This window comes from Anopheles ziemanni, chromosome 2 (genome assembly GCF_943734765.1).
Source record: "Anopheles ziemanni chromosome 2, idAnoZiCoDA_A2_x.2, whole genome shotgun sequence".
NCBI lineage: Eukaryota > Metazoa > Arthropoda > Insecta > Diptera > Culicidae > Anopheles > Anopheles ziemanni.
In genome coordinates, this window is record NC_080705.1 from 38,188,305 (window position 1) to 38,332,483 (window position 144,179).

A 144,179-nucleotide genomic window follows, 5' to 3' on the forward strand; every position below is an offset into this window, starting at 1 on the left:
TGTGAAAGTTATGCATCAACATTTGGTAGAATTGTTCAGCCTTAAGAAATAAATGTGATTGAAAAAGTACCTGACCAGTCTAAATGACTGGTCCGGTAGATCTAGTGTTAAAACCTATAAACAACTTTGTTTCATTATTAATTAGTGAATTTGATAAAATCCATGTGGTTGCAGGCTAAAAATGTGTATGATCAACTTTGAATATTGCTGATAATATTTGTTGTTAATATTTCCTGTTGATGGTTAGGATATACCTTGGAAAAATCATCTCGATAAAAACGTTTAAAATTACAGACACCAAATATAGTTCGATTTTGAGATACGCTATTTGCTAAAATATTGACATATGACTTTTACCTGTTTATACATCTTTTGCCTGAATAAGAATGACGCATGAATATTAATTCCTTTTTTAAATTGGATTAACAGTAGAACTAAGAGAAACCATTATACGAACAGGCCGTTTTATCCTGAAATCCCTTCTACTTTTTTATGCCTTTTTGAAAGAGAAGTGCTTATATTCACCTTAGTTCCCCAGTTTAGTAGTGTAATTATATGTATGCGAATAATTTGATGATTACTAAAATTTCAATGGACATTAATCAACATCAATTATTTAAAGATCTTAATTAAGTTATTGCACATTGTTTCGAGTGATTTAAGCCGATCACTCTCAAGGTCGTTCGATTCGCAGGAGAAAGTGGAGACAGCAATTTCCCTCATACAAAGTGTTGTTGAGAGAGTGCGTTTCCAAAACGTGGCACTATTTTGGAGGGGGTGCACACCCCCACTGGAGGCTCACCTGGAATGTCCGTGGGATTGCGCAAAAAAAGGTCCAATGCAATTGCACACCCACCGGGAGGTCACAGAAGCGCGACCGGATATGACGGGCGCGGGCGCGTCAACAGTCTGGTCGTTTTGACGCTCATTGTGCGATGTAACGATACACAACTACATGACGAAACAGTACAAAATAATAATGATAATAATAAAAAACACCGGTCGCGACCAAGACGGCGCGAGAATGGTGAGCTGGTGGGGATGGTAAATAAAAAGACGATCTGTCCGCCGGTAGCCGTGTCCCCGGGGGCGGGAGAAGCGACACGCGGGGGTAGGCAGACACCAAATGCGAGTGAATGTATTTTATTTTATTTTGTACTTTTTTTTTCGACTGCCCGTTGCGCCGAAATGGACGGTTCGGAGCGGAGGGCAAAGCAAATCAGTACGAAGAAAGGTGTCACAAGAAGGCGAAGAAGCGCGAACGGCTCGAACGTTCCGGTCTTGAAGGGCCGGTCGGTGCAAAACGGGCGCGATGGCGCGAGAGGGAAAAGTTCATGAGTCAACAGACAAGTGAACCCAGGTGACTTTGGTGACCGTCCGGGTGAGTGAGCCCGCGCGGCTGCTCGGTCAGAACTGCGCAGAACGACGTCGGTCACAGCCACAAACGCGCGCGGTCGCGCACACGACGAAAGACCCGCGCTCGGTTCCGGCGGGCCCGCTTCCCGACGGTGTGTGCATACGGGTGTACGGCGTTCTTGGGTAAGTGTATGTATCTGGGGTGCCACACGCGGTACGGTGCTGCGGCCGATGACGATTAAGGTGACGATGAGGTGGACGACGACGACAACCACTACCATCCAAGCGAACTGAACGCCACGGCACGGCACGGAACGGCGAAGATGACTCTCACGACCTACGCGGTCAAAGTGTGCGGACCCTCCGCCTGCCCCGCCGACCCAGACCCGGCGACCACCCGACGTAACGAATTGAGCGCGATCGTCGTCGAACCAACCGGCCCAACCCGTCGACGGTTTCGTTCCACGCGATTTCCTTCAGAACACTGGCCTCTCCCCCCCCCTGAGTTTGCCCGATCCCTCAGAAACCTAGCTGTGTGTGTGTGTGTGTGTGTGTGTGTGTGTGTGTGTGTGTGTGTGTGTGTGTGTGTGTACCTATACACAAGAAGATGCGCGGAGTGGAGAATGATTCGGAACCTTTTCGTAAGATATATCTGGTGGGCAATTGCCTGACGCTAGAACGGTGGGACCAACGAACGGCACTGGGTTGGGGATGGAGGGGTTAATCTCAAACAAGAAGAAGGAGCAGTCGCAAGTGAGGAAGCAGACCCGCGGGTTATGGTAGTGTTCTTAATTTATGAAAGGTGATCGTTCGGATGTAGGAACACAATTTCGTGGGTTTTTCGATGCCATTAATACACGGTGGTGGTCCACGATCACACGCACGATTAATCAAACACGTCGAATCATCGGTTCGGAAGAGTCTTCGTTGTTGTTTCGTGTGACATGAATTGTTCTCCTGGTCGGCAAACTCCCCATGGGTGCGTTAGAATAATCCAGAAAGGTTGCATGATTATGATTGCTTTATGAAATTTTATTACTTTTAGAACTGAGCCATTAAACTACAGCAGAGCATCGTAATGGTGAACTGAAAACTATTGCGCACACAACCACTCCGGATCGGCGCCGGCTAGTTGTGGCGAGAGCGCTGTGCACGAAACGCTCGCATTATCTCCTGGCATTTGATGCACTTTGCCACGACCTGCCCTTTGGGTTGCTGTGCAGTGCCGTCCCCGGGCCGAACTCCCGCTTGCTGCCAGGGGCCACCGGCACGGTCGGGATCAACAAGGCTGGGTTTGGCGTCGAGGCAGGGTAGCACAAACATACACAAACAATCTCCCGGCGATGAACGGTGCAGTGCAGTTCCCTCTTTCGCATCCACCGTTCCGCGCAGCGGGGTCATGGCCTCCGCTGCCAGTAGCCTTTCCAGCAGTAGTGGCCTGGGCCAGCTCTGAGCGAATGGGCGCCTTGACGCCCCTGGAATGAGCCACAGCGAGGCAGCAACGAGGAAACGCCCGAACCGACCTTTGACCACACAGGAAGCTCGAGTTCGCTAAATAGGTTTGGCGATAGCATCTGGTGATTCGGGCACGGATCGATCGACGATGGGCTAGCCTTCGGGGGCATATTGTTTACACAACACATAGCACACGTCTGCAAACGATCGTTTCTAGTCGATCGACGATGCTCTAAAGAGCGTACAAAGTCTAGAGGGCAATCGATGGAGTCACAAAGGAAGCTTCTATCTGTTGATCTCTAGCCGACTGGAGCCTGTAAACTGCAATTTGGTCCAACCTCACTGCAAAGATGGAGGTACCATCCGTTTGCCATATCTACATACTGGTGACAGAATTAAGGGCGCTAGGAGGTTGTAGATCCAACGCATCGGCTAGTTCAGTTTCAGCTGTGACAGCTTCTTTTCGACCCCTTGTTTACCGGCAAAAAAAATTAGGTCACCGATAACACATGGCCGCCAGCAGACCAGGATCTGATAACGCACTTGGGTCTACTTCTGGTGCCTAGACGTTCTGATAAACAAAACGCATGGACAGACATCTCCAAATGTAACAACAGTTGACCGGTGGTTGTACTGTGTGCAGTTGTTGTGCACCTCCAGGTTACCTTGAGGCAGACTGGCACTGGTCCACTCGAGATCGTCCCTCATCGGGTGATACGTTTGCCCAATCACTTGCACTGCCACAATCTTATCTGCCCAGACACCTGTCTACTTCGAAGGCTTGCACGGAAGGGGCGGTTTTGAGAAGCTGGGGTTGGTTCTGAACCACTGAATTGCGGTAATGAGCGGATTGATGCAATTCAGGCATGTGATGAAGAGCTCTAGTAGTAAGACAAGAGTTAAATAAATGGAATTGCTTACGTTAACACCTTCAGGAAAATTAATCCTCGAAAAATAGTTAAATTTTAAAGCTCATTTAATGTCGTGAGCACGTCGGGCGACTTTGTTGCGAGTTTGCTTGCGGTTCGGTCGATGTGCCTTTCTAATCAGGTCTCATTGTTTTCCTCTCCCTTATCGTTCCAGAACAACCGTGCATCTGTGAATCACCCTCGGTCGGCCCGGGGCAGCGATAAGTTCCCGCTTTGGGCAGTGGTGGTAGCAACAATAAAACCCTTCACGTTCGGAGGCAAAGCGCGTGTGACAGTTAGGCGAACGAACACAAGGGTAGCACACCTTATGGCTACAGGGTCACTGTTAAGGCAGGGAGCATATCAGAGCGTCCCGGATCAATCCAGTACCTGGTGGAACCGGAAAGCGCTTGACTTTCCTTAAGTAATTGCGGTGTATAGAACAAGAACAAGCAGTGCGTTTTACACCGTGGTCAACTGTTCGTTCAACGGTTTTGCAGTTGGGGTTCTTGGCTCTGATACTATACCGAATAGATCGGATACTTCGCTCAACTCAACGCGCCCGAACCTTCGATGAGTAATAGCCCGCCGTGGAGGTACTAATTGTCGGTGAAGTTTGTCAAAAGTGTCACGTATCCAGCGCCGGACATTTGCCGACCGCGTGCCGTGTCATCGATTCGTCCTCGAAAGTTCGTGCCTTCGTGCCCTCCCATATCTGACCCTTCTGCTCCAAGCTGGTCCGTGTTTCTAATCGACGAAGTGTGGAGTTTTTAGCGCAACCAAGCTTCCCTCGCTTGCCTGTATGCGTGTGTTTGTGTGTGTGTGTTTGTGTGTGCTGTGGGGCGCCGTCTCGCGTGGTAGTACAACTGTCTCTGTGATATATCTGGCTCCGCGTGGCCAACGGTTGTGAAATCGCTCGTGTGTGCTTAGAACGGGAGTGTACAGTGTGTCGCGCTGGGACGCGTTATCGGCGGGTCGACGCTATATTGACCGCGTTCGAACGTCGGGCTTCTACGTCTTACTTTCGCCCCAGCAAGGGTGCATTTCACCTACGGACAAGATATTTGGGTGCTCCCCAGCCGACGGCCTCGGTATCGGAACGGCGCGAGCAGCAATGAGCGATCGCTGTGGGCATCGGTGGTGAGATCATGAGGGAAGTGGACACTTCGGAAACATCCGTCGTATGGCCCGCATGGTGTTATTCAGGTAAGAACCAAACGTCTTCATCGATGCATGTATCGTGACGAATTTGAATAACATCCGTAGGCATCTTATCTAATCGTGGTCAGCGATTTCGCATAATTTTACGAGCTTATTACAGCGTCTGTTCCGGCCCACCAACGTGTTCCCTGGTGTGGTTCACGTTGGGCTGATCATTTAACGTCCATTAATAATTCCTGGGTGACGCTTGTTCCGATACATGGATGTTTAAAATAAAAATTAATGCTATTTCATCTATAATCATCTGAGTTCCCGGTGAAGCCATTCCATTTAAGATAAACAGTGAATCTTCAAGTCGAAGGTCCGGTACTTAAAAAGTATTTTAAGATATAGTTCTAACTTTCTGATGCGCCTTGTGTTGAGTACATCGTATTAGTATTGCAGAATTTGATGTTTTTATTTACACATGGATTTTAAATACTCGAAAAATACGAAATCGATCACTTACGTGTAATAAGAGCACTTGAAACTCCGTGATTCTATGCGTTGTATAACTGGTTGTTTGCGGATCAATAACAAGAAACATTTCATTTCTTGTAAACAATGGCAGTCACAATTACACTTCAAACTTACAAGGTAGAAAACCTCTTGAATCTTTCAGTTTCTTAAGAAGTCTTGGCGCAAAGCAAAAGGCAGTAGGGTTTGAAATAAATATTTTAAATTCATTTCTGGTTGAAAAGTCAAAATTCTTGTAATGTTTCGTAGCTCAAACTAAAAATCGCTTCACCAAGAATTGTTTTTCAAATACTTTCTTCTTCATTTTTATTCAGTCTGAGGATTTAGCGATTGCGGTTCTCTCAGAGGTTCTTTGGTTAAAAATCAACTGTCGCAAAGGAGAAACAATTTTTGTACAAGTAGTTTACACCCGCAAAGAGATTCCATGCTGGTTTTCCAGCGTTTAAAACCGCATAATTCGATCCGCTTACAATTAGCCTCTGAAAGTCAAACGGTTTTTATGGCGGCCCCTTGCGACTTAAAAAAAACTCACAAAAACTTGTCAAAACAGGCGTAGGCGGTCGGATCGTTTCAAAGCGTAAGGATCGATTTCGGAGTTTTCCCCGTGTGGCGTCATCGGTGACACCTTCCGAGAAATTGATGTCGCATGTCGCGGTATCCTGCACCCGACGCGGACACAGCTATAGGGCGGACAGGACGGCCATTAGTGCGGCTTATGCCTTGTTTTTGGTGTTTCACCCGGCGTACTAGGAACAATTCAATTACCTTCCCGATGTAACCTCCCCGAATTTTGTCTCCATTTCCCACTATTGCACCGAAGCGTGGCAGGATTTTCCGGTATGGTGAACGTGGTGCGCCAGAGCTTGGCGTTGTTGTACCGGCATGTTTTCGGTACCCCTCTTGTCAACAGTATTTCAAAGCATGCCGATCCGCCGACAACTTCAAACTCTATAGCTAACCGCCGGTTGGATGAAGGACCCTGCGTAAGGCAAAAAGGAAGGGAGAGAAGGGCTTAGTTTTGGAGGTGAAATTTAATTTCACCATCGCAACACACGCGGCCATTCCTGGAAGCTAGCGTGACATAAGCCACCGATTAGTGCGGGTCAAAGATCACCCAAATGGATTCTAGGATTATACGCAGGCCCGGAATGTCCACGTGTACGTCGGCGGGAAGGTATGCTTTCCGGCCCATAAGTTGCCTCGTTTCGCAGAAAACGTTACGCAATGCGATTCAACCGAAGAAAAAAAAAGCGATATTCCAACGAACTCTGGTGGCCACCCCTTCGAAAAATAGGAACGCCAAACCCGATAAGCCACGCCACGATAAACGTCACGATCGCCCGTGTTTGGCCTCATATCGAAACGGTGTGAAATTTTCCGATAAGGTCAAGCTTGCGACCGATCCGGTCGGTCATTAGCATAAACTGTTCGGTCAAACGTCGAGCTCCGAAACGGGGTGGATCGAGGTAAGGTTTATTTTTAACTCCCCGAAGCTCTAACTTTGGGCCTTCGACATTGTGCGAAGTTGAAAGTTTGCTCCAAAGAAAACCGAACATTTGATGTAATTTATGCTCACAGTGATCGCGTCTTCGTTCCGTTCAACAAATCTGCTAGAGGAGACCCTCGTTCGTCGGGCCACTTGCCATTTTGGACCCCTGCTTTTTCCCGCCAGCCTTTCAGAACGATAAAAAGGCTAATCGGTGGTGTTTTGCTCGCTGCTCGATGTGTTGCCGTCCGAAAAAGACCTTTCATGTGAACTGGGCTACCATCTTCGTTTTTCTTTTCTTTTTTTTTGTGTGCAACATGATGATCATCATTCGTTCGGTTTGCGGACTGCGCGCCATCACCGAGTCGCCGTCGGTCAGGTCACATTTATTGACATTTGGAGCGCACGCGTGGAACCGCCGGCCTGGGTCCGGGGTTGGCCGATCCGTCCCCGGCACGGCACAGTTTAACAGCGATGCTCCCGCGAGTTAACCCCGCTCCGGACCGCCTTAGTGAACGCCGGTTCGGATGGCGGGCAGGGGTCACGATTTGCAAAAGCAATTACAATTACTCGCCCCCTACCACTACACACCTTGCCGTTCGGTTGATTTGGCATGTCTCCGGTCCCGGGATAGACGGTTCCCCGACGACCAAACGGCCGTCACCGTGCTCTGATGAGGTTAGGCTTGAACTTTGGCCGATCGGGCGCGTCCCCCGGCTGTCGGTCGTCTAATTCGGTTGCTTCGATTCGGCGAGACGGAAGCTCCCATAAAAAATTAGAAACGCGACTGGCGAAAGGTCCTTCGTCTGTGTGGGGGTCTCTCACCGGGGCGCGATTGGACGCCATTCGTTAGATCATGCGGTCGCTGGGTTTGATCTTTCCGACAGGGTTGCCGCATATGTCTAAGAGGGGGCTTTCCATACAGTTGGAGATGTGAAAAATATTTGGTTAAGCGTTAATGCCACGGAGGTCAGGCATTAGAGTAATTTTTATAGCAAATTTAATTATTCCTATCCTATGATATTCTTTCATCTTGTGGTACGACTGCCAAACTAAAACAATCACACTCTTTGAACCGGCTTTATTTGTAACGATTATGTTAAGTTAACATGGAACTAAGCGAATTTTAATAACTTTCAACTATGCCAGTGCGGATCGTTTAGAGTCAAACAATCTTCTTCAAACGAGTTTTTAGTAGCTCAGTATTCTGCTTTGATGAAATGGAATAATAAATAGATTAAGCAATTGATTCTCCGATTCGAAATCGTTCGAATCAAGTTTGTTGTCTGTTTTTAAAACTAACGAAACGTACATGATAAATTAAAATGAAAAGTGTTTTTAATCGTACCCTAATGTTTGTAAGAATGGTACAGTAAAATTTAGCTGGTTTTTTGTTATTGAGGATAATGGATAATTTTGGCTGGAAAACATAAAAAGAATTGATGATGAAATGATAGATAGAATGCCATCAGATCGACGCTCATCCCTGTTGTGCCCCTTCATTCCACTTTAACACATATGTTTTAAATTGATACCTTGAATGGAAAATGACCTGCAATTTTATCGATTGAGTCCATCAAACTCGTACATCGTGAAAAATCATATTAAAGATCGAATCGTGCGATGCTAATTTGACAAAAATCTTAAACAGTCAGTGGATTAATTACAATCGCAATCGTTTGCTCGTCAAACATTGTGTTTCTTTTTCATTTGATAAGTACTGATTCACGACTGCAACACTATTAGATTGCAGAATGATTTACTTAAAGTATTTTTGTTAGAGTATCCAAACAAATTGTTCTTGTATAATTAGAGATGCTCTCTTAAATAGCGATTGGTGTAAACTAGATTTGTATTGTTGTTCGATTTTGTTTAGGAATGCCGAAAATTCAGAAGTTAACAAAAGAATAATAAATATTTAGGAACAGATCATTGGAGACATAGAAAGGCTTTAAGAACGGCAAACAGGTGCATTTAGTAAATATTAAGCTCATAGTGACAAATCGAGCTCGAGCCATCATCCAAATCCATCCCGCAACATTGTCCGATTCTTGGCCGAATCGAAACAAGCCGGTTTGTGTTGGAAAATGTCATAAACCTCCTTAAATTAAATCCTATTGTAAGTCCGGTTTTAAGGTGCTCCTGCATAACTGTACCGCGTTCTCGAAAGCCCGGACCACGGGTCGCATCCCGGGTGTGTGTGTCCTCCGGGTGCGCGTACACGCTCGATATTTATATCTGGTTCACAATAAAAATATCTCCCCTTGATTGGCCGTTGTTCCAGTGGGCTCTCGGGATGTCCCGTTCGTGTCTCGGAGGGAGAAAATGTGTCCCACGGATGATCGCCAAGCCATAAGCCGGCCCCGCCGTTTGGTCAGGTGAGCTCCCCCCCCTAAAGGTGTTTCACCTGCTCCGGATCCCGGCGTACGGGGTGCGTGATTGGCCCCGAGGGGCGGCATTCCGGTCCGATATTAAGCATTTTCGTACGTGCCATAAAACTGCGCCACAATCAAACTTTCTTCCCTAAATACACACACGCGAGAGCCGCAGCCACACCACGATGCCACGGAAGAAAGAGGGGGGGAGGGGGGGTTGTGCTTGGCGGTTGTTGGGTTGAAAATGGCGCGAACAACCGTTTTTATCGGGGACTCTGGCCGATCGAAACGAGATCACAAAGCCTCGTCAGAAATAATAAGCGATCATAAAAAAAGAAGGAAAAAAAACGGGCCGAGGGGAAAAGAATCAGCTTTATCTCTGAATCCACCGTTTGCTGATGATCGTTGTCTGCTGTTGTCGCTTCGCGTCTTCTCACGACTCATCGCACCTCTTCGCGCCGGGACGAGGGCCGGGTAACATTGAAATGACTCCGGTCTTGACACTGGGCCTGGCGGCCATTCTGGCATTGGGGAATGGGCTGCTGATGGCGATGGCGACAAACAAGTTCGAACGTAAAGTGTGGTAATAAAATCACGGCTCGATCGCCCCGATCGGGTCCGAAATCGGTTGAGAACATCGCGCGCGCCAGGAGTACGAGAAGGATGCCTTCGAGAAATCCAATTTGGGCTCAAGTATATTTTTCTTCCCGGCTTGGTTTTCCCCGTGTGTTGTGTAGATAATTTTAATGTTTTCATTTGGGAAGATTTTCTCCCCACCAAGCTTTTCAGCATTCGGTGAAAAGGTTCGGGCGAAAGCTCGAGCTGCGTCGATTATTTCAAAGGTAGCCAAGAGGAAGAACATCAGGAACGGAAACTTCCGTCGATGATGTTCCCGACCAGATCGGCCTTGTTTTATGTGTGTCCCCGCCGAGCGCGATGCTGGGCAATCGTCTTGTTTGACAAACTCGGAACAGGGGACGACACGACGCAAGAAATGACTGCTGATTATGAAGCTCACCACCGGCAGAGCGACTTCCCATCCAATTATAACTGCCGGCCGGTCGAAGGGTTCGCTTTACGTGTCTATTAAAAATTAGAATCAGAATAGCTGGACGTTTAACTCCGCTCGACGGCGGAACCCCCTCCCTTGAAAGGTCAGCCTAATAACGCCCATAGGCAAAATGGGGCTGTTAATCCGAACGGTGTTCTGGGACCGGTTTCATTTAATTTGGGGGCCAAGCGGGCAACCCCTTTTACCGCACAAGGAAGACAACAACATCGGCCGAAAACAAAAAGCAATCAGCTTCAATCCTTTGACCGCGGGAGAATATATGTATATTTTACGATCCACGGACCGATTCTCGCCCTCCATGAATATGAGGCAGTTGGGATTGTTTTTTATGATTTCATCCACCGGATCGCGGATCGTCGGTCATCGGAATCGAAGGCGAGCGGACGCACTCCGAACCGCTGTCAATTTTCCTACCGTCGCGCGGAATGTGATCTGGATTGAATTAAAACCGAAGCCCCCGAAAACGGAGCAATTGCCAGAATGTGCCATTAAGCAAACCAAAGCTTCGGCCACTCAAAAACCCGAGAAGAGAACGAAAGATCGAAAAGGGAGAGGACCTCAATCCGTTTTGTTTCTTTCGAACAGACCCCGAACCGCACACAAGCTCACACATTTTTAGCGATGGTTAAAGTTTGTCCTTTTTGAGCCACCAGTCGGGGTTACGTGCCAGTATGTGTACCCTTAATAAGTTATTTTTTGGTTTGTTTATTGTTTCGCCAGGAATCGTGGGATTCCTTTTACTTTTCTTCTGTCGAAAAGAAAAGGGAGAGAGAGAGAGAGAGAGAGAGAGAAGAAAAACACAAAGCGCCGAGGGTTACGTCAATCGGGCGAAGGGCAAAAGTGAATGTTGTTCTGTCCCGGGACACCGGAGCAGCCCAGGGTCCCGCGGGGTTGAGATCCTCGCCTCGCCTCTTCCTCCGACACGGTGTGGATCCCTGAGACATACCGGGTGAGAAGGTGCAAGATGGCCCAGACCTCTGTGTGCGTGTGTGACGATATGAAATTATAATTTTGGATAAGGGCTGCAAATTGTCTGATTAATTGCCCACCGGGAGGTGCATTACGCATATTTGGCCGAGAGATTGTTTTATCAAGGGTGATAAATGTTACGACCATACTTCAGACCCTCCGGAACCGGGGCTCGTCAACCCTTGCTGAAGCGATATTCAGGTTGGCGTAAGCACGAAATACAAACACAGTCTATAAGACACAGTATGTATTTCGTAGAACTTTGAACCGGCTAAGATACGTATGGTGTCAGCTACGGTTGGTATTAATTCGTGGCATTACTTCGACGTCGTTTTGAAATACCAACGCAAAATGTGATTAAATGCTAGCCGAGCTGTCCAACTGTGTCCTGACAGCGATGAGCAACGTTTCACTCCACTCACATCTCAATTAAAGCACCAGTCGGTAGGAAAAAGAAAAGAGATCCCGGATGACAATTACATCGGCCGATCGGTAATGATGATGCGCGCAATGGTTGGGCTCGCGGTATGCGCTGCTCCAAATGTGATGCGAATTGCGAATTGGCTCGTCATAAATTGTTGTAAAAGTTCTTTTCCTCGTTATCGAGCTTGCGGTTCGCGCCGCAAGGGACGAAATCGCGATCGGGCTGGAGAAACGCACCTCGCATCTTCCCGCATTAATGATGGAGCATTAAAATTGGAGCTCCGATCGTTCGCAGCCCGCCCTCCGCTCATTAGGCACTTGAGCGGTCATAAGGGCGGATAAGAATGCCGAGCGAATGGCACTCCCGGCCGGGAATTGCTACAGTTTCGTCAATACTAAAGAAAGGCTTTGGAAGAGTTTTTGGGGGAGAGGCTAAAAAGAAACAGGAATCGCACGATCGAAGCAAAGAAAACACACTCACCCGGCGGTTTGCAAAAACCTTTCGCTGCTCCGCTTTGAGGCGCACGTGAGGAACCAACGGGAGAAGCGTACAAAAATAAAGCAAAACAAAAACTCGGAGGAACCCTCTGTCGCGGCTAGACGGTGAAAGGTGCATCCCTTGGAGTGCCGATCCGGTGCAACTGCAATGTCCGGCGCTGGCGGACAAAACAAACCCAGCACAAGCAGGGGACAGCGGGTCGAAAACAACACGCCAGGATCGGTCGAAAGTCGATCGAGTGAAAGATGAAAGGAGCGTTTGCTTGCTTTACTTCACCCTCTGAGGCTCGGAAAAACCCCGCGAACGGAAGCTTCAAAGTGTCGGGTCGGAGGTGGCTACAAAGCGTAACAAAGCTGACCTGACCGCAGGCGTGTGGTTTGTTCCTCCCGTTTCTGCATTTGCTCTGGTGCCAAGGGCTGTTTTGAATCGTTCGTTCGTGAATGTTTTCCTATTCGCAATATTTGGAACGATTAAGTTCTAACCGAAGCTGAACGATATTTAATTTTCTTTCTGTAGTTTGTTCGGTTTAAAATGGTTAATTAATTGTGATGCAATTATTATTCTTTCCTCCTTTCTACAATTCGGATTTTGAATTTATTAATTCTACAGTTCTTTTAACACTGCTTGTACTTCTTCTATAGTTTCTATCATTTGAGTTTCTACTCGTGCATATTTTCACATAATTCTTTTCATTTTATTTCCTCTTTATACAAATACTAGCTATCTTTTAATTTGATTGTAAACCATGTACGTTCATTTTTAACTCAGACTAGGATGATCGCAACCGTCCGAAACGCAGGTGATAAAAGCCTGAAGAGAAAGGAACTCGAGCTGAAGCTGGTGAGCCGACGGAAGTAGTCCAGGCTCCGAGGTGGTTCGGCTGGCTCCACACGAAGGGCAGGCGAAAGGAGCTGTTCCGAAGCTTATGAGCTGGATCGCGCCGAGATGGAGGGGAGAGGAGGGACGATCGGGCGGGATATGATTTCCTTGAACCGAAATCTACTTTTCACCGGTCAAATACGCCAAATCATCCAGTTTGCTCACGTTACCCGCACAGACCACCGGTGCGGAGGCACCTTTCGAATGTCCTGGTCCTGGCCTGGTCGCGCCTTCCTCCGGTTTCACACCGATGTCCCGCCGGGGACGGAGGGGTTTCATTCGACCCGCATTTGCTCTCATTTATCAGCGTCGAAAGCCGCGGCCGTGGATTGGCGGGTTTCGGTGCAGCAGGATTTTTTGGCCCGAAATGTGGATGAGTATTCGCTGTGCCGTTTGTTGGTGCTGGTTGCGGGAAAATTGGCCCAGATGGAAGGGAAATGACACGTTTTGCGAAGAGAAAGGAACGCGACACCGGTGAATGCGCGAAGGCTCTGCACCGTTTCGCTCCAACAGGCGTTTTCAGGCTCGTGATCGAAGATTTTGGGTGGCTTTCGGGGATTTTGAACCGGAACGGCCGAATGGTGTGGGCATCGTTTCGTAACACCAGTTTCATGTTGTGATCCGCAGATCCGTTTCATGTTGTGACCCCTCTCTGTTGTGACGCATCTCGCGATGCATGTACTCGCCAAAGACATGTTTACATAATTTATTTTGGTAGAAAGCTGCACAATAAGCTTCTTATTTTGTTACATGCTCCTGAAATCTAATTTCATTTAAAAACCGTACTGATGACAATGTTGAGTTTGAAAGTGTAAACAAGTTTTAAACTAGTTGATAATCACGACGACGAGTTTTAAATTAGTTGCCGATACAAGGATACTTTGACATTATTTACGACGGAATCAGTAAAATATATTAGTCTGTCCTTTTTAAATGCATGGGTAAGAATTATATAGATTTGATAGAATTTGTTATTTTGTGTTATATGTTTTTTCTTTCTGGTAATGTTTCAGACAGCTTAACTCATTTTATCGATTTGATAAATTTTGGCATGAGCTTGGTCATCAATTTAGTTAGTTTAAAGCTCGTTGTGTAATAATCTGGACATATAATCTGGAAGTCATCTCATTTTTCCAGTTAGTAATAAAAACGGTTTGATTAAGCATCTCATTTGTACTCACTTACTAATACCATTAGATCACACTTTGCAAAACATACGCGAACTCAAAACTGGAAGGGTAATTTATGGGTTGTTATCACAAATTTTTATTCACTGAGAAAATGTTAACTTTTGTCATTCAATGTTTATCCTATTTATTTTATTAGTTTTTCTGTACAAAGTGCTTTGAGTACTAAAAGGATAAAAATACGGTATTTTTTTCACCTTTCGACTTCTGTAACATGATTGTGAAAAGCAACCATATATTTTTCATTTTGCCTTTTGAGAAATCGAAGCTTCTCTCTATTTGAACCAGAGCAGTAGTTGTTCAAAACAAATCGATCAAATCGTCGAATAGAACTCAGATGAAAGTTCAACTTGCCTCTCTGTCTTGCGGCATGAAACACTTGCTCCGTATCCCGTGGGGTCGGAGGTAGAAAAGTGGTTCCGTCCCGCACCGGACCGAGTCGGGTCGAAAATTCCCCCACCGTGGAAGATCGCGCGCTAATGTAAATTGAAGAAAACAAATCGCACGAACCGGACCATTTTTCCCCGGCCCCGGTTTGCTGTGTGTTGTAATGGCCGACGTGGGCAGGAAAAACTGAACGATCCGGCGCGGTTTTTCTACCGGACAAACGTGATACAAGTCGGCTGGAGCGTGGGAGCGGGTAGGAGGCGGTGGGAAATCAGTGTGAGTGTGAGAAAAGCCGCGTGGTTTGCGATCGTTGTTCCGGCGGCGCACCGAAAACATACAAAAAGACCGCACAACCAAAACTGTCAGAGCCCAGCTGGCCCGGCGTGGTAGGCCTGGTGGGGCTGGACACAGGTCCGATGGGTAAAGGATGGGCCGGAGGGGGGCAGCGAGGGAAAGAATGGCCGCCGAAAGGAAACATGAAACTTAATTTTATAATTAAATTGTTTCGCTCGTATTAGGAAATTAGGTATTCCGATGCGGTTCAATATAACTGTACCGGTGATGTATTTGGCTTTGCTTACTTTCGTTTTTTGCCTTCTCTACTGTTTCGGCGTTTATTTGATTTGTTAGTCGAAAAACAAAACGAAACATGCCGAGCGCTAGCATGGCTAGGAGTTGCGGTGCTTGCTTTGCTGGGAAAGTGTTTATAGTTGTAACGAGTTTCGTCATATTGCGGTATTGGGATATGTTTTAACTGGTGTAATGCGAATTATAAAAGTTTTATAAGGCAGTATTTTCCAAGTGAAAATCAATGAGAAAATGTTGTTAAAATTGAACATGAAATGGCATTTTTTACCACAACATCAAAGTGAAGATGGAATTCCTGAAATTTAATATTTATAACTAGATTTAAAAGCATAAGCAACAGTTAAAAAAATCACGAAGCACATTGTAACTGTTTTTATTAGCGTAAAACATTTTTGTTACATTCATTTGATAGATTTCTTTTTATAATAAATTGCTATTACTGTGATTGTTTGTCTAAGATGAGAAGGGTATTGGTAATACATTTATGACATATTTGAGCCTTTACTTTTGATCCTTTTTAATGAATTAATCCCTTCACAGTTTTGCCAAAAAAACATTTTATTCCATTTCATAAAATTTGTACCCCGTGCTCAAGTTAGAAAAGAACGAACTGCAATAAAGTAAGTAAGTAAAGAAATGAGCAATATAGTCGAAAAACTATTATTAAAAAAAATACACCTGATCCTGAATTAGAACGAACATATTTTTTTTTATTTTCAATTAGTTCCGACTGTGAGAATGTTTTTTCATGGACACAGATTTCTTCTTTTTACTGTCGGTAACAATAACCCAAAGAAGTAGCGATGCAGTTAAATATCCGAAACCCCGAGCGTGTCAATGCTCGACGAGCAATGTGTGAAAATGTTCCCCCGGTGTTCGCTCTGGGGCAACGCCGGACGGGCGGGCGGACTATCAACGGGTGGAAAGGATTGATTTTATAGACTGCATAATAGGATCGCTGATTTTACGAGATCTGCTAAACATTTCCGGCACGGCATCGAGCCCGTCCGTCGCGGCGGTTCGGGTTGCGGGCTGATTGGCGGACCGTAAGAGGACGGCCGACTTTATGGATCGTAACACTGATTGGGGGGGGCCCGGCGTAGAATATGCCGATATGAGGTTCATTATCGGCGTACGGCGGGGCCTATGATCGGCTCGTGTCGCATGCAGATTTGGCCGAATTGTGTTCGTGTTGCCCGTTGTTTTCCCGTGCTGTGAGAGAGAAAAACCCCGCCGGTGCTTTTCGAGCTTTATTTTTGCCCGCATTTTTACACACTTGCACCGGAAAAGTGGTTCAAACTGCTCCCTTCGGGAGTCATGCCGCATGCCGCGCCGGTGGATTCGACGCCGGTGGTTTTGCCTATCGAAGCCGCGGCCACATAGCGTGAAAGTTCGATTTGGAAAATTTACTTTTCAGCGCCGATGGCCGCACGCAGCGGCCGTGGGCTTTCGATTGGGCGGGGAAAACTGCGCCGGAATCGGTGCACGACGATGACGACGATTGGCGCGCACTTGCTTTCCCGTTGTGGAAAACCGATCACTTTACCCGGGATCACCCCTCGAGAAAGGGTTTTCTGCCTTCCCTTTCCACCACTTTCCACCTGGTGAAGGAAATTAATTGAAAAATTGATTAAAACATTTGCCGTCATCTGCGGCGCTGGCGAGATGCGATCGCGTTTGCTTGTTCCGATTTTTGATGTAAACTGTATCGGTTCGGGGGGGGGGTATGCGATGCGGTCGGCGGCAAAATGCCCGTCCGGTTCCGGTAAGGTTCGCGCCCAAGGGAAACCCCGAGCAACGCCCCACCAGCAACAACAACAGCAGACAAAATGCACAAATCATAATCAGGAAAAAGAGGAGCATCAGTATCGCACCGCCGATGTTGGGCCGCCGGCAAATTGGACGGAGCACTACTGCGCCAGCAGGTTGATGCGCGGAAATGGCTATTGTGTGCCGAAAATATGAGTTTTTTTACCCTCATCCCCATCACCTCCTCCGTTCCCTAACGCCGGCCGGCTGTTGGCCGCGGAAGGGAAATTAGTCTAACAGTTCGACCGCTTGCGGTACAATGTAGAATGTTGTAATGATTGGCTCGTTGAGAACCCAACAGAGCCCCCCGACGCGGGTTGCCCCAGCCCGGGGAAGGTAAATGACCGCAACTACATGGGATCGTTATTGGTTTGTTAAAGCAACACCTTAGGTCACTTTGGGCCGATTCAAAAACACCTGTTTGGAACTTTGATATTTAACTACTTCCTCAATGTGTTTACGCTATGAGATTTGTTTGTCACCAGCAAACACTATTTTTTGCATGTTCTTAACCGATCGAAAGGTCATAGTTAGTGCTATATCAACGGTGGGCTGTTTGCCACATTCGCGATCCTCGCCACGAACATCTTCAGCATCTTCCGCCGCTCAGTGCTGTTATGGTGCTGCAATAATTCTTCATTAGGAAAACAATATTCCATCTCATTAAAATCCCGCTATATTTTTGCACGTTTTGATTGGGAAATTAGCCGTCATAATGATTATATTATTGGAATAAATTAAATTTTCCCCTACTCCGACGGGTGGTGCTGTGCGGAAAATTGGCCAGCATAAACCAAAACAATAACAGAAAACCAAGCCTGACGAAGCAGAAGAATTTCGGTTGCCCAGTGGTAGGATTCCAAATGATCAATAGCAGTAGGATTTTGTGGGGAATGATAAGTGTGAGAGGAGATTAGAAATGGCGTCCAAGGCGACGGAAACTCGAACTTCACGTTATTTAAAACACACCAGGCTTGATTTGGGTTGATTGTTAAGTTGATCTGGGAGGATGTTCGTTTTTTTTCGGAGAGATTTGGAGTTGCACTATCATTTAAATGTGGAATGAGGATTTTAGGAGTCGATAACATACATACAGAAGTCAACAGCACGTTTTTAAACATGTTCTCGCACATATTGATTAAAGTTACATTTTAAGGACTTGTTGTGCTTTTTGAAAGCGTGTGGTGGCCCCAATTGTAATAAATGACCTCAGGATAAATTTTTAGCATCGTTAAAGATTGTGGAAAACCTCTCCCATAGGAATAACAAATTATAAAAAAACCATAGAATTGTTTTTTAATCTCTACATCACTAAATTGTGCAAATATTATCACGCATACGGAAAGTGTACAGTATTTTTGTACACTTGGTAACCAGATGTTTTCTAACTTCAATTGACGAATTTTATGAACAGGTGTTAACACTTACGTCGAATAACACATTATGAATATTAAATATTTGGCTTCAAGAAAAATCAAACATCAGTTGATAAAATTGATTTATTCATGATATTTAATTTTGTTCAAATTCAATTTGGTTTAGACCTGTTCCTTATAGAATCATAAACATAGTTTTTTGCTATTTTTGATAACGAAAACACAGCGTAGACAAAACTTTTTCCACATTTTCTTACATTTCTACATTTTTTGTAAAACGTTTGTAAAAAAACGTACAATGTTTTTCGCAAAACTTTGTTAAGAGCTATCCGCAATGCGTAGTACTTTTGATTTGTTCAAAAGTTGATCGCGTTTTTTTGTTTGAAATCTAATTTAACTTGTCGTGTTGTGTAAGAAATATTTGGTTATTTCCAGTATTTCATTTTTAACCAGCTTTTTTGCATCCAACAGTTTAATAAAATTGCTCTTCAGCTTGTGCTTTCCCGATCTGTACGAAAACTCTCTGTAAACGCATAAATCATACACCCAGCAGCATCACTATTCATTACCCGCCTTCTATTGGTACAATTGGAAGAACAGGTGATAGATGCCAACAGGTGGTGCTTAACGCACAAACGTTTCTAATCGATCGCCGTTGTTGAACCGTTCGGGTGCTTCCGGATGGGGAAGGGAAACGGCGAAAAAAAACGGCAACGAAATGCGCGAACTGCTGACCTTTGGCGAGGAAAACAAGCAAACGAGCTTTCAGTGCCCCATTATGGATGCAAAGTGTTGAAAGCACGATTACTTCCAGCGGAGTGGAGCGCACAGAATGTGCACACGGTTCTTCGGCTCGATTGCGTTTGCTCTCGCACAAACAAGATGTTTAGGGAAGGCTAATAATTGGGCGTGTGTGTGTGTTTTTTTTATCGAAGTCGATGATTAATGAAGTGTTCGAGAGCTGTTCGACTCAGCCGAAATGTGGTTGGACGCGGGAAGAGATAATATTTTCTGTGTGGCCATTTTTGTTGCAACTGGTTGAAGAACTTAAAAATATTCTTGTTTTGATAATACCCACCAGATTCTTCAGTGATTCATACTCTTAGCAAGTTTCACTGATTACTGCTTCGTTAAACGGATTCGAATGCTTGGTATCACTGCTTGAGACTCACTGGGTTTGCGACAAACAGTTGCAGCTTAATGCTTCCGATCTCCGGTTGAAGACGATCCGCTGACGTTGATGCTGCAGCCCCGCACGTCCAGCCGCAAACACCCCATTCCCATGCTCGGCGAAAGATCGTAGCGATGATCGTGATGATCATGATTATGATAAATATGTTATTATGCGCCCACCTTTTATCATCTTGTCCGCCCTCATCCCATTGGACTTCGCAGCAGCAGCAGCAGCAGCAAGAGGCAAACAGTCGGCACATCCTTCTTGGGTCAGCCTCTTTCCTTTGCCTTTCATTTTCGGTGAGCAGCATCGAACGCAGCAGATTGCGCCGATCGTAACTGTTTATGATCTATTGATACGCGAATCCGCGGATGGTTCGAAGTTTACGAGCCCAAACGCGCCCATTTATCGCATTCGGAGCGAGGGGGCGTTCGTGTGGGTCGGCGGAGGACATGGAGCCGGTAATGCTCGTATGCTTTTCGAATAAATTCATCGCTTACCATCTGACAGGTGCATCGGAGCGTGGCCGTGGTTGAACTCCCCGGCAATCGAGGAACGCAACGGTAAAACCCCGACTGTCGGTTGACCAAACAGTAAACGATGGTTCAGGCAACATTAGCATAGTTGAAGCCTTTCTGTTCGTCGTAACTAAAACAGCTCATTATGTGTGCAATATTTAGAAGGCTTAGCTGGTGGAGTTTTCCTTTTCAATCCACGGAAGGTGAAGGTTTCCATAGCAGGCTGCGCTTATACCGAACACCATTCGCACAAGGAGTATCGTCGATCAGTTGAATGCGCAAATCATAGGCGAATATTTTATTACATTCCTTGATTGAAGCATGAAGTTGCGTCCACCACCGAACCACTCAATCATTGCTGCTGGCCAACAGCGTTAGGAAGCAAAAAAAGGGTGGTATTTCGATCGATAAAATGTCGCTGGTGGAAAAGGAAACCCCAGCAACCCCGCCAAGGTTGCAAAAGGGAAACGAGAACAATATAATCCTCCCCCACCCCGTGGAAGGAACTGGGCGTTGGTTGTGTCGGGCCGAAGGAAGGAAGCTATGGAAGCCCGCCTACGAACCCCATATTGCTCCCCGGAGGCTGCAACTGTACCGTTTTCTTGCGATCGCGACACGAAAGGAACGGGCGAGCTGCACACGTTCGTTTTTCCCTTTCCCGATTTCCCCCCTCGGGCTAAACGATTTCCTCTAAGCCAGGGGTTGGCAAGGGCCGGCACGCGGGTCAAATCCGCTCCTTAAGAAATGTTTTGACCCACATACAAACAGAAAACATCTGAATTCTTATGGAATTTGTTCACGTAATCACGCTTATTTTTTCTTAAATGCTTGTTGAAATTATTGCAGACAACTAACCTGCATAATTTTATTAGATTCTTCGATAACCCTGTCTCGCGATTCGCTTGGAGAATTGAGAGTCAAAATAACATGTCTACTTTGCATCCACAATAACTATTTGAAGGAAAATATTTGTCAGTATCATCACGAAACAAAATGTGGTTCACAATATTCAAAACTTCTTGAAGCTGATTTATTTTAAAAACAGAGAGCAAGCCCGAAAAATATTGATTTGAGTAAGTGAATAATTTAAAACATAATCAAAAGAGTTTATTTAAAGTACAACAAACGAACAACAAGTTTAAAAAGTACTTCAAAAAAGTGATCAAATTTACAATGAACTTGAATGAACTAAGACTTTGAAATATTTTATATATTATGTTTCTGTTTCTTTTCGAAGAAGAAAATTGATTCTCTATTCAAAAAGTGTTTAATATTACATGCAAAACATTAAAACATCGTTTAGTTAGTAGTTGGCTAGTTAGTTGTTGGTTCTTTTTCATCGTTCTGGCTCATTTGTGGAAACGTGTGCCGACCCCTGCTTTAAGCTGCTGTTCGTGGTGCAGGAAGCTCGAAGAACGCTAGAGTGTTTGCCGGCGGAGCACACGGTTCGACTGCTGCCGGGTGTAATTTATTATTTAATGTGCCGCATGCGCGCGCCCGTACACACACACACACATAACGATCGTCCAAGTGCTAGCCAGATGATCATGTTGCCTTAGCCCGAGCCCTCCAAGTAACGAGCCTTCCTTCGGAGCGGGAGGGCAACCAGGGAGCTGGCAGAATCTGGCCTGGCCCGGGAGGTCGGTTTTCGCTGAGGTCTGCAGATTGGCGCAACCTGATTGAGGAAAAAGGCGGCGAACCCCAGGGATCGAGACCTCGCAGGGATCAAACGGGTGACGGCGGGCGACGACGCGCGGGTGACGGGAGCACAGAATGGCGCTGCGTCGTCGTCGTCGGTTGGGTCGCGCCTCGGGAAGCCGATGAAAGGAGCAGAGAATGTACCCATACTGTGCGCGCCACCCGATGGTGGCAGAAGCTGTAGCAGCGAGCAGCAGTAGTGGAATTGAATTGAAATAATTTTGATTAATTGCTGATTCAGCGAAATGCAATTAACGATAAATACGGTAGGGAAAGGTGGAATTATTGACCTTTCGCGTCCCACCGCCACCGACCGACGGCGCCCCCCCCCGGGCGCGGAGGTGGAGGCTGTGTTGGCAGCCGGTCGTAACCGGCAGGCACAACCACAGCTTTACCGCACGTCTCGCCGGACCGCACATGGTCATCCATCCAAACATGACCTTCCTTGTGGCGATAGAAAACAACAACTGTCGGTTGGCACGATGGGCGCGAAGGGGAGAGCGGACAAGGGGAGGTGAGGGCCAACCGGGTGGGGAGTGCAGTTGGTGAACGTTCAATGCATCATCCATTGGTATTTATGGAACCGTTAGAGCAAAGGGCTCTGGGCGGTTTGCGTTGCAGTTGTGCAGTTGCAGCAGTCGAGAGAAAAGTGCATGGTGGCATTTTTCTTCAAACGCTCGATATTGATGAGGGTGGGGGAAGGGAGGAAAGGAAGTTGGTAAGGGAGCGATGGACGCTCGTTTTGTTCGATAGATAGCTATACGGTCGCGTCGGTGATTGGTTCCGGTGAAGGAGAAATGGGAAGGTCGTTTGTCGCGCGGGAAAATTGCCTTTGTGGTGTCGCATTGTCGCGGGTGTGGGAAGGAAAAATCGAACCTCTCCGCTGGCGGTGGCAAATTGTTTGCCTCCTTCGTATGATAATTGCAATAAGATACAGCAGCCATTGACGAAGGCCTGTTGTTGCACGGAGCTTTGTGCAGCTCTCCGCGCTATTGTGATGACTTTATAAATTTATTATGGCTTTTTATAAAAAATGTCACAAATATGACTGTTTAATGCCAATCTTTGGTGCGTTATTATAGTGTATTAAAATGATGTGTGTATCAAAAGATTATGAAATAATGCAATGATGCTATAAATAATGTAATATTTGTTGACGATTCCATATAGCGAAATAGCTTATTTTTAAATCATCCGTTGGTTCTTACGAAACAAATTAAATATTGATTGTTTTGGAAACGTCACATGAACCTTTCACCTAAGATTCATTCAGATTGAGTTATGAATCTTATGGGATTTGAATCTTCAAACGTTGATGAATCTTTAGCAACCATGAATCTTAATTAATCTTTCGTGGATCTTACACGAATCTTCATAATTCTTACATTGGTGTTTCTCTCTACCCTGTTTTTAGTCATTAGTTTTCTGTTCTTTTAACATTAAGGAATCTTTGGCATTCATTAATCTCTCATTAAAAGATTTATGAATATTAATGAAAAATCAGAATTATACAAGTCTAAATTAATAATTTGATTTAATTTTTACAAGCAAGATACGTACTTGTAACTAAAATGTATCTATTTGCTACTGGAAGCTGTTTTATCGAAGTTATTTCCTAGAAAAAATGGACTCAGGTCAGGCGGATGCGTTGATAATGTAATTACAAAAATGTACAATGTTGCTTCAAGGGTGGAAAACCCCTTTCTTTATCTATTCCTGATTCATTTTGCTCTTGCTTTGATAAACATAATTGCTGGAAGCAGAATAAGATCATGTTTGTGATGTGTCTAGTGCTTCCCCCGTACTTTTCTGTTGAAAAAGAGTAACCATTACAATATGCTTGATTTAGAATATTATATGTATTTGACTCATAAGTGTCTACTGTTTCTATACTAACTCGCCTTTTTTATTTAATTTTAGGTAAACTCATCATGCTTTGAAAATACTTGCGGAGTGGGATGCTTGTGCTGGATACATTGGTAAATAGAAAAACAATCTTTGTTTTCCCGTAAGTGGTGGTTTTTCATAGTAATTTATTTGAGTTATTCAGTACTAAGACCTTATCTCAAAATTGCAACACTCGAGGTAACGTAATTGATGAAGCAGTAAGGGGTTTTACAAAAGGAATGATATTTTCCCATCCAACTCGCCATTTTAAGAATATTTTATTAACATTGGCGCAATGATTTGCGCAAGTGCGTAAAACACTGACCGTATCGTACGCTGTCAGGAACGGTTGACCTCCATCGCCACGTCTCCAATTAATCAAATCCGTCCCTCCGCCGGGTTTTGTCGCCGTATCGATTGCATTCGTGGTGGGATTACATTTTGGCCATATACACACGCCGTCATACAGTCGGGCGAGCTTTTACCCCGTTTTGGCACCCGCCGATGGATGATCCGGCTTCGTCCGGCTGTCACCTGCCGGCGTTCGGTTGGTTCGCGAAGAAGAAGGTGTCACCCGGATCGCGTCAACCGTCGACGGTGCGTATAAAGCCATCGAGGTTTCGAGCTGGTGAAGTGACCCGTGGAATGTTTCGTGCCGATCGGCGGCCCCTTCGATCGCGGGTGTCGACCCAATCTGTGACCGACTGGGTGTCCCGCCCGGGAGACCGGGAGAGGTAATTTATTCCAAAATTGATCGGTCATTCGTGGCGCGTACGTGACGCTATGCGCAAACCGGTGGACGGCGCGACGACTGGCCGGGAAGCACAACCCCGTTGGGCGTTTTCGGGGCGAGCTCGGGAAGGATGGATCGCAGATGGAAGGGTGCGGACGGGGTGTGGGTGCCGTCGACGTTGACGAAACGTGAGACGGAGCGTTAAAGAAGGAAGACCTTCACTTGGATATGTCAGCTTGAATTCGGCGATCGGCAATCGTTGGCGCGACTCGAGGACAATGTCGACGAATGGTACAAGTGTGTGTTTGCACCGATCGACGTTCCACGGCGATTTGTCGAATGATATATAATCCAGGATTTTTTCTTATCCCCAGCCGACCCCCTCCCGGGGGGATTGGGAAGGTCGGAGTAGAGGTCAGAAGAATGGGCTATTTAAAGAACTTTGACGGACCGTTACGACGGTGCACCGTGGGTGCATGTATGCTTCATGTGCCATATTGGAAAATTATCAAAAACCGCTCACATATGTGAGAACCACGGAACAAATTCCTTCCATTCGATGAATTGTTTGCTCGATCATCTCCTACGAGTTGAGTTACTTAGGTTTTCGTTGGATCGTTGGCAAAGTCAAAGAACACCCACACCAACCTGCTGCTCCAATGACTCACTTTTTTGCTCGTGTCTGACAAGTACACCACCACACCCTGGACACTGGCTCTGGACGCCGATTTCGCGCGACCCGCTAACGACCGGCGACGTGGACGGAATGAGCAATGGCTCTTTGTTCTGTTTGGTTGGATGGCGCGAGCTTTCGACGCGGACGCGGGATTGGCATATGACCGCCGGACGAATCAGATTTCCAAACCACCGGACGCGACTCGCATCGTAAGCTTCTGTAGAACATCTTGCTGGATAAACCTTCGGAGCTAACTCCACGACGTTTAATCGATGGAAATTTGATTGATCGAAGGTCTGTCTAAAATACCTTTGAAGAATGTTGACATTACTGTTCTATTGTTAATACTTCCTTACTCGAACTTAGTGTTAAAAAGAATATGTTTGATTTTCACACCTTTGCTTGCTGATCAAATGTTGTCAAGCTGGTCCGTTGTTTGGCGATTCGAGCTCTCATCTCTAGAGCATCCCATTCTCGAGTCGAAGTTCTCGTTGACCTTACTTCATTTTCGTTATACCCAAAAAACACCTAAAAAGGTCACGCTGCATTTCAATTCACTAGTGTGCGTCGCCTTGCCTGTTCCACGTTTATAAAGATGCACATATCCGATGACAATGCACGATGGATGCAGTGGTAAAGCAACAGGTTTGAGTCGTTAAACAACGGAGGCCGTTAAAAGAAACCTTCCGTGTCGTCATCACCTCCCACCTTCTCATCTTGTGCTCCATGATCTGGGGGATGGAATGGGTCACCTTCTAACGGTTGAAATGTTGCGCCATTTTTATACAAGACAAATTCTTGTTACATGTTTCCCAATGAAGCTATTACAAGTTTTGTTACTAATTAAAAGGTATGTTCCGGAAGGATGTTAAGATGATAAACAATATTCTATTTTCCTGTTGAATCATTTATGTTTATGGTCAAGCAGATTGTTTTTGTTTGGCAAAATGTATCCTGTCATTTTAAATAGTTGATGTGTTAACCGTAATTTGAATTTATTTTTAAAAAGCTCCAAGCTGATGGAATCATTATATTTTGTGCATGTTACAATCACATTAAAAAAACACAAAATCTAGCTTGAAACCAATAAAAGTGATAAAATGTAGCTTAAAATAAATAAAAATTATGAAACGACACAAAAACAATTTAAAACAAAAATGTCAAAATTAAAAATAGAATAGTTTTATTATAAATACTATTCAAATGGGATGGATGCCCTTTGGGAATAATCCTCTAGATTTGGATATTCTTGAGTTGATTTTTGGATTATTTTCACCTATACTGTTATTCATTTTTGGTTAACGTTTTATTAGAAAATCCTACATAACGTATGTTACAACGTAACATATAACGGAAGCCTCTAAAGTATGAGGAAAAAAGAATACTAACGTATTTTATATAATTTATTTTTGAAGGATATCCATGCATTACGATGTTTTCAATCGATCAATTCACGTTGTCTCATTTTTATTATTTTACTTTGCTTGTATTTTGGTTTCTGTTGTTTCGTTTGCTAATGAAAATGATAAAGCGGGAATTTTCTCATCGTTTTGCGATCGTTTGTCCAATATTTGCCGTAATGTAACTGCATCATGTCATAACTTCAATCCTCACGCGCACGCCTTATTTATGAGGTACGGTTTAAAACGCCTTACCAAGGAATGTTTCGAGCCGTAATCGATTGGATGCAAACGCAAAGAGCCTTTTCCATCCAAACGGGCCCTAACGGGGAAAGGGGGGCGGGAAAACCCCGAAAAAGCCCCACGGTTTCGATTACTCGTTTCAATTGTTTGTGCGAGTGGTGTTGGCGTTAACCATTTCTCTGGCCCAACATTCCAAACATATTTCACTGGCACTTGTCCGGTGGCGGGCGGGGATGAAGCCTTCTTCTCTCCGGGTGCGCCTTGTAAGAACACCCGAAGCACCCTTGATTCGGGCCTGCGAGGCGTTTTTTTTTCTTGATCCCTCGCGCGGTCGTGCCTTCAAATTTCATGCAGTTTAAAATAGATGAAATATTTGGACGCCCATGTCTCCCCCTCCCCATACCCCCTTTGCCCGGGTCGGGTAATCGATGATACCGGTGATGATCGGCTCCTTCTTCCTCCTTCCGGGGGCTTCCCCGGCCCGCGTTCGCACCTCCGGCGTGAGGGAGCCACTTTATGGAGTGATCACGACGACGGCAGCAGCTCCATCATCATCATCATCATCAACAACAACCGTCGGCAGGCGGGAGTGACTTGCACAACGCACTCGCACAACCCGCGCTGGCCGATTGTCCGCGGTTGAACAACGCTGCTGTTGAACTTCGGAGCTCCGGAACGAACGTGCAGTGTAAACAATGTAGCACCGGCGTTTTCCACCGGAACAGTGGACCCTGGGGGGAGGCTGGGGGGGGGGAGGGGGGAAAAGGCCACAATTGGAAATCGCCCGAGTGTCTGCCGAAGCACCTGCGCACGCGGGCCCGAAACCGATCGGGCACGGAAGGGAATAGCCGGAGCTGGAGCACCATTATGCTTATGATTATCAAATGAAATTGAGCTATGCTTCCTGTGAGGAGGAGGAGGAGGAGGAGGACCGATGCCAAGGGGATGTTGAGTGTCCGGGTGGGCGACAAGGGGGCTGCGGACGGCGGAGAGGGGTAGCGAAAAATTGTGATTTACGGTTGTTGCCTTTCTTCCTTCCTACCATGGCCCTGGAGTTGGGAGCGATTGGCGATCAGGAAATTACTTTCTCACACCTTTTAATTTTTCGATAAAGATCCAATCCATTTGCCACACATCACCGGCGCCGTTCGCCCGGTTCGGTTCGGCCGCTCGCGTAATGAAGTGATCGGCTGGCACCCGGCCTCATCAGGCCGAAAGTTGAAACTCCACCTCCCGGGTGCCGGCGCTGGGAGGATTTCGGAGGGCCTAATCCGAACGTCCAGCCACCCGAGTGGGCCTCTCGACGCCGGACGGGAAACGGCGTGAAAATCTGGCATGCGTTCGGGGCGTCGTAGCTTCGAAGGCGTTGGTCGCCACGGCACTTCCGCTGCAGCGGAACATTTCCATGGGGGAACCGGGGAAGGGCGTTCTTGATGGCTACGGTCTAGATCGTCGTAATTGAGACCGGATCGGGGGGACGAATGTGTGTATGTGTGTGTGTGTGGTGGGGGCTCGAGGCGAATAATTGAACCTCCGGTTCGGGACGCCGAATGTCCGGGTCCGGGCCTTTCCCGTTGAAGGGGCGAACCACCTCGTTTGTGGCCGGTGGAAAGCTGGAGGACCATTTTCCTCCGAAAACCCAATCGGCCATGGCCGATCAGACAGGTGGTGGAGGCAGTGGAGAGACAGAGAGAGAGAGGGAGGGATAGAGAGTGTTATTAGGAAAAAACTTTCTACCAAACTGATCCGATGACTATCTCTTGGCGGTAAATTGGCCTGAGCCGCGAGCGGAAACGCGAGCGGGCTGGAAAGGGGAGTGGGGCTCGAGGAAGGAGGCACCAAGCACCGTAAAATCAAACGGTACGGACCTCCGCGCACCAGATGAACGTTACACGATGACAGTACCATACGGCTTTTAATGACAATTTACGGGTTTCGGGTTGATCTCGATTTGATTAAGCCACTCTCTCGCAAGCCCCGATGCATGCTGCAGGACACGAGCATAGGCGTCGCTTTTGCGTGGCCACGTTTCCGCCCGGCTTAAAGTGTTTCTCTTCCGGGCACCGTCGGGGGAGGGGGAACCGCGGGGAAAGCTGGGGGAAGCACTGGCGGAAAAGGGAACACACTTGTAGTGCGGGCAGCACTTGATCGGACGAGTGTTTGAAATTCTGTTGTGGCGTTCCAATACATTATTGTTCGCTAGGTTGCGGGGTACCTGCGGTGAAGGACTATGCGCCACAGCCGGTCTATCATGCGACCAAAAGAGATAAAAATAATGACATCTATCAAAAACATATCCATGCGTTCAACAACCCAACCATAGATTCGAGCTTCGTACGACGAAAATTTAAAATGAATGTTCCATGGTATCAAAAGTAACAATTATTTTGAAAACAAACCTAAAACTATCATTAACAAAAGTAAATGTTAGAACAACCATGGCTGCATTAGATGTTAGCAAAAATTTGGATTTAAGGATTTGGGTTCAATTTTATACTAAGGTATGATTACCAAACTATTTAATTTGATGTTATCGGATTGAAAAAAGTATAAAACATTTGCCTTTCTTTCTGTACGCGATCGCGAAATCAGCTGATGCAAACTAACATGTGAAAGAGAAGTAGTTAAAACCTAATTCGAATATAATAAGTAAAAATAACAGAGAAACATTGGCTAAAAAAGATTGATTTTTTCTTATTAGGAGTATAAAAAATATTTTAAAAAATATGGAAAATATTTGATGATCACAAAGCGGGCTGAAAACAATATTTGGGACTTTTTCTTACTTGAATTTTGTTGACTACTCACTAATCAGTAGAATTTCTTCTATTTTATCTTTAATCATTTTAAAAGCTTCATTACTTCATAAAGCAAGCATAAAAATATTGAATTAAAGAAACGAATAATATTTTAAATAAATTAGGTGAAATTATAAAACGATATTGATTGCGATCAGTCGGGATAAATAAAGATAGGCAGATTTTTTTTGTGAATAATGGTTAGGTTAAGCGGACAGTTTATTTGCTTAACATTTGAACTCTTGTCAAGTCGTTTTGGATGAATTGGATGCATGTGTCAAACGTTTTCGTTGATATAAATGGTTTTTAAAATCAAAACAAACGACCGTTACTTACCCAGTATATTTTATAGATCGTAGGTCTATGAAAATGGACGATCGTTTATTTTTAATCATCCTCAAAATTAAACAAATCCGTATGCGGTTTACCTAATAATACTTGTAGCATGTCTATTCGCACGCACCTATCCCATAGTGCGACCGCTCGAAACATGAGTTGAACCGTGCCACATTTTCAAGTGCGGGTGGAACGCGTATCGATGCAAATGTTGCACTTGCAGCCGCGATGCAAAGGCCGCCTGGTGTAAGCGACACCACCCGTGTACGTACGGGGCAAACCTGTCCTCCCGGTTCAGCTTACCCCGGGGCAGCCCCTTTCGCCCCGCAGACCGAATCGAGCTCTCCCACGCCAGATCCTATCGGAAAGGCGAACACAAACTGCGCACAGCGCTCGAGCGTCAAGCAGGGCTTCGCAGTGTCAGGCTTTGGAAGAAGACTGTATTAAATAAAATTAGCATTATCGAGAAATTTAATCTGCATTGCGCTGAACTTTGGGTCGCGCAGGCCGTTTCACACCGGCCGTGGAGCAGAAGGTTTCGGTTTGCCGAGCAAATAGCGAAATAAAGTTGTAGGTCCTCCCGGTGCATTCTTTTAGGCCTCTCTGCACTCTGGTGGACGACCGTCGGCTGCATAATGATATGCAAACGATGCTGCGCCAGTAGTCGACGGTGTGCGGTTGCGTCGTTGCGCCGATCGGAACCGGAGGCGGCCGAACATCGTTGGCCAGGAAATGAATGGAGTGGCAAAGGGCGCAAAGGTTGTGCAGATATCTCGCTCTAGGGTTCCGCCAGTCGTCCTGCCCGGTGACGAGGTGTCAGGCAACGTGTTGCCGTTGTTGAGTCGGGTGTATTGGCATGTTTTGGCCCTCATAAATGTCGGTCTCTATATGAAGGCGTGCGGCACATTGTTGCGCAGAAGATTGTTCTACGGATAGTGGATAACACGGGTCAAATCTGGTAGGAAATGGAAACGAGATGTCACGTTACACACGGGATTAGCCTTATCTGATAATCGTGCCTTCATATCGCATCGTTGGACATTTTGAGTTATTACTATCTATCTACTTCAAACAACAAAGTTGCACAATAGTGCTCCAAGTACCTCACAATTGTAGAATTGTTTTTTATTTGTAAGTAGAGAGAACCTGAAGTGGAAAACCAGTTTCTCCTTTATTATTTTTACGCCATGCGCTCAAATTCTGCTATTCCTATTTGAATTAAAGCTCTTCAACAGTTTCTATCCAAAGTAAATCTAAAGTAAATCATAAAACTCTCGTAAAAGTAAGGTTAAATCCATTTTGTTAACTTTGTCGTCGAACCCGCCTTAGTCCCAAATAGTGTCCATTTTGAAAGTGTAATCCAGTCGCACCAAAAACGAAACGTCTAAGCTTGTGTTCTTCTTATATGTATCACTTTTCTCAACACGTTCTTGATCAACTTTATTTAATCCTTAACATTTGAGTGTCCGATCTTACCTATTCCGGACATACAGGTACAGATCGACCGGTAGCCATTACTTCTCATATTTAAACAAAGTAAAAGGTCACGCAACGCGATCGTACACATTTGTGTACCGCAAGCAGCACGGCTTGGATGTACCTGTTTTTTTTGTTTTTGCTGCCAGCTTCTGCAACCAGTTCCCTGTCCGAAGGCAGTTTTGCCTGCTGAGCAGGCTTGCTGAGCGTTCCATCGCGGACCGACCATCGCCTACTCGCTTTGTTGTCCTAGACATTGAGTTCAATCCATTCGCCTCACAAGATCAAGGTTACGGTAACGGGCTTAGAGTGTGCAGAAATACTTCTGCGACCAGAATGGGGCATTTATTTTTGCGCAGCCATTTTGCGCACATACTTGCTTGCGGACTCGGCTTGCGTGAGTCCACCATCGACGATCCGATTGTTTCAAGCGCAGATCTTTTACGAGCATCCAGCGACGTGCGAATGATGTGTTGCGATTGTGACATGAAGCTGATTCGGATTCTTAAGCCGTACAGTTGACCTATTATTTTATAGTTCAAATTTACCAGAATTCTTAGTTATCCCGTTCAGCTCCAGATCATTTAATTTGGACGATATCTGTTGCATACTGAAAAATAAGCATTTAAAAGATTTGGCAGGAAGAGTTGAATCAGTCAAGTTTTTAGAAAACAATAAATAAGGAAGTCTGCATAAGTGATGTTAATGTGCAGTTTTTTCTAATACTATTCAATAAAAATTAATTGAGCTGATTTACAAAACTCAGTAAACCCAGGTTGAAAACTGCAGACAAACAGAACTAGGAACTAGACTATCAAAAAGAATTTAGAAACAAGCAGAACATAAAAATAACGAAACGGCAAGAGATGAATGAAAACATAAAACAAATAAATAAAATGATAGGATAAAATTAACAATGCAATTACAACAAACCAGCAAAACAAGTAAATTTAGGCGTTATGTTCGTTTTCTTCTGAATTTATCTCTGCAAATTTAAACAGTTTTCGAAATTTACTGTCAAAACCCATCATTGTTCAAAGAGACAGGAATAGGGCATTTTTTCCCTGGCTGAATGATTGTATTTAATTTGTCGTGATTTTAGGATAGTTCAGGTTTGTTAGGTTTATAAAGCAGGCCATAAATCTTAGGACAAGATCTTTTAAAATTGGCAAACGAGTTTCAAATCACATGATTTCCCCCCACGAACACTTTTCTCCAGTTTTTCACCATTTCTCTTCAGTAAGAGGGTGTATTTCACTTCTGTTCCATTATTGTCACACTTGTTGCCAGTTTTGCATCGGTTCCATCCGATGGCTCTTCCACTGGTGGAGGTTTCTTTTTATATTTTCGCTCACACCACAGAATCATTTGCCGCGACGTTGACGATCGTTTGTTTGCCGCTCAAATTGTCTAATCGCCGCACGGTGAGAAAAACTTTTCCACACGCTCACATCACCCGGGCAACCGGGCGTTCCGGGTCGTTCCCGGGGGTATCCGTGCGGATGGTGATTATGGTGCGCGCATAGTTGCACACAAAAACCCATCGTCAATCGAAGCGATATGGATGGTGACGGTCCAGCCCACCGTCGGGAAAGCGGAAAAGAATGGGCCCGAAGGCAAAACTCTCTCGCGCGCGCTCGCACAACCAACATAAATCGATCTAATTTGGTATTTTCTCTGCTCTCTTCTTCTTACTTTTCCTTGGGGTTCGCATCGATTGCGCAGGAGAAACAACGGTTAATGAAGATTTACCGCAACGCCTCGTCGCAGCAGCAGCGGCAGCAACAACGGCAGCAACGGCCGCCGTATCGCCATCCTCGATAGTCCTCCTGGCGCAGAAGCAGCACAAGCAGAAGCAGCGGCAGCAGAAAGGGCCGCAGCACCGCCACCAGTCGTCATCAAATCAATCTCGGTCGTCATCGGCCTCATCAGCGTCCGTGTCGTCATCGGCCACGTCTCCGCCGCTGTCGTCGCCGTCGTCGTCGCTGTCGTCGTCTTCGTCGCCTACGCCAACACCGGCGTCACCGATCTCCCCGCAGTCGCCGGCCCGCCCGCCCGCCCGCAGCCGCGGAAAGCGGAAATCAATCACGCGAGCGACGCGACCCGCGCCCTCCAGCCACCCACCGTCGCTGCACGCCGCCAGCAGCGCCATCGCGGCTGCCCTCGAAGCCGGTTCGGTGGCTACCAGTGCTAGTGCGGCCTCGGGTGCCCTGCTAGGGCTCGCCAGCCTGCACCGGCTGCAACGGCGACCGTCCCCGCCGTCCGCGTTCGATTCCGCCTGCGATGGACGTGCGCTCGACGAGGGCAATGCTGCTGCCGCTGCACGACCATCACCACCTGATCTGCTGAGTGGCAACGGCGCGCGAGCGGAGGAAGCGGAGCACGGCAGCGTGAAAAACTATCACTTCGGTGCTATCGATACGCGCGTCCTACGGCAGCACCAGGCAACGCTGCACTCGCTGGACAAAATGCTGAGCGAGCGCATCTACGATCGGAAGAAGTATCTGAACTCGCCCACGGGCGGAGGAAGCGGAAGTGGGGGCGGTGGCGGCGGCGGCGGTGGAGGTATCGTGCCCGCGTCGGCCAGCGCCTTCTACGAGAAGCTGCGCAATGGTGGCGGGTCCGCCGGCGACGGCCCGGGAGGAGCGGGGGCCATGATCGAGTCGCAGCTGAATCTGATCAAGAACGGCGGCCCCGGAGGCCCCAACGGCACCAGTGCCCATCTCAGTGCAATAGCGGCTAGCATTATTAGCAATAACAATAACAACAGCAACAGCAACAACAACAACAACAACAACAACAGTAGCAACGGTAGCACCAACAGCAGCGTCGTCGGCGATGGGAACGGCAGCACTTCTCTCGGTGGGAATGGCAGCAACGGTGCGCTGGCGTCACCACGCGGCAGCAGCGGCAACAGCAGTAACCAAATCACTAGCAACAAAACGAGCAATAGTAGCAGCAGCAGCAACAACAACAATAACAGCAACACGAACAACAACAACATCAGCAGCAGCAGCAGCGGCAGCATCAAGAGCGAGCGGCTCAGTCCCGCCAACAACGATGCGCAATCGATGGCATCGAGGTAAGTTAGTAGAGATGGGCAGTTATCAGGACCTGCGCCTTCGGCGGGATCTCAATCATCAAGACACATCGGACATCCTCGGGTTAGGCACGGAAGAATATATGACCTTTGCGAATTGTCAGCTATTCGCCTTTTTGCTATCTTTAAATCGGATTATAGCATCCTGAATCTGTTGAGGGTAAGTTGGACGATGTTGGTTCAAATAGCCGAGCAGACGATCGTTCGTATTCAAACCAAATTTTAGATCTCATGCTTAAGGAATGAGTGATTTTGTCATTCTTATTCTATTCAGATTATTATATCTCTTGAACCACTCAAATAGGTTTGTTTAATGAAACACAGATAGTTTAAAACATACAACGCCCACGAGGGTGTAGTTTGACGCACGACATTTTACGTAACAAATGTGAGCAAGCTCAATATCAAATGTTAATGAAGGTCTCAATATCCTAAGAAAGTTGAATTATACTTTTAAATTCTGGAGTACCGAGAATCGTGCGCCGGAGTAGAAACTTTAATTTTTCCTGATTATTGGCCGATGCATTCGATCAACTTCTCGTAGTGACTCGATTATCGTCAACTTGTGTTTTTTTGTTTAAAAAATCATCTCAACCATTTATCAGTTTTCATTTATATTCAGAACATCTACTGAGTGATACTTAGAGTAAAACCTTCAGGGTAAAGACTGCTTGGAAAGAATAGTTTTGGATTGATGATGATGAGTCCTACCTCTTACCTCAACAAAGTTTATTGCTTTATTTGCCAGCTTCTTATCTATTAGAGTGTAGGTTAATAAGATAAGAATGCTTTCAAACAATTATAGGCATGAATTCTACGATCGTTTACTCTTGTTTTTGTATCTTCAAATAACAATAACAGACAACAATCAGTTTCACATTTCTTCGTAGATTTGGCGCTAGAATAAATCCAAATTTAATCAGTGATCAGATGAACTTCATATGCCGTTGTGGTTGCAAAAATTGGGAGACCCGGCTTCTGACCTACACATATTCTGGCACCTGGGGAGTTCACTGGACAAAGATCCAGAAGTATCTATCTTGATCTCCCCGTCTAACGTCTTGACCGGAACGTAAAACCTTGCCATGTTATATTTTCCACTTTCTTGCCTATTCATCCTGTCGCTCCGATGTCTGCACCTTCTGTTCCCTTCCCTGTACAGGTTGTGGCCGGTCTGTGCACACCCTTTGACCAGTTACGGTAGCAGCCAATCTAGCGCACACTTTGCAACAGATTTATTCTCCTTCCCTACGCTGGACCGGCTGCAAACGCGATCACTGTCTCGAGTGTGTCCAGAGTCGAGCATTCCCGAGCTGCCCGACGGTAGCCTGCCCATTCCAGGCATTGATCCCCGTTGCCCTCCCCAGTCCCCAGTGGCTTCCGTTGCTCCGTGTTTGCTTCTGGTTCGGTGCGGAGCTTATGTGTCATGTCTAACTGGCTTGCGAAGCCGCTAGTCGGAGTTTTCAGATGACCGGTCGGTTTGCTGCTGACCGCCTCGCTCTGCAGCGCGATCTCGTGACGGCAGCAACATCATTTGTCAGCAAAACGTGTGGTCCAACGTGTGTGTGTGTGTGCCTGCCTGTGCGAGCACGAGTATCCGTCGTCGTCGGCCCATCGTCGACGTCGTCGTCGTCATCGTCGTCATCGTCATTGCCGTCGCTTTTGTACGGTTCGGGCTTTGCGACTGTTAAATTTATGACTAATTTGATTTACAAGTTTGACACGGACATGCGTGAAACGACCTTTCCGGTGGAGCGTGGAGCGAACGTGGACGGCCGCAACGGACAGGGACGGACATTCGGAAGCACTAAGTAGCGGTCGTCGGCAGTTCGCGGCCGGGCTTCGGATGGTCATGTTTGATTACTTTTACCTTTCCCCATCATTTACCGTATTTCCCTCCCGTGGCACACCGCCCGCCATCGCCCTTGGACCCCCGCACGGTGGCTCCCGGATTTCATCGCCGGGATGTTGTCGTCGGGAATGTTTTATCGCCTCGCAGATACCATCGAGCGGTGGCTGTCATGGCCAGTGCCACCGATTTGCACCGATAGCAGCCCGGCGCAATCATCTCGCTCGACCAGGGCAGAATGCTGGGCCGAGGAGAGAAAACATCGGATCCCGGTACACTGGTAGCACGAGGCAAGAGGTCATTCGTTCGAGTTTTGGTAGTTATGTCTCAACATCATGAAGTGAGTTGCGGACATCGTAATTTACAAGACATTCTTTGCAAGGACTACGATTGTTCCGGCTTCTGCCTTAAATTCGTGCAAACTACCGAGCGACTTATAATTCTGCCGGTTTATCATCAGATACTGTTGTTTGAAGATAACTTATCGAAGTTGAATTCCAGATGATAAAAGGAACTAATGAAAACCCATCTTTAAGGGTTATAGATATTTTAGGGGTAAATATTTTGTGTCATTTTACCAGCTTTGCCGTTAATTTTAACGATTGTAGTACTTTTGGTAGATACTGTTTTTACTTCTTCTGGTAATACTGAGCGTTCTAAAACGAGACTCCTACTTGTACGATTTCTGCTATACATATAACCTTGGAATGTATGACTTTTCCAAGAAAGTAAAAATGCATGTAGGGGATATAAAGCGCACGCAAAAAGGGTTTCAAAATCGTATTCTATTCTATTTCAAATGTTATTTTCAAAACAATATAATTTTTTGTTCACGTTGTTCCAATGTTTATCCCGCCTCAGAATTTGGTGCTGTTGCTATCAATTTCTATCGAAAAAGAAAAGATATTTCAAGCAATGCGCTAATCCATACTGTTCCTCATTCCTTTCACACATCTGCACGTCTCACTGATGCTTGTACCATCTCCAAACCGGTGCAACTCGATTGAGTTGAACTAATTTTAACAAAGTCTTAATTTGTATTTCCGGACCGCAAATGAATCCGCTGCTTAAATGGCGCCGCGGCTCAATAATAAATCCAATTGGCTTGGCGTTCCTTTTCGGCAGGAACTTCGCCTGTCACCGGCGGGCTGGGAAAAGGGGGTAGGCTGGTAGGAAGAAACAATTATCCCTTCGGGTCCAGTGGGGCGTTAAGACACGCAGTCGCCTCGGCTGGGTGTGACAATCGAACTAGCGAGCAGGTATGGGGAGAGTAATTTACCGGACAGTCGCACGGATGATTGATCCATTTCAAACCGTTACATCTGACCGTTCACTCGTCTTTCATTCTAATTGTCTGTGGCCTTTCCCTATTCCCAACGGAGTGTGTGTGTGTGTATTTTATGTGCCGGGCATTAAAGTCAGGCAGTGAAATCAGTCGGCAGGCTGGATAATTGAGGCACAGTGTGCAGTGTGTCGCAGGTGGATTAGTAAATTTGTCATAAACATCAGTCAGCAGTCGTATAACCGTGTTTTATAGTACGACAAGTGCTTCTCAACGCGCGGCCATCGAGGCGGTGGTTCCCCGATTCCCCGCCGCTTGTCGTGGCCGTCGTTTTATTGTACCGATCGGTCCCGTCCTCTCCGGAGCTGCTGACCTTTTGTTCCGAGGCGATGATGTGCCTCGATCTGCGCCTTAACGGTGCCTCGGTTTATGGCACGCTGGGAAGCGGGAACGAATTTGGGTTGATTGATTAGATGGCGTTATGGCGGAGCGTTGAGGATCGGGAATTTGACTGTGGGTTTCAAACCCCCTACCCGCTCCGATCGCGCACTAATGTTTGTTATTGTACTTCTCGACAACGACGCGACGGATAGGCATACTTCACCCAAACGAACTTTTAATAAATCACCCAGCTGCAATGGCGGGTGCTATAATTTTGTGAGTACGTGAGGTGTGAAATTTCGAACCAGATCGTGAGGCCACACACAACCCATCTCCAGTGCAGTGTGGCACTCGAACCGTGACCCGGTGCGTGTCTGGCAGGGTGACACATAATTAAAAGCATATCAAACCACCTCGCAGGTGACAGGTTCTTACCGTTCTGGCCCCGTTCGGAGGTGTGCGTGGCCGCGCGAGGGTCGTATCGCACCGTGTCACACTTGCTCATCAGTCTCGGTTATTGAACTTGAAAGTTTGATCGTTAATTTCATTAAGCTGTTTGTTCGGCGAAGCCGGTTTCCCCGCGTTCCGTCGAGGAAAAAAGAAAGCCAGGAATCTCGGAAAGCGAGAGAGAGAAGGAACGCCGCCGAGATCGGTTGAGTCGGATGATCGCCGATCAAGGTGCACCGTTTTGTTTTTCCGCGTGTCGCTGTCGTGTTCTGTCGTGGCCTGTGGCGCATCGACACAAGAAAGGATTGCCTCGGCTGCCATTCCAGAGAGCCCTCGGGGCGCCACGGGGACGAAATTAATTTTTCTACGTCTCCACACCTCCGTGGGGCGTTGTTTTGTTGCCTGCGCAGTTCTGCTGAGTTCTCTGGTGCGCAGTTTTGCACCTTGTGCGCCGCCTCGATTTGTTTACCCCTTTTTCCCGTCCGATGTGTCACTTATCTTGATGTCGGTTCGTCCGTCCCGGGCGTAATTAGTCAAGTAATTCATATTTCTTGCGCCCATTCTCTGCCGTTGGTTCATTGTTTAATTTTTATACTTTATTTTTCATTTCCCTCCGGCTCGTTCCTTGCATTCCCCACGCTCACGAATCAAAGGTCGCGGAGTGTGACGCCGTCGTCCTTCTCCGGGACGCCACCGCAGACGATGCACGCGAGCGATGCCAGCTTCCCCAGCAGTATTCCGTCCGGTGGCTTACTTCCGTCCCCGAACTCGGTCGGTGCGAACTCCGTTGGGCGACCCGAATTGCAGGCGCGCAACTACTCCGACTTTATGCGCAGCCTGGCCGCCAAGTACAACAACAACAACAACAATAACAACACTAATGAGTAAGTCCACCGACATCCCCTTGTGTTGTCCACCACGCGGTGTGAGGTTATTTAACTCTTCTCTCGATTCTGCTTTCTTCCCGCTCGCAACAGTGTATCGAATATCAAAAATTCCTTCCCCGAACCAAAAATGCGCTTCACGCAGCCGAAATCTTACATCGAGGGCTCGCTGAGTAGCAAGAAAGGCAGCCCACTTACCTCCACTCAAGTAAGTACCTCACGGTGCCCACCAGCTGGGGATCTGCCCGGCGGTGCTCTATTGCCTCCATTGGGCTTGACTGACTTGGGCCTGTTCCTTCTGTTCCGACCTGCAGGTACCTAATCCAAGTATTATGACGTCGCTGTTTTCGGGACTTCCATTCCAGTCGGCCGTCTTTCCGCCCCTGATCGACATGAGCAGTACGCAGGCGCTCGTCACGCTGGTAAGTAGGGGGTTGGACCCGGGTGAGGTCTTGGGTTGGGTTGGGGCGCCATGGGGAGGTGCGATTATTCTTGTGATTCCTACAAAGTGGTACTCGTTGATTGGGATTGTAATTATTACAAGCAGTTACTGTTCGAAGAATTGACCTTTCTGATCATGTTGTTAGGATCCTTAAGGGTTTCTGAAGTTTGTGTGAATGTTTATTTGGAACGGAGAAATGTAATTCTTTACATAACTCCGGGTAGAATTAGTAAGTAAAATATTAGCTAATTTTGACATAATTAGAAATCAAAAGTTATTGTAATAAAAACTTAATGTTTTCCTGACTGGTAAAGCAAGTTATGAGATGCAACGACCATATTATTCTAATTACTTTTCAAAAGATCAAACGAAGCATTTAAATACAAGTTCAACTAATTCCGTGGGACGAAACGGCTTTATTTTTATTTTTGCAAGTGTCCAATAAGGCATCTCTTTCTGAAGATCCATTAATTATCTTTTTCTCAACTGTGTTTAGCTTTTCCAAAGAAAATGATAAGGAACGCGAAAAAAGTGCTGTCGCCAATATATTACATCTCTCAATGTTACCGATTTAAAAAAATATATTTTGTCAATTTATCATACTTATTTCTTTTGATATTACAAATTTATTTGTAAAATTTGAACAATCACTCAATAACTTCAATAATTTAAGTCTTCTTAACACTGGTACACAAAAACTACTCTTTGGACAAACTAAAGCTGTGTCTCTTACGAACAAAAATACCAAATTCTCAAATGCAATCATCTGAATATAATTTTCTCAACCATAATAGAATGAAACTTATATATTAGTGATAAAGATTTACTAAAACAAAAAACATTATTTAGGCATATGAAAAAATATCAAATTATTCATATTATTCAAAAATAAAATTATTTGCTTCATTGTAATGCCGGAAAACTGGGCAGCGATAAAACACAATGAATTTAAATAAAAAATAGATTAGAATATGTCTTATGTGACCAATTATAATTTTAGGTAAGCATAAAATGATGTATCTTTTAAAAATTTTCTATATTTTTTACCATTTCATTGTCAATCAGGCTCGGGCTGCAAAAGAGTCCGACATTCACAACATTCTCAAGACGGACACGGGTGGCGGGCTGAAGAAACCATCCTCCCTGTCCCGCGGTTCCTCTCCTCCTGCCACCTCCACATCGCTGACCAGCCACCACTTCCCGTCCCCCTTCACCACGGGCTACCTTCCGGGGCTGCTGCCGAACCACCATCTGGCCAGCTTCCCGTCGCAGCCCCCTCCCTCGGCGGCGGGGCTCGGTGGCCCGCTCAAATCGCCGTCCCGAGCGCCGGAACCGAGCGCCCTGTCCACCTTCCCGCTCGACCTGAGCGCCTCGACCCCGTCGGCCAGCAAGCGGATAAGGCTCTCGTCGCCGACCCCGAGCCGCCACCAGGAAACGTCCCCGGCGCCCAGCTCCACCAACAGCCAGCCGTCCGCCGACGGTTCGCTGGATCTCAAGGCGACCCGGAAGTGCCACGCGCGCGTCGAGGAACTCGGTGCCTGGACGGTGGACAACGTGTGCGACTTTGTTGCCAGCATCGACATCTGCGCCGAGTACGTCCAGGTGAGTGCCAAGTGTCATCGAACTGCGCGCGCGCGCGCTGTTTCAACTCCGACGCGTCCACTATAACGGTCCCTCGGCGCGGTTGCGAGAAGATCCTACCGTCCACCACTCCCCCCCCGTCCCCGTCGAGACCCAGTTACGGCGGCTTCCAGGTCGCGATGAAGCAATAAAACTAGTTAGTCAATTAGCTCACGAACGAGCGTCCCGAAGAGGCCTCGCTGGGCTCCTCGGTGTCTCTATATACGGCATCTCGGGTGCAGCGCTGGATGCATTCTTCGCTCGCTGTCGATATGCGATGGCTTTCCGCCTCCATCCCCACCCTGACTCGGCAATGACTTGCGTCGACAGGTTTATTTGGCATTTTTATGGGCCTCATTTAAAGCTGCTTAAGACGTTTCTTGACACCTTTTGCCCGGGCCAGCAACGCCACCACCACCAACATTTGTTGGCTGTTTGTTCTTGAGCCAGCGGCTCCCGGCGTGCGGCCAGGGAATCGATAGGTTAGTTTCCCTACTTATGCCACGATTGAAGTCTTTTATTGGCTTCGGGTGTGTGAGAAGGAGGAAAAGAAAACAATCCATCGAACCTATTGAAGCTCGCGCTCTCCTTGCCCGGGGCTTGGCGTTGCTCGCCCATCAACTGCGGTGCTGGAAAATGCCACATCCAACAGACAAACCGGTAAAGACTTGGGAAACCACGGTTCGGTTCGTGATGCTCGTAAACCAAGCCCCTTAGGAAGATGCTCCTCGTGGGGTCGTGCTTTATTCTAGGTTGACGAAGGCTTTTTCAAGAGCCAACCCTGCCCGTTTGCACATGTCTGCAAATCAATTTGCTATTTGTTTTCGCTGCTTTTAGCGCTGCACTCAGTTTGCAGCGTGGTTCTCATACGAGCGCAATTGCGCTCATTTTAACGAACCCGGTAAAGAACGCTCGACTCGTGGATGAATCCCGCGAATCGATGGTGAAATCGATCCCAAAGTGTCGGCTGCATCGAGTTGCATCGCAAATTAATAGTAAGGTCTCCCACTTCCCTCCCTCTTTGCCACTCTCTTCCCGTAGGATGCGACGGCAAACGGCTTTCACACGACCGTTTGACATGATTTTGTATTTGGCTGCGCGCATCCAGCCAAGAGATCGATGGGAGTCGTGATTCGCCAGGTTTACGCAACCCGTCGCGATCGGGGACAACCGCAGATTGCCGAGGGAGTTTACATGCACCGGAGTGATTTATACAACTGAACCCTATTTCATGTCAGGTTGTTTATTGCTGTTCGTTCGTCTTTCTGTTTATTACATCGTGTGGGTTAGTTGGACCACATTTTTCGAATCTTTTATTACTTCTCTCAATGATCTTACTATACTTTAACAATGTGTAGAACAATCTATCTATTCACAACCGTCACACTGTGAATTCTTTTCTTCTCCCTCCTGTGTGAAAAAAAACTTATAAACCATCGAACATGGCACCGTTTTATGACTTCATCTGCTTAGTGAGGCTTTACGCAGTTGTCGTTGTTTAAAGAGATCTTTTTTCCATGCAGCTTTTTTCCTGTTCACCCATTTTTACGATCGCCACAGTATCATTCCCATTATACTCTCATTCGTACCACATTTATTATCGATTTGTAAGATTAACATTCGACTCGTAGAGGCAAGTCGTTTTGCGGGGTGCGGCGTGGAAAACAAATATATTTCTTTCTCCCCCTTTGCCCCCTCATCATCGGTCCGGTTCGGTTAATCTCTCAATTTAAATTGTATTTTAATGCTTCTGGTTTGCAACCGCGTGGAAAAGAGGTAGTTTCTATTTGAGTTACGTGCCTGGATCCGATGCATCAGGCTGCGGGCCGGATGCTGTAGCAATTATACGCGGCTACTAGCATGGAAACGCTACCGATTTTCGTGTGTTTGTTGTGGTTGTGTTGAGGTTGTGCCACTGAAACACACTGTACTGCTGGCAATGTGCATCTACACTAGCATCGAGCAGTGGCGGAAGGAGAAGAAATGAAAACGATTAATCTGTCCATGTTCGAAAGCGATGTTTCCCATTTTGAGAGATTTTGATTAAACTGCTTCCGCATCGGATAGTTGCATGGGAGTCGATAATCATTCCGGTTGGATATCGTTACTTATTTACTTAGTGCCGGGCTTTGATGGAGCAGAAATTTGAATAATGAATGGCGCTTGCAAAAGGCTAACATTATAACGTGATAATTCACCTTAATAACATGCGTTCCGTAGGGCTACGATTTAATCTCTTATCGTTGCATCGAAATCACCTGAGCCGGGTTGCGCTGTACGCAAACAGGTTCGATGGTGTTAATGATTCGTTTAGCCAAAGTAGTGGGTTTTTGCATTTGAATTTGCAATTTTATGAGGCTGATTAGTGACAAAAGCGCTGCTCCGTGTGCACTGTACGCTGCACGGACAGTGTGCCACTGTCAGCACGGTGTGAGATGTAGATGAAGGTTTAATTGAGCCACCTTCTTGCTCGATGGAGCCCTTCGTGAGCGGTGTTCGCAAGCGCCGTGACACGTGGCGGCACTCGTTGTGTGTGTGGAGTTGTTCAATTTGTCGACTAATTGCACGCATTATCCCATCCATCCATCTTACGGCACGCAGCGCGGGTTAGTTGGGGTGTCAGCAGCGTTGGCCTCTTACAGCTACACGCCCTTCTGCTGGTTTTTCGTTGCTTCGCGTGCCAATCGTGATGCATGGGAACCGGATGGCATATGTAGGATTGAGGCGGATTCGTACGCAGCTCAAGGATATGTTTTTGGATGTTGTTCGTCGTCTCCGAACTACCTGAACCTGAACCTGTTCAAAATTTCATTAAAACTCCCGTACATAATGCGAGGGAAAAAGCTATTTACTACTGTTTTCATTTACCAATTGAATTAATGCACTGTTTTAAATGGATTCAATTTAAACAACATGCGCTGCCTTTTATCAATTCATAACCAGCATCTTATAGAGTAAATCATTCTTTTTGTAATTTCCCTACATTTTTTGGAAACAATTCCAATTTTATTCTGTTCATACCAACGGTTCGAAATCTTATCCAATCTCTTATTTCGAATATCAGTTGAGTATTATTTTTACTTAGCTTCTGTTGCCAATGATTTGTAAAAATAATTGAAACAGGAAAGCATTCAAATTCACCTCTCAAATTAAGTTTTCTGTCTGTTTTTGTTCCTTTTTACTGTTGTGCCGTATATATTACTTTTTTTACTGTTGTGTACTTATTTTTTACTGTTGTGCCGTGTAGTCGTATATATTTTTTTTCGTTTTGTATATCGCATTAAAATTCCTAAAACCTGATGTATCGTGTTCGGAAATGTTTGTCATTTCGTAGTTTCTTGACGTCAATTGTGCTTGCATTCTTATTTTAGTTTTACAAACCAAATCAATCTTCTGAATTATGTTTTTAGTGTAGTGTTCTAAACATCCGTACCAATCATTTTCTTTTTCATGCTTCGAATTACAATACAAGCTCCAAAAAGTTCCTTCATTGGCGACTAAATTGCAAATAATTTGTTGGAATACCATTACAAACTTCTTCCATAACTAATAAACCATTGTTGCCTCTTCGAACATATGCAAGTTCGTACAAAACGAACGTAGAAACTGTATCGCAATGTTGGTAAATACTGAGAATTAACATATATTAAGGCATAACATTAATATAGCAAGAGAATTCGTTATTTGACGTAATAAGTGATCATTTGACAACGAACAGATCATCTTCGACCAATGACGACAGTGGCAGGACGTGCTGGCGCATTTTACCTTGTACCTTGCGCCGCATGTCTGTGTGTGTGCAATTCATACGTACACCATCTGGAACCGCGAACGTCCTGCCCGTGGGAAGTGGAAGCCGTTACTTTAGCCACGCTCCATAGCCGAAGCCACCGCAAGACGTCGGTACACGTTTTTTAGCACGTTTTTCCGCTTCCAGTTCGACGCTGCTGGAATGATTGCTGCCGCTCAATCTAGCGTAGGGGTGAAGAGGGAGAGGTGGGGGGAGGGGGGAGTGAAAAAAATTATGATATCATCTGGATCGGGCTCGCACCGCCACGCATTCCTTTCCTGCCGACCGAGCGCGAGGTCGCCACGCCAGAGTACATGACTACGTTACGACTACGGAGGTTGGAAAGCACTCGTTTTCCAACAGGTCCCGTGCGCTGGTCAGTAGCCGGGTCAGCGTTTGCCGAGCGAGTGCCGCATTTCGTGCCCTGGAATGCCGCCATGTTGTGTTGGTCCAGTTCTGCCACGGGTTCCTCGGCCAAAGCGAGCTGTCCTCCTCCGCAACACACGCGCGCAAGGCCACGGCGACGTAAACAAATGACACTTTGGAACTCGGAAAATTGGCTCCTGTCAGCGCGGTCGTCGTCGCTCGCCTTGGCCGACCCTTCCCCGCCCCCGCACCTCACCTGAACGTTGCTGTTAACGCTGCGAGCCCACGAAGATTAATCGGCGAAGATTAGCGCCTGCACATGATTTACAGCTGGCACTGCGGGTTGGATGCTGGCAATCGCCACGGATCGCAACAGGGGATAGTGTACCGGAAGTGGCGGGCACAAACTCTGGTGTAGATCACGAGCGCCCGTTAACGCCAGCCGTCGCTCGGGTGAAGGAAATGGGCGCGCATGTGTGCGCTCGAGCTCAAACTGTCAATCGTAATTATCGCGTGAGCGTGAACACAAATCTCCGCTCGTGCTCGTGTTCCAAGCTCCCGGGGAGCCGTGTGTGGGGTTCGGTGTCGGGAAACGTTTATGTTGCTGATTTCATTTTCCTAATGCTGGAATGGTAAAATTTACAAGCACAAGATAGAAGACAAAACGATGCAAAATGAACTGATAAATAATATGTCTTAAAGTCAGGTGTTTTCTCAAATCTCCTTACAAACATGTCTTCAACACGGTTTGATGATTTTTTTTGGGGGAGGAGGGGGGGGGGGGGGGGGAGGGAAATAAATAAAGGTTTGCTTCCCTGTAACAACAATTTTATTATTCGTAAATCATTGAGCAAAAACGGCCATTTAAATAGGGTTTCCATTGCTATAATCGATAATAAATAAATCAGCGTCTATTATTCCTCACGTTTATTTCTGTTGAGAACATCTTTACTCGGTATCAAATTTTGTTCGGCTCTAGTTTTTCAATTCGATGCAAATTGGTAGCAGTATTGGTATTTGTATGTATAATTTAATCAAGAATGCGTAATTGTGTGTCTTTAAAATGTTTTACGCACATAGAAAATAGCTAAGCATCAAGCTTTGTTTTTCTAGCCACAAATTTAATAAATTTGCTGGAAAGATGGAACAGATACTCAGAATTACAGTTGAATTGCAAATAAACATTCAGAGTTTAACATTCCATCGTAACTTATGAACTATTAACTCTGTTTCTAGCTGCTTCTGAAGCTTCCTCTGCTTTCTTATTCATCTATCCAAGCATTTTCCATTAAAGCCTGCCCGACTTACGATTCCCCTTTCGGTAGGCTTTGATCCGCTCTCCAAGCTGCTGTTTATTTGTCGCAAAATCGACCAGTTCAAGCTTCGCCTTTTTGCTGGGTCAAACTCACCCGGCGACCCTCGTCGGCATTTGAATATCATCAACTCGTGCTCGCTACTTAAGTAACTCGCCTTCCAAATCCGTCCGATGGGTCGGCCGAGGGGCGTGGTGGGAAAGGAAGCGAAAATGTGACCCACCGCCGTGCGACCGTGGGTTCAGCTTGGCTTGAGTCTCCAAAAGAAGAGAGCAGGAAAAAAAAGCAGCACCCCGAAAAACATCCCGTGCCGCGCGTGACCCTACGCTTTCACCCCGCGGTCAGATGCGTTATTTGTGTATCTGTTTCTAGCCGTTTTTTTTTATTATCTATTTTTCCTCTCCATTTCGTCCGTTTTGTCCTCCCCCCTCTGCTTCCCCAGGCTGCTTCCTAATGCGTTTGCGCCTAATTCGGGCGGATTTCGGGCTAAAAGGTTAAACGGCGGAAAGAGATACATTCCGGCGACGGTCGCATGATTCGATCCGGGGCGGAGAATTAGATCGATGTGCGCGTTTTCGGAGCCGCGTGGCTGGGCAAAGGTGACTATGTTTTTTTTATCTCCGTCGCTCTCTCTCTCTCTCCGGTTGACTTCTAAGATTGCGTGTGAAGCCCTAGGTTTCACAAGGAAAAGGGGGCAAAAACTCCCTTTTTTGTCGCACTGGGAAAGGGAAGGAGGCAGAGCAGGGGATGGGGAAGGGCAGCGCGGGACACGGGAACCGCTGGAACAAGATCCACCAGATCTCGATGTCACGATAGATGTCATTGATCCCGTCTCGAACTATGGCCACGTCTTGATCGAGCGAGCGAGCGGTGCGCAGACCTCTGGGGGAGGGTGAGCCTGAACCTGCTCCATGCCTGGTGACGGCTAGCCTGGAAACGTCTCAAGCAACACCCAGCCCCACCCCCTCTCCCCTCTACCCGAGAGGAAGCCGAAGAGGAAGCTGAAGAGCACCGGGCTAAGAACAAGTTCCGCCCGTTCGTCGCTTCGTCGCGCATTGCATGCTCCGCTAGAAGCTTCGACCGGGTGGAGGGGCAGGTCGCGGGGGATGCAGTGGTGACGTGGGGCGAAGGTTCAAGGATAGATACTGGTGCACCTCTCGTGCACCGTGTCGCCCGAAGCCGGTGAACCGGGTTCAGCAAGAACTTTGATCTCGTTTTCCGAGCCAGGTTTTCAACGACTTTGCACCAAGCGGACGCAAACACACTCACACACACACACACACACACACATACACAACTAGACCGTGGCATTCTGCCCCGTCTCATCGTCTTGTCGGGTTGTTTTTTTTTTCTTCTCCTCCCTAGATGCCCCTTTCTGTGTAGCGTGTGGGTTTTTCTGTTTTTGTTGGTAACCTCCTCCCATCGTAAGTTGTTGCGCAGATGATCGCCATCGGCATCAACATCATGATCTCCGGGCGTGCTGTTCACGGGCAAAGGGGAAGCCATCGCCATACACGGAGCATGATCCCGTTTTACCGTTGACACTGGCCGGCGGAGGCCCGATCAGTACGATCAACTAGTCCAGTTGCATTCCACGTTCTACGCAGCCATATCAAGCGCGCGGTGCAGCGAGATGCCAAAGATAGAACTCAACTAAACCTAAACGGCCGAGGCGGAGGAAAAACCAAACCACAGGACTAGACTTTTCAACGGGCGACCGGTCCGGCGAACGAATCCTTCACCCGCTGGACTTCCTCCACCCAGAGAAGCTCTGGCAAGGCCTCCTCAGCAACAACCTGCACGCAAAACGATTGACGATTTTGCTCCGTCGGGCGTGATGAAGCCGCGATCGACAAATTAGGCACAGCTTGGAATCTATCTTTAGCTCGGTTTACGCAAAAACACCCGAAATTCCCATCCACGGGACTGGCTACTCGGTCGGTCCAGCCCTGGGAGCTCGAGTTCCATCGGTACGGTTTCCATCCACTCGGGTGAACTCTCATTCACAAAACACCTTCACGGACGGTGACGTCCTAGAGTTTGGCCTTTCCTAGCGGACGGACGCACAGCGGGAAGAGTGTGCCGATCTTAGCCGCGCTGACCGTGTTATTTTTGTTTTGTCTCTCGGGATTTTAGAAACAGTTTTATGCAAATGCTAACCTTTTTCGCTATTTATTGTATTAACCCGTTTGGGCCGTGGCCGACCGCTCTCCAACGCTGCGTCCCCGGTCACCGGGCGGATGGGATGCGATACCGAGCCAATGTATGCCAATACCTCCATATAGCAACCGCAAGGCCCGGTTTGTTTAACGTTTTGTTGGTTTCTTTTCGCCAGCAGAATTTCTTCTTCCCCGTTCGCGTTGGCCGGTGATCGTTTTTGAATATTAAGCGCGACATCGCGGTGGTAAAAATAGTCGTGAACCTTGATTGGGATCAACAGTTACTCCAAATGTGCCGGTCTGACCTGAGGCTGGAGTTCTGCGGAGGACCTCTGGTTTGGTTGTGGGTTGGCTGGATGGATAATGCTCTCCTCACGTAATCTCCCGCCGATGTTGACATAGCTATAGCGGGTTTTGCAGGATTCGGATTCCTGGGATCAAACCGTCGAAATTGCTCGCAGCGATCGGTTTCCTCCAAAATTCTTGTTTGAACCACCTAAACACCCCTTGTAAATGAAGCAACTCCTTCAAACACGCATCCATCCGCTAATCTACCGGTTTCCCTTGAGCGTTCCAGCAGCTTATTAACGTCACCCCCGGGCTCCGGTTGCCCTTGGGCGGGTGCGGTTGGTCACTCGGCTAGAACTACTCGAGAGCCTATCGGGAGGAGGATCTATCCGCGGGTCGCCATCGCCACTCGCTCCAGTGATACTAACTTCTGCTCTTTTCGGGGACTTTGTTCGGGCGGGTGATAATGTTCTCCTTTGTTCTGATTGTGATAATGTTCTCCTCCAGTTTTGCGACGCACTCGCCCGGTCTCCACCGATTTTGGCTCATGCATTATTTATGATAGGCGTAGTCGTAGCTTTGAACTTGCCAAATCAAGAACAAAACCGCGATCGCGCACCGGCCACCAAACCGGTTGGATCGTCTTTGGGGAATTTTTAAAATAACTTCCGAGCCGCATGAATAATTCAGCAGCTCTCGAAATAAATTCTACCCCCTCCTCCCGTTCCCTACCGCGCAGAGCGTCGGAGGAGGAACGGGTTTTATTGTAGCCTCTGACCTAGAGGGTCTCCGAGGCGAAGCACCTCACAACATCGCACAGGTGCGTACGAGCACCGAAGCGCACCATTAAGCCAGCTTCTCGAATCTCCCTTGCTTCTAAATTCCACCACGTTCCACGCTGGTTTAGGAATCGGTTGACAGTGGATTCGATCTATCCGCCGTCCCTCCAACGAGCCTACCCCCGGATTTCGGGCATGCCGCAACCTTCCGGTTCACGCAGCTGTCATCTGGACGTTCTGCTCTGCTCTGCCCCGCTGCGGCCAGAGTGGTTTATGGAGCGCGTCGATTTTCCGATAGCCGATCGACGAGCGGCGCTTCACCGTCAAGTCGCCCCGGCTGGAACTCGCCGAACAGCGCCGAAATATAAATCGACAAAACATTTCCTGTTATTAATTCCCCATCCACCGGGATCGTCCGGAGAGATCCGGAGGTCCGATTCGCGGTGGTCTACCGATGCTCCGGACCTCCGGGATCCGTACGGGGATTAGTTCTCATTAATTGGATTCGTTACGCAACACTCTACCCCCCCTTTGCCCCTGTTGCCCCCATCGGGACGCCAAGGCGAGTCTGGGAACTCGCACCGATCTCATCTGGTGGCCTTTTCGTGGCGTCGGGAGTCGACAAGTGCCTCCGCGGTCGACAGAACGACAAATGGTGTGATTTCTTCTAAAACCCTAATCGACTTGGTCAATCGGCGAGTGGCATAATGCTGCAGCATGGTTATTGGGGCATTAGAACGGTACAGAATGTGCGAGGCAAAATAATAAGCGATGGCCCATTCCTCCGGCACTCCGACCCTTTCGTTCGAGCCACCTGGAGCCTGGCGCGAAGTGGAAGAGGAAATGCTGGATTGTTCACAAGCACAAGCACCACCGAAGCCCAATTGCGCTCGCAAAGTGGCCCAACGCCCAGCGCGCTCCGTGGGCGCAGCATCGATGAACCATCAAGAGACTCGATCTCCAGTCTGTCCATGCGCGTGTGTGTGTGTGCATGTTTGTGTGGGGAAATTTCGGGCAATTGAAGCTCGTGAAGCAAAATAAAAACAATGCTGCTTAGCTCACGGACATAGACCAAGATTTGGTGTGCGAGGAGGGAAAGGGGGGGGAGGGGGAGAGAAAAACAAAGCGAAAAACGGTACGGTTCCCGAAACATCTGCTCGGTGCGGTTTTGGAGAAATCGCCGGAATGCTGGTGGGAAAACCGTTCGCGTCTCGCTGGGAATGTTGCTCTAAACTACGTCAGGTGGCCATCATCATCTTTCTCGCGGGGCCAAACGCCGCCCATTGCTGGTGTCTATTTGTGTCATGTTGTGGCTCCGAGGGCCCTCCAACGGTGGGCCATCGTGTTTGGCTTTCCTGGGCAAGCATAACTTGTGCTTTCTTAACTGATGTCGTTCTATTAGCATGTGTTTGCTTTTAGCTGAGCTCCACTGGATATTGTTTAATTTTTCTCGAATTGTTTTAAGTTGATTGGTTTGGACCAATCTGAATTAAACAACATCAATCATTATAAGAGAGTTTGATTTTCCATTAGGTTTGAGCAAAATGTTTAATTGTTTTTGATTGGATTTAACTTATGCTTAAAGTATAACACGGGTTTTTAATTTTTTAACAATCTTAATTTGATTTCTCTCAGATTTTCAATTTTGTAAACACACTTTAATTTTTTGACTCAAAGGATCGCCAGGAACACGTCTAAAGTAAGTTTACATTTCAATCCATATTTATTGGACAATTTTTTTAAACTACTCTTGAAATTGAACTTTAAATTCTTCCTTCTCAGTTTTTGGTCAATGCTATATTGATTTAATAAATATTGACTTTTCACATACCGTGCTATTATCTTTCCAAAATTTCTAAAGAAAGATTTAATATTTTTAAAAATCAGAAAGCCTGCCTCACTTTAGCAAATATTACACATCTTAAAGTCGATGGACGAAAGAAGCATTCACTGACAGCGTTCTGCAGATACGCATAACAGATTCATTATCATTTCTAAGGCTTATTACAAAGATCTTCCTACCCTTCTGGGCTTCGGTTGGATGCGCCGGGACGATCGGTTTTGCGGTGTGCTGCGCCCCGTTTGCCTTCGTAACAAACGATCGGATGATTGCCATCGATGGCGGTTGGCCAAGGGGCGGGCAGGCCAGGCAGGAAGCTTATCTTCGCTGGGTAAAAGGGAAAAGGAACTCATTGAAGCCAAGCGCAACCCACCGCGTATTGGAGGATGCCGTTCGGGCCGAAGCGAATGCACTTTTTCCTGCAAACCCGGCGGTGCCTGCGGTGGTGGTGATGATGATGATGATCGCACAACAGCCAGCCAGAAAACTAGTCTTAGGGTTAAGTACGCTTCCCATTTTTCTTGCGGCTACTGCGCACAGTCGGCTGCGCAATCTCCGCCCGCTCCAATCACTTGGTCGCCTCTCGGGTCCCCTCCCGGGAGGGAACCAGGTTCTGCGCCATTTGCCGATCCTCCCCCCTTCCCCCTCCCTGTTTCGAACGCGATTGAATTGTGATATTTTGCCGAGCATTATTAGCGTCTTATCGAGGGACGCATTCTTTACAGCATCGGCGGTTTTAATGCGCCGATCGGGTGAACCACTTGCGGCGGGCCATTAGTTGGCGCTTGCGATCTGACCTTTGCGAAAAACGCTACCGGCTAGAAAGTGAGCCGATTTGGCCATTCGCTGGGATTTGGTCAAACGTGTTCGATGACTGATACAAAACAAATTATTTTGAATGTAGTTAAATAGAGCAGACGCTTACCAAAGGCGTTATAATTCGTTCGTAAAATGGTAAATTCATTTAAAAGATACCAGTGACGTCTGCATTATAATAAGTCAGGGTGGACATGAGTCACTACAATATGAGTACATAAATTTGAAACATCAATATCGATTGTTAAAATCAAAATTGAAGTGTTTTGTTAGTTGTATTTTAATTTACAACTTATTAACAAGGTTTATTATAAATTTTGCATTAATTACTGCTCATATTAAGCCGTTTCTATTGAATTATTTGAAATAATAGACCATGTTAAGCTAGTGCTTGTTAAATAATGTTAGTTAAGCCATTTGAGCCTATAATGCACCATTATCCTTGGTAAAATCGCAATTTTAAGAAGTTGGACAGAACTTCAATCTCTTTGATTAGGAGCTTCCGGGTTCATTGGCTTTTCAAAATGAGCTGTATAAACACGAAATTATACTATGGAAATGAAGAATGAAGAAATAAGCTCTCCCATGACAGGATCTCTGAGCAGGGGCGGATCATAGGATAACCAAACAAAGCAGCGTCTTGGAGGCCCGAGATTTCAAGGGACCCGACCTTGAAAATATGGCCCATATTTTTTTTTAACTTTAATTTTGGAAAAAAATTTATTAGTTTGCAACAAAGATGCTTACTTTATCATATGTGTGATGAACTTGTGAATTTTCTTTTGCATAAATAATAAATGAACAAATGAAAATGTGAGAAAGAACCAACTCATCTGAATTGTGTTTTTTTTTTGGCAAAAGGTGCCATATTTTGTAGGCAAAAATATGAGACCATACAATCAAAGAGATTAAATACAAATACTCGAAACAACAAAAAACGATCAAATACAAGTACCCGTAAACAAATAAAAAACTCATCAACTTGGTTCATAGAAAACGTTATTAGTGTTAAATGTGGTTTCGCAAAAGCTTATGATGACGATGAGATTAATGAGAGATTCATGATTCCCAAAGATTCATCAATGTTCACAGAAAAGAAAACTGATGAGTAGAAATAGGTTAGAGAGTCTCTTTTTTGTTGGTCGCATGATCTACGTCAATGAAAGAATCCTGAAGGTTCTTGAAAGAACCATCTCTGGGGTCTCCGAGATTCATAAAGGTTTCGAAAGATTCATCAACGTTTGAAGATTCGAATCTCAAAACATTAATGAATCAATCTGAATGAATCTTACATGAAAGATTTAATCTCGCCTAAAAATTCATTAGGATCAACACTAATAGCGTGTTTTTGGGACCTAGAACTTAGAGCTACCCCAAGAACGGTTAATCCGCCTTGGTTCCTGAGGAAAATGTGTTAAGAAATAGCTAGAGAAAATAATCGCATACTTAAAAGAAAGTAATAGTTGGCTTTGCAAAATTACAGTGACAAGTGTGAATTCAAGAAATCAACCAATGAATTCGGATACAAACATCCATTCCGCATGTGGTGCATGATCGGCGAACAGAAAACCAGACAAAAAAAACTCGATCTTCCGCTTCCCCGGGGGCCATAATTTTCACGAGCACGCCCCGATATCCATGTCCCGAAAATCAAACATTCCTGCGGCAGAATGTCGAGCGAACTGTTAACTCTTCTCCATCATCTGCGAATGAGAAGTTAATTACCGAAATGCGTTTCGACAGGTTAACAAGTGTTTTACTCTCACCTTAATTAAGGCAGCGAAGCGAAAGGCAGCCCGCGGAAAGTGCAAACGAACGCCAACAGCAAAAGCGGTATCAGGTCCGTACGTATCATCGGTTCGGTCCCAAAGGTCTTTACAATGTCCGGGGTGGACGGTGAGAAGGCGAGGGGTGTAGGATGCCTGGGGCGAGGTGCGGCAGGTGAGGTGCTGGTCCAGTGGAGCTTGCCAAATATAAATGGAAAGGATTGTCCACGTGAATGTCGAGGCGCGCAATCTTTTCGGCAGGCTTTAAGCTTCATAACCGCTTATTTTGGGCGTCTCGCTTCGGTTTGGTGTCTTTTCGTCCCATTTTATTGGCGAAGGTGCATATTGGCGATGCACTCACCGTTGCACTTCGCCACTGCAACTAATTAAGACCTTAAGCTTGTGACCGTTGGAATGGAATGCCGGTTTATCGGCTGGGAGTTTACAATTCTTGGCACAGAACGAAGAACGTCCCGGTTCTGGATCTCTATTGATCTTCGAACTCCGCGCGAATAAAGGTTGCGCCCCCGGGGTGGATAGCGATTAACTTTCTCATTTTGTTTCAATTCGATTCCTTCCCCGAAAGTGGAACCGTGAAAGTAACCACACAACCGGGCGCGAAAGTAAAAGGCGAGCCCCATTCTAAAGGGAAGACACTCGCGTAAGAGTCGAGCGTAAAGTCGAGCAATGTTCGTTCGAACGTTTGCCCTGCGATGCGTTTTGGTTGTTATTTTGCTCCCCGTCCCGGATTTTGGACCTTCACCAGGCCGGCATTAAATAATGTCCTCGGGCAAAAAAACCGAGTCGGCAAACACAATGGAGTCGTGGCAGAATGTAGGCAAACGTATCATCAGCATAATATTTCGCTGCATTCTGCCGAGCCAGTGAAGAAACTCGCCCAACCCAATCTCCTAAACGCTCCTTTCGTTCCTCCATTTTGTTTTCGGGAGACGTTTGATAGCTTTTAGGAAGGCCCTTCGAGTGAGGGTTCGTGAATGGTTCGGAGAAGTTGCATTTTTATGGCAGCCCAGAAAACCCCCCGGGTTGCCTATCGGGTCCGATGTGTCCAGAATGAGATTTGTCCGTTCTACTGACTCGCCAAAAAACCGAAAAGGATTCCTAGCCCTCGGGGCAGCTCACTGGCGATACCTTTCGCTTTTAGGACACGGCTTTTGAGGATCGTTCCTGTCGGGTTTCACCGGCTCGCCGGCAAGGTCGATCGTCAATCTTCTGGCGCGTTTCGTCGGTTTCGATGCTCATTAAAAATTCTATCGAACCAGTGCTACTCCAGCCAACTCGCCTCGCTTGGTGCCTCGGGCCAAAGGTCTCGCCAAAACCGCCCGTCCGCTCGTCCCCGCCCGCAGCGGAATGCGTCCCGGCAAAGTGCGTTGGATGCAGCAAACCGAAGCCGAGAAGATGGCAAATGCAGAAGGAAAAAAGGGTTCTAATCAAGGATGGCTTTCCGATGGCGGCCCTTATTTATATGGCCGTTCTTGAACGCCGCTCCCGGAGACGATGAGCGGTGCAGATATTCTTGGAATCCTCCATCCAGGGTTCCGAGGACCTCCCGACTTCCATTTCGACGCCTTTCGGTCGCTCCCGGGGTCTCCGAGGTCAGGACCCGGGAGAAGCTCACCGGTGACGCTCGAAAGCCACGGGCTCGGGTTCGGGACCATCGGCGAGGGAATCTAAAAAACAAAACAAAGAGCGAGAAAAAAGACCCGAGCAAAAGATCGCAGCGAACGGGAAATGTGTAGCAAATATTTTATTCAAGTAGCCGCGGGGATCAATTATTTCGCTGCTGCCTCCTCCCCTGGGCGTTCCGTCCACCTACCGCGGCTCTGCAGCTCCGATGCAATCGTCGCGTTTTTTTCCTACCTTGCCCCTCCTTCCCACCCCAGCACGGGCTTTTTTTGCGCGCACGCAAGCCAACTCCAGCGGGACTCAGCGGGCATCCGATCCTCCTCGTGCAGCCTTCTTAATGCTTGTTCCCTGTTTTCCGCAATGCCTGCGGCTTCCCGGCACTGCGCTTGTGGAGCTCGGGGAATGGCTCGGCAAAGGGCTCCCCTTCTGGTCAGCATCCCCTCCACCCCCTCCCCCGGGGAGTGTGCATCGGTGCTGCATCGTTGCGCGCGGGATGCGCTCCGGTGATTGTAATTTCCGATGAATTACTGCAGCATTATGCTTCCTGAGCAGTCTCGGTGCACCCGCCACTCGCAGCCCTTCTTCTGCGGCTTCTCCCTCTTGCCAGCCTTTATCCCCGGCGCGGGATAGTGCCCGATAGCGTGCGTGCAAACCGGGTCAATGCCGAGGTTGAAGCGTTTGATCCACTTGCTCCTTTTAAAGGTGTTTAATTGTAGCCCAAGCGGTGAGCAACTTGTTTGGACGTACATCCGATTCAATTTGTGAGGAAAGTTCATCGAAGATTTGGGTTTAAAATATCTGTTTTGAGAGAAGAAAATCTACACTTTTCTGGTAAAAGTCTTTTTCACTTTTTACACATGAAATGTAAGGGCTTATTTGAATTTTGAACATCCACCTGTCAGGCTAAATCCTTTTGTTTTTTGACTTGGTTTTATGTCTTTAGAAAAAGAAAATTGAAAAGAAAATTAGACGAAAATAAAAGCATTCAAAACTTGTATTAGTTGGTTATCACTCGTAATCAAATCAATTTTAATGTATCAAGTCAATACTATGACAATGCTCTAAACTTGACATTTGTTGATAACTTTAATTTTACTTACATTAACTGTTACTCACATTTCCCTGAACAGATGCTCTACAAATGGTTAAGATAATACTAAACCGAACGAAACATATTTTGCATGATTTGATTTAGGTTAGAAGCTTTTTGGTTCGTTTAGGAGTTGTTAAGCGTGGTTGTTGTCTTCACATGTGTGAGATTAGTTTTTGCTTCTATAAAATAGTGTTTGCAAAAACGACCAACTAAAGGATAAAGAATTGGTTAAAATACATTCCAAAATCGTTTATTATCAGGCCTCGAAGCACTTACAAATCCTTGTAAAACATACAAAGTTCAAATGTAACAATTAAATGAGACGAAATTATGATTAAAGCTATGAACAATTTTTGATTTTTGTTGATACGCCTTTTTGCCAAATGAACTTATTTAAAAAAAACAATCGCTTTACCAAAAAACATAAAAATATGTATTGCTTTGAGCAAAGTCTTGAAACCCATTCAAACAATTTAAATTTTACACATACGCCAAATTAAAAAAAAACAAGCCAAAAACTAGTTATTTATTGTTTGCCATTATACCTGTTTCTTCTCAAAGAAAGGACATTATTTTTGACCACCATTTAGTTCCACTGTGCGGTAAGAACGTTGCGACCGGATCGCTTCGCCAAACGACTCGATCGCGGTCAATTTAGACGTTCGATCCTAACCTTTTACGACCCCTCGGAGCACGCAGGCTTCGATGTTGGTTGTATGTGTGCCCGGTAGAATTAAAATGTGCCCCCGAGCATGCAATGTTCCTCTCGCGATGCTGCTGCTGATGTTGCCTCCTTTGCTGCTGCAATTTTTTCCCCGGTCGGTTTTGTTGCTTTTTTCTCTTCCCCTCGTCCTTCTGCATGAAGAGGCCCGGTAAAGAGATGGTGTTGCAGTTCCCCGGTGTAGTTAGATATCCAGAACGGCATCCGCCACTAAACTGCACCAACAAAGTATCGGTAGACACAGGTCGTCCGATGGAGGCGAGTGCAGGGTGTGATCGGCTTGATTGGAGCAGGCAAATATATTACACTTTGCACCCGCTCTAGATGCAGCCCTCGTCCAGTTGCACTGGTTCGTTTTAGTGTGCATTCTCTCTCTCACCCTCTTTACACTCGCGCTTCTTGAAGTTCTTGATCTTGCTTAACCCTTGATGTTCAACCTCATCGAACGGATAGCTCTTCAGAGGGTGTCGTGTTGTCTTCTTATCATCGAAATGAAATGTTACCTTTTCCAATCCCTTAAGGCTGTATTCACCTCGGTTAATCTCCCTCGCTCGTTGTTTCCTTCACCCTTAACCCTTCATCCCAACCCAACGTGGCTCCCGTTTCGTGTGACTCGATGCCACTGTCGCTTAATATCTGACTCCCGGGTTGGATTGAAGGGGCCAAAGTCGTTCGTTGCTTGGTAGAGTACGGTGGTTGAAACCCTAAGAAGTGAGGAAACGGCTGCATAATCTTTTATGTGTATATGGCACACATGTTTTAATCACAATAATTTCCTCCCGAACCTGAGACCACCACCTTGGAACGCGTTTCGTTGGTGGTAAGGCGGATCAAACGATCGTTGCTGGAACATAATGAAACAATGTTGAACGAATTGGCGCTGCCGTCGAGAGCTATGCTTTTCTTGGTTGCTTTTTTCCTTTCTTTTGTCCAACTCTTTGCGCCGCTCACCTTCCGACCGGGAGCGTATTATGTTACACTTTCGTACACAATGTTAGTTGATCCCGAAGGCTGCGACTAATTGCACAAATTTCAGCACGTTTACCGTGTTCCGTAAGCGCCGATTGTAAAGCCATGTGGGTTGAAAATGTGATACACTTCGGGCATGTGGTCTGATGGGTTTTTGATTTCAGTTTACTTACATTTATGGACACAACTTTTAGGTAAAATGTTAACCACACAACGGTGCATCTATTTTCCTGAAAGCTTCATTTTAAGCGGATGAACAAAACGCCGCATCATTCGAAATCGGATGCGCCGGAGGACCCTCGGATTCGATACGATCGAGCATCGCCCGATGGATATGATTCACAAGAGCTGCTTTGCAGAGTTGCGCCGTCGCAACAATTCCGCCGGGCCTGACGTGTCTATCTATCGGGGGCATTTGATTTATTGCTTTTTATAGCGAAAACAACATTGCTGCTACCTACCACCGAAGGCGCGAGGTTGTAAGGGATGAAAGGTTGGAGCGGTCGGAACGCTCGGAAGGGTGGCAAAAGGATCCGAAGGGAATCGAGCCGGTCGGGTGATTAACTGCAACCGATGATGCACTCCGGCTTCATCACGATGGCGGGACCCGGTGCGATGGCCGGTGGCAAATGCCGATCGTGGTTGCCATTTGTGTGTATGTGTGTGTGTGAGATTTGAGTGGAGAAAAAGGGGATCTCAATCAAAAGCTGATTACTGCTGCTACCGAGTGCTGGTGAATCGATCGCCGTTTAGGGGGAGGGCAGGACAAATTTCTCATCCGTCTTCGCTAATCTGCCATTTGACATGGTCAATTCCATTGGTTCGGGACCGATTGGCAACATTGCATGCAATGTATCGACGTGGCGCATCGCTGGGAGATGATTAATTAGACTTTATGAGCGGAAGACCAAACCTGGATGGTGCTAGGATCCAGGAAAAGGGAGCCATCGGACACCAATGAATAGTTTCATTTGGTTTTATCCAGAGGGTGCTTGACATCTCTTGGAAGCAACATTTCTTTCCATGGTCAGAAATTACTCAAATTGACGTCTACATAGTTCTTATTCTTGAGGATATTTGTGATCACCTCAACTCTTTAGTCTCAGTTCCTCTTCTTATCATGAAGAAGAAAATACCAATTTTGAAGCATGGTTATGGAAATAACATACTTGGAGTAGGATCATATTACCTAACAACTATAACATCTTCTAATTCTTTTGAGTCTTTTAAAAAATGTGTATGTAGCAAAAGAAAGCGAATGGTGGAGTACGTTATTTCAATAACAATGTAAGGGCAAAAATGGCCGATTATATAATTTGTAAAGCTAAAATGTTGAAGTTCATGATGTTGGGAAATTCCGTAGACTAATTATAGGCCTGTTATGCAACATGCAATTGACACTATTTGCAGAAAAGACATTCTGTTTTAAAAACTAAAATAAAATTTGTGAAACCAAGCTCATGCAAAACATAATTAGTTTGTTGTTTGGAAAAGAAATTTTAAGAAATCTGACGCATTTTGGCAAAATGACATTCGACGCTGTCAGGATATAAAGAACGTGTTTTAAATGGGACAAATGCAAATTTTCAAAGCTTGCATTCATTGATTAACCAATGTTTTTTTAATATTTGGTTACAGTTTTCATTGAAGCGTTATCCGTGACAACCAACATGAGGATAATTCTGTTCTTCTTTGGGTACTAGGCATTTGCGTTGTCATGTTTTTACGCAATAGGTATTTTGTATGTGTTTTAAAAGTTTATAAAAAGAGAAGGTTTCACCCAAGCCTCACAGAATAATGTGGTGACGATAAATCGAATCAAACGTACGTTTCCCGCAAATCACCGAGGAAGCTTTTCAATTTTTCCACGTGTCCGTTGACGTTGGCGCGGCGTGCCGAGTCTATTACAACGTAAACGATTGAGGAATAATCATCAAGACAAACAGCTGAATTGAATATGATTATTAAGATAATTGGCGTATAGCTGTCGAGCTGCTGCGACTCCGTGAGCGCACTGGCTTGATTGAAGCTGAAGGAACGAGAGGAGGGCATTAAATCTTTCCGATCGACGTGAACCGCAACCGGGACTCCGTATTCCGGATCGCCGCTTCGATCGTCGTTGAGCCTGTGGCTTGGGTTTGGACCGAGTTGGGAAACCCGGTACCAACCAACAGCAGCCATTGGCGGCAGCAATTTGCCCGAGTATCGCCGATGCCGGTAGCCATCGGTGGAGGTCCGCCGAGATAAGATTTATGAACGGCGAACCGACCGGGGCTGTGTGTAGTAAAACGTTCGGTTCATTGAGTAAATCCGTAAGCATTCAATTGCACAAATTGTCGGTTTTCGTCGTGGCGGTTGGCGTGCGTTTTCCCGGGGTTTTTTTCGAGCGCCGTTTTGCCTTTTTCTTTACGCAACACTCAGTCCATGCCTCTGCCCAAGCTAGGATAAGGGTGGGCAGAGGGGCATAAGGACCACGGGAAGGTAAATGATGCCCCCGCCGCCCCGGTAAGTGCAGGCAAGATGGTGATCCTAGCTGATCGCTTCTGGGTCTTCTAGGGTTGATTGAGTTCCCCGGGAGCTCCTTGGAGGTTACGGTTTAGGGGGCGTCATGCCGGAGCCCCAGCGGAAACCAGCTAGTGCAGGGTAGAACGTGGAGGTTTATGGACGAACCTAGGGCCCGAGGGAAAGCAAACAGGCACACAAACGGTACACCCGGCTGCAGCAATCACTCATTCTCAATGAGCATGTGGCTCGCGTCCGAGGCGCAAAGCCCGACCGAGGCTCCCGGTGCACCGATGCAGTACGCCAGCGCACGCGCATGCCATTCCCCCGGCATAATTGTAGTTGTCGGTGCACGCGCACCCAACACCCTGCTCCTGCTCCTGCCCCTGCCCCCCCGTTCCGTGTTCAGGAAGCCGACGAATGCACACGAAAATCCTCTCCTGAAAACCGCTGCATCCGTAACGCCAAACCTGCCATGTGCAACAAATCGTAACACCGAGCGAACGGCAACTTTGCAAGGCGAGCTAAGATTGATTCCTGCGCGCCGGTCGGGCCCTCCTCCGCTCCTCCTCCGAGGCATACGAGCGACGTTTGGCCTTCGTAAATTATCGAAACCCCCAGAACGCGTCCAAATGCGAAAGCGCTAATTACTGGCTATCAGGCGCAGTGCATTGCAACTCAAGGGAACTCCGGTCCTCCGGGAAGCCTCGGTTCGGGAAGGCAACCCGTCTCGGTAATCAATTGCAAGTGGTGGAGTTCGCGCCGCGACTACCTTCGCCGAGGAATGTGCGTCGTGTATCATTTGTCACGGTTGACCAGTTTCCGCCTTCGCCGGCAAAAAAAAAAAAAATGCAAGGGGAAAATGCACATATGCATTCTAATCAGTGCGGCGCTTCTAGCCGGTGGGCTGGTGGATGCGAGCTGTGATTGCGTTGTTTTAGGCGCTCATGTAAATCAAGCAGTACATCAGTTATCACATGCACCCTCAGCAGGCTTGATTTGCATACACGAATTAACAAAACAAGAAATACTTACTGCAAATATCTCATCGTGTACATATTAGATTATGCAAAGAATTTTATTTGATTCAATCATCAACGAAGCGATAGCTCATGTAAAACTATTGCAACAGGGTTTATTTTTCATGATTTGCATTCAAATGCATATATAAATTAAAAATTGCATATAACTTTGATCTTATCCCCAGTATATTTTTCTAGAATTTTCAATTTGAGCATTCTTTAAAGCAATGATAAATGTTCATAAAGTTTCTATCAATCTTGGATGTAACATTTTCTTACGTATCTAACCATTTTCATCTTCGATATTTATTTCAAAAAGGTTCAGTTTTATCCACAAATTAAATTTATACAAATAATAATTAGGCATTCATAACAAACGAGATGGTTGGAAAAATTTTAGTACGTCTGTCAACAAGTTTTAAAACATCGACACCACGTTGGAACGGAGGTAGATATTATACTTTAACTGCTAAGCAACAGCTTAAAAGTACTGACTTGGTGTTATACAAACATGTTGTCAATTTGAGTAAAGAAATTGATTTTCTATATTAAAAAATCATTTGCATCTTAGGTTTTTTAGTTTAAAATCTAGGATTGATCTTGAAAGTCGGATCTCCAAAGAACATTGTTACTTTTCGGATCAGAAACAAAGTTTAAAATCCGTAAAAGTAGAATGCTGTTTTCGCAGTGAAATTTCTCAAACTGACAATTAAATGAATCTCAAAATTACTTCGTCTGGACACCAATACAAAACTGGAGAAACGTATAACAATAAAGCAGTATTATAAATTAAGGTTAAGGTTCCTTAGTCCTGTAACATATCATTGCGGAATAGAGTTGTTAGTTCACTTGCTACTTGTTTCAAAACATAAACACAACCTCACATACAGTTCGAAATATTATTTTTTATAAGGATTTATACATGCGGATACAAATCCAAATTCTCAAACGGAGGCAGAAACTGCGAAAGCTAAGCCAGAACACAACTACCCTTTATGAACTCGCAGTATTTTTTCTCCATTAAACATCAACCATTGAAGAACATACGTTAGCGAAGGTGCAACATGCATGCACGGCACGGCCAGCTGATGCGTACGAAGTTAATGATGAACCAGATAATGCGAACGCTGGTGATTGAGCAGCACAGAATGCAACATAATCTTCCGCATTGATGGTCAGCGTTTTATGCATCTTGCTTCCTCTCCGTTCGTTCGTTAAACGCCTCTCGGGGGTGCGCGGGGGGGGGGGGGGGGCTACGGTGTTAAATACTAGCACGAGCGCAAGGTTGTAGACTGCATGTGCATTTGCTCGGAACAAACTCAAGTGGTGCTTCCTCTTCGGTGGAGCGGAGTCAGGGGAAAGAAGTGATGAACTCAGTGTGATACGATGACGATGACGACGACGAAGAGGATGATCGCCGGGAAACCTAAACCGGTGCGATGACGATGCCATAATCTCGGGATGGGCAATTATATTTAAATCAAACTTATTTCACCCAGATGATCCCGATTGTGCGGGTGTAAATGTTTGGACTGAGCGTTTGGCGGTGTGGTCCCGGGGCTCGTAAGGAAAAAAACGGTAGTCCGGAAAATTAGTGTTGGCGCATGCCGGACGCAAACGAGCATGACAGAAACATGAAAGTCAAAGCTCACCATCACCGGTGGCTCGTCTCATGAGCTGCAAACGAGGAGGAAACATTGTTGTAGACGGCATGCAACCGCAACCGATTTGTTTCTGTGCAGCTCAGAGGATGGAAATCCCGATGGTGAATCTGCTTAGTCACTCTCAATCAGGTTTACTATGGGAGTGTTTAACAGATTGGAGAAAATCTAGATTAAATGCACAAAATGATCATCACTTATGTCATTTGCAAACACGTTTGCTTGTTATACTAATGCAAGTAATGTTTGTTAGAGTTCTTTCTATCTATTTCCTTGATTAATTCCCTTTTTTTGTATTTTAAATCCTTGACAAAAACAACCCTCAATTTTTTGTTTATTTATTGATGAAATATTCTTCATTAAACCAATGTTTTTTTCTTCTAAATACGATTCACGACAGTTTAGTACGTAGGTGTTATGAATTTATTAACAATCTTCCATTTGAGGTGTTTATTAAGCCCCATTCAAGAATCTATTGACATCGTGTCGTAGCAATATCAAGATTATCTTTAAACTGATTTAAAACAAAATTATGATGATTAACAAAATTGCTGGGAATAGTAATTAATTATAGGGCCTTTTTATAAAGCTTTTGGGAAGTTTTGCTTCGTGTTTCGTGACTTGTTACCTTCACCACCAACAAAGATTCCTTGGCAAACATGCAAACAGCAGTGCATAAACATCATCATCAAATGCATGAAAAGGATATTTAATGATCGACGAAATGTGGGAATGCTTACGTTCCTTCACTATTGCATTGATTGCAGATGCGTCCTAAAAACGCCCAAAAAGCCATCAAAAATGCATTAGAGAAATGCGGTGTATTCATTCTCCAAAATGGCATTAGAAAAACGGAACAGAAAGCTGAGGGCCGTGTCGTGTCGGCCCTGTCGGCCATGTTCCTGCCGGTCAGTCCCAAGGAGCCACGGTTCCTCGATGGATGCTGTTATTACCGAAGTGTAATGGTAGGATCGTGACGCGGCCAGCCCGAAGGCGCGTGCCAACGGTTCGTTCCGTTGTTCGATGTTGGTGGTGGTGGTGGTGGTGGTGGTGGAACCTTTTTGTGCTGGCATGGATCATTCGCGGGGAGCGATGTTTGGATTTGATATGCATAATCTTGTCCAACGCTTTGTGTTTTCCTTTTCCTGTTTTGCCTACTTGTCCGCGGCCTGGTAGCCGCGATTCCCCACCGAGGCCGAGTCCTTCTGCTCTGTTTGCTGCGCCGATAGGTCGATCCTGCCAGTGGGAGGCGAGCATAAAATGCGACTGCAGCGCCGCCCTCATTGCTTATGCATCATCAACAAGTTGGCCCGCTTTTTCGCCCGTGTGCCCCGTGTGTTGTTTTTGTTTTTCTGCGCAAGTTTTTTCAGCCCTCGTACCTCTTTGGCCATCGAGCAATCTGTCCGGTGGTGGGATGCACACAATTCGACCAAACGCTATCATTAGAGAGGGGCACGGATTTTTTATTTTTCCCTCCTATTTCCCTCCCGTTTGCCGTTGTTGCTTCCATGCCATGGTCGAGGGAGGCGAGTCACCATCCTGCCGTTATGTTGCCCCGTTCGCCCTCTGCCAGGCTTTGGTGCAGCTTAATTTAGGCGGAAAAAGGTGTACCGGCCTGAATAGGGCCTTTAGGGGAGCGGAAACATAAACAACGGCCCAGCCTAGCGACATGTCAGGAATGGCCCATGCCAGAATAGTCCCGCAGCACGACAGGAGTCTGGCATGTTGACGAAGCGTTTTCATTCCTGTTTCTGGATCGGGATAGACAATAGTGTTTAAACCGACGGTTAGTTTTACTGCCGTCTTCATTATCAACAGCAGTTTTGAGCTGATTTATATCTCTTGGGCTTCAAAATAAAGGACTTCCTGGCCTTGGAGCAACTTTTTGTCATAAATGATGATGCTTCATGATGAATCAGAGAGTTTAATGCGTAGAAATTGCACGTTTCTGTTGTAATACCGTTATTTTATTTTTTACATACGCTTTTTATTTAGCGCTCAGCAAAGAAACTAGTTCAATATGACAACAATGATAAGTTAGTTTTTTGCAAAAGCATTCTGAAATTACGTCAATATACCTGTAATCAATTTAAGTGTAATAAAAAGAAAATCTAAGGTTTTAAAAATAATTTACAGTAAATTCATATCTACCCAATAATAATATAAACGAAGTAATTGAATAGTCATAAATGTTTGCCCATTAAAAAAAAAAAAAGATTAAGAGATCATAGAAATTTGGAAGAATGTGGAACCTTGCAAAATTAACAAATTGTTTCTTGAGATACGTGTTTGTTAATTTGAAAAGTATGGTTTATGGTTAAAGTTTATCCTTTTATCCTTTTTTACCTTCATTGGATAAAATAGGCATTATTTTATTCATTTTACACAAGTAAAATATTAGCCACACGTTTTGGAATGTCGATAGTCCAGCTCAGAGGTCGATATGCAATTCCGGTAAAGGGCCAGATGATGAGGAAAAAACCCGAAAGGTCTTTAAACGATGGTTTAATGTTTGACAAGGAATATTAAACCCGTTTTAAATTGAGCATAACTTTTTAAATATTTACACAGTACTCTAAGATAAATTATTTAAAGTTTCAATTGTTTACTATTTTAGCCGTGTGGTCTTATTTTCGATAATTTTCGATTCAACGTATACATTTTTACGGATTCTGGACGAGATTCACGAGGCTGGGAAATTTTAGACCGATCAATAGGGAAAATACGACTGAAAATGTATTCGAGGAAGTCGCCCGTTATTGAACACCTCGTTCAACAAATTCAATGAACATTTTTGACGAAAACTAAGTGTAATATCGTGAACAAATCAAATAAGAATGGAGATCGTTTGTTTTTTTTTTTCGTTATGTTGTTCTAAAATGTTCTCGGATTTTGCCGACCCCTGGTCTAGCCTATTATGAAATTCGGAACATATTTCCTTCACTTTTGCTTGTTTCAAACCAAACTATTTCATGTTGGCCCCCTTTGCATGTTCGTTCGGAAATGTCGAGCAATGACTAATATCGTGCATTCGTTCGGTTGTTTTTTTATTTGCAGAATTTTCGTGATCAGAGCATCGACGGGGCCGGCCTGCCGCTGCTGACGGAGGAACACCTGACCAACTCGCTCGGCATGAAGCTGGGCCCGGCGCTGAAGCTGCGCTCGATGCTGGCCAAGAAGCTGGGTGGTCCGTGCCCGTGCGCCCTCTGCAGCGTGCCGACGCCGCCGCCCGCCCGCACCAACAGCAGCGGCAGCAGTAGCAGCAAAGGCGACACAACTCCCACCAATCGGCCACCGAGTAACGGCTCGATCGGGTAGTCGCTCCTGCAGCTGAAAAGACACGATCGAACGATCGAAACGAGAGCATCCTCCAGGGAGCGGACGGGGGCTTGGAACATCCCCAAGGCAACCCTGGCAGCATTCCCAGACTCCCTCGCTGTGTGGCTCTCTCCAGCGCCTTTTCCAGCCGTTCCAACGTACTTACTAGAGATACGCGTGTTGGCCGCTTCTTTATTATTTCTTTTTTTCATTCAGCAAGCCGGGACATGTACAATACCTACGATTAAGTATGATTTAGTGTTAAATATTAACGAAGGGCCCCGATAGAAAAGGCGCGGTTGAGGATTGATTTGCGATGCAAACGTCATAAAACAAGAACGTAGGATGGAAGAGCGCTCCAGATTTTAAAAATAAGTAACAGTGGTCTATTTTACTTTTTTCAACTCTAAATTGTCAATCTGTTTGATACTCAATTCAGGTCCCCTGTCAGAAAAACTCCGTCAGAAGTGTCAACCGTGCATGATGTATTCTACAACCAAAGAAACGGACGGCACTAACGGCGCGTTTACGTTTCTACCTCTGTCGAGATGAGAAACGATAGCCAGTTTTGTTTTTTTCCTTTTACTAAAATTCGAACAAAAATACATATTCACAAAATCAACTTTTACAAAAAGATAAATCTGAGCCCAAGGGAAGAGCAACGTTTGTTTGTGGGGTAGAGAACGATGAAAGGAGGAAAACTCTTTCTCCATCTCAGACGATTTCACAATGGTGCAATGAAGGAAAGGTAAAGCGCAGTGCATAGAACCGAGTAGATGAAAGAGAAACGGATGCGGCCACTCAAAGTTGTTAATTTCTCGTTATTTATTCAATTAGTTTATCAGTTAGCAGTATCGTTTTGTTACGTTAGTCAAAATGTCCGCAGGCGACCGGTTGGGGAGTAACACTCCCCAGAAAATAAAAAAAAGACAGACAGTTGTTGCCGAACCCGGCCTTATTCCGGCCCACAAGAAGGGGCTTTCTCGTGAGATGTCCTCTCGGCGTGCGTTATATCCTTTTTATCAGAAATCCACTAGACGCCAAGAAGGGTGGTCGAACCCGGCAAACCCTTCTTTATTCGGGAGCGAAAGAGAGCAGGGAATCGATTTCAAAGACAACGGATTTCAACTGGATGCCCGCACGCACGGGTTCCGTGGCGGGAGATTTCATTCCGTCGTTCCAATCGAACAATCGATAAAGCGCGAGAAGATAATTTTAGAGGGCACTAGCAATTATATTATTTAAAACTGCAAAAAACCGTTTACGATAGTGTATCAGTATTTAAAATCGGGCGCACTGAGGTTTCGAGTGCGTGGTCAAACGTATGTACGGAGCGTCACTCGCCGAGGTCTTTGCGATCGCCAGGTTGAGACGCAAGGACGAGGGTACAATAAAGACATTACAACGAAATAAATATACAAAAATATCATACACGCTTTCAACGACTTGATAGACCTGTGTGCGGTCTTAAAATATCACATAGTTATCGTAACATCATTTATATACATTAAAACATTGTTCCTAAAATCTCATTTGACTATCTGAAGACAATAATCGTTTAATTTCGATCGTAGCTATTTTCCTTTAAAATCCAAAATTAAATCTTAATTTAAAAATCCAACGCAAGAAGCATACATTCAAAATGTTTAAGATGGGTTTTTACTTTTTCTTGAAAACATAAATAAATAATTAAATCAAGGGTCGCCTTTTTCGCTGTTTTTGTAAGAATGCTGAATGGGCTGAACCAATCACACCGAAATTTTGAATTTATATAAACATTGGAGAGTTTTTCCATGAGCTCTTAAAATCAAACAAAGGCTAGAAAATGAGAATAAACATAAACTTACATTTGTTTCCATACGCTAAATACGTATCCCTAAAACGATTCTTTAAATAAAACGATCAGTTATCAATTCAACTTTCTAGTTTGTGTACAAGTTTTGCTTGCATACAAACCTGTTGGAATGCTCATGTTGGTTTCAAGTTGCACGCGAGTTGTTTTTCTCACTCGATGAGTCTCACAACTCACTTGCTGAGTAATGCACATTTTTCCCTCATATTTCCGATTATTGTTACAATTTTCGAACGTAAAATCTATTTTACAATTTTCGTATCCTGAGTCTCACAACTCACTTGATTAGTAACGTAAATATTTTCCTCATATTTCCGACGAATGTTACAATTTTCGTACGTAGATTTTTTTACATAAATTATTCGATTAATAAACCTTTGAAAAAACCATGTGTCAATTCAGTGCGAACCTGGTGTTCATGGTTGGTTTCGGATATTCTTTAGATATATCGGTTTAAGCAAGTTGGAAAAATTCGATATTTACATAATATACTGAATAAATATACTCCTTTGGTGGAAAGTGAATAAAAATGTATTACCACCTTCGAATATTTGCAACGCAAAATCCCGCAAAAAAAAGACGGTACCAAACATGCACCACGTTCCTCAAAAAAAGAAATACGTCACGTCACTGTTCATTCGAGCGGAGCGCAGGAATCTTCACGCGAACATACGTCCTCGGAGGTCCTTCAGCAGGAAACGAAGATAAGCAAATATTGACAACTGCCAGACGGCTTGAAGACGCCGAAGCATTGAAAAGGGCAGAAGAGGCCTCGGCATCGACTCGCTATCATCGCTTTGTTATCTTTTCCGATGAAAATTTACATCAACACGTGCACGGCTCCGTCTCTAGGTTCGGTGCCTCGCCCCGAGGAGGTGGTAGAAATGTTGGATGAATCGCTGGACAGCACCAGCAGTCTCATAGTGCTTTGACACTTGGGCAGAGATTGTATGATGTCGACTCTCCCGCCCTGAAGGTCCTTTATCTTCGTTTTCGTCTTCGTCACCTACGTGAAGCACGCTTGGAGCTACAAAACATCCGACGGTATGTTTTATGCTATGTAGATCATGTCTTAGGAAGGAAAATACACCTGTATCACAAGCACCAAACCCCGATCCACCCCGCTAGAGTGTTCACCACGCGAGGACGTACGACGTGAAATGCCAAGAAGTTGGGATAAATTATGCAAGCTTAATCCGACTACATCTTCTCCCGTAATGGCCATTCGGTGGCATTTTCAGCAACAACCGTTCCGCGAAACGTCACTCTTTTATCTCGCTATGAGAATCTCGTGAAATAATTCTCTGATGAAATTTAATTTCACACGCATCGTGTTGCGCCCGCTAGAGGGTTTGCTTTTGGCACGTTTTAATGAAGGCTCCCATGGCCAGAACGTATTTTGCTTGAACGAGTAAGAAATCTTTAGAAGAGTGTTCCAAACACGAACCATACCATACTGATTCAAAACACGGAAACCATAATCATTTAAATTAATAACACCCCACTAGGTATTACATCTATACAAACAGTTAGTCTTGTTCTTCAATTTTGATCTTGTTAACAATCTTTTTAAATCGGAAATGAGTTAAAGGATAGATTGTGAAAATCAACACAATGTCAAAGAAATTAATTAATAAAAATGAGTTATTTAGTTCATCGAATCATTTTTAATTTTTTCAAATAAGTAATATGATGTATGCTTGAAATACTCAAAAAATGTATCATAGGTGATTCATTTTGAAGATTCGTATTTGATTCGAAGTTTAATTTCAATCTACTCTAAACTTTTTTTGTTATTTAAAAACTAACTAACACCGTGACTTTTCTAATTTTAAAAGCATAATGGCCGTGTAATAAAATTAAATAGTAGGGGGTTTAAATAAAATTATGAATCGGTAGTTCTCATGCAGAAATTGTATGTAAAGGTTAGCTTTAGATATGATACCTATGAAATAGATTTTTTATAATCAAACGAAGGAACTAACTTATAGATTTTAACAATAATAAACAGATTTGATAATTTTTAACCAGTTCCTCTCCGAGACTCGTTGCGATCGGACGCACTTTTTACAGAGCAGAGTGTTAAAAAACGTGCAAGAGCAAGCCACATCATGGCTGCTTCGAGAAGCACCCTGCGGGTGGATTTCTCGAAGCTCCCCAAAAGGCCGTCCTTGATGGACGCCACAACCCTCGCCATGACCAAGCTGGGTCTAAGCAGCTCTTCTATCCTATCAATCCGGACGAAGCCGGCATCCCACTTCCTTCACATCCGAGTGAAGGACCAGAGCCTTGCTCTAAGAACCGTCGAGGAGAACGACGGCAAGCATTCTCTCGAATGCGACGGGAAGAAATTCCCGATTCCGATCGCAATGGTCGACAATTCCGTGGTCATCAAAATCCACGACCTGTCCGAGGACATCACGGACAGATGCATTACGGATTTCTTTGCTCGCTACGGAGAAGTCCGGTCAATCCGAGCCGGAGTATGGGCGAAGCCATACCCGTGTGCCGGAATCCCTGACGGATACCGCTACGTCACAGCGGTCTTGTCTAAGCCGGTGCCGTCATACGTCTCGATTGGAGGGGAAGAGACGCTGATAACATACCGGGGACAGCAGCAAACGTGTCGAACATGCCGTCTTGCTGCACACCATGGGATGACCTGCACCCAAGGCAGGAAACTGGTGGCTCAGAAGACGAGCGTCAACGAGAGGCTGTCGTATGCCTCAGCGGTGCAGAATGGCACCGAAAACCCTGCTCCAGCAACAGTCCCCCGGGCGAGCACACAAACCGTCCGTGCACCGACCGACCCGGTGAGCACACCGACCGTTCCGGCAAACACAATGCTCATCCCATCGAGCACACCGATCATCCCGGCGCCCGCATCGACCGTCCCGGAGAGCGCACCGGCCGTCCGCGCACCGACAGTCCCGACGAGCACATCGACCGTCGCGGCGAGCACATCGACCGTCGCGGCGAGCGCACCGGCCGGTGCTTCGAGCCTGACAATAGGCGCACCAGCAACGATCATCCCGATGCAGGCCACTAGCGTTGCGGCTAGTACACGGACCGTCCCGGCAGTAGCATCTTTCATCCGGGCAAGTGCGTTGACCGTACCGGCAGCATCGACCAGCACCAAGATGGACAACGCCGGACTTCAGGTGGACGCCGATACCTCATCGACGTTCAAAGCCCCTCGTGTCCCTTCACCTTCCGCTACATCTTCATCCCTTTCCTGGCAAACAGTGGCAGGTAAGAGAAAGACGGACGAACAGACGGACAGCGACGTGTCGTGCAAGTCTGGGGAGGAACCGATCAAGCGTAAGCCAGGTCGTCCTCCCAAAAAGACCAATGCCACGGCAGCGAAACCGACTGGGGTAATGGAAGTGGACGCATAGTAGTTTGGTGGAAATGGATGAGTTGATGACATCAGTGACGATCGCATCGATAAACATCAATGCGATATCCAATTCCACCAAACTAGATGCACTACGAACTTTCATACGTACTCTTGACACAGACATAATCTTCCTACAAGAAGTTTCTGTCAAAGACTTAGTGCTCCCTGGGTACAATGTTGTAACAAACATTGACCACACAAGGAGAGGTACAGCGATCGCCTTGCGGGTGAACCTAAAATTTTCTCACGTCGAGCGTAGCTTGGACTCACGACTAATCTGCGTCCGGCTTGAGAATTCTTCCACGCTATGCAACATTTACGCTCCTTCGGGAAGTCAAAACAGAGCTGAGCGGGAACTCTTTTTCAACCGCTCGTTGGCGTACTACCTGCGGAATGCACCGGGACCGGTCATCCTTGCAGGGGACTTCAACTGCGTGCTGAAGTCCAAGGACGCGACGGGTATGGGGAATACGAGTCTCACTTTGCAAAACTTTGTTGACAGTATGCAGTTGTGTGACAGCTGGGAGGCTCTCAAAGGAAACTTTGTAGAGTTCTCTCACATCACACGTGGTTCGGGCTCTCGCATCGATCGCTGCTACGTCTCTAAGGACATGAAGGATCAACTGCGTGCTACAGACATGCACGTATTGTCTTTCTCGGACCATAAGGCGCTCACGGTGCGCATCTGCCTTCCAAACATTCCTCGGTTACGGCAAAATGGATACTGGCAACTTCGGCCACATATCTTGACAGCCGAAAACTTGGAGGAGTTTAGATGTAAGTGGAACTATTGGACAAAACAGCGAAGGAGCTTTGGCTCCTGGATGGAATGGTGGATTCATTTCGCCAAACCAAAAATAAAATCGTTCTTCCGATGGAAAACGAATGAAAAATACTCCATGTTCCGCTTGCAGCATAACATTCTCTATGCGAAGTTAGAGTCCTCATACGGTCGGTATCTTTCCAATCCGATCGAGTTGGTCAATATCAACCGTATAAAAGGAGAAATGCTACTCCTTCAGAGGCGTTTCTCTGAGGACTTTACACGGATTAACGAAACAAGGGTGTGTGGGGAAAACCTCTCCACCTTTCAGCTTGAGAAACGAAGGCGGGAGCGCACCGTGATCACCAGACTTACGTGTGACAACAACGTTGTTTTGGACTCTCCTAAACAACTGACAGACTATATACATACGTACTACAGGGAGTTATACACCGACGAGACAACGAACGTTGACGATACTTTTGCCTGTCATCGTGTAATCCCCGAAGATTGCGAAATCAACAACGATTGCATGGATGAGATCACCTACGGTGATGTCCTTCATGCAATTGAAAAATCGAAACCTCGAAAGTCTCCTGGGCCGGATGGAATTCCGATTGAATTTTATCAGCGAACGTTTGAGATAATTTGGAGAGAAATCATATTGATTCTCAACGAGGCTCTCAACGGTCGTTTCCCGGCGGCCTTTGTCGATGGGGTCATAGTGCTTGCGAGGAAAAAGGGAGATGGGTGCAAACTATCTTCGTACCGTCCGATCTCTCTGCTTAACACTGACTACAAGCTGCTTTCCAGAATTCTGAAGCTGCGGCTCGAGAAGATTATTGCTAGGTGGCAAATCATTTCACCGTCGCAGAAGTGTAGCAATAAACCCTGCAATATCTTCCAGGCTGTACTCTCTGTTAAGGAGAGAATATTCGAACTTAAACGGAAGAAGAAGTGTGCAAAACTCGTCTCTTTCGATCTCTCGCAGGCGTTTGACCGTGTTGACAGGGGCTTCCTGTTTGGAACGATGGAATCATTAGGGTTTAATCCCGCACTAGTGCGGCTTTTGAGGAAAATTGGTGAGCAATCTTCGTCCCGTGTCATTGTAAATGGATCCCTATCACCTGCCTTTCCCATCCAACGTTCCGTGCGACAAGGAGATCCCTTGTCAATGCACCTGTTCATCCTCTACCTTCACCCCCTCATCAAGAGACTCGAAGATATATGCTGCGATCAGGACGACCTGATCAACGCGTATGCTGACGACGTCTCCGTGGTGAGTACTTCCCCTTCCACAATCGAGCGGGTGAGAGCAGCAATTGAGGCCTTTGGAGTCACTTCTGGAGCGAGGTTAAACGTCCTTAAAACCACGGCTCTGGACATCGGAATGGTGACAACCGAGAACAGAATCAGCCTGCCATGGCTGCACACCGTAGAACGGCTCCGTTTACTTGGAATTCTGTTCTCTAACAGTATCCGGGAAACAGCGGGCCACAATTGGGATACTGTTATCAATCACTTTCGTCAGTTGGTATGGCTGCACAGGGTGAGAGATCTAAACCTGCTGCAAAAGGTAACGCTGCTCAACTCATTCTTGCTCCCTAAGCTATGGTTTGTTGCGTCAGTCTGTGGCCCTCGCGCAATGGACATAGCCAAGGTGACAAGTTTGATCGGATCTCTCCTATGGAACGGATCTGGGGGTATACGTGTCTCGCTCCAGCAGCTGGCCCTGCCACGAGACCGTGGGGGCTTAAACCTCCACATCCCAGCCGTGATGACAGCAGCCCTACTTACAAACCGCTATGTTGTAGAACATCAAAGCCTCCCATTTGGAGCCCAACACATCTTGTGTGCGGGAAACCCCCCAGATATTTCACCGATACCATCTACGTATCCGTGCCTTCGCAGTGTTATCCAGCAACTGGCGTACACTCCATCGGCGGTAAAAAAACAGCTATCCACCAAGGCCCTCCGCAGGTTGCAAGTGAACAGACTACCCCCAGCCAAGATTCAGTCCCATCCGAAGGCAACCTGGAAAAAGGTGTGGAACAACATACACCGAAGCAAACTAACAGCGGAGCAAAGATCCACCTTATATTTGCTCGCGAATGGCAAGATCCCGCACGGAGAGCTGCTTATGCGTATGGGACGCACGTCTTCGGCTTCCTGCATGTTCTGTGTTGAGTGTGACACCCTGGAACACATGTTCACCTCCTGCACTCGCGTTATTGCCGCCTGGGACCTGCTGCAGCAGTGCATCAGGAATGAAGCTCCAGGGTGTCAGTCGTCCTTCGAGTGTCTCCGATTCCCAGTGCTTGGGAATATAAGCATTGCGCAGCGGAAGGTTGTCCTTCGTTTGTTTGCAAACTACATCATCCACATCATTGGAAACAATGATGCTGCGATCGATGTAAATGTCCTTAAGTGTGCACTGTATTTGTGATTATAGAGTATAAGAAAATTTTGTTTGTACACCTTATCTATTTATAAAATAAATAGTTTATGTTTTATAAAAAAAAAAAAACCAAATGATTTTTATTTCTACTGTAAACATCAACGTACACAAAATAATTTAATACAAGAAAATGAAAAGACACAATTGAAAAAGCTATGGTTTTACCGTCGATTAAGTTTATATAAAAAGAGTATTAAATTAAAAATAGATCCTTGTCAATTATAGAATAATTTTGTAACAATTTAATCACTATAAAATAAAATTATACTACCTATACTATCTGTTACACCAATTATTGATGATGAAAATTAATTCATGAAACAGTTGTAACTAAACTTTTACCACTGACTGTCCGAATCAGAGATATGAAGAAGTATAAATCCTGCTAACGTCAAATTTTTACACTTTTTGTTAAGTGTAGGTTTTCAATTATTTCATGGATCGCTGAACCGTTTCATATGCCAGCGGGACTTCTCTTCTTTATTTCGTGGTGCAATATGTTTGCATTCATGTAATATTTACTGAAATGGCATCGATTCAACCGGAAAAAAGCTGAAGCTACTGAAAAGTACCCTATTTAGTGTCTGCAAATCGACTTGAGCTACGTTTTAGTGTAGGTCGGAGGTAGGAAGTGGAATAAATAAAAACGTATGCTCCCGACAGATGAATAAGAAGATGGTAGCCATTATTGATAAAAATCACGGTCTTTCCGCGCGAAACGTGGTTCGCAAAGTTGAGAAGTCAAAGCCGTACGTTCGAAAAATGAATCAAAGACAAGGATTGAAGACGTTCAAAGTGAAACAACCGCGATGACAAGCTAAATTTCACTGCAAAAAATCGTGCTAAGGAGCTTTACACCAAATGTTTGTAAAAAATGTCTTGGTCATAATGGACGACGAAACATACATTGTTGACGACCTTAAAGAACTTCTAGGTTTGATCATTTTCAATTTTCGTTGCTACCTGTACTATCGTTAAGGATGTGTACGAGAAAGAATGTCTGCAAAGGGGTTTGCTACGTTTAGAAGAAGCCATGACTCTCCAACTCTTGCCACTATGCGAAATCCGTCCTAGAATGGTATAAGTCTCAAGAGGTCAATTTCGTGCAAAAACTCAAATTCACCAAACTGTCCAGAACTTAGTGCAATAGAGAAGAAAAATAGTTTCTAGAATCTCTTTAAAAGGAAGAAAATAATAAATAGTATCGATGAAATTAAATCGAACTGCACCAACAAAGTATCTGATGATAGCATACGGGACCTGATTGTGGGTGAATTTGACAGAAAGAAGGATTAATATTTTAATTAACTGTTTATTATGTAGATATCATTCTATTATTCTGAAATAAACAATTGGTTTTGTTAAATTATGAGAAGTTTGTTTGTTCTTAGTGTCATTATTTATGTGTTCGAAATTTTACATAGATAGTGTTGGAAACCGCGGGGGGTCCGCGACAGCCGAGTGGTAGCGCCGGTTAGAAAATCGGCCCATGAGCGCCACCTCGACAGCGTGGGTTCTCGAATCCCAACCGAGACCGGACCCTCCCCTGTACAAGAGAACTGACTATCCTCGTACAACAGGGAAACAAGTCTCGTAAGCCCTTAACGGGCAGGCATGACCAACAAAACAAGGTCGTTACGCCAAGAAGAAGAAGTGTTGGAAACGTTTCGATCCAACGAAGCTCGTCAAACAGAAACATCGCCGCGACGCCGATTTCAAGGTTATAAAAGGATCGTAGGATACGCCTCTTTGGAAACACAGAAACGATAGAAGCTAGACATTTTTTTTCCATACCGGAAAAAACCATAAATAAAGAATAAATGTTTGGCCAAAGACAACACAAACGGTGGCCCTTATTATTTCCACAAGAGCGACGTTAAAGACCACCTATCCTTTCCAGATAGGCTTTAATATCTTGCATACAAATATCAGCGACAGTTTTAAAAAGATTTTTCGTCATTTTCATTATTTTCCTGTGAAACCAAAAAAAAAACTTTAGTTGCAAAAATGTTTGCCAACTTGCCAAAAGAGACTACATTCAAGAAAAAAACGTGTTTAAACATATTGCAGGTTTGCTCCCTTAACGGAACAATTTTCTTTCTATCAAAACGCCTTTACCTTCCCTTTCCCCATGCGGTAGAACAAAGTTACTAAACAAACATTATTTCGTCTTGTTACCAAATATACGTCATACGTCTTTTTACAGCAGCTCTAATTTATTTTGAGATTTTGCGATAAATATATTTGTATATATGGTTGTATAAGTACACATGTGCATCGGTATGCTTTCCTGGCCGTACAACGTAACACGACTGCGGTGCATCTGTAATGAAGAGTGTTATCGAAGCAACCCAAAGAACGTGCTCTATTACATGATTTTGGTCTTTTTGTTTATGATGGGTTGTTGTTTGATTGACATTTATACTGTTGTAGCCGGTCCAGCAATAAGTAATTGATAACAACATTCAGTTTCACTGTCCTTTTCCAGTTTCCTTTCTGTCTAGTCCTTTTTCAACCGTACAACCTTCTCGTTTTCCCTTTTCCCAACGAGCGCACGCCGGAAAAGTCTTCGCATTCGCATAACGAACCACCGGATTCGGCCATGCATGAAACATGACGTCCGGCTGCTGGCAAATTAATTCCGATCGCTTACCTTTTCACCTCCTCTTCTAGCCTCTTTCTCGCGCTTCCATCATTCACACTCGCAATAATTAGCCTTCGCCGGACGGCCGGTAGGGAAAAGCAGTCTTGCCGAAGCGCACCACCGAATGCCAAGTAGTCGTTAGTAATTTGGAGAATTAAAAAAAAAAAACAAGTACAAGATTCACCATCAGCGAAGCGAACCAGACCAGGTTTTGGGTGAACATTCTTACCGCTTACCGATTACACGAGCCTCCCCTGGGGGAGTTGGGTGAGCTTTCCGCGGTTGGACTGACGTCTCAACGAACGGAGAACGAGGAGACAAACTCGAAGAAAATCATGTTTCTTTTTTAATCTGTACGTTGCGGGGAAGTGTATTTTTTTCCTAGTACTTTACGTTCCCCCGAGTGACCCGGGTGGACATCCCACGGACTCTTGTTTACATATAGTTTACACGCAGTGTTTCAATTGTTGGCTCCGATTGGGGGCGGGTGGGGATACGGTAATGAGGCTTTTCTTAAGGGTTTGGTTTTCGTACTACAATTATCTACTGGCACGTGTTGCGCCATACTGAAGGAATTGCTGCTCGCGCCCTGCCTCCTATCCCCCTCGACACCAGCTCACCACCACCACCATGGAACTCTGCTTGCAGCTCCGATAGCCGCGTGAATAAAGTGTGCTTGTTTAAACATTTAAAAACATCCCTGTCACACCAAGTAGATTTTAGCAGCAACCGATACCGGAGAAGACTCAACACCCGAGGAGGAGTTTGCTTGTTTGTTTTTCGTGTTTTTTGCTTCTGTTGTGTTAGTTTGGTTTTATCTCTATGTATATATATTTTTTAAATCTTCCCAACCTTTTTTTTCTTTCTAACGACATTTTTTTATCATAACTTCCTTCATCCCTGAATCCGAAATCCTTCACATCGACACTCGATTCCTTCGCAAACGCCTTTCGCCTCGAACTGGACCGTTTTTTGGTTGTGGGGATGAGGATGAAAGAGTAGGGCAGTCCTTGGTGAGGGGGAGGAGGAAAGATTGGAAGAAACTGGAAACTCTCGAACCCTCCCTCCCGCACCTCATCTCTTCCCGCCCGCGTCCGATCGTCGATTGCGTTCGATCGGGCAGGGGTCGGCAAGCCCATCCTTGCACTGGAGCCGAGCGTCTTACTTCTTGAAGCACGAGATCGGGTTGAAGTAGCACTGGCGGTACCGGATCTGGCGCTTCATTTCCGGCGCCCGGTACAGCTGATCCCAGCCACCTCCGCCGCCGCTGATGGCACTGAGGAACAAAATCGAGCGTTCATTGTTGGAGCTCCGGGAAACAATACGAAAGAAAGGGAAAGAAAGGGAAAGAAAGCCGGACGGCACTTACTTGGTCTGGGCGTACTGCGCCAGCAGCTGGAGCTGCAGCGGATCGAGCCCGTAGTTGTCCAGCTGGTTCGAGACGTACGAGTTGTAGTTTGTGTACAGTTTCCGCAGCTCGTTCGGGTTTATCTCCGGCATGTCCTGGTGGGAGTAGACAAATGAGGTTCGAAGTTTGAGTTTGAGGCCGCACGCAAATGTCTTGCATATTTTACGCCCAGCTACCGGATCGCATCACATAGGATCGGAATCAGCTTCTTGGTACCCGGCTTAATGGGACTCATTTATCACCGGGGGCCGTTTTTCGCGACGAAGCTGACGAGCGTTTAGAGTTACGGTTTCAACCGGAGGCATAATCGTAAGGAAACCAATAAGGAACCTGACGATGACATACCGGCATGCTGATGAAATATTAAAATATAGCTAGGCGAAGGTTTTGTGACCCCTTCCCCAATCTGGTGGAATGCGCAATTTGATGAGTAGAAGATGGTTTAAGACACGAAGGATATTTTCAAGGAAATTTACAATTTATCGTAATATATTGCCTTAATTCCAAATTCGACCCAAGTTAAGACGGTATCGATGACTTGAGATGTTCCATCAAGTTAGAAAGGTTGCTTAAAAACATAAGATCTTAAGAATGTTTTTAAAATCGGCTTTTTATAATGACTCAACTACATAATATAATGAATAAGATATGTTTGATTTAAAAATATAGTAATACAAAAATTACAAATTCATCTAACACAAAAATTACAAATTCATCTATGAACTTTTGATTTTTACAATCAGAAAAATGTAAAACTTTAATAAAAATTTTATTTGGTCGAACTTTAAAGGAATTTTATCCAGTTTCAAATAAACTTTATATAATTCATCTAAATTGATTGAATTGCAAACACAGAATCCATTTCTTCAATCATATACTTTCAACACGGACATTTAAAGAAACGTAATGCAATAGAATTGAATTGATTGAAATAAGAACATTGAATCAATTTTATTTCAATTCAAACAAAAACATGCAATTCCAATATCACAGTGTAATATTTACATTGTGAAGAATTTCTCAATACTTGATTTATACGTGAAAAGAACTAAAGAAAAGATCAAATCGGTCAAATTTTAATAGTATTTTGAAGTACCGTACTAAAATAAAGTGCAAATACATTATTGAACCCACTGAAAATAGTCACTATTCACTAGATACCATTTGTTATTTGTTTCTCTTCTCAATCAAATCGTATCATACGTTTGCTCATATCAATGTGTTTTATACGAAAGAGATATAAAAAACGACTATTTCAAAACTATTTCATATTAAACACCCACTTCCATGGGTACCGGAAAAGTCAAGTGGCAAAAATACTCCATCGCTTGCTCTCAGATCATGTAGTCAACTTGTTCGGACCACTAAAACACCTGTTGACTTTCAAGTTGACGCAAACTATCAACGATCCGCCCTGGTAGTGGGGGAATGGGAAAATCCGCACAAAACATGGCCCGCATAAAGATTCCGTTCCGGCCCGACGCGTTTCCGTTTCCCATCGGAAGCCAGAGCGGATCATAACCTCCTGCCGTACGGCTGCTAACACGATAATTCACACACTCTCACACATCCCTCCGCCATCGGTGAGGGGAACGATTACGTATGGAATACGGCGAAGGATTTCCGGACGTTCGGAGAGATGGCTGCCAGACAGAAGGATGGTCGAGATGAAACGAACAAGCTGTTCGGCGGTGGCTCCCGGAAGTGGAAAAAATCGTTCCATCGGCAGCCGAACCATGCTTCTGAGGGCAACCACTTGTCGTCAATTTCCGCCTCCTTTCCATACTGATTGCTTGTTTATGTGCTCGGAATTTATGTTGACGGTCGACCGTTACGGTCACACTCTCGCACGTGCGGCTCCACAAAGAGCCGATGCAGTTGCACAGTGGGAAACAAGTGTGTCAAAACAAAAGATCTTTTTTATGGTGCATGTTTCGTACTTCATCCAAGGGATATACTTGAACAAAAAACTAAAGATTTTACAGCTTTGGTTTCATGCCACTCTTAAAGTAATATGCCATATTGTGCAAAAAAGTAGTGAATGATAGTCAAATTCACTTTTGAAACTCATAAAAGAAAAGCAAAATTATATTTTGTCGTATGATAGAAGCATAACAATGTAAAAAATTATGTGTTTGTAGCTAAATTAAACTTTTATGACTCAAGACAACACAATATATCAGCAAACAAATTCAAGTTGTTTGCTGATGGCTACACTTAGACAAAGTAAAAGAATGATCGTATTAATATTTACGTAACATGCATTGAATTAAAATTTAATACTGTATTAAAAGTAGATGACATCAGCATTCAAATATTGCAACATTAGTTGCAACATTCGTTATTGTCGCTCAAAAGTTAGTTAATTAAGAGATGTTAACAGGTTAAAAGATGTAAACTGTTAAACGTATCGAAAAGCAAAAAAACAGAATTTGAAACACATTATGACACCATAAAAATAGAGAAAAAATTACCCAAAGAAACACTTGTCCCTCCGATACGGCACAGCATGACACCGGAGAGCATAAGCATAACAACATGCTAATAAAAAGCTAACAAACAAACCGATACTCGCCCAACCTGTTGCCCTGTGGCGAGGGAAACATAAAGATTACAATAAATTCGAACAAATTGAAAAATAATAAACCGATCCAACAACCGAGGGGCGATTCGCTTCAGCAGCTTCAGGGTCAAACAAGTACCTGCACGGCCCTAACCACAAGCACCTACCTGATTATCGATTGCATTCTGCGGTCGTCCGGAGCCCAGCTTCACAACAAACAATAGCGCCAGAACGAAGAGGATCTGTCGCGAGGGCGTCGTTGGGGCAGCCATGAGTCTCGGCGGGGTTGGGGCGCGGGCCAGGACGCGATTCCAAGTGGATTCGATGCACTTTTCACCGGAGATGTCCGTCCGCTGCTGCAGGTTCTTGCTGGTGTCGGCTTTTCGACTGAGATCGGAGCACGAGTCTGAAGTAAACCGCACAGAAGCAACGGGAATAGGGGGATGGTGAATGGGAGGGTTATGAAAATAAAACACAATTAGTTCTGTGGTAGTTGGATGCCAGGGATTGAGGTTTACAATCCCGTGACCACGATAGAGAGAGATATATATAGAAGACGGATAACGAGTTCCCCGAACGCCCGAGGCTGCAAATAGGATGCAGCAAATTGAAATTCCGCTATCGGCCACCGATTGATGATGGAGTTTCGCCAAGATTAATATTTATCAGGTGTAAGCGACGCGAAATTGGAAGGATTATCAAACCCAAAACGCCCGAGGAAGTGCCTCCGGTCGGGTTACGGTTGTCACCAATGTTCAGAAAGTGGGATAATATCCCTCAACGACCTGGATTTTTCACTTACTTACCCACATTTTCTGACGCCTGAGAGATTTAAATTCTACCTCGGGAGATAAAATAATCCGTTAAGGGTAAGACAATAGGTAGATAAGCCTTCTATTGAAGCAAACCAAAGGCTCAACGTCCTGTGTGACCCACAAATCAACGAGTCATCTTTCCAATACACATAAAAATATTTAAAGTAGTCATTCATCATTAATCATCTCATTTTCACAAATAAATGGACTGTAGCTGTTCTAAGAATTGTTGAATTTGATATTTCTTTTGCCTTATGTATAGATCTCTAAAGCCTATCACCTAATTTATGGAGAATAATTGGGGTTTTCCATACATTTTTACATTTGAGTTAAAACCCAATGAAGAGTTCATAAATTACAAAGTCTGTGGAACAAAATATTTTCTTGTTTTTACTACTTAGTCTACAAACGTTGTAATCCGCGGTTAAGGAAACTCAAATGCTACATTCATAACCGTTGTTGTAAAGTAAATTGAAGTTTTTATAGTTCAACATAAATAGCTTTCGGTTTCAACAAAAACAATTGGATACAAATCCAAAGCGGGTAGCTCCAATATGTCATGTTTATAACTAGAGGCAAATCGATAATAATTGTTTTGGAGCAATGGCTGCCAGTAATTAATCATGTCTGGAAGCTGACTTCTTCACGGTGATTTGATGTTCGTCGTATGTCAAATACAACCGTTGATTCCAAAGGTTTTAGTTATATTTAAAAAAAAGTTATATTTATAAAATTTGAGAACGCTGTTGTAAACAAACAAAATGTGATCTAATCTTCTTTAAGAATGGTTTATAGTTATGTTACAATTTTATCGAGTTCAGTTAGAGTTTACATTTACTACAAGTAGCACTTAAACGCTTTGTAAGCGTTCAGCAATTTACGAAACACTCCTTATTGCAAGGGTGAACGTGCTCGCTTTATCCTTCGCCGTGTGCCTAACTAGTAAAAACACGCACGGTTAACCAAACACACCAGAGAAGTGGTCAGTTAGAAGCGCGTCCTGCAGAGTCACAACCGTCACCTAATTAATGTGCAACCCACGAACGTGGACCAACACTGTTTTCCTTCTTTATTTTTCTTGTCTTTTTATTTTTATACTCTTTTACCGGCCCTGAAACGATCGCTCGATCCACGGCACGAGAAAAGGTTGACGAGAATGACCAATATTTTACATTTGCGGTCGGAAAAACACAGTTTCTCCTCGTTTGCCCCGGTTTTCTCCTGGAGTTCCCTCGGCCCAACGGGTCGACGGGGCTGTCGATTACAGGACCGCCAGCCGGAAGCTGCCGTTGACAGCTCGATTGTGTCGTCCCCATCGTCAGTGACAAAATGGTAGGTCGCAATTGTGCGTGGTAGTGTTATGGCTTTTCCGTTTGTTCCGCTTTTCTTTTGTTTTTGTTAAACCATTGTGCTTCACTCGAACTTCCAACCACTCTAGCGGGCGTTTGGGAAGCGAATGCTAATTCTGTAGCTTATCGTAACATTTAGTGGTGATAAAACGGAACTGAAGGTTGCCCGAAAAGTTGGAAACGCGGGCCTCATCAATAATGGGCGGCTTGAAACACCATGCGCCTCCATTATAAGGCTGATGGCACTTCCAAACCAATACATTGTACTGGTCAGGGTTCAAGAGGTATGGGTGACGATGGACTTATTTCCTTTTCGGTTTCGCCAAATCGACAACCTTTAGCTGAGTTTTCAATTGCTCAGTGACGCATCTAATTAAGGACAAACTTCAACCTTTATTTTCTTTTCATACTTTTTTTCTTTCGTTGCGTTCGAGGAATCATTTCCAGCCCCGTTGATTTGAATGTGTTTCTAGCGAAAGAAGGACCCCGAACGGGGTACGTTTTTGCGGTAATTTGAACGATGTAATTATCTCCAATGTTGAACGAGATGTGGAGTTAATTATTCCCAAACGATATGTCGTTCGAGCTGCGGAGTCGGTTAATCAGCTCCGGTAGATGCAGAATGGTCTGGGGAAGCAGGAGGAGGCGGGAATCGGTATTAGGAGCAATTTGTTTCACCCATCGTGAAACTTTCACATCATGTTCCCCCGTGGCAAGAGACGATGACACACGACGATTGAACTCAGTTCTAATCAGAAAAGTTGCTATTTCTCGAGCGTACATCGAATCGAATGGGATGGTTAAAGGTAAATTTTGCATCATTAATAAGATGAACATCAGATCTTGAATGCGTGAAATTCCAATGTTTAACAAGCAATCTCAAAATGAAGGAAACTTTGTGTTTCGAAAGGTTACAAAATGGTTTAAAAATTCATGTGTTTGGTAAAAAGGGACAGTGTGGTTTAATTTGTTACTTTTTAATTTATTGCTATTGATTTTAACTATGCGATTGTTTTTGTATTGTTATCTAACATATTATGTTCTTAAATTGTCTAGTTCGTTGTTTGCGTAGCGTTTAAATCCACTTAATTCAATCACCAGTTCAAGCTCTCGTATTACACAAGACTTTACGAAATACAATGTATTTTTAACATAACACAAAATATTCCGCGTTCTTCATAACAGACCCAGCTTAGTAAAAATCAACAATGGTTTGGCCTGTTTTTACATTTTCCATTATTGCAACCTGTTGATAGCTGCCAGCATGATTGACGAGGGTGTCGATGTGGGCGAACGTTATGTCACTTAAAGAATCGGGCCTACCATGGAGAAAAAATTGGAAAAGGACAATCCTATGCAACACGAGTCTGTAACTCATATTCTGCCCAAAAGGCTGCCGGCATTGAAACCCGAAGGCAATTAAAATGAACTTTTTTGACATTAGAATTCCACCTTGCGTACGTCTGACAGCGTGATTAAATGTGTCATAGAAGAGATGGCCGAAGGCAAAATGTCGCTGGAGGTGCAGGCTTTTTTTCCGGGAAATCGTGAAAACCAATCCGCATCAGTAAAAAGAAGGTGGTTAAAATGTAAGATTAAAAAAGAAACAAAACCAACCAGCTATTTCTGCGTCACCGAGGGAAGGGAAAATAGTTTCACCGAGGCGGGACCGTTCTGCCCAGGAAGAGCCGCAAAAGGGAACGTATGTCCCTAGGTTAATATTTTACTTTTCTTGACACATGATATTTTAATGTGCTCCATTTTGCCGCCTTTAAGGTGGCTAGCACATGTTGCGAATATGCATATTTGCATGCAAAAGGTGTGGAAGTCGCTCGACCCGTCGGCCAGGGAAACATGTGGGTTAAACATGTAGAGCATATTTGTGTAATTTTTTTCTTTGCTTTCTGTTTGAAATAAATGGAGGTAATAAAATAATCCGATCTATTTCTTCCTCTTTGATGTGGTAATTTCGAAAGGTTTTATGGAGGCATGAAAGGTGATTTAGTTACTTTAAATTTTATTTCAATTTTGTTTATCACTTTTGAAAATTTTACTATGATTTATGATGATTGACTACATGATTTTTTTTCCATGAAGTTATGCACTTTTTAGTTCTTATGTTTCATGTTAGATAATCAAATTTGGTATTTAATTTTATTTAATAATTTTATCTTCAAATTGGAAAACTGAATAAATTTGTATCTAATAACTTCAGTCGGGTAACAAGCCAAACTATCCATCTTTTGTACTCCACTTGTTACTTCCACTATAGATCCTCGATTGACCAACACACAAGTAAAGGAGAACCGATTTATCCTAAACCCTCCGGCCCTTCCACCAAGGTCGTAAAAGTGGCCAATGGCGCCCCAAACTCCGCTCCTAATGCTCGCCTCATTATGGCCACCGCGCGACAAATCAATCAACGCTCCACAACGTGGATTCGCGTACTTGACCTCACGGAACGTTAATATCGTTTCATTGTTTCTTTGTTCGGTCGCATTTATGGCACCGCTCCGTTTCACCGTAATGGGCCCAAGCTCCCTCATCGGACATCGGTTTCGCATTAGGCAGAGTGCAGCATCGGCAACAATTAGTTAGTGCATAATTTACTCACATGATCCGATCGGCGTGAGGTTTGGCGCACTCTGGATGCTTTTGGCGGCCGGATTCCACTCGCACACCGCGTACCACAGCACACTTTCACCCTCGGACACACTCGGTCGCACACTCTTGGCACACTCTTGGCACACCGGAACCTGGGTCGGACACGGAAGGAGACGGAAACGGATTGGATCACTTGCACCACCTTTGACGACGAAGCCGAAGACTTTCGCGGACGACGAGGTTGCGTTCCTGCACTTGGTCTGCTGCGGTATGAGCGATCCGGAAGCGGCCGTTACAATATTTATACGGTCCGCGTGCCGTGGCTCGGTGCCTGTGTCGAGCTCGGCGGAGGCGCAGAACGGTCGCACGCATGGCCTCCGTGGGGCCGGATGTCAACCACGCTCGCTTGTTATCTTTATCTCACGCTCTCCCTCTCTTTCTCGCTCTCTCGCACTCGCTCAGTCAATCATCTTCGGGGACCACGGAGTTTCTTCAGCCATCTGCCGACTCGCTTGCTCCAACAGCTAATCAACACACCGGTTTGCTACGATCACACGAAAGGCTTTTCTTTCCGCTTCTTCGCTCGAAGCCCGTTGGGAGGGGGGAGGGAGGGGGATGTTTAGGTTCGGGTTGGCTCGATCCGAGCGGATCTCACAAGTGGCATAGAGGCCGGGGGTCGTGATGGAGCAAAATATGTCGTTGCTCCATTTTCTCTACCGAAAAGCGGGCTTCCCTGCATCAACAAGTGAATGCAACAATATTGCTCAGGCACAACACACAAGCGAACTACAGAATGACTTGTTTATTGGTGCAGAAAGTTGCACTTTAATGCAATGGTTTTTTAAACTCCCTTTAAAAACGTGTGTGTTTTTTAAATTATGACCTGCTTTTCTGATGCTTAGAAAATGTGCACGAAAAATTAATTTTAGTGCATTTTCTCGAAAAACTAGAGATAATGAACATTTTTTTCCAAAATATAGAACAAATAAAATTTTTAAGCTTTAGGTAATGGTACCAATAGTAGCACATTTAGTCACGTAATTAACTATATTATGTACTTTATAAGTGTGAAGACCACAATATTATACCCATTTATACCAATTATGATCCACCGAATTAATCTTCTGTAAAGCATCTATTTTCACCGTGCAAAATAAAAAATACAGGAAAAATGCCTTTATTTCTAGCAAATTGGTTCCTATAGTTGTGTTATCGAGTACCTATAGTGGTGGTAGCCTAGAAAACTTAGAAAAGACGGAATATGTTTCAAACTGAACGATAAAATTACTCCTAGACCAATGCATTATCTTGGTCGTAGACCAATGCATTTGTGATTTATAGCCTTAAGGAAATCCTGGCATACCCGATAAATTGTTGTAGAATCCAGCATATTTACTAATATAACCTGATTGGAAAATAGTAATTTTCTAGCCTTAATTTTCTACGGGAAGGAAAGATTTATATTTTGATCATTCCGTTGAAGATCAAAGAACAATTCATACTGGAACAGATAACGCTATTGTCTTCATTTCTTCGTAGAACTAAGTTTTTATTCCGCTATAACCACTATTGGTACTAGCACCACTATGGAAGCACTTACCCCACATGTATTAAAAAAAATTAAAAACCTTTAAAAAATGAATGATGAAGATTTCAAGAATTCAAAAAAAAAGTAAAGCAAACATTAAGAGTCTAATAAAAGTGAAAAACGCGTTTCAGCACATAATACACGCACACGTTGTTGTCTGTCTCGACTAATATTTTCATTGGGTTTTGTTAATAAAAAGTCAATTTTTACAGTTTTACTTGCTCTTAAATAAAGGAAATAATATAAACTTCAAGAGGTGTTAATCGAAGGAGGAATCCAATCGTAGATTATCTTTCTGTATGTTTTTCATTACACATAACTATCTCAGTTTGGCACTCTATAGTTATTTACAAGGATGTAAACTGAACTATGTTCAACGTAAAATACCACAATAAAAATATTATATTTTTGTCCGGTGCTAGAAATTTATTTGCTTTCTCCATCTTCTAATAGCGTACAATTATCATAAACTTTACAACAGTTAAACAATCATACGTATGGGTTAAAATTTCGCTAACTTTGGTTTCTATTGAACATAAAATACTGTCTAAATAGAATCTGTTTTTTAAATTATTTGACGAAAAATAACAGTTTGGAAAACAATGTCAGTTCAAATGCAAGGTTCGTAGGACTGCCTAGATATAGTTTCAATTGTTTGAGATAAAAATATGTTGATTTAACATGCCGAAGTATACAGAATACTTTATTTCATGCATGAAACATATTATTAAAAGGACGATTCCAATCTTCCAAAATCTTTTCTACCTCTCATTTGACCTGTAAGAAACCAGAAACCTCTGAACCAACCAATACAAGATTTATTAGAATTAAGTCGTTGGTAAGAATCAACCGAAATCCAATTCATTGATGAGATTATATGTTTCGCAAGGAGAGGCTTCCTTTCCCATCCTTCGCTCCTGCCCTACCGAAAGCGTGGGAAACGTGTCCCGTTTCGTTACCGTGATCCTTCCGTCGGAAACCGACACCTTTCAACCGTCACAACCGAAACCTGCGTGGCCAAGGTTGACGCCATAAGCGCCGTAGCCCTTTTCACACACGCACGCCGGGTACGGCGCAAACAGGTCCTACGAAAACACACATCGCACCGAACACAAACAAATTAGCATAAAGATGCGCGTGCGGTCCGGGAGATCAAAGAAAAACCTTCCGAGTCCCGCTGGCGGGTGAGCCTTTTTGACATCGGTGAAATTACACTTTAAATACAGCGTACACCGCGCTTTAAAAGTGTATCGCACTTGGATGACGACTCTCGAAGGCGATGTCTTTCTTTCGTTCGCGGATCATTAGGCAAAAGCCGTATCAGAGTGCGCTTTCCTTTCCGTTGCCTCCGCCGGCTGCGCGTTGGTTATCGCGGAAACAAGCCATTAGAGGGCGCCGAAAGAAACGTGACGATGAATTTTCATGCCAACAATTGCAGCAGCTGGTTAGAGTAGGTGTTGGCCGGGAGATGCATGACTTTTGCAGATTTGCGCCTTCCGATATTGAGATTAATGTTGACGGCGACCATAAGGAAATCTTCGTCAACCTTGTGTCGGTAGTTCTGGCAGGTTGTTTTTCCAGAGCTTACGATCATCGTGCAAATGCACCGTGTGTGTGTCTTTGTACGTATATTTTTCTTTCTCTAAATTGCATTTCATCGAAACGCACCAGGCGTCTCCATCGCTTGGCCTATTAAAAATAGCGTTTGTCATTTGGTTTGGTTTGTTGTGCCAAAGCAAGCCGGGTTCCGCTGCAGGGCGGCACCTTTCGGAGCGGTATAAATTTAGAGCCACATGACGTCATCAAGTTTGAGACATAACTTCGCTTACGCAGGACCGTACGAGTGTTGCCATTAAGTGTTGCCGGCGGCAACAAAACAACACACCATTTAATTGGATCATGAACGTGAAGAAACAAACATACTTTGCTCATTATGAGGCACCCGTGAATGCCGTTCCACAGACGCCTCTTTCCCGTCGCAAGAAACTCGCTCGAGGAGCGGAGGAGAAAAGTGAAAAGCGATTGACTCGCGTTTTAGACACCGGCGGGGTTCGACCGGGAACGTTGGAACGGGGAAAAGATGGCGGTTCGCGGGAAGATTAATCAACTATCTAATCTGCCGTCAATGTTTCCCGAGCGGATAGCTGATAAACTATGACGACTTAGGTGAATAAGCGCGTACCAAACCCGACCGGTGTGGGCTTTTCCCACCCGTTTTTTTTGGGGCTAGATGAGACACCCGGTTAATTAATACCTGGTGATAATTTATGCTCCACCAGCGACGCCTAGACCAACGGTGTGGCCACTTCGTTTTTGTTTTTTGCAGCGACCATCACCCTTTTCCGGCTCGTGTTCGTGTAGGCTTTTAGCAGCTGTAAACCGAACCCCTCGGGGGTCGCGCACGAAGCAGGCACCGACGCAACCACTTTGGGGCCAAATTTATGGAGTGACCTGTCGAGTTTGATTTGCGCGCGTACGGTACGTCAACTCTTGCCGCCATTAGCCATCGGCTCGGTGGCTCGGAGACGCTTCTGACCACTCCGGGGACGCCATGGACATCCATCGCTCATATCGGCTCCAACGTCATCCGGTCCGGGGGAGATTGGGGAGATGACTTCTTACGTAAAACAAATTGCTAATCAACGCATTACACAACGGACCGGATTCCCAATTGGAGCTGGAAGCCTTCATCGATGAGCTGCACCTCGCAGCGTAGCCTACATCAAACGGAACCATACGCAAACACTGTTAGGGGGAAGTGTTGGGGGAAGGGGGAAGGAGAGGGGGGGGGGGGAGACTCGACGGAAAGCTGGTTGAAATTCTATCTTACACTTATGTGGCGAGAGTTGCTACTGATTGGTTGGGGCAGATCGGATAAGTACAGCAGGGGAAAAAAACACATGAAACAGTCATCTGCCGGACACCGGACTGCTCGTGATGTGTGTGTGTGTTTCAGTGTGGGTAGTCTTCGAGGGTGGACTCACGCATTGGTGGCCACGGGTGTTCCGCACGGCAACAAAGTGATGCCAAGGAACGGACCCGGGCTGCAAAACACACACACACACCATCCATCGAGGTGAGAAAGGTGTGGGAGCAAACGTGTTTTATAAAATGGTAATTGAATTTTATGCCCCTGATTGTCTCCCATTTCGCGTGGCCCGTGGCAAAACAAGTCCGCCTGCCGTCGCTGGAATCGTCGGAATCGTCGGAATTGTCGAGTTTGACCTGGATCAGCGATATTTTTTAGCTTACGGCACGCGCACCGGCGCCCTGCAGCATCTTTGGGGTTAAGTTTCGGCGATGGCGAAAAACGCCCTCGAAAGGGCGCACGGTTTCGTTCGTAAATTTGACTTGCTGTTCCGCTAATCTAAACCCAAATAGCCTGCAGCACTGGAGGGGGAGAGGGGAAGGGGTGATGACATTTTACAATGGAACGAAACAAATCCGCGAACGCAAAAGTCCTTCTGGTCATTCGAGGAACCTGTTGTTTCGAAATGGTATCGCCTTGGCAACGGAAGCAACCGGTATTCGCTGTCGGAAAAATGTAGTTTCCCATTCCGGCTTATCGAAAAGCTTTCTACATGTTCGAATGCTTCGATTTCCGGGAGCTTTCGATGGGAGGACTTTATTCGGAGCTTCCGGAAAGTCTGGAATCAGCCACGAAAGCACGTCGATGTGGGACGCCGTAAGTAGATGAATGTGCTATGCAATCTTTTATGCGAACTGAACGCGATTTTACGCGGTTCTACTGGAGCTGGAAGCGTTTGAATTTCTACATTAACCTTTTTACATAAGGGAGAAAGTTTAATGCAATGAAGAAAACGAATCCCAAAATAGAATTGTTCAACTTCAATCACTTGAGGGAATGAGCATAACATCCGTCCGAGATTGTTCACAGTCTTGAGAAAAAAGAATTCGTCTAAAATTCTAGGTACAATCGCACCTAGATACAACGAACTCGGATACGAGGAATGAAAGCGATAAGATACAACGATACATACGAAAAATTTCATTTCAATTTTCTATTTGTGTTGCAGAAGTTTTTATCAAATATGCTACATAACAAATCACCAGAAGAACAATATGCTCTAGCAAAGTCGTTGGAGGCCTTTGGAGAAAACAGGATCTTTAAAAATATAAATTAATATATTTGAAAATATAAGAAATAATAATACGATAAACGTGAGTATTTTTAAGATGAATGATACATAGATTAAACATATCATATCTTACTTACTTATGTGGCGCTACAACCGCTGAGCGGTCTTGGCCTGACGAAGCTCCATCCGAAACCGCTCACGGTCGCTCGCCACGCTGGTCCAATTCCGTATCCCGGCTTTATTGGCGGCTTCGTCTACGCCATCCTTCCACCTCAATTTAGGCCTACCACGCCTCCTCTGTCCTTGGGGACAGCCTAAAAGGACTTTACGGGCTGGGTCGTCCGGTGCCATTCTCATGACATGACCAGCCCACCGGAGCCTGGCGAGTCTAATTCGCTGTACGACAGTAAGGTCGCCGTACAGCTCGTAGAGCTCGTCGTTATAACGGCTCCTCCATTGTCCCTCCTCACATACGGGGCCAAAAATCCTCCTGAGCATCTTCCTCTCGAACACGGCTAAGAGGGTTTCGTCAGATTTGGACAGAGTCCATGTCTCGGAGGCGTATGTGAGCACTGGTACTATGTATGTTCGGTATAGTCCCAGCTTCGACTGTCTTGACAGGTATCGTGAGTGGAAGAGATTTCTCAGACTGTAATATGACCGGTTGGCTGCCAGCACCCTAGCGCGAATTTCATCTTCAATGTTGTTGTCGGTGCTGACCTTTGACCCAAGATAGGTGAAATTTTGGACGACTTCAAAAGTGCGTTCACCTACTTGTACGTCACCCCCGCGTAGGCTTTCGGCAATTGTTGGCAGGGCCGCTGATGGTACCACCATCATCTTGGTTTTTCCCTCGTTTATCTGCAGTCCGAGGTTATTCGCCGCTTGCTCGATCCTTTGGTATGCTTCCGCTACATAGGAGAGTCTTCTACCAATAATATCAATATCATCAGCGTATGCCAGGATCTGGATTGACTTATAGAAGATGGTCCCCGAAGTTTCCACCTCCGAGTCTCGGATGGCCCTCTCTAGCGCTAGGTTGAAGAGTATGCAGGCAAGCCCATCCCCTTGGCGCAGTCCCTTGGTGGTAGCAAAGGAACTTGAGAGTTTTCCATCCACCTTCACCTGACAAGTGACGTTGGTCATGGTCATTCTTACAAGTCTGATTAATTTAGCCGGGATTCCAAATGAGCTCATGGCTTGATACAGTTTTACCCTGGCTATGCTGTCATATGCGGCTTTAAAGTCAATGAAGAGATGGAAAGTGTTTTGTTGGTACTCTGCCATCTTCTCCAAGACTTACCGCATGGTGAAGATCTGATCAGTGGTTGATCTCCCTCTTCGGAATCCCCTCTGATAGTTTCCTACTATCTCTTCAGCGTATGGGTCAAGTCGTTCTTGAAGAACGAGGGAGAATATTTTGTAGGCGGTATTCAACACCGTAATACCCCTGTAGTTACTGCAGTCTAACTTATCTCCCTTTTTGTATATGGGGTAGATGATACCAAGATTCCAATCACAAGGCATCGATTCGCTATCCCATATCTCAGATATCAGTCGATGAATTTCGTTCTCTAGATTTGCGCCTCCGTTTTTGATCAGTTCGGCTGTTATTCCGTCCGTGCCAGGCGACTTGTTGTTCTTGAGGCGACGGATAGCCTTTCGTGTTTCTTCAATGCTAGGTGGCTGAAGCATGATTTCATCTGCTGGTGGAGCCTCCAGCTGCTCGTTAAACTGATCATTTAGTAATTCATCGAAGTACTGAGCCCACCGCGAGAGGACCTCTGGCTGGTTGCTGACCAGATCTCCATCCTTGCTGCGACAGCAGGTCACCTTCGGAGTAAAGGTGCTTCGGTGGCCTGCTATCGCTTGGTAAAACTGTCTTGTGGGTCCGTAACGCACTTTGGTTTCCTCGAGTTTTCGCATTTTGGCGTCCTCCCACAATTGCTTCTTTCGCTTGAAAACTCGTTTCTCTTCTCGTCTGAACCGGTGATATTCTTCTGCATATCATCTTCTTTTTTCTTAAACATATCATATCATTGCTGTGTAAAAAAAATAAATAACATTGAAGAAAAGGTCGATTCTCAAATGATCACATTTTTTAACTTGCGAAGTTTTGTATGTTGCGCTAGAAGGAAAAGAGTATATTTCCTCAACGCAAGTTTCTGTAATCAGTTACTTTGACTTCTAAAAGTGTTTGGAACCTTGCGCATCTTTGTGTCGTACAGAATGTTTTTTCGTGAATTTATTTTCTTTTAATGTAAACCTATTTTCATCAAACAAAACATACTTTCAGTGTTGTAAAAATACATTTTCGCATACAGAACTTCTAGAAAATTCAAAAAAATTAAATCAAATCCCACTGCAACTGGATCATTATGCCTACGATTTAACACTTAATAGTTCAACTCAGCAATTTCCCCTAACAAAAAGTTATTATAAAATAAATATTGCCCTAGTTATGTTAGATAACTTGTGCGAGAAATTCCTATAACAATGCGCGAAATTCCTAGTTCACAAAAAATATCAAACAAGCTAAGCAGTTGTTGTATATTTTTAACAAAATGATTTTACGTTTATAGGAATTTCATCCAACAAAAACAGTAATCTTTTGATTATAAATTGATCACTGGAAACCAGGTGAAAATCTTAAATAATTGTGTTCAAAAGGCAAATAGTCTATGAAAAATAAAATAGAACTTCTTTGACCAACAACCAGTTAAAAATTTAAAAAAATTGGAGAGCGTTGATAAGAATTTCGTTCTTTGTATAAAACCAATTTTAAAAATAAACACTTAACCAACAACGTAAAATATAAAAATCTCATTAGAATAGCACGACCAAAGGAATTGCAAATCGTGTGCTAATGTATAGTTTAATATTTTGCATAGATTGATGGGAGAAAAAGTTTTAATTAAAAGATGAACCACACGTATTGTCATCACACCATGATTGGTTTCGAAAAGAATAACCACCATAGCGTTAATCTGTTTCTATTTTATTGAATTGTAGTAATATGATCAGTACCAATATTTTAATAATACAATTACACTGCACCTACAGCCCGTCGTGATTGAAATTACATTGTTACCTCTCGCCGGTTCTTCTTCTCCTGAAACACAATCTCGCCACATTTCTGCTCCTGCCCATTGCCTGCTAGAATTGTGCTAACAGCAACTATCCGGAAAGAATCGTTCCTGCCATAATGTTCCGCCCTATTGCTTGCCGTACCCTTCCCTCGTCGCTGCCATCGCCCGGATGCCGGAAGAAACCTTGCGTGAAGATCCCTTCCACTGAAGATTACATCCAAATTGTGGACCGCGCCGCGACGCCTCCGCCGTGGTCACGATTGATTGTGAGGCTCAACTGGAAACCGCCGGTTCCTAGAAACAGCTGACCGCATTGAAATAGCACTTCCAGTACCGGCCCTTCTTCGTCTTGTCCTCGGTGCCCCTCGTCTGAATGTCCATCTGGGCGGAGAAAGGAAAGCGAATGACGGCGACGGCACGGTCAGGAACCACTCCGCGGTTCGAGCTTACCATTTCATCTAGCAGCTCCTTCCGGGCCTCGATGTCGTCGATCTCGTCCGGTATGGAGTTGGTCACGCGGTCTTCCGCATCCGCGTCCGCATCCGCCTCTAGCGATGACAGAGAAAAGAAAAACCAACGGCAAGAAAAACGGGATCATCAGCCGGCCAGCTTCAGGTGGTGGAAAAGTTGGCCCACGCGGACCGCCATTTTCCACGCGAGCCGATCGGTTTTCGATCAATTTACCCGCGTAATAGGTTTTCATCAGTTGCTCCGTTTTGCTCGGCGGAGGTGGTGGGGGCGGTGGCAGGCTTTTGGCCACCGTCGGCTTGCCGCTGTAGCGCCCGTCCCGGTACACCTTGTTGATTGGCCGGCTGCCTCCGTCGTCACCGTCGCCCTTCTCCAGCGCGTGGTGCAACGCCACCATCAGCCGGTCCAGCAGCATCGCCGCCCGCTTCGGCACGACCATCTGCAAACGATAGTTTGAGCTGCAGTTTAATTGGGCTGTAGTTCCGGTGCACGACTAAGGTCAGGACCGGTGGGTCATTAGATTTGCATCAGAGCTTATGCGGACTTGAATTGGAGATGCAACCGTAGTTAAAATCTAACATTAAATTCCTTCATGTAACTAACTAAGAATGACAAATTCATTTTGTAATGTTCTCTTGTGCCAGTTCAATATTAATCAAAAGCATGTACAATAATGTTGTAACTAGTTGGAAGCATTTCATTATGATATAAAATATTCAAGAAATATAATAAATCGGTCAATTTATGTTTGGTTTTTATTACGATCAATAAATTTAATATGAAATAATTCAGTCATCCTTTTCAAATTTCAGATAAACCAAGTGATATGAAAGAGAGGAAACACTGACCAGAGAGACGTATTAAAAGATCTGCATGCTAGTTTTATGAGATTTAAAAAATGCAATACAACTTCATTAAATTTGCATGTAAGTGAATTTGAAGTTTAGAACCAAAAACCAAACGTTTTTCAGTTTTAAATCTGTAAGAAAATAATTTAGTAGGGTGTTAATATATTTATATTTTCATTATTACAACTTTGAGTTTTCAAGTATCCTCCTTATCAATTTCAAGTAGAACTAATTTACAATATTTTTTTTCCTTCCGATGCATGTTCTGAAAACTTACAGAAACCTCATAATTATAACAAGCTGTTTGAGTTGAGTTGTAGTTTGCTGATACATACAGTTCTTTAGGATATAAAACATGTGATCTGATTAGAACAGAGGCTAAAACAGACAGCAATTTATCGTGTGATTTTTAATGTTGATTTTTTGCATGCTCACTTGCTTATTATGGAAATTCGTGGGTCGATGTAATGATAATCTTGTAATAAAGCAAATGTCCCAAAGACAAATAAAAAGTTTTGCCTTCCAGACTTCCTTCCAGCTAGACGACCTTCAACGCGAAAGGCAAGTCGAAATAGTATTATTCAAAGGATTATAATTTGACAAGATCTGCTACGATATTATTAGAAAACTAATTATCCCATCTGAACGTGCGCCCTTTTAGTCAAACTGATACGCATGGAATCAAACAAATCGGTTACCATGAATAAAAATAGATCTATGCAGCATAGACAGGAATTTACTTTATGTACAAACAAAGTTGAGCGATATAGTTTGGTTTTGTGCTGTCTTAAAGCAATTTGTTTCGGCTATAATTCATTATTTAAATTCCAAGGTAAGGATGGAACATTAAAACAATATTCCACACTTCCATGTAAAATGACAGTTTGAAGTGCAAATCTCAAGTATTTATATAAAAATACACCATTCTTTGCAAAATTTAATGATTCGTTTGAAGCAAGTTTTTGTTTTTAAAAATTGAAATAGCTATCGAAAGTACAGTTTCATTATCTATTTATCCAAGAAAATCGTCATTATGAATTTGATTTTTATCTCTGATACGACGGAAATTATCTACAAAGTCTATGTTTATCCTTTGCAGATCATAGAAAGCAAAGTAATTATCTGCAAATCGAAGAACAAAACAAACATTCTTTCCTGTTTATTTTCCTAATGGCTTCAATTGCCAACCTTCCCGTTACAATGTAATAGCCTTTTAAAACTTATGTTTCTGCAAATACACGTACTGTTAGCACTCAAAACCCACAAATATTTTCACCACCTTTCCAAACAATTACACGCATCACGATCATATGAACGTTGCAAACCTTCAAAGCACAAGTGGAGGCAGACTAGTCATAAATCTTGGCCACTTGAGGTTGACTATAAATATGCTTTCGTGTAATTCACATTGAAAAACTGGCTCGACACATCGGGATCGATTTTATTGTAACCTATTTCCGGTGCTTTAAACACTGGTGGGTTTTAAATGGAAGAAGAACGTTTTAAAAGAAATTGTTTTCACCAAAATTTATACCAAACAAACATTTTATTCATTTTGAGCTAAACAACTTAATTTTCTTTTTACAACTACAACCTTTAATAGATCAGAATGCGCGTGTTGTTCCGAGGGACGTCTTACCGGATAGTCGTCATAGTTGACCACCGCGTACTTTGCCATCTCATCCGACCGGCTCAGTTTGACCGGCGGCACAATGCCTTTATAGCTCGCCAGCTTGCCCCAAACGTTGGGCATTTCGAGCAGCACCAGGCAAAGGGTCATCTGCAGCACAACGCCTCGCATGGTGGCGCTTCACCTGATTAACGGAACGCGGGAAAATGCACTGTAGCAGTAGGACGAGCACACTTCACACTACACCAGGAAAATGGCCTCGTCACGTGGTCCGCGGCTGACTGGCGGGAGAACAATTTTTCACAATCACGGCAACAACTCGTGTGCCAAAAGCCTGGCGAACCCTTCGGTGTCCAACGGTCGCCGGATCAATTATTCACACCGGTTCACCCGATCCATCATTTCGTGGCACGCAGCGATCTAACACCTCACTATCACCGGCCGGGAATCTGCACCAACTCTTGTAGCAATCGTATCCTGGCGTCGTTTGTTGGTCGTTTTTCCACCCTTTTTCGAAAACTCCTTACGAAACGCGAAAGTGCGCGCGCCCGAGCGACAACCCTGATGCAACTCCGCACTCGATCGTCCTGTGAACCAATCTAACCGCCAGCTCGAGCCACTCGGGCGCTTTTATAGACTGAGTCGGCGACAAACGCCTCCCCTCACCCGCCCCGTGCCATTGCCTACCTCCGTGCTCAACGCGTCAAGCAATTTCCATCGTCACGCACATTGCCTGCAATGGATAATTTTCCTCAGAGGAAGGGGAACATGGATGCTTTCGGCATGGATTTAAGATTTCGCCGGTAAAGCAACAGGTATGTAGGGACAAACCGAAAACGAAACTAATGAGTCAAACCATCTGGAGATGAATAGTTTAACAAATTTAATTTAAATAGTGTTTGTTGATCGAAGTTGATCAGCTGAGGCATTAAAATTTGACAAAACCTTGGGTAATTTGAAGCAATTTTGTAAATATTAAATATTTACTTATTTATATCCTCACACAAAAACTGCATTGGATCTGAACAAAGGCGTCACCAATCTTGAATTCCAGCTTTGCATCATTCTTCCGACAATCGCCTGCACTATTGAAGCGTTATTTCCCAAACCCCAACGGAGGCGAGGAAGTTGAGGCGGCTATGGGCTTCAACCTGTTGAATTATTGTGAAGCAGCAAAGGCCGAAACATGAAAGGATTTTCGGCAAGATGAAATCAATTATGCAGCTCGGTAATGTTTGAAATATTTACCTCGCCATTATTGAATCTGCATTAGGAATGGCCGAAACCGGCAGCAAAATGGGAAAGATGTCAAGAAAATCTGCGTTCTTAACTTTTTGGTACTGATTGCACAGTAGTGCCTATTACTTTTTAATTTTATGGCTTATTTGTTTAACTTACATCAATAGATTATAAGTGTGTTGATAGTTTGATAGCAAGACATAAACATAAGTAATGTTTAACCAAAATTAGTTGTAATATTGTGATAACAACCAGATTGCAAATGTTCGATAACGTCTAATTCCTGCCAATATTCAAGAACTGTGTTAGGTCACTTACTTAATAGCTGAAACAAAATAAAAACAATATGAAAAAACTTTAAAATGCTTGCCGTACATAGAAAAGCTCTTGAAGTGAGAACCAAGTTCAATTAAAAATCAACTCAACGTTCATCTTCGTATGGCCTGGTTACACTTGTTATATGAGAAACAAATCTGTAAAAAATGTTGTAAATATTGTAACTTTAAAATAGGAATCATTACACTAACGATCAACTCGTCGTAATGGTAAAAAATGTAAAAATCACTAAATAGACAATAGTAAAAGCTTAATTGCCTTATCCTTTGTTGGATTTCTACAAACAACGGAGAATACGTTGGACGTAGGGGTCCGCGACAGCCGAGCGGTTGCGCCGGTTAGAAAATCGGCCCATGAGCGCCGGGGCTCACCACCTCGACGGCGTGGGTTCGAATCCCAACCGAGACCGGACCCTCCCCTGTACGAGAGGACTGACTATCCACGTACACATAGGGTAAAAAGTCTCGTAAGCCCTTTACAGGGCAGGCATGACCAAACAAGGTCGTTACGCCAAGAAGAAGACGTTGGACAAACATTCGTTCCTTCCTTCCTTCGACCACTCGATGTTCTTTGTGTGGCGATCGTCAACCAAAACATTTCCTCCGTGTTCGGCACGGCAGAATGTATGCCAATGCCAAGCGCAGCATGGCCAAAAGTAAGTCAATGTCAATCCCGAGGGGTCACTTTGGTAGCAAGCCTATCCCAAATTTCCCAAAAGGTAGGCTTTTCACCACATCGCTTGCTCGACATAACGAGTCACTAGCCCGCAACCCATTTCAGGTTTGTCGGGGGTCATTGGTCACAAAACGATCCCTTGCTCCTTCCCGGTAGACACCGTCCCACCCTTCCCCATCGTCCGCCACAAGAAGTCCCGTCGGCTGGACACGTCGGGAAATGCACGTTTAATGTTTTCGCTATCCTGCCGCGCACGGTGAACTGGAAACCGCCTCGAATTGGCCGACACTCCGAGCGAAATCGGCCCTCCTACCGGTGCGAACATGAAAGCGCTTTTACAAGGCGCAGGCGGAATATGGAAAAGTAATTCGTAAGTGCACTGTCTTCCCTTCTCGCGTTCCGTAGGGGTTGGCCGACCGGATCGGCAGAGGAAAAAGCATCGATTGACGATCTTTGCTCACAAAATTTCTCCTCCGCGTCAATGGTGAAACGAAAACGGAAAAGTCTTGTGCATATGTCGAAACATGCCGCAGCCTTCCGTTGCACCATGGTGCAGTGTCAGATGACCGACCCACACCTACGGCAAGCATGTAGCAAAGCTATAATTTAAGAAAAGTAGGTACCATTCTTAGATTTTTCCGAACAATGTCTTCATATTTTCATCCACATGTGACTACTGCACGTGCAATACTATCTCCGTCCTACTTTCCAAACAGAAGAGACCGGATTCCTTGTTTTTTGATAAACTGAAAGATTAAACTGTTTCAAAAAGGTTCACCATTGGATCCTTTAAAAAAAGGATCAGGAAACACCAGGCAATCAAATCAATTTATACGTGCTCATCGTTAAATAAATCGATGTCCAGAAAATTACAGGCAAAAGACCAATCATCACAAAAACGGTAATTATTGAAACATCCCGTTTCGAGGGCATCCACCATCTCTCAAACGGGATTATCAAGCATAAGAATTTTTATTGCCGTGCGATAAATCGAAGTTACACTTTTCGATCACTTTCCTGTTGCTGCTTGACCGCGGTGATGACATACAGAAATACTGCTCTACAACGAAGATAATTACTGTTGCCAGTTGTAGATATGCTTTATTTGTTGAACAATATTGGCTTTTCATGTGTTTGAAGAAACACGTAAAGCCAGCAAGCAAACTGAAAATAAAAAATGTGTGACAATCACAAGTATGCATCAAAGCATCGAGAGCAACGATTGTAATATATTTTCTAGTTTTTAAAGGGATAAATGAATAAATGAAGGGAGAATGTAAATGAGATTCAGACAACACATTTAGCTCAGTTAATTCAAAGTTTTAAGAAAATTCGAACAGAAGCGCTAGGCGGCCAAACGAGACTGGCCCGAGTGCGAGAGGACTCTCTATTCACTACACACAAAGGGGAAAAGCCTAGCAAGCCTCATAGGAAATGCGCAGACGGTCTTGATTCCAACACTAAAAACTTTCGTCATAATTGAAATTCTACAAAAAAGTTGTATAGTCAAAGTTCCAGGAATAACTACTCAACTCTTTACATTAATGATTATTTATCTGGTCTCATAAACAACCCCAAAAAATTAGTCAACATTTATATAATTATTCATATGTGTACGTATGCTCGACTCATTTTCTGTATAACATAATAATTCGACGAAAATAATGCTTATGTTGAGCATGGGGCACTGAAAATGGATTGCCCGTTAGCAACGTTACTTCTAGTACGTTGATTGACTTATAGATGTCGCTTTAAACAATTTGAACAGGTTGAGCCGTTGCAAGTGCAAGCATGGAATACTAACCAATTATTTCGGATTTAATAATGTAACTACATTACTTAACCGTAACCATGAAATTTTACTGTGTTACCTGCTGGCTATTAAGTCAATGGGTTTTACGCTATGGGGGATGCGATGGACGAGAGATTCTGCTATGTTGACACATATGTTCTTTCTGCTGCATGCTCATTTCCATTTCCATTTGGATGCTTCAATCTACTTTACTACTTCAAACGCAATATGATAGAAAAAAATGTTTTTTTAATAGTTTTTTTTTTATTTCTACCATCCGCTATCAGTCAAGCTGAAATATTGGTGCATATTCCGCCAGAGCGCATAAGCTTTGCGCAGAATGAACAGTGCAGTGCAGTGCGTTTGTTTTTGTTTCAGTGCCCAAGAATACCTTTTGTTTTGCTTTTCCACCGTTCTCATACAAATATCCTTTAGCTCTGTAGCTAAAAGGTTGCGCCGGCGTAGTTGCAGATGCTGCAGCGCATTGCTCTTGTCATACCTATCTTGCTCAAAGACCAAACAATAGTACAATAACAACAACAATTACCGGTGGACGCCATGAGCCACCACCACCGGGGTCGGTCAAGGTACAAGATTCAGACTTTCAGTACCGAGAGTACACTTCTTCGAAAACAGCGATTAGTTTTATCAGTGCCAGCTACGAGTGCAGTGCGGTCCATTAGTAATGATGGCTTGCTTGTTATCATACTGCCATCGACACTACCAACAATTACGGGCTTCAGTTACAAGTGCAGTGTTTAGCTAGCAGAGCCCTCCGGGTTCGAGAGCAAACACACAGACACACAGTTTCATCGTTAGTATATTTTCGGTGCGATTAGTTCATTCAAACTATCAGTTGTTTTATAATCCTGCATACTTCACGAAATAACATAAATTAAAATATGAGGAAGTGTGTACTAATATCAAAACTCGCAAACAGTACAACGGAAGACAACAAAAATCACACGATATGAAGGATGCATAATGGAAAAATAATAAAACACCATAGTCATACTTTCGCTCTACAAATGCTGTATCTCTCCTTTCCATTCAAGTAACATAGAAGAAACATATCCACATAAACTTATAGTTATAGCAACAAAAACCGCAATGAAACTTTGAATAAAAAAGGAATTTCAAATTAAAATAAACTGAATCAGAAATGATAAGGTGCACACCGTCCTTCAATTTTTGCCTACACATAGGTACGTATAATGCTCCGCGTTTGATCAAGTGAAACCGCCCTTGAAGCGATATTTTCTGATATTCATGGAATATAGCGTCACCGTTTTCCTCGTCGTCTCGCACGCTTTCAGATGTTTCGTTCGTATAAGTCATAATGCTAATATGCTCCCGGTAAACATGATCCATCCCATGCTGCTCGTTCGCTCGCCACAAAACGCGGTCTCGTTCGATTGAAAATAGAAGTCGAAACGTGTATAGAAGAGGGTATTAAATAAATTAAATGTCTGATGAATTTTTCCCACTCCACACTGTCACCTAGGGTTTTGTTTTTCTCTCTTATCGTAACGCTACACAAAGTTTTGTATGATCTAAATGTGATCGCAATGTATATCGACGCTGCGTCGAGTGTTTGCGTATGTATGTTTGTGTTTTTTTGTTTTCATTCCAAACTCTTTCCTTTTCTTTTCTATAATTTACTGTTCTCTTGCTCGTTGCCGGAAGGAATTTAGGTTTCCTTATTGTTCATTTTCATCACAAAGCGAAAGATAGAGGAAAAATTGAATCGCGATCATTGATCAGCAGCATTCTGCACACAATAACATTGAGCCATTGAGCTACACAGAACCTTCTTTAAATGCATTGTTGTTGAATTGTTAAAATTTATACATCAACAAGTGTACATACATCGGAAACCAACGACACATTGGATCTGCGAGAATGAAAGCTCTTCTTTTTTTCGCCGATGGTAGAGAAGGAGATTCATGTATGATTAGTTACCAATATAATAGGGGAAAGGGAAATATGGAAAGAAAATAGTAGTCGTCCCAAACGTGTGCCTTCTCACGTTACGTTAGTGTTTTGCTATCCCCTTCGCGCAATCACTACGGCGTTGTTCGTCGCTTTGCTGACGGACCGTCCTTTGAATCAGCAGAATCCGGGGGCACCGGTTCCTTACGGCCAAATATTCTTCTTTTTTGCCGTCACAATTTCTCCTAATTCTACTCTCACCCTAACGCTCATCAAACGATTGCTTTGCTGGGTCGCGCGGTTGTGCATATACGTGTTGTCGTCCACTCCGCCCGGTTCGCCCCTCCGTTGCAGAGTGGCGGTGAGTGGCAGGACTGTTTAGTTGTACTGCTCAGGTAGTACGTACGAGATGTCATCCCACGGGTGACGGTAGAGACCCTGCTTGAGCCGCTTCTGGTCCATGTAGTGGCCGATGAAGCCAATGCTGCGACCAAGCACAAACAGTGAGTTGATTGCACCGATGTTGATGTATTCCTGGGCTTCATCACTGTAAAACATTCAAACCAACACAATTCAGGTTTATTCGGGGATTATTACTATTCTTAAACTCCATTTGTAGCGAAATGGATCTGGTACGTACCTCGTGAATGAGCCACAGTTCCGTAGCATATCTACGAAGCAGGTCGCAATGACACCATCGACGTTCAGGATGAGGTTCGGTTTCTTGCTGGTGGTGATCTTCTCAACCTCCAGCGCGTACTCCAGCAGCGGATAGGCCGGGAAGTTTTGCATAACAAACTCCTTGATTATTTTCACCCGCACATCCGGATTGTTGATGGATTTCACTCGATGACCGATGCCCATGATCAGTTGTCCCTGGAGTAGCAATGGAGCAATAGAAAAAATTGGAAAACGGAAACAATATGTTAACATCTCTTTCCAAAGATCAAAATAATTTTGATTAAGGAATTATTATTTTTGTACATCACGTTCATTAAAAATATGAAGTTTTACGGTATGACAGAAGGCGAGCATTTAGGGAAAAATTGAAGTGTGGGTATGTTAATGATAACAAAGTTAAATGATACTCAGATAGTCAGATTGATAATGCATTGAAAAGCCTAAAAATGTATCTGGGAACTACATAACAATCAATTTGTAAACAATAAGTCCTGAAAACTTCAGCTCTCCACTTTGCTCGTTTTTGAGTAAGTAGTTTCGGTCGTTTAAAAGTAAATTGCAAGGCTCAAAAAGCTATGATACATATCAATCGGATGAAAAGAAAGCGCTAAAATCAATACTCACGAGCAATAATATGCTGTATAGGACATAGTTTTTTCAAATATCGCGTTAAGTCACTTGACTGCCTACATTGCATTTTTACACTACACTGAGAAGATGTCCAATGGAAAAATCGACTTTTTTTATGTTCTAAAATTAGTTTTGGTTAAAAACAATCACAATCGTCGATAAATTCAACAAAACTATGAAATGCCCACTTGATTGTTCTACCTTATCCCAAAACATATTTTTTGCAACCTTGTTATACATTTTTCATAATAGATTTGTAATTTTTCTATAGGAGAAGTTGTATATCTAAATCAACTATAAAGCAGAAAAAGAATCCATTGAAAATACAACCCGTAGACTGACCTTCTTGCGCATGGAGTTGACGAACTCCATCGGGTGAAGATTGGAGTCGTACGCTTCGGAAAACTGCTTCGCCGCACCGTCGAGTGCACCGCCGAACCGGTCACCAATCGTGAGCAGACCGCTCACCACCGACGACACCAGATCCTTTCCGGCACGGGCGCACACGATGGTATTGTGCGCGCCGGATACGGCCGGTCCGTGGTCGGCCGTGACCATCAGACACATCTCGAAGAACTTGCAAACGTACGGTGGCAGGCAGCGCTGGAACCAGAGCAGCGACACGACACCCCCGATGCCGACGTTCTTCTGCAGCACGTCGCTGATCGGCATGCCAGCGTACAGCAGCTCCTGGCCTCGCTCGTCGCAGATCGACGTCATGAAGGAGGCCGGCTTGCGAATCAGGCCCAGCTCGCGAGCCCACGAGTAGTCCATCGGTACGGTCGGTGCCGGAACCTCTTCCGCCGGCACAATGTGGCCCTCCTTGACCATGTTCTCGTACACGGAGCCAATCAGATCGCCGAGCGTATCGAACGAGTCCGGCACGTGTGCGCCCGCCTCGGCCAGGCTCGCGTTCTTGGCGGATGCCGTCTCGCGGTCCGAGTTGGCGCAAGAACCGGCGTGGCCGAACTGCACCTCGGACGTGAACATGCCGGCGCAAGTGCCGATGCACCAGGCAATCAGTGGCTTCGTGATACGGCCATCCTTCAATGCTTCGCACACTTCGTACTCCTCGACACCACCGACCTCACCCAGCAGCACAATCATCTTGGCGGCCGGATCGGCCTGATAGCGCAGAATGTGATCCATGAACGTGGTGCCCGGGTAGCGGTCACCACCGATAGCCACGCCCTCGTACACGCCGTCCGTCGTCAGCGAGACGATGTTGTTCAACTCGTTCGACATGCCACCCGAGCGCGACACGTACGCCACGCTGCCCGCCCGGTACAGCTTGGAATGTATGATGTTGTCGAGCATGCCGCCCGTGTTTCCGATCTTGAAGCAGCCCGGCTTCACCCCACCGACCGTCGCCGGTCCGATGATCGACACCTTGCGCTCCTTGGCGGCCATGTTCAGTTTGCGCGTCAGATTCTCCGGGATTCCCTCGGCGATGATCGCAATCGTGCGGATCTGCGGGTAGTCCAGCACCTCCATCGAGCTATCGTAGGCCGATCGCAGCGAGGCAAAGTTCACCAGCACGTCCGCCTCCTTGTGCTTGTTGATGGCTTCCGACATCTTCGAGTACACCGGGATCAGCACTTCCTTGTGGCCCCAGTAGAACTTCTGCTTATGGTAGCCGGTGAACGGGTACACCATGGCCACCACCGACGGCTCGTCTCGGCTGTGTAAGCAAACAAAAAAACACAACAACACGGTTACTACCACACACATACCCTGGCGCAACACGACGCTCTTCACTTACCGACAGATAAAGTCGAAATCCAGCATCGATTGCACGGCACGGGTCTGCATGCCCCAAACGAGTGCCTTCGTCCGGTTGGTAAACATCTGACGATACTCTTCCGATCCCATGCCGGTCTGCGAGAAGCGCACCGCTCCACCAGCTCCGCCTACCGGGGAAGTAGCGACGGGTGAGGTAAGTTTCTTACTAACGCCACCACTACCACTAGCTGCTACATGATGAAGGATGCGCAGTAAGAAAGGGGCGCGCACGTAGTGTGTGGCACGGATGTCCCGGAACCGTGGACCCCATGGGATGGACATGAAACAGTGAGCGGAAACGGGCATGGTGGTGGTGGTGGTGGTTGTGTGGTGTTTGTGGTGTGTTGTTGTTGGGATGGCGATCAAATGCAAGCAAGGAGAATGCAAATCATTTAACAGATACACACACACACGCACACACGAAACACATGAAGGCGTGCAGGAAGAAAATGAAAAGAAAAAAACAAGGAATAAAGTATGGCAGAATGTAATGTGTCGTTGTTTCAGTAAATCGATAGTAGGTTTATGAAATGCAATAGAATTGTGAAAAAATAGCATGGGTTTTCTAGTCAAATGCTGAACGTATTTGGAAAAGATGTCCAATCATTATGAAACATATTTGGAGCATGGTTGATAAAACATCGTTCAATGAAAAGAAATTATGAAAAAATCTATCTAAAAATGTTTTTTCAGAAGATGCTAGACTCGGCGGTAGAGATTTGAGTTGGTTTTACCTTACAGTATTCTTATATAAAACAAATTTAAATATGACTAAACTTGTAGACGGTGCGTACCAAAATTTTGTGTTAAATTTAAACGAATTATTTGTCATATAAGCAATTACCGATATTCAGATAAATTTAACAGCACTGAAAAGGTTTATTGTGTAACGTAAAGTTACACTCAACATGAATAAGCTTGCTCTATCCATTGAAAACCCCTTTTAGCGACTCAATAAAATACTTGCTCCGGAGCACAATAAAATGACAGTGGCTATTTTAGTACGCTATCGCTACGTTTAGTAATTCCGGTGTATTTTTTTCTGATAACTAACACAATAACCTTTCCAGTGCAGACACATTTTTCTGTATATTGTCACGCAAAAATGAGCAAGCAATTTGTTCAAATTTATTGCAAAAATTCGTCAAGCACCCTGTAGAACATAATACTAAATTTTTATTACATTGTAACGAACAATAACAGAACAGGAAACAAGCTAAGCTAGCAATGTAAACAATCTAAATGCCTAAGAAATAATGCATTTCTTTGTTTAACATTATTATACATCCCTATACTCGCTGCAGAGGTCCCTAGTAACAGGCTCGGAACACAGCTTTTCGCAACAATCTGACAATGTCCACGAAAAGTTTAGTATAGTTCTTTTCTATTATCTATCGATGAATGAAAATGTCATTGTACCGACTGTAGGACTAAGAGCACGGCGCACTCGTTCTTTACAAAGCAAGAACAAATACCAACAACTCAAATCGTCCCAAGCTGTGAATAAGCCTACCCATAATGCTACAAAATACTACGTTATGGGTTAAAAATGCACATATCAAACACCGATGCTGGTAATTAGTTTGGCCAGCATGTAAAGAGTATAAATTCAAAAGCTGTATAATAATCTCCGGCAAAAGCGAGTCACCATCACCATCGAGTGCATTTGCTTCAATCACGAGTAAAACGGGTGCACCTTAGACATTTTAATGGTGCTCACCTATGTCATTTTCATCATTGTTTGTTTCGTCTGCCCCATAGGCTGTGGGTTCATACGCTGAGCGGAGCAATATTTTGAACAATAATTTCGAAAATCCCAACATCCGACTACGTGTGGTAGCGTGGGGAGCATCCGGGGTGCTCTGTACCATCGTAACTGATGCATGACCGCCGGTCGAAGAACTGTCAATTTGTGTGTGGATCTCACAAACGGATCGTTCATCAGGAGGATATTGGGCATGAGATGGAGCAACAACAGCTAACAGAAATGATGCACGCCAAAATTAACCAAACCATTACAAACCGGAAAGGAAATGAAAGTGTAAGAGGATTCTCCGATGAAAAGCGAGGGAGCAAAAAGTTAACTAACGAGAAAATCACGAGATGGCAATTGGGGGAAGGGTGGTGTCTGAAACACTTTTGAGTCCAAGCCAAGGCAGTATTTTGCTTACCGTTGACGGCATCCTGGCTGCCAGTGGATGACTTCTTGGACGATTCGGCCGCCTGCTGGCCACCAGGCAGCAGGAAGTTTGCCGTGGCAAAGTGTACGTTGCAGCTCTTCGGGATCGGTTTCTTGCCCAAAGCCATGCCGCAGATGGCCGTCATGTGGGTTTCCGGACCAAACACGTATAGTGGAATGCCTGCAAAAGGACGAAAAGTCGGTTAGAGAAGCAGTTTGGTCCACTTATTCCGGCTACTTACCTAGACTGCTACCAATCTCACGCATCTTGCGCAAACCCTCCTGATAGTTCGGGCCAGCGCGGCGTACAAAGATAGACACACTGTGGTCGATCAGCTTCTGCTGGTACTCGCGTAGCGCCGTAATGATGCCGCTGAACGTGGCGGCCACATTGGTGAAGTTAGCGATACCACCTCCGGTGATAAGCACCTTCCCATCCGGATGCTTCGGGCTGCTGGTCATCAAACCTAGGATCGTTTTCGCATACTCGTACGTCTGCTGTTCGGACGGTGCGCCACTGTACTCGCCATAGTTGGCCAGCTCGTTCGCTCCGTCCAGATCGCAGATCGTATCGGAGTAGATCACACTAGCTCCACCACCCGCCACCATCGTCCAAATGCGTCCATTACGGTTCAGGATGGTCAACTTCAGTGAGGCACCACTCTTGGCGTCCAGATCAGCAATGTACGCCTCCTCCGGGAATGCATCACGCCCGAACGGTGGTGGATAATCGATTTCACCCCACTTTGGGCGGCAAATGAAGTCGGCCGTCGCGTCCAGCTTGGCGGCCAGATCGAGAATGTAGATGGAATCGCTCGTGACGACCAGCGGGTTGATCTCCAGGTAGGTGAAGTGTAAATCCACATACAATCGATACAGATTAAACACAAAGTTGGCCACCCTCCTAAAAAAAAACAAAAGAATTTAGTAAACCAAACCAAATGCAAACCATTAAACCACCAAGCTACGATCTATGCTACGATATCAACAGTAAATCTTTTCAGAGAGATTCTATAACAGGAATTCGATTCTAAAAAGCGTAAATGAAAGAGCAAAAGAGTTTCGGTTCGTGTTTCAAGAGTGAGTAAAAGAGTTATTAGTCGTCACAGAGATTTCCGAAATCTGAAATACGGAATCGAACCGTTAATAGGGATTGGAAATCGTATGTAAAAAAATCATGAACACACTTTCCCTCTAGTTTATTTACTCTTAAGGGATTCGAGACCCTGTTCGAGATTCGAATCCTTGGTTGAAATTCGATTCCCTGATTAGGATTCGATTGCTTGTTATGGATTGAAATTTGGATTTCTGTGGCGGCTAGTAACTATTTCACTCACTCATTCACTCTTTTGAGATTTTAATCGCTGTTCCGGATTCAAATCAATCCATCCGCGAGGATTTTAATCAATCAATCCAATAGTAAGATTCTTACTCACTCTCACATTCTTACTCAGTGCGCACATCACTACCACTTTGTTGTAAATGTACTTACTGCTTTTTAGCGGAGGAGATTTCGGTTAGCAAAACATTTTGTATGTCTTCCAGACTGACATCTTTTCCAACAGGTACGTCCAACTTGAGCGCCTTCGAATCGACATCGCCAATATCGACACCACCCTGGTGGTAAAACAGTATAGTGTCTGCCGTCCGGTGTGAGTAGATGCACACGTACGCTTCCTCGTTCTGCAATGCAGATAATGATGATGATGATGAATGCATAATATGTAAATTAAAGTGTTCCGTTGGCGTCGTAATCAATGGGCGGCGTGTTGTTTCTGAGCAAATTGATAAACATTACTTACATCTTTGTGTGGCACGAACGGTTCGATGATAAAGTTTCGTAGCTTTCCGTTGGCATTGCCAATCTTCTGATCCTTGCCCATGCGCTCGGCGATCCATGCTTTCACCTGGGTCAGGTTTTTGTTCACTGCGATCAGTCCGAGTTTTCCACGGCGCTTGATCAGCTGGTCCGGCTTAACAACGAGAGGCTGCGAGTGAGAAAGAAAGATGCAAAATAAATGTCTACAATAGGATTGCTTACATCAACGAGACTAAGAATTTAAATTTGATTTTGATTTGAATATTATTCCTCTAATAAGCTTGGGGTAATAATGGCTTTCCGTGTTCCAAAGAGGCTGGAATAGACATATTTTGAAGGAGATTTGCACTTTGTCATATCATATAAAATCATACACGATCAACAATCAACGATCGATCGTATGATCATACGGCCGCTCCCTGGCTTCCACCATCTTTAAGACACACGTTTACGTGGTTTCTCGCACGGCAGGCAAACGCAAACACTTCGACGCGATCGGTCAATCCATTCGGTGCTTTTTTACGTCACCACGCGCAGTTTTGTACGTCTGTGACGGATGAGCGTTTTACGTAAAACGATGATGAACCAGACGAAATAGTGGAGAAAAAAGCTACCGTTTTTTTTTTGCACTCCTCGTGGCGGTAGAACGCGCTTCACAGGGTCAATAATTGACACACGGAAAGGACAACAACAAAAAATGGCAATGATGATGATATTTATTATCACAAAAAGCTCTAGCAAAAGATCATTCTCGATCGTTTCCGTGCATATTCCCGTTGCTGCTCACTGGGAATAATCATCTGCATAAGCAGACAAGTTCTAATGTATCCGGACAAACAAGATTAGATGATCGGTCCACGGCCCAGGCACCTAATGCGAGGTCTTGGGAAGCTTTTTTTTTTTTTAAAGTTATACCAACCCAATCAAATTGCGCAAAAACTGAACACTTACCGAGGTCTCCAGCCAAGGATTGTCCTGCACCAACTGCTGCCACTGTGTCGTTTCGGTAACGGTCGCGAACCGGCACTTGGCCGTTCCATGGTCGCCCTCGAGCAGGCGGTTGATGATATCTTTACCGGTGGCTTCGCGTATCGCTTTGGCGGACATCTTGTTGCCGGTTGTGGTGTTTTGGGGATGGCCCTTTTATTATTAGGTTGTCAGGAACACTGTTAAAATGGAGAAAAAGAGGATTGTTGCAAAATTGACATTTGTTAGGAATTATTGAAACAAATCAAATTTATATATTTCAACGAGTATCATCGACGACGCATATCGAGCTCGACATAAAGAAAATTAAATTTTAGACGTTAAAACTACAATTGTACAATTTATTGAGCAACTGCAAATTATGTTTAATAGATGTGACTTAATTGGTTTCACTCATCACAAACCACGTTTTCCTCATAAAATTCTTTGAACTTGCAATTCAAAATTCACCAAAGAATGGTCTATAATAATTATACAGATTGAAAGCTAAACTGTTCAATCATAATGCAGTAACTGAATATGTATATTTCCAAATAGTTTCCAGATCTGGTTTCATCAAATATAAGTAGCATACGTCCAGATTTAAAAACACATGTGGTACTCATTTTGGTACTCTGATATGGTACAAGTATTTTTGCTTTTTTCTTATCAGATGCTCGCTTAGTACCTCGAGTATGAAAAATATGTGTTGATTTGTACAGTTTTGTTGATCTTTTAAACACTTCTCCTTGTTTTCTCCTACTGGGTCTTCTGCATTTCTTATTGGCGTAACGACCTTGTTGGTCATGTCTGCCCGTTAAAGGCTTACGAGACTTTTTTACCCAAAGGTGTACGTGGATAGTCAGTCCTCTCGTACAGAGAAGGGTCCGGTCTCGATAGGGATTCGAACCCACGCCTTTTGTATTTACAGACAGTGAGTTGATTTCATTTGCTACGATAAATAGTCTTAAAAAATACAACCATGGACCAAACTTCTTCCCATCTCTTACGGCGATACACATGCAACTCCACCGTAAGACGGCCACCACTTTCAAACGCATATTGCATTTTCAAATGTATTTAGGCGAACGAAATGTAACCGAAACCACACCGTTGCCTAACCGCATCGGAATCCATTACAAAACCCGTCCCCGTGCCAGACAGCCTTCATCGGGCGGGCGAGTTTCGAGCGCCTTCGGAAAACGGAAAAGCTTTTGGGATGATAAAAATGACTAAATCGGAATCGGGCTGAGTGGCGCGTAGCGACCTAGGGCTAGTCCACATGCCAGTTTACGTGTGCCGCACATCGGTTACGTCATCGGTGAGGAAGACGCTCGGAACCCTCATTACCCCGCTTTCGTCTAGGAATCCAATATTCCTCGTGGCGGAAACAAACAACAACAACAGTAGTGCCCCGCGTCACGGATCGCAACCACACTGTCGCTTCTTTGAGGCGGAATGGCGCGTCGCAGCACGCGAGGCTTCAATGTGCCGAGACGTCGCCGGGGAGCGCCGCGTCACTTTCACCTTAATGACACAACAATGGGAAACTCTTCCAAAAGTGTCCATCGTCCGGTCCCGAAGAGTTGTGTGTGTGTGTTGTTGCCTGACCGATCGGGCGGCGTAACGAGCTGCTCGGTTGGTGTCTGGCGACTTGTGCCAGCCGCCTATGCAAGTTGTTTGAATGACCGACCGACGTTTTTGGGCGATACGCGCCTAGCAACGACAACCACACGCCAATTCTACGGAACGCGAAATCACGAGGCGTGCGTGGAAGATAAAGATTACAACATTTGAATCATCGACGAACGGAACTCCGGTGATGGGCGGCGTGAGTTTGTTGGAAAAGGAAGGTTTTGCGTCGCTCAGAACGAGGATCATACGACGATTATTTTGGTCAATTTAATTCAATTGGGTCTTGAGAATAGACAGTTTGCTCCACCAAAAGTTTGTTAAAGTGGTAGATTCTTGTTCTTTTTTCTAATATTTGTGTGTGACGGTTGGCAAAAAACAAGAAACGGTCCGCAGCTCATTGATACACGCACACATACAAGTGTGTTGCCTTCCGGCACACCTTAACCTGTTATCGCTCTACGCTTCCCGTTTGCGCCTTCCGATGCCATGCCAACAACGGATCGCGGACGGCACCGTAATTAATATACATTCTCTACCGTATCTGCCCCCGTCCGGGTTGTGGTGCAACGTGTCGGGTTCGATCGTCCGCTGGCTGCATTGTGGCAGCACCTCTGAAGAGGAGGCACTCAGAACACTCGAGTGTCATAAACATTTGTCCAGCGAACGCGTGTCACCGCGGGACGGGGGGGGCGGCAAAGATAATCGAACACGTCCAACGGCGGCCCCGGAAGAGACTGGAGCTGAAATTAGTTCGCGATAGGCGCAGGCGTTTATTGCAATATAAGCCTGCATCGAATGAATGATCGCCATTCGGATAAACACAATTGGCACGGTAATGTGTGATAAGGCCGTAGGGTGGCCAATCGAATAAGCTCAAGGTGTCGTGCGAGAAATTTGGACGCTTGCCCGGATTGGTATCGATCCGATCCGGTTTCAGTTTTCGGGTATCCCGTTCGGTTACATAAAATACCCACTCCACTCGCCCCACAACTGCGAGAGTGGAGCCCACAGCGGTCCGTAACACACGGACGAACAGAATGACAAATGGTCGATGGGCCCTTCCGCCTCGCACGGGGTACGCTTTTCGGGGTTCGCAGCAACTTTCTCCTCCCGAAAGCATAAAAAACTACCATTCGATTGAGTTTCGAACGAATACATCAACAAAACAGCGCACAGCAACTTTGGATAGGCGCGGGCAAGCGGGCTCACCTTACGTATGCACGGACGTATGAGGAGAGACGGTAACCGATTCAACAGCACACGCGGCTTGCCCTGCCAAACTACTGGTACACGTAACCGGAAAGCACAACGGACCGCGAGAAGGGAACCGACAGCAATATGAAACCTTCGCGAAACGAGAGGGCGGTAAAACGATCCGATCGGATCGACGGCACAACAGCGACTGAAGCAGACGTCCAGCCTGAGATGCCGCGGGTGGATCGCGAGACTTCGAATCAGCACCTGCTGGCGTGTCGGGGTGGTGCTGGAATAGTGCTGAAGTATCGCTCCGGTGCTGTATGGGTGGAAGGCGTTTGCTTGCTTTTCTTACTTTTCTTCCGTTTTCTTCCGTGCCTTCGCCGTAACGTCTTATCTCCTCAGCTGATGCAGCCGTAACTTACGGAGGGTTAGGGGATAGGCGAGTGCGGTCAGAGCGTTCGACACGGTTTCACCTCGACAGAACCGCTCGCTGGCTTGCCTGCGCTGGCGAACGTAGTCATGTTCGCCACAAATACATCCGCCTTTCGCGGGCTGACCCGGTCACAGCTGACACACGCGGGAAACGGGAGCGACGACACGATGACCCGCGAGTCGGGACACACTGTCAAGGGCGGACAGTCGGATGCTGGACTCGTGCATGCAACCAGCATTTGACCTAGTGTTTGGAGGGTTGCACCGCACGGCATCGGAAGTTACTTGCCAAATGCAACATTTGAACCTCACACACGCTCCTGTTGGTGGTACACAGGTTGCAATAAATCAGCCTATAATATGCATAAACCGTCCTTGATCACAACAGGAACGTATTGATTCTGGCCGTTTCCTGAGGGGGAGCCAATTTAAGGTCATAGTTTAGCCAGCTGGCACGTGCAACAGCAGCGAGTAAATATAAGAAACCGAAGTGAAAGTAACCCACCGAGCCTTGGCAACCTGCTGCACGCAATCACAGGTTTCTTGGACAACTAGTTTTTATTTTACAGTTATTGTAAAAAATCACTCACAGTGCTAATCTGGATCCATTACATAGCATTAGGCCTTATTTGCAACTTTTGCAGCTGAAGGTTTTCACAATAATTAAAATGTATACAATACAGTAGACATACATCTTTCAGTTAAATACTTCTACCAAATTGATATGATAGAGATAATCATGTAATTTAAAGATTAGAGATGGTTCAGGTTGCTTTTTAGCTAGATGTTACCCTTTGTTATCATAGCTAGATGGCACCCTTACCTTTTTCCCGCATATTATATTGCAAAATCTAAGTGAAATGTACATCTAGCCGAGATGTTATATGGAATTAACATTTACACACTTAACTTATGACACTTACAGTACAAATTTCAGGTTGGCCAGACGATTTAAAGGACCGACATGCACCGCTTATCCCATCATGTTGCCAAATGCGGCTGTGTGACGTATATATTTTTGTAGTTAAACCGTTGCTACGGGAAACATACGATCTGAAATAACACGCTTCAGTGTGCATTGCAACTATCGCCCTACGTACATCTACTACTCTATCCTGTGACCTCTAGATTCGTCTTGCATCACTTACAGATAAGCATGCAAAGCGGAAAGATGCAAAAAAAAACTTACCAGTAAACCAAAGAAAAAGTACCATGACGCAACCATAGCACAGGATGGCTTATTTACAAGGAAACTGACCGACAGTAAAGATATCTGCATTCAAGGGGATAGGTAAATAAAGTCGCTCTCCTGAGGTCGAAATCTTGTCTAGATGCACGATACCATCCGACAATGGAGAAGATTACAAATGCTCTCGGAACACTGGCCAGTGGTGCAAAAATCAATGGAAGTTTTGTGATGAACAAAAATGTCACGACTAAGAATAATCACAACACAGCCTGGAAAATCGTTACAGAGAGTGGCTCTTGAACGCCATCCAAGACGGAGCCTGTGACGTCATTGGCCTCCGCTCCGTTACATAATGAGACAAAGAAAGCGGCTATGGGAAAAAACTTATCCCGAGGAGAAACCATTAAAATGCATCTAGGACTTAAGCAATTAAAACGCATCAATTTATCCGGCTTCTTTAACAATTAATTATTTCAGCCAATGAATAAGTTTTCCAGAAAATATCAAACGAATCCATTCTTAATCCATTGCGGTTCAAATACAAATGGAAATGCCACAAGCAATACAACCTTGGCATTGAAGATGGGTTCTTTACAATCAAAATAAGGCTGTGTCAAGGTCACACGGCAACATCAGCCTTGGGCTTTTTTTGTATAGCAGGTGATTCTGCAATAACGTCAACGTATTACTTAGGTCACGAATTACTCACTTCTGTGCTTAAAGTTAAAAAGCTTTTACAATGAACATAATTGTTAAGAAAGTAATGAAATGTAGCCACTACACATTTTTTATCAACAAAACACATGCCGCTGGGATTGAATTGTTCTTTTCCGCGAAATCGAATAGGATGCAACCCGTAAGGCCGGCAAATTTAATTTTACGAACCAAATTGGGCTGAAAAATACTGTAATATCGTTGCAAACATCATGCCACCTCTTAACAAATCTCGTACGATCTTTGCAATCCGCCCGCCGTCTCGCTTGCCCTTTGCACGCCGGTAACGCAAAACGTGTACGGGCAAGCAAGAAGGCAACATAAACAGACCACCATCGACCGCTGATGGTCGCGCACGTCATCATAAGTGGAGGACGCCGTCTCACTCGCTTTCGAAGCTTAGCATCTGGACAATCTGCGATAATATTCCTCGTTGCCAGGTGCTCATCTCCGGTCACTAATGCTTTTCACGTAACCGATAGAAATTGTTTGACCGATGAATCATCAACACTGTCCGACCGAGCGTCGAAATCTCCACCTCGTCTTGCGCCATCCCATTTCCATGTACAAATTATGTTTACAATCGTAGATATGTAACAAGCGTTGTTGTTAATGGTACTGCACCTCAAACAGTTTGACATGGCTTCCAAATCACGGGATAATTATTTGGAGGTGCTGACTTTAATAATGATAAAATACATAAACAATCCAACCTACAGTAGTACAAAAAATGAAAAAATGTTATCGGTAGTAGCCGCTACGCGAACAAACTAATCCTGGCGCTACTTGCTCGAGCATTGCCACCGGGTTGAGTATGGTCGTGCCGATAATTTATGCAACCCGATCGACATTGCAGATCAGCGTGGCATTAACAGCACAGCAGAGTTAGTATGCTTGTTGCTGAAAATCCGTACCGCAACGTTGAATTGGCCTGGAACGGGCCGCGTGCACGGTGAAAGTTCACAGAGGAACTTAGCATTTTTGTTAGCGACACTGTTTGCAGTCGGTACATTTTTATTACAATACCACTAAGATCCATCCTGGAACAAGCGAGTCTGATGTTTTTATGCTGGAAAAAAGGTGGAACTAGAAGTGGTCTATCTTTTTCTTCCGCACGTCGTCATTCAACATATTTGCGCACACAACCGAATTTGCGTGAGGCAATCGATTCCCCACACGCACTTTCTATTTAATGAATTTCTTACATGCCGTGATGGTTCGCCTCGATTTGCTCTTGCCGATGTGCCGCACGCCGAGTTTCCAGAAGATTGTTTCCAATGGCTGGAGAATCCAGAGTCCAAAATTGCTGACACACTATGGAATCCGACCGCGAGCAAATTTCCCGACGAAATACTGCGTCTCGCTGACACGAAGATAAAAACTCGACTGAAATTGATCGCTGTTTGGACTGACACTTCTAGTGACATATTTACCTTATGACCAAGGTTACTTGTACAGAGCTGTAAGGATGAAATAATGGCTCAGATTGCCAAATTGTTTATGAGAGAAAGTTGATGAATGTTCGTGTAAAATCATGATTTAGTTTGGATTTGCTAAATCAACTGTTTGTATCATTGTATGTTATAAAAATGATTATTTTCGCAGTGACCAGGGTTACTGGTTCAAGTTACATTGCAAGTGACGTTTGTTTTGACATTAATTTGTCATTGGCGGGTTTTTTGTACTGCAGAATCGTTTGGTAAACAACGTACGTTTAGTAGCCGGATGTGTGCTTTCTCGAACAAGTCTATTAAAATTGCAAGCGTATCGGAAGATAATTAAGGAATTGATCGCACGATTTTAAACTATCATGGACGGATTCGTGTTGCCCACTGTTCCAGTGTGGTTCCATCAGGATGCCTCGGTCGCAACGCCAGACAATGGTTTGCTTTATTATTCACGTTTCGATGTGATGTACATTCCGCCGGTGGAGAAGGATCGTTTGCCCAGGATCAGCGTTTTGACCAACGATCTACAGTGAGCATCTGTGTTACTGATTTTGTTCATAAGTTATAATTGCCTGTGCAAATTTTAACTGTTTCTACTTGCTCACTTTCAGAATTGCGTCGCTAGCGTGTGATTTGGATTGGTCCGAAAGACGTCTATTTGCAACGCTTGATGAAAGCAAAAGCGTCTACATCTGGGACCTTGATTTACAGCAGCCCGTGCAAGGTCATCGTGGGCACGTCGGGCCGAAGAGTACTGCTCAATATCACACAAAAAGATCAAAAGAAACAGCTCTATGTTTTGCGGAAAACAAGAAATTACTTTCCTGTGACCATTCCCAGCTAATTGTGTACTGTTTGTTATCAGACACCTACACAGTCCACGCTAATTTGTTCCGACCGAAGAGTATCGTGGTTACGTTAGTTCCTTCTCCAGTCGATCGCGATGTGTTCTTAGCTGGCATGAAGGATGGAGTGATTCAAATGTTTTCAATTAAAAAGATGACAGTGTTGCACACACTCCGTGCACACGACAAAGAAATAATTTCCATCGCCTGCATGATGGTACCCGTGATGAACGAAAACCGTCCAATATCGAAGAAGGGTAATGCAGCCAATAAGAGCACTACAGTCACAGACAGTGTGCAAAAAGCAGGTCAAGCCAGGCCAAAGAAACAGGCGCGCAAAAAGGCTGTCCCAGAGGCGGATGCGTCTGATTTTTTTGACATATACGATTTCAACGAAAACCAGGAGGAGTTTGGCACCATCATCGATCGAGAGTCCCAGAACAAGCAGGACCAGTTTCGGGAGAAAACTAAAACGGTCGAAGGCTTCAACTTTCTGGAAGCTTGTGAAAATCTCAAAGAGGACATTCTGAAAGCTGCCACCAAGCGGGACGATGAGGATCAAGAGGATGATGATGAGGAAGGCGGTGACCGCTCGCATATACACCAGGAAGAGTTTAATACGGACGACGAAAACGAACTCGACGATTGCGAGAAGCTGCGAGACTATGTCGTGATCGATAATGATGATGATCGTAGCGAAGGGAACGAAGACGTTCAATCTGGAGTGTCGGAAGAGGATGGTTACGAAACCAAGCTAATCATTGTTAGCGCCAGTCGTGAAGTATACCTTTGGTTCTGGGACTACGACACTGGACTACCCATAGACAAGATTGTGATGCCATTCAGCCATAACGATTGTATCTGCAATGCACATTTTAGTACCGCAATCTGGCTCAATGAACAACGAGTAGTTGCTCACAATGGGAACGGTAATGTACTGGAATGGAAAGTGAACTTTTCTTTCAAAAATAACACAATTCGCTTGGCGAGCGAGATGAGCCTTGCACCGTATCCTGTGGGAAAAGTTATATCCTTAACACTCGTTAAACAAGCTGTGAAAGGTGGCTCTGAGTGTAGCGAAAGTAAGTTTTTATGGTGCAACTCCATCAACCGTAAGTTAGTTTGCCTTGAGGTGTCCCCAAGTGGTAAACCGACCGTCGTCCTCGATTACTCATGCGTACTCTCCGTCAATAATTGCATAGTGGAGAACCCTCTGGAATCGATGGTGTAAGTTGCCCCATACTAGCCGTCGGCGAGAATAGAAATGTCTGTTTCATAAATGATGTTTTTCGTTACAGCATTGCGATGGGTTCTGCAGCACCGAGAATAGAAACACTTAACTTGGCCAGCATACAGTACGACAGTATTCCCATCAAGCCAATAACGAACAAGATTTGCGGGCCGATAACGAGCTTGGACTGGCACCCCGAGGACGAACAGAAGCTTGCTTTTGGGACCAACGAGGGCCGTATCGGTGTAATAGATACCGGCAGTGGTAGTAACGTTCCCGTCATCCTTAAACCATTTACAAACAGAACAATATATGCGCTGAAGTGGTGCTATCTAACCGATTCCAACAAACAGCGGAGGCTGGTGCTGTTTGCTTCTGGCAAATCTGAACTAGCCTACTACCATGTGACTGGATCGAACAAGAATGGTATGTTGCGCTCTTTCTGTAAAACAAATTTTCTATCCATATAATAAAAATTCTTTTCCAGAACCGGTAATGTGCAAGCAGTTTGATGAGGTGTCCTATGTTTCCGCGAAAAATAATCTGTGCTTTGTCGGTACCCAAAATGGGACCGTTTACATTAACGATCTCGATAACAATATGCAACAAATCTACAAACGAAAAATAACTAAACGCTACGTTAGCGCCTTGGAGTACAAGCTAAACTGGTTGGCAGTTGGTTCAAACGATCATAATATATCGTTGATCAATTTCACCGATGGTGGCATTGTTGGTAAGTCATCTTTTAAATCAACTAATCAGTCACAGTCTTGTAAAATTATTGTTTTTCCACAGATAATGATGGTAAAAATATAACTCTGCTCGAAGGACACGATGATGGTATATGCAAGTTGCGTTGGAGTCGTGGAGAGTCGATGCTGCTCGTTAGCTGCAGCTTTGATACCACCATACGCGTGTGGAATGCTCCGGCAGGCACATGTCTGAGTGTTTTCAGGCCGGGTTATTTTATCTATGGCGCCATGTTTTCCCCACTGGATGAAAATATCATTCTATATGTCGGCAAGGGATGCTCACTATCTTTCTTCGACTATACGAAGCCACAAAATGACTTTACGAAAGGTAATCCACGTGCTAATGAACAAAAGTATTCGAAACGATTAGTGAGAGCTCATGATTTTCCTCCTTGTGTCTTTCTTCTCCGCACAGGTCGTAAGAAACCGTTCAAATGTTCAGCTCGTAAGGTGCAGGAAAATGATACGAAAAAGTCAAACAAAAAAGTCACCAAAACTCCGACAATCTTACCGCAATCTGCCGAACAGTTGAGCAATGAAGAGACGGTCGAAAAACTTACGGATGGTCTGAAAAAAGTATCGCTACAGGAAAAACATCCGCTTCCGTTCCGCACCAACGTGGTCACTACATTCCAGCTGGCCTACCGGGAAGTTAACAGACCTCAGGAGGTTCTGGAATGTATCGTCAAGTTGCTACACACCATAGAGCCCGAGCCGGAGCCGGAACCGGACTTAAATACCGATGACATTTCGACCGACAATGATGACGATGTGCCAGAGTTACGCGAATTTAAAACTTTGAAAATAGAAAAAAAGGAAACGGAAGACGCGAAACAAGAAGCCGATAACGGTAAAGTTTTCTACAATGAGAAACTGTTTACCACGGAGGAGAAACTGAAGCAACTTATACAGGAAGAGGGTAACTATGCTAAAAGATGTCAAGTAAAGCGAATGACTGACTGAAATGTAATACAATTTGTAGTGAACAATCATCAAACATCAGCCACATCATCGATTGGGATGGTTATTCTGCCGCAACTGTTGCATAAGCTAAAGGAGGTGATTGTGGAGCACGTTAGCAAGAAAAAGCTCACCCCGCAGCTCCTGGCGCTGGCCCCATATGTTTCACATATGTATGTGTCACCGAAAACATCAAACATTGAGTCAAAATTAAACACAGCGTTGTATTCGTTCTCCTCAGGTTTTGGCGCCAATGCTGCCAAGCGTATGCCTATCAACTGATCGAGAGCCAACAATCGCTTGCAGCCATACCGTACTTCCTGGCCAGCCATAAGGTACGTAGGGTCGACGATATTTATTAAAGAGTCTCTTAACAACGTGCCTTTCACATGTCGCACAGGTTGACGAATCCATCGAAGCATTGTGCGATGCGAAGTATTATCGCGAAGCGTGGGCCATTTGTCGGCTGCAGAAAATGCCGGACGATCCGACCCTGGAGAAGGTGGCCACCGAGTGGGCCAACCATTTGGACGCGTGCGGCAACCTGGAGGCGGCAGCTCTGGTGTAAGTTCTAACACCAGATACTTTTTTGTCCATTGTAGTATATGTAATCGGTGCACTTATTTATTTATCAGATGGACTGGGGTGAAAAAGTATCAGAAGGCTATCGATGCCCTGTCGAAGCGTAGAGAAATTTCTGATGATCTCCAACGTACAATCGATGAACTGGCCTTAAAACTACAGGAAGTTGCTTCGGATTAATTAGCGCCCGCGATTTCGACGCGAACTATATACTTTTTTTTCATTTTTTAATCTCCTTTTCAGTTTTCCGATTCAGTAATACGCTGTTTGGGAACATTTTTACAATGAAATAAATACTGAAATTAAATCAAAAATACTATCGCAGTACAATGATTACACTCTCGGGCATTGAAATCCCACGGTCATGCAAGCGGTAAGGGTAGATAATTCCGGTTGCGCTTGCGGCAACAGCACCAGTACCGTTTCAGTACGCCGCACCATATCTGGCCACACACCAGCTTCATCGGAATAAGCATCATCGAATACACTGCCAGCTGGTAGAAGCGTTGCGACGTCCACAGAACTGTGTACCGGAGTTTGTCGCCATCGAACATGGCATAACCGTAACCGATTTTCATCTCGCCCATCCGGTAGGAGCTGGTGGGCACGACAAACTCCAGCAGCTCGCGCGTATCCCTAAGGTAGTCTAAATTAAACTCCGCCACGGCGTGTCGGTTACTTCGCTCGGTGTTGAACGATGTAAACGTAACACCACCTTGCGCTAACCGATTGCGATGCGTTTTGACGAACATGGATTTGTGTTCGTGCGCGGAGAAAATCACGTTCGGTTGAAAATCGTCCAGTGCCTGCAAGGGAAGATCATAAGGACGGTTAGGTTTTGTTCTATGCCCAACCCTGCATCAAACGCGTATACTTTGTACGTGAACTCGTCCGTCCAGCGTAGTAGCGGCATGTGACTCAGGAGTACTGTGTAGGTAGATTCTTCCCCGTTCGCTACCGGAGTCGTGTTCGGAGGAAGTGTCATGCTGATACGATTGGCGTTAATAAAACGCAGCACCGTTTGCGCCGTCCATTCATCCTTTTCATTGAAATACTGCTTAAATCGGAACACTTTATTCGACTGTACTGTTGTTTCCAATCCTTCTCCGCCGATATCATTTTCACCGGGGATGTAGAGCTTTAAGAAGGGGCAGTGTGGAAATCATGGATTAATTAAAAAACTTCCCTCGGAACCATTGATTGGGGTAGGGTTGACATACGCACCATGAGGGTGTTGGCCGTTGGCTGGGAGAATATGTTCACGAACCGTGAGAAATAGTCGGCGAATTGGACATCATCCGCTACGCTGCCTTCATCCATCAAATCTCCCAAAAAGCATATCACATCGGGTGACGCATGTTGAACCGCTCTTTTAAACGTTCGTTTTAAATGGCTACGATTCAGAGACAGTAAAAGCAAAGTAAATTTTCTTTTCTTGGTTTTCCCTTAGTGTTCTTCTTCTTCGCGTAACGACCTTGTTGGTCATGCCTGCCACGTTAAAGGCTTACGAGACTTTTTTACTCAAAGGTGTACGTGGATAGTCAGTCCTCTCGTACAGAGAAGGGTCCGGTCTCGGTTGGGATTCGAACCCACGTCGTCCAGGTGGTGAGTAAATAAGAGACTTTTCCATTTTTATTTTGTAATAAAGGAAAGTTTCTGGTTTAGAAAGTAGACGATTTCGTTCTGGAGTTGCAATTGTAAACTTTGAATCTTTTAGGATGCTTGTACAAATGTCATGCTTTCATTTGAATTTTAAAGAAAGGGACACACATGTTTCAACAATAATCATATGACCCAAGAAAAAAAAACGTTTGTAAATATTGGTTGTTTGGACGAAAGTTATTAGAGCTCACTCATTACAAACTTCCCCTCGCTATTCATTCAAAACAATATGGTCTTCCCTCTTTGAAAAAACTTGTACAATATATACTCGAATCAATAAAACAGTAATTGAACAGCGTCACTCTCAGCGCTGATAAGATTAGCTCTCATTTACTATCGGATGATATTTGGCAATGTAATGCTAGCATGTTGGACACGAGATCGAAGCTATCATGAATGAATTTTTAGCCGAAATCTTCCGTGCTTTTTAACACAGGATCATATAACACCTACCCACCTTGGCAGACATACCAAAACTAGCTTTATAACTTGTGTGCGCACTTTTACAAACACTAATTCGACACTATTTTAAAATGTTGCACCAAATCATTTAAAATAATACGTTTTACATACCGATCGGAGTCAAAATTTGCTAACGGCCAGTACAGTTTGGAGTCGAATGTGTTTCCTAAAATTTGTGGATCGGCTACAAAAAGTATCTTCACACAGCTATCTGCAAATAAGTGGGATTTATTGGTCATTGGTAGGAATATCCATAAACCGCACGGCAACCGCTTACCGGTTTCACACTCCAGTTCAGCCCATTGAAAACCATGGTAGATATGTATGAGATACTCATTGTACAGGATAAATCCAGCCAACGTTGGTAGATAGATCTTCCAGAACAGTGGTAGCCTGCAAAAAAAAAACAACAATCATTCATACAACATTGCGCTAAACATCGAACAGATGCAATTGTTACCTGCAAATACTCCTTTTCATCTTGTTGGCCACCTTTTTTCAGTCACCGTCTTCCATGGTTCAACGAGGACTGCCCGAACCATACTTGCCAGAACCGGGTGAAGGTTTTGATACCTCGTAAAACAGCTCTACATCGATAACGACAGCGCACCGGCACCGGTGCCAACTGATAAGGATGATGAGACTCATCTAATCGCGATGTCGGAATTCCTCCCACGGTGGTTAACGGAATCTTTCAGAGAAACACGAAAGGGGATGTGGTTCAGAAATTTCTGGGCTTCCATTTGGTCACAGGCAAGCGACACTGAACACTAAGCTGATCCACTTAATTGTTTTCTCCTAAAAGATGGGAACCAAGCGGGCCGAATTCAATGAGCACATGCTACTCGGTATGACAGTCATGGTTTGAAGTGCAGTTGCGGTCTTATCAATTGATAAGGTTTGTTTTGGATCACTGGCCACACCACCATTCTTACATTTCATTTACTTACGTCGTCTAGCGACAATATTTCCGTAAAAAAGTATTGTGATCTGTCATACGGTTACATTATCAACCATATGTTTTACATAGCCACTTGAGAGTTACTTGCCAATTATGTTTGTATGCTTTCATGTACACTAGTTACTATAATTTGCTATTCATTAGTTTACCAAAATAAAAATCTTTATTTTATTTCATGTGAAGAAGGCATGCACTTTTCATATCATATTAAACTTATTATGGATAGTCTTTACAGTTTTTGCAAAGCAGAAAAATTATCCGAGGCACTGCATGAAACACTTATTATTTCTATGACATTCTACGTTTATTTTAATTCATGCTTTTTTTTTAAACAGTCTTCTGGGATGTTCTTTTCTACTTTGATTTAAAGCACCCAGCTTCATTAACATCATTGAGTTAATAATTTTTTCGTCCATTAATAGCCAGTTTCGGACACTTGATAAATGTTGGAACTACTTTTTATCCACTGAATCACTTCAAGCTCTATACTCATTAGATATGTCCCAAATGTACCCATAAGAAATATAACCCATGCCGAATTGCTATTGTGTTCTTTTATTAATCGCTCTTATATAAAATACATTAGGGGTTTTTACAACTTTATATTTTTATTGATTTTACAAGCGCAATTCATTTAAGCCAAGAACATTTTTGAGACACTTGCATAATGGAAGTTGCAAAATAATAAAACAACATATTTTAAAAATTGTACATTTTACACAATCTAAATGAACTGAATAGCGAAGAAAAATGTTCTCACTGATCACCCTCACCCTCAGATGTACTACGTATGCTGCTTTTCTAAAGCTGTGTAAGCAAAACCTACACGTTGCTCACGGGGTACCATGTGCTGTCTGTGTACGTACGCACGTTACTAGAACGGTTAGTACTCCGTGCTACCCAGCGCCGTTAATCGCCAGTCGCCGCCGCCGTCATCGCCGCAGCCATGGACCATGAACAAAATCAGATGCCGATTCATCGACAACATTCATTCGCTCGGTACGCGTTGTACGAAGTGTAGTGCGCGTTAAAGAACCGCCTTAACCATCTGCAAGCCACACTCGCTGTAAGTTGTACACTTTCGCTGCTGATAATAGGGGAGTACCAAGCTGCAGCCGAGGAGGGACCATTGCCCATGACCCACGCGCGGTTTGTGAACAGTGATATCGTGTGGTGCAGACTCTGTGGTGCATAGTGGATGGAACAATTGACTATAGTTTAAACGCCCAACACCACGAACCGGTCGATGACGCGTTGTGGGGTAATTGGTATTCAATGTCCGTCGTTCTTCTAGAACTCTAACTGTCCGCAACTCTTTTTCGGTCGATTCACAGTGGGAAGTAACGTTGGTGCCGTTGTTGAAAACCATTCGGAATATGTGTGGTCCCACCGCGGGCAAAGTCAAAGGTTAAGCTGATTGTCACAAAATCGAAAAGATCATGCTTGTCGTGCAACCCAAATAAATAAAATCCGTATCAAGATAACGCTCCGAGCGTGTGGTTGAAGATAAGTAATCGGAGAAAGGAGATTAAAAATAACGGCCGGTTGTGTTTGATAACAGTTTAATGCGCATGAATGTGAACTGCATCGTGTTTTAAAAGGAAAACATGCTCCATCAAATTATATGTGTTATGCAACTTCAAAAGTCTGCAAACTATTCAGTAGGAGCTAATGCGCAAAAACACAAATCATAGTAAACCGAGATCGACGTTGATGTACATATCCAAACATGCTTTCTATCCACGTGCGATCACCGTTGCTTGGCAACGTGATGCCGGAATGATCTGTTTTTCATCACACGGACAAGGCCAAAGAGCATGGTGGAAAATAAAGTTTATCAATGCTTTCGCGTGTTGAATGAATAGTTGCGGTTAAAACTGGTATGCCGTCGATTAGTGGCCCACTGTTGGTGCATCGGGACGTAGATTACGCGCACATAGAATGCTAATTGTGCAAAGCCACCATCCTCACAGCTTCCTGATGACATCGATGTCATTCGGTTGACCGATGCTCGTTAAACTTTACTTACCGGACCTAATGATGACTATGGTACCTGTATTGTACTGTTAGTAAAAGTGAGATAGCCTTTGAATAAATTCATTCCGCTTTTTTCCGTCGAATAACGGATCGTTCAGCGAAAGGATCGTTCGCACAGTTTGAGGCGCCAGTTGCATGGATATCTCGAGAAATAAAATCTCAAGGGAGATTTTTATTTCGGTTACAATATTATTAAATTGAGAACTGGTTATATCATGATCTGGACTTAATGCAGCATGATCTGCACTTTCCGGATTTACTCAGGGAGCAAAACTCGGCCATTATGCGTCATGCACCACGCAAGGACTCTCGATGCACGCAGCAGTAGTGAATACTTTCTTAATCGATTCTCTTTGTTGCCGATTTTTTCAGCGAATCCAACGCCTGAAGTATGACGAGCGCTTACATAACAACCATATCGAAAAAGTATCCCTCGTTCCGAGATGAGCCCTTGAAAACGGTGCACCGGTGGCTGGACGGGAAGCGACAGGACGATGGCGCCGAGTGCTTGTGGCGCATTCACGACACCCTGTACGACTTGTCCGACTTCATTGAGCGCCATCCTGGTGGCCCTGAGTGGCTGCGGCTGACAAAGGGCACCGACATAACGGAGGCATTCGAAACGCACCACATCACGTTGCGCGCCGAAGGGATGCTGGGGAAGTACAAGGTGCGGGACGCCACCGAGCCACGGGCCGTCCAGTTGACGTTCCGGGACGATGGGTTTTACCGCACGCTGAAGCGACGCGTACGCGACAAGCTGAAGGATGTCGACTACACGCCCGCCAAACGCTCCAAGCTGATCATCGACTCGATGCTGGCGGCGGCTTTCGGGTTGGCGTTTCTGTCGATCCGCCTGGGGAGCTATGCGCTGGGGGCAGCCTCCGGGCTGTTCGTGTGCTGGACGATGATCGGTGCGCACAACTTCTTCCACCAGCGAGACAACTGGCGAATGCTGACGTTTAACTTGGCCTTCTCGAGCTACCGGTGAGCATTGCGGGGAAGTACGGCTGTTGGCAAACCACCGTGACGTCACGATGCGCTTCCTTTTTCGATTGCAGCGAGTGGCGTGTGTCTCATGCGATGTCTCATCACAATTTCCCCAATTCGATACTGGACCTGGAAATTTCCTACTTCGAGCCGTACCTCTGCTGGCTCCCGAATCCTGCTCTCAAAGGTCCAGTCAAGCGGATCGCCGCATGGGTGTACGGTCCACTGGTGTACTCGCTTCTGTTTTACGGGGAGTTTATCAAGCGATTGGTTGAGACGTACCAAACCGGCAAGAACCCCTTCTTCCTGGACGATCTGGTAACGCTAATCCTCCCGACATTTATGTACGTGGTCGGTGCCACCAGTCTGTGGGAGGTGGTGAAGATGTGGCTGTTCATTGTGCTGGTTGCCAGCTTCCTGTTCGGTTTGATTGGCCTCAACGCAGCCCACCACCATCCGAAGGCGGTGCACGATGGCGATCAGATTCCGTAAGTTTAGTTCACAGTGGCTCACTTGTGGCCTTAAAATATAACCAACTGGATACTTGGTAACTCCACAGCGCCGATATCGACTTTGCCGTCTACCAATTGGCGGCCGTGATCGACCGCTCGGACACGAAGGGATCGCAGTTCATGGTGCTGACCAGCTTCGGGGATCACTGTTTGCATCATCTCTTCCCGACGCTTGATCACGGTATTCTACCGCAGCTTTACCCGGTGTTCTTCGAAACGTGCCGGGAGTTCGAAACCGTGTACCGAGAAATGCCCTGGCTGCAGCAAATCATTGGCCAACACAAGCAGTTGGCGCGCGTGGAAACGACGACCTACAACCCGTCGGACAAGTTTGCGTAGAAGCAATCAACGGCATACGGCCGGCAAAAACAGCGACATGCGACCAAAGTTTGTTCTGGACAATAGCATTTTAATTTCAAACAGGAGCTCATAGTTAAAAATACTTGTGATAGTCTACGTTTAGTATCATCGTTCTGGTTTTCTATCTGAAATGAAATAAAAAATATAAAAAGTATTAAATGTTCTTGTGACCTGTCCGAATTAATTTGCACATTTTTTTACGAATTTACGGTTAGTTGACGGGGACAGAAAATCAGTAAAGCCGGACAGAATGTCGGGCACTTTGGCACAACCTCGACGGTGTCGGTTCGAAACTCATCCGAGACCAAACTCTCTATCTTGTATGTAGGACTGGCCCATGCAAAAGGAAAGGTTTAGTAAGCCTTCAATGGGGGTAAGCATGACCAAAGACGGTCGTTACGCTAACAAAGGAGGTGCGATAAGATTGTTCAACTGTAATCAATAATAAAATGATTTACATTAAGGAAAACAAGATAAAACATCTCTTTCCAGCGTTGGTTTTCGTGGTAATGATTTTTTTTTTTTTTGGTTTTAAATTGGATAAGAATGCGAACCAGCTATGTACTTTCACCTCACGATGGCTTATAGCCAAACTCGATAAACAATCAAGAGTAGTCCGCACCGATGATGAAACAGCACAATAATCATGTCGCGATTTCCAAATTGTACAATTTTTATCAAAGTTTCTTTACCATCGCTTATCATCAAAGCTTTAAGCATTTTTATCACACAAGCACACATGCAATCGCTCTTACGGCAACAACCTTACCTAGGGTAAATTGTTTATGTGTAATCCCAATCATACAAAATGGTAGATCAGTTTGCGTTGATCGTATACATACCAGCCGCATATGCTGAAGATACCTTTTTAAACGCCATACCTTACACCAAATTTTATTTAATAGGTTGGCAATTCGACAAATCTTCGTAAAATTTATCGACCATGGCTGAAAAGCTAAAAGTCAGTCACTAAAAAATTAAAGCAATTATCGACACTTTATTGAAAACAAAGTTTACGATTCGAGCCTATCTGGAACAACAAATTTTTAGAAAATTTGTTCTAAAAAAAATTGTTCCGCAACAAAGTCTATCTCTCAATCAAGATAGATAGATAGCAAAATACTTTATTATCATCATCCTCTGATTACTGTTCTCCCTCTTGTTCCCCGCGCCCAATTGCTCGAAAACACGGGTACCCTTAAGGTTTTCCAATTCATCACTGGATGAGTTTCGAACCGCAGTCTGTTACGATTAGAATTACTGCAACGTCTGCTTTAACGAACAAGCTACATTGAGTCACGATAAACCGGCACCAAGTCCCGGTTATGTTCTGCTAGCTCCCAATCTTGCTCCTGAGTGACTCTATTTATAGAATTTATTTGATGATGTCCTATGTATGTGTTTGGTGCGTCCGTTTCCGGCTCTCTTCACTTGACTACGTAAGAATGTTTAACCCTTCAGCGGTCAATTAAGAAAAAAAAAGTTGAATAAAATTTGTAACATGTAATTGCGATAACTCCGGTTCTATATACTTCAGGTTCTTCTTCTTCTTCTTGGCGTATCGACCTTTTGATCATGCCTGCCCGTTAAGGGCTTACGAGACTTGTTTCCCTGTTGTACGTGGATAGTCAGTCCTCTCGTTCAGGTTATTTGTATCAAATCATATTGGAATTACGAATGCATATTCTTTTTATTTTTATTTTATTTTTTGCATATTTTTTTCGCTATTCTATATTTGTTTTCTAGATAGGTAATCTACAGAATTGAAACTAATGATGCTGTGATTGCCATAAACGTCCTTGCCTGTTTGTTCCATGGAAAGACTTGTACAAACAGAAAGTAAGCTTATTCATGTAACGTTACAATAAACGATATTTTATTTTAAAAAAGCATACAATTCGAGCAACACTAGAAAAAAAGATTTTTAGAATATTTGTTGATAATCATGACTGAAAAATGAAAAATCAGATAGCAAAATATTCTTATCTACTCAATCAAGAATAACAAAAAAAAAATCATCCTCCGCTACCATATCTCCCTCTTGTTCCCCCGCAAGCTCAAGCAACATACACGGGGTAACCATAGGGGCATTAACCTTTCTTCACTGGATGAGATTCGAACCGTAATCGGTCACAATCAGAAACTCCGCGACGTTTGCTTTAACGAACACGCTATATCGAGTCATGTCCATTGTGTCAACTTATCCCGGTTAGATTCTGCTAGCTCCTCATCTTGCTCCTGAGTGACTCTATTTATAGAATCTGTTTGATGCTAGCCTATGTATGTATTCGGTGCGTGAGTTCGCGGCTCTCTTCACATGAATGCGTAACAATGTTTAACCCTTCAGCGGTCACTAAAGAAATTAAAAGTTCTGCTTGTTTGTAACAAATTATGTTGGAATTACGAATGTATATTTCTTTGTTGGTTCGTGCGTAGATGGAACACAAACATGTTTTCAATGAAATTCGTGTTCCAACACTAAGCGAGCTCAACCCGTAGAAACGATTCACTGTGCTATGTTTGTTTTCTAGCTAGGTATATTTCCTTGACTGTTTGTTCCATGTAAAGACTTGTACAAACAGAAAGTAAGTTTATTCATATAACGTTAAAATAAACTATATTTTATTTTAAAAATTATGTTATGTTAGCTCCAGATCTTGTTCCTGAGTGATTCTATTTATAAAATTTGTTTGAAGCTGTCCTTTGTATGTGTTTGGTGCCTCAGCTCGTGGCACTCTTGGTTTGGCTGTGTTAAACTGTTTAACCTTTCAGTGGCCACTACAGAAATAAAATGCTGAATAAGTTTTGTAACATGTAATTCGGATTAACCTGCGATGCTTATGTTTTAATAATGGATGCTTATTTTTTACTATATAAGCGATGTCTTCCACGAAAAACATCCTAGAATACTCATCAGAGTTCAAAATGTTCTAGCTTTTTATGCTATTTAGAAAAGATTTTCCGGTTTTTGCAAAATGTTCCTCCTTTAGAGCCACCAGTCAGTTCCAAGTCCTTTGTCCTTTGAAATAAGCGGCTCAACCCAACTCCAGGGGCAGATCCGATCACACAGTAAAGATGCACATAAACTGGCCCTACAAATGTTGGTTTTAATTCAAGAAAAGACGTAACAAGAGACAAAAAATCGCATGCTCTCTCTCCCATCCTCAGAAAGCAGGAATCCTTCTCTTACACCGCGGGATCACTCAAGTGCGGCACTCAGGAAAACTAATTCTCACTCACTAGATGGGATTCGAACCGCAGTCGGTCACGAACAGAATCTTCGCCGACTCTGCTCTAACGAGCAAGCCACGCATCGATTTGTCCGACCGGTCGACTTTTGCTAGTCAGATTATGTTAGCTCCAGATCTTGCTCCTGAGTGACTCTATTTATAGAATGAGCTTGAAGCTGTCCTTTGTATGTGTTTCGTGTCTCAGTTCGTGGAACTCTTCAATTGAGAGCGTACAGATGTTTAACCCTTAAGGGGTCGAACGAATGAGGGAATAAAAGTATTTTATAATATGTACTCTCGGAAGTCATAATTTCACAACTATGGCTTAAATGAAATACTGTTTCAAGATAAATAATGTTATTACAGATAATATTATGAAATTTGTTCGAGTATTTTAGAAAGTAAATTGTGCGGAAAAGCAGCATAAATGTACGGTTGAAAGGTAAAAAAAAGCACAACTAGTAAAATTAGGTTGAAAATTACCTATTTGGTGATAACTTTTCTGTTCCTCGAACGGTTTGGCCATGTGACCCCTGAAATGAATGGTGTTTTCAAGACAAACAACTTAGAAAACAGAAGATTTTTCCATGTTTTCTAATTTTTTAGAAATTTCTTACACCTATGGAATATCCTTCTTCTGTATACGAAATCTAATTTTATAATGTTTATTCTCAAATCTTCACCAAACTTGTTTTTAACATATTGACTGTCATAGCTGTCATTAGTTTTAAAGAGTTTTTGACCCATACATAAAAAAAAGACAACTAAAGGCTATTTTAAAAATATTAAAAACTTAGTTTTTGGTAAGCTTTTTCATTGGTTGGCTTTTGAAAACCGTCGGTTGAATACATTTTATAAACAAATTTTATCCTAAATTATTGTTGTAAAAAGGTGTCCTTGACACTCAACGTGTTAATGGAAGGCTTCAAACGGTTTACTTCAAGATTTACTCGTTATTTGAATGGTTATCTGGGTCCCGGTAACTAAAGTTAACTTAGTATATTTTAATACACATGTTTCATATTGACGATGAATCACAGCAAGAAACATTACGTAACTTCATTAGTCCAACTCAATTTTTCAACAGCTTTACTACTGAAGAGACATTTCCATACACAAGCACCTCTTGTGTAGAGATTGATTGATGTTTTTTTTTGTTCGTCACAGTGTCATACTGAAAGTTTTGTGTATTTTTAGCAATACAAAGCGCTCGACTGTGCGTTGTTGTATTTGGTGTAACCGCTCATGCACGAGCTACACTGCTTCCAAAAAGGTGTCAAAAGCAATGGAGCACGCGCTGGTTGACTTAAAAAAATGCATTTCAATACGATCGCGACCGGCAAGATGATGCTCGAGCCAAAGCGGCAGTGCTTTAAAAGAAAATGAAAACGGTAATTTCGCTTGCATAATATAAACTGAAAAGCAAACATCTTTGAAATGAGTATGAACCTTCTCCGGATGTAATGTAAGAAGAATGTCAGCATTAGGCTCATAGGCTCAACTCATGAGCTTGAGGTCAGAAAAATAAGATCATAAAGATATACTCAAACCAAATACATTTGAAAACAATCTGGAAAAGAACAGGCTTTAATTTTAATATAGAAAGCTGGATACAATCCACCTTAATAATAAAATATACAATCATCGCCCATTTAAATTCAAATTCTAATTTTACGCCTGCCTTCGACTGACAAAGTCACCTTGTTCAGGAACAGCTCGTTCGAATCCAAATCATCGCGAAAATGCTAGAACAAAACTTTTCTCTATCCGCTGATCGCTCCTATTCCTTCCCGGTTTTTGGAGCAGGAATTGGCCATGCCGTTATTGGCAATTTTTTTTTCGCGATTTTCCCCCCGTCAGCTGAAATCCGGTTCATCAAACGACTCGCCTCAGCGAACGCCCAGCAGGGGGGAAAGCAAACCCACCCGAAGACAGCAAAAGCAGTCGATTCGTGCTCCACCAGTGTTTCTTGCGATCGCGGTGCGTTTGGACGTGTGCTTCGCGAATCGTGTTTCGCGCTGGCGATATTAGAAGTCTTCAGTAAAAACTACGCAAGATAATACAAATCATAAAACTCCACCACAATTGTTTACATCTACCCGCGCAACGGGAAAAATACAATTAATTAACCAAATGACAATCGATGGATCAATGCGCCGGGTTTCTGTGCCAATTTTTACGTGACTCACTTTCGGGCGACGTGTCGACTAAATAGAAGTGGGTTGCCGATAGTCCGACGACTTGATAGTGAATGCGATTTGCATAACATTTGTGTTCGATTAACTGTTTGTTGAACTCCACCTCCTCCTCGACGTGCGTCGTATGCCCGACGGGTTTGTGTTGGTGTTTGGGGGTAGTTTTGGAGGGATGCTGCTTTCGAATGTTTAGGCAACCATCGGCATGGAGCAGACGTAAAGTAATGTGAACAACCCGCGCACGGTTGAGAAAAGTGTCGAACGTTACAAATTTGTGGTTACCGGTTCAATTTGAACCGATCGTTATCCAGCATTTAGAGGCTAACAGGTAGGCTTATTTCCGTCACTTGAGTAACTCATAACCAAGCGATTTTGATTGCAAGCATAAAAGGGAAAAACGTAAAGGGAAGTGGAACCGGTTTCTGCACTACACTTCCTGCCCGTTCGTTTTTACAGGTCCGCCCTTAACCTTCGAATATCGAACACACAAGATAAAACATTCTTCACAAATATCAGGAAGCAAAAGAATCCGAAGTAATAAAGTTCTGCGAACAACTGGTCCGCTTCGGTTCTGTTGATTTGAAATTCAAATATCTTTAGTGTCTGGTGTAGAACTTCGCTAATGAGTTGCCGAAGGGATTGTGCCTAAGAGGAGTCCCATTCCACTAGAATATTTCAGTCCTTTTAGGTGTGTCTTTACGGTAAGATCCAACAAAATGTGGACAGTTGCTATACACTAACTATCATTTGAGGTGCTAAAGTTATTTGTGACAATCGCGCAAAGTGTTATAGTTATTACCCACGCAACAAGACGTTTGTTGAGTGCAAAATTATCGTACATTGTTGTTCTATGCCCCCCTTCGAAGGTTAAGGTGTTTTCGTTATTTTGTTTTTTGTCCTGTCAAAAATTATACATCGCCATTTTACAAACCGTGCAATCGTACGTTGGTCAGGCAACAGATTACGCCCACGTTCCGGAAACATATCGTTTAAAACCCATCGAACCGGAAACGTTGTAACGTCTTTCAAGGGTAGGTTTGATACTCGGATACGAGACATGCCGGTGAGCTCAGGTGAGACCGCGGTGGTTGACGGATAGTCATATCGAAAGCACATGACTTACACGCCGGATAATGGTAGCTGCATCTGCAGCTCTTCGGATGAGTGCTCTCCGCTCGCGTGGTCTTGTGCGATATAAACGATTAGCTAGAAAAATGGATCCGCTTCTCTAGGGGTCGCTGCAATGAATTATTTACGCGTATCTTTCGTTTTCGTTATGAAATGAAACCGTGTGACTGTTTAAAAACAATCTGAGGCAATTAAAACAAACATATTGAACCAGTTGGGAAATGTCATCGGCTTTGTGAGAGTCCCATTGGTGACATTGAACAGCAAAAGTAGATCATTAAAAAACAAAATCACGCACGCAAACTGAAGTAGTGATAAAACTTAACCAATTTTATAGTGCCAAAACATAGTATAAGAAGCATCGTTTATGCAAACTGAGTGCAAAGTAAAATTTATTTAAAACTTTATTATCGAATGCACAAAAAACGAAAATTTTTCAGTTTTCCGCGTCTTACAGTAACTGAATAAACATTGCATGGACTTTCAATGTTTTATCACAAGATTTTTTTATGATTGTATTAAGCAAATTTATTCGTTTTGAACCGCAAACCCCTTTTTTCTCATATATATTATTACAATCACAAAAAACAAGGTAGTCTTATAAAGTCTATAGTGTACGCTGTACTTGGCAGCAAAACTTTTATCGTTTAAACTTATAGTTTAAAAGCATAACCTGAACAAACCATTTCAAATTAGTCATCGTCAGCATGGACTGTTAATGTTCATACATATCACGCCAAAGGTTCGTTTCCTTTGACTAAGCTTCCATTGTCCAAGACATCTGTGGTAGTAACGGTTTAACCGACATCGCTAGTGCTAGCTCCATCTGAACATCAATTGAATATCATTTGATGGATGGCTGCATGGCGTGTTATCGAATAGCAGGTGGTATTGTACCAGCCAATAAACAACCAACCAGGCCAATTCAAAGCAAGTTCAATGCCAGCGTTGCAGAAAGAACTCACCAAATCCTTACAACTACTGTGAAATTTAACCGTTTGTATAACCTCGACGAAGTTCTAAAGGGTGGCTCACCGTCAAGGCTCCTGATTTTCGCTGTTCCACCTTTCGGCGCACGCAAACATGTTTAGCGAACGAAGTCGTGCCTAATTTTTGTTTCCAAAGTCGACGCAATACAGCCCTAATTTTGGACCCCACTGTTTGATGGTTTAAAATCGTTAAGATAAATTTAGCTGATTAAATCTGTTTTCGAAAGTGATTGGTGCGAAAAATGGCGCGTACCACAATAGGCCCGCCGGGGCTCCGGTTTACAACCTCCCGTCCGGTGCTGTAAGTGCACGGAAGCAGGCAGATTGAAGCCGAGTCTTTTTCCGGGAGACCCAAGACACGGTTGAATCGTTCGATCTTCTCTGCTTCTCGATGGTAGGGAAAAACCACCCGCCGCGTGTCACGGTTCACGAACCCCGAAATGCCACCTCCAAGCGCCGTTGTAACAAAGACCCCATTTTTCAGGGGGTCGGTTTATTAAACAGGTTTTAATGGACGGCTATCAGCGCGGGCAACCACTCAGCTGGTAGCTGGTTCGCGATCGCGTTGTGATTTTTCAAGATCACGGTCAAATCTCTCGGTTCAGGCGAGTAAAATAAACAAAACAAACAGACAAAGTCGTCAGCCAGCGTCGGTTCGCGCGCATACCGATTCGTGGAACGATCGCTGACAGAGACGTAACAGAAGATAAAGCGGTCGGCGAAGAAAAATTGTCTCTAAATACTCCATCGTCCGTACACAGTTTGATAGATCGGCGCACCGACCATGGCGCACGACGGTGAAGGAGAGCTGACCACTCCATCAGGGACCCCGCGGACAGCGGCTTCCTATGCATCGGACATAACGCATCGCTATCCGACGTTTCGCGACGAACCGTTCAAGACGGTGCACAACTGGCTGGAGGGCAGGCGGTACGACGACGGCGCAGAAGGCCTCTGGCGCATCCATAATAGCCTGTACGATCTTGAAGAGTTCGCTCGCGTCCACCCGGGTGGCTCGGAGTGGCTACGACTGACGAAGGTACATCAACTGCAAAGCCAGGGTCGTTCGGTGTAATTCTAAAAACTAAAGTCTCCTATATCTGCTACGTATGTTGCCAGGGTACGGACATTACGGAGGCTTTCGAAACGCATCACATCGGGCGGAAGGCGGAGAGGATGCTACCCCGATTCTACGTACGGCGGGCCACCAGGCCACGTAACGTGAGGCTCACGTTTGACGAGCATGGGTTCTACCGGACGCTAAAGCGCCGTATCCGGAATCAGCTCGAGCAGGTGGACACCTCCGCCAGTGCACGCTCGCGTCGAATAACGGACGCACTGCTGGGCGCCACCTTCCTAACGGCCTGCCTAGCGGTGAGCCTCGACAGCCTGATCGTTGCGCTGGTGTGTGCCGCGTGTGTCTGCGCCACCGTGATCGCCTCGCACAACTTTATGCACCAGCGAGACAACTGGCGCATGCTGGCCTTCAACATAGCCTTTCTGAGCTACAGGTAAACCGGTCTTCTGCGAGCCTTCTGGGCATCCTTAACAACTCACCCGGCTAACCTTACCTATTCTCAAAATGCATACACACACACACCCACAGGGAGTGGCGAGTATCGCACGTGATATCCCACCACCTCTACCCGAACTCGGTGCTGGACATGGAGATATCAGCGTTCGAGCCGTTCCTGTGCTACCTGCCGCTGGCGGACCTGAAGAACAGCTTCCAGCGGTACGGCTCCTGGTTCTACGGTCCCTTCATCTATGGTTCCATCTTTCTCAGCGAGTACCTCAAGCGGCTCATGGACAGCCTCAACCAGGGCAAGAACCGGTTTCACCTGGACGATCTGATCCCGTTCCTGCTGCCCGCGGTCATGTACGCCACTAACCCGGGTCAGCTGGCGGTCGTCCTCCGGCTGTGGACGTTCATCGTCCTCATGGCGAGCTTCTTTTTCGGCCTGGTCGGTCTCACGGCTGGGCATCATCATCCGAAGGCGCTCCACTCCGGTGACAAGTTCCCGTAAGTAGTAATCACCGACCACACCGGACCAGAGGTTCGTTCGCTCACCATAGGCTCACTTTCTTTCCCGATTGTTTCCGGCACAGCGATGGCATGGACTTTGGCCTGTACCAGATGGCAACGATCGTCGAGCGGAAGGGCGTCGAAGGGTCGCTGCTGAAAGTGCTGACCACCTTCGGCGATCACCACCTGCATCATCTCTTCCCGACGCTCGATCACGCGATTCTGCCACAGCTGAACGGCGTATTTCTCGACACGTGCCGGGAGTACCACGTGGGCAAGCTGTCGAGCACGTGGTTTTCGCAGTTTTTGGCGCAAAACTTGCAGCTAGCCCGGATACGGCCCAAGGTGCACCCGCGATCGGGAAAGTCCAGAGCGTAGATCGAAGCAAACAAAAAATATCGCCGTCGCCGCAGATCGACTGACCGGGGCGATCTTGCGTGCAAGTTGTATCCAAATGTTTGCACCCAAGTGCTGTTATGCTATGGTTGTTGTATGCAACTTAACGATTTATTTAAAACAAAACAGCTTTTAAACTTGCTAGCCAATGTGTTTATAAATTCAGTTATTATAGCTTTTTTCGTAATGAATAATCGCCATACCTCTAGCCACACAGCCATCGAAGGCTTAACGATGCAAATGCTCCATAGACAATGTTCAAACATTCAAACATAGCACTATTATAGGGCCTTGTCGTTATAAAACTGAGTTTGAAGAAGTTGAGTCTTACAAGGACACACGAAAAAGATTTATACTGCTCAGTATGATAGAAATATCTTGTTGGAAATAAATCATAACCGTTGAAGTAACTAATGCTTTGATGGACAACCAGCTGTACAGAATTATGTTTCGGTCGGTGCATATCATATCACATTTTCTTATCAAATCTCACCAACACCTCAAAAGTGTTTATGTTTTTTCGTACACTACCTTTTTTACTACAGATTGCATGAACTTTCTATAAATTGTTTTCATAGCTAGTTGACCTAGTTCTGGGAAACAAACAAGTAGGTAAATAATTTCAAGTATTAAATGATTGGGGAAGTTATTTGAAATGTGTCACCTACATATGCACCTACGAGTATGGTGCCGCTGAAGCAGATAAATGCAGTAGTAAATAGATAATAACAGTTATGGTCAAGACAATTTTGATTGGCTTCGTAAGTAGTAAAGTAGTGTCTCCGGTTGTTGATTACGTCTAGTTGTGGGCCACCCTTAACAACTTTTGAACCTTTACAGAAATGGCTGATCAAAATAATGTCAAACTTGTAGTTTGACCGCTAGCATAACCAGTTTCACAATCAAGCTTGCATTTGATTTTTTCTGTGCACAAAAAAAACAAGTGTTGAAAAAGGTGTCTGTTTCTAAATTTGATTCATTTTCCAAAGGCGATACATCAAAGGTAAACATTGAAAACAGGTGGTTGGCCAGATTACATGATTTAGTGTATTAAGTGTTCTTTGTATTATAATATACAGTCGACTCTCGATAATTCAAACGTTCGATAATTTGAAACTCTCGCTATTTCGAAAAAACTGGAAAACTCTCACTATTTCGAATAAAAACAATACGATTTGGTACACTCGATAATTCGAAGTAAAATTCAAAGCTAGGTTGCTCTCTTCACGCGGTAATTCGAAGCTGTATCCACTCAACTCGCAACAATTCGAAGTTCTGAGCAAGTTGAAACGTAATAGAACGCGTCACATTGCGGGTGCCCTATAACACTCTGTTGAACAGGGACGAAGATTTTCGTCCGAATTAGACGGACAGACGAACATATTTGGGGCACACATGCTTTGTAGGAAGGTTCACAAGGAAAAGTGAAGAAAAAACAGTTAGCGAAAACGGTGGGTAAAGGCATAGCGTAAATCAATACACGCATACTTATTTCCAGTTCATAACTCAGCAACCGTAGCTGCTTATTTCCTACCACTCTTGATAATTCGAACTCTCGATAAATCGAACTTTTTTCTGGGTCCCTCCAACTTCGAATTATCGAGAGTCGACTGTAGCATGTTTGTGCTATACAGTTAAAACATAGTGACAATGTCCCACAACAAACAGAAACCATTTCAACCTTAACCTGACACACTTTCTATTACACAATGTTAATTCAACTTAACTTAACAAATTAACAAATTCCTATCAACACCTCCAAACGAAAGTAGTGCAACCCGTAAACACACCGCGACACGACAAGTCACGCGAAATCTTAACAAAAACACGACCTATCGCAAGAACGAAATTTATGAACGGTGCTCGTGAAAACATGAAGTCGACAAACAATAACATAGGCTTATGCCACTCGACACCCAAGCGCATAACAAAGCGACCCAAATAGTAACACGGAAGATACATTCCTTAGGACAAGACAGGAAACCATCCTCAGTTTAATCGCTTCTCAGTTTTGCCCGAGCCTGACTCGGGCAGTTTTGTTTCTACTTTCGTTGTCTGGCGATTATTTGGAGTGCACCTGCTTTGAGAACACGTTCTCATGTGTTGTAAATTTTTATTCACTTATTTGTCTTATTATATTAGAATCGATGCAATTGAACCAAATATTTGCTTATTATCAGCAAATTATTGCTGATCACAATCACAAATCACACATATGCAAACTTCATCTTTTAATTAATAAAGCCTAAAACTTTAAAAAATGTCAGGACCAGACAGGACCATGAAGGGGTCAATAAAATGTTAAAAGAGACAACAAAGAAACAAAGAACAATAGAAAAACGAAGTCGGAAGGTGGTAAACTTTTACCAACGCGCCCGAAACGCAAGTAAAATAAAAAAAACCAAACAGAAGTTCATGTTGAATTTTTGTGTAGTGCATTTTAGCTGAACAAAAAAAAATGGCTACCATTTCCAGTATTAAAGCGTTAAAATATCGTTGTTTCTAACCACAATAACCCTTTTATTGAGTATTTTTCAATTTTTAGCGATTTAAAGATGGTCTTAACTGGATACAACTTTACTATGACAGGAGTAAAGTAGCACTTAATAGCACTTAAGTAGCTGTATGATAGTATTTGGAGAAAAGCTCTACTCTGTCCAGAATTATCTACTATGTTATAGTTTTCTGGGTAATGATGCGCTAGGAACAGCCATCTTATTGTTGGAACGATACGAGTGTGGAATTTCTAGTATCAATATTTAATCTGGAATCAAAATCCCACTTTTTATAAAAGTAATTATATCCACCTCATCAAAGATTAAATGTGAAATAAAATATGGCGTGATGAGGATTAGCTTCTAAGTTTCTACATCGGGATTATTTTTCATGTGTCACATGAAGTAAATGTAAAAAAGGTTTTATAATGAAATTTGAATTGGAATCCTGGACATAAATACGACCTACCCGAATACGAATCGAGCGAAAAGACTGTTCACAAAAGCAAGATACGATTTTGGCAATTAAAACAATGCAATTAAAATGCAATAAATGCCGTATCCATAGAAGTGTGTACACGTAAACTTGATTCTACCGTGTGGATTTGAAACGACCCAACAACAGACTAACTGAAGAGCTTTTCAGTGTATGCTCATTGCTCCGTATACGTTTGATTCCAACTTATATCCCTAAAAATTACCAT

General features: G+C 44.5%; 7 protein-coding genes and 1 pseudogene across 10 annotated transcripts; 4 read left to right on the forward strand and 4 right to left on the reverse strand.

Moving 5' to 3' along the window:
• Positions 1-4,867: 4,867 nt before the first annotated feature.
• LOC131281713 (probable serine/threonine-protein kinase DDB_G0267686) lies at positions 4,868-67,437 on the forward strand. Its single transcript, XM_058311060.1, has 7 exons — positions 4,868-4,925; positions 33,111-34,467; positions 39,098-39,328; positions 39,422-39,536; positions 39,643-39,750; positions 40,836-41,372; positions 67,177-67,437. Exons 1-7 carry the CDS (start codon positions 4,868-4,870, stop codon positions 67,435-67,437), a joined length of 2,667 nt encoding a protein of 888 aa, XP_058167043.1.
• A 12,278-nt stretch (positions 67,438-79,715) lies between these two features.
• On the reverse strand, positions 79,716-82,797 carry LOC131281918 (uncharacterized). The gene is made up of 3 exons (XM_058311282.1): positions 82,693-82,797; positions 79,924-80,057; positions 79,716-79,830 (listed from the first exon to the last, which is right to left on the reverse strand). Exons 1-3 carry the CDS (start codon positions 82,795-82,797, stop codon positions 79,716-79,718), a joined length of 354 nt encoding a protein of 117 aa, XP_058167265.1.
• Positions 82,798-96,364: 13,567 nt separating this feature from the next.
• Positions 96,365-99,187, reverse strand: LOC131281338 (uncharacterized). Its single transcript, XM_058310664.1, has 4 exons — positions 99,026-99,187; positions 96,755-96,977; positions 96,521-96,618; positions 96,365-96,451 (listed from the first exon to the last, which is right to left on the reverse strand). Exons 1-4 carry the CDS (start codon positions 99,185-99,187, stop codon positions 96,365-96,367), a joined length of 570 nt encoding a protein of 189 aa, XP_058166647.1.
• A 5,521-nt stretch (positions 99,188-104,708) lies between these two features.
• On the reverse strand, positions 104,709-113,218 carry LOC131282157 (ATP-citrate synthase). 4 transcript variants are annotated; one of them, XM_058311562.1, is made up of 9 exons: positions 113,033-113,218; positions 112,065-112,250; positions 111,755-111,945; positions 110,505-111,166; positions 110,255-110,443; positions 108,064-108,205; positions 106,644-107,982; positions 105,631-105,866; positions 104,709-105,537 (listed from the first exon to the last, which is right to left on the reverse strand). In XM_058311562.1, exons 1-9 carry the CDS (start codon positions 113,186-113,188, stop codon positions 105,369-105,371), a joined length of 3,270 nt encoding a protein of 1,089 aa, XP_058167545.1. In that variant the 5' UTR covers positions 113,189-113,218; the 3' UTR covers positions 104,709-105,368. The 4 variants fall into 4 exon arrangements, with proteins under 4 accessions (XP_058167545.1, XP_058167544.1, XP_058167543.1 ...); XM_058311561.1 differs by having other exon boundaries at positions 108,064-108,211; XM_058311560.1 differs by having other exon boundaries at positions 108,064-108,271.
• Positions 113,219-120,024: 6,806 nt separating this feature from the next.
• Positions 120,025-124,246, forward strand: LOC131288225 (protein rigor mortis). Its single transcript, XM_058317344.1, has 9 exons — positions 120,025-120,191; positions 120,274-121,734; positions 121,806-122,164; positions 122,226-122,459; positions 122,534-123,409; positions 123,473-123,623; positions 123,692-123,785; positions 123,851-124,014; positions 124,086-124,246. Exons 1-9 carry the CDS (start codon positions 120,025-120,027, stop codon positions 124,210-124,212), a joined length of 3,633 nt encoding a protein of 1,210 aa, XP_058173327.1. The 3' UTR covers positions 124,213-124,246.
• A 148-nt stretch (positions 124,247-124,394) lies between these two features.
• LOC131281784 (uncharacterized) lies at positions 124,395-126,636 on the reverse strand (annotated as a pseudogene).
• A 2,909-nt stretch (positions 126,637-129,545) lies between these two features.
• Positions 129,546-130,995, forward strand: LOC131281068 (cytochrome b5-related protein-like). Its single transcript, XM_058310321.1, has 3 exons — positions 129,546-130,141; positions 130,216-130,632; positions 130,704-130,995. Exons 1-3 carry the CDS (start codon positions 129,546-129,548, stop codon positions 130,993-130,995), a joined length of 1,305 nt encoding a protein of 434 aa, XP_058166304.1.
• An 8,347-nt stretch (positions 130,996-139,342) lies between these two features.
• LOC131293527 (cytochrome b5-related protein-like) lies at positions 139,343-140,962 on the forward strand. The gene is made up of 4 exons (XM_058321603.1): positions 139,343-139,597; positions 139,678-140,069; positions 140,165-140,581; positions 140,668-140,962. The coding sequence occupies exons 1-4, from the start codon at positions 139,343-139,345 to the stop codon at positions 140,960-140,962; spliced, it is 1,359 nt and encodes a 452-aa protein (XP_058177586.1).
• The last annotated feature ends 3,217 nt before the right edge of the window (positions 140,963-144,179 follow it).

Excerpts from the sequence above, each read along its gene's own strand:
- LOC131281713 (XM_058311060.1), top strand. The coding sequence starts at position 4,868 with ATGAGGGAAGTGGACACTTCGGAAACATCCGTCGTATGGCCCGCATGG. Across the intron at positions 39,537-39,642 it reads GCCCACTTACCTCCACTCAA|GTACCTAATCCAAGTATTAT; the intron begins GTAAGTACCTCA and ends TCCGACCTGCAG. Across the intron at positions 41,373-67,176 it reads TCTGCGCCGAGTACGTCCAG|AATTTTCGTGATCAGAGCAT; the intron begins GTGAGTGCCAAG and ends TTTTATTTGCAG.
- LOC131281918 (XM_058311282.1), bottom strand. The coding sequence starts at position 82,797 with ATGGCTGCCCCAACGACGCCCTCGCGACAGATCCTCTTCGTTCTGGCG. Across the intron at positions 80,058-82,692 it reads AGAATGCAATCGATAATCAG|GACATGCCGGAGATAAACCC; the intron begins GTAGGTGCTTGT and ends TACTCCCACCAG. Across the intron at positions 79,831-79,923 it reads GCGCAGTACGCCCAGACCAA|TGCCATCAGCGGCGGCGGAG; the intron begins GTAAGTGCCGTC and ends TTTGTTCCTCAG.
- LOC131281338 (XM_058310664.1), bottom strand. The coding sequence starts at position 99,187 with ATGCGAGGCGTTGTGCTGCAGATGACCCTTTGCCTGGTGCTGCTCGAA. Across the intron at positions 96,619-96,754 it reads GATGAAAACCTATTACGCGG|AGGCGGATGCGGACGCGGAT; the intron begins GTAAATTGATCG and ends TGTCATCGCTAG. Across the intron at positions 96,452-96,520 it reads AGGAGCTGCTAGATGAAATG|ATGGACATTCAGACGAGGGG; the intron begins GTAAGCTCGAAC and ends TTCTCCGCCCAG.
- LOC131282157 (XM_058311559.1), bottom strand. The coding sequence starts at position 113,188 with ATGTCCGCCAAAGCGATACGCGAAGCCACCGGTAAAGATATCATCAAC. Across the intron at positions 110,444-110,504 it reads TGAGATTGGTAGCAGTCTAG|GCATTCCACTATACGTGTTT; the intron begins GTAAGTAGCCGG and ends GTCCTTTTGCAG. Across the intron at positions 107,983-108,063 it reads GATTTCGACTTTATCTGTCG|CCGAGACGAGCCGTCGGTGG; the intron begins GTAAGTGAAGAG and ends TTGCTTACACAG.
- LOC131288225 (XM_058317344.1), top strand. The coding sequence starts at position 120,025 with ATGGACGGATTCGTGTTGCCCACTGTTCCAGTGTGGTTCCATCAGGAT. Across the intron at positions 120,192-120,273 it reads GTTTTGACCAACGATCTACA|AATTGCGTCGCTAGCGTGTG; the intron begins GTGAGCATCTGT and ends GCTCACTTTCAG. Across the intron at positions 124,015-124,085 it reads CTGGAGGCGGCAGCTCTGGT|ATGGACTGGGGTGAAAAAGT; the intron begins GTAAGTTCTAAC and ends TTTATTTATCAG.
- LOC131281068 (XM_058310321.1), top strand. The coding sequence starts at position 129,546 with ATGACGAGCGCTTACATAACAACCATATCGAAAAAGTATCCCTCGTTC. Across the intron at positions 130,142-130,215 it reads TTGGCCTTCTCGAGCTACCG|CGAGTGGCGTGTGTCTCATG; the intron begins GTGAGCATTGCG and ends TTTCGATTGCAG. Across the intron at positions 130,633-130,703 it reads CACGATGGCGATCAGATTCC|CGCCGATATCGACTTTGCCG; the intron begins GTAAGTTTAGTT and ends GTAACTCCACAG.
- LOC131293527 (XM_058321603.1), top strand. The coding sequence starts at position 139,343 with ATGGCGCACGACGGTGAAGGAGAGCTGACCACTCCATCAGGGACCCCG. Across the intron at positions 139,598-139,677 it reads AGTGGCTACGACTGACGAAG|GGTACGGACATTACGGAGGC; the intron begins GTACATCAACTG and ends GTATGTTGCCAG. Across the intron at positions 140,070-140,164 it reads ATAGCCTTTCTGAGCTACAG|GGAGTGGCGAGTATCGCACG; the intron begins GTAAACCGGTCT and ends ACACACCCACAG.